This window comes from Oncorhynchus kisutch, linkage group LG23 (genome assembly GCF_002021735.2).
Source record: "Oncorhynchus kisutch isolate 150728-3 linkage group LG23, Okis_V2, whole genome shotgun sequence".
Lineage (NCBI taxonomy): Eukaryota > Metazoa > Chordata > Actinopteri > Salmoniformes > Salmonidae > Oncorhynchus > Oncorhynchus kisutch.
The window spans coordinates 38,488,087-38,620,909 of record NC_034196.2 but is presented as its reverse complement, the minus strand read 5'-3'; the positions used below and the strand labels follow the sequence as shown (position 1 = coordinate 38,620,909).

At 42.7% G+C, this 132,823-nt stretch overlaps 3 protein-coding genes and 2 long non-coding RNA genes across 13 annotated transcripts in view; 2 read left to right on the top strand and 3 right to left on the bottom strand.

Annotated features, from left to right (window-relative positions):
- The window catches only part of LOC109868753 (cAMP-specific 3',5'-cyclic phosphodiesterase 4D-like), a 411,106-nt gene extending 409,261 nt beyond the window's left edge, over positions 1-1,845 (top strand). For all 8 annotated transcript variants that reach the window (XM_031802500.1, XM_031802501.1, XM_031802505.1 and 5 more), the window contains one exon: positions 1-1,845. This exon is cut by the window's left edge and continues 2,301 nt beyond it. The gene's annotated coding sequence lies outside the window, so the exon portion shown is untranslated.
- A 10,212-nt stretch (positions 1,846-12,057) lies between these two features.
- On the bottom strand, positions 12,058-17,484 carry LOC109868693 (uncharacterized). The gene is made up of 7 exons (XR_002251938.2): positions 17,409-17,484; positions 17,111-17,265; positions 13,663-13,724; positions 13,385-13,486; positions 13,183-13,294; positions 12,788-12,825; positions 12,058-12,598 (listed from the first exon to the last, which is right to left on the bottom strand). It is a non-coding gene; the product is annotated as an uncharacterized LOC109868693 (long non-coding RNA).
- Positions 17,485-18,135: 651 nt separating this feature from the next.
- On the bottom strand, positions 18,136-89,552 carry LOC109868692 (ras-related protein Rab-3C). Of its 2 annotated transcripts, none has more exons than XM_020458416.2 (5): positions 89,220-89,552; positions 87,659-87,868; positions 55,433-55,551; positions 26,810-26,934; positions 18,136-21,826 (listed from the first exon to the last, which is right to left on the bottom strand). In XM_020458416.2, the coding sequence occupies exons 1-5, from the start codon at positions 89,223-89,225 to the stop codon at positions 21,636-21,638; spliced, it is 651 nt and encodes a 216-aa protein (XP_020314005.1). In that variant the 5' UTR covers positions 89,226-89,552; the 3' UTR covers positions 18,136-21,635. The 2 variants fall into 2 exon arrangements, with proteins under 2 accessions (XP_020314005.1, XP_020314004.1); XM_020458415.2 differs by having other exon boundaries at positions 89,217-89,423.
- Positions 33,985-41,151, bottom strand: LOC116356628 (uncharacterized). The gene is made up of 5 exons (XR_004205046.1): positions 40,920-41,151; positions 38,781-39,807; positions 38,502-38,676; positions 38,319-38,377; positions 33,985-34,520 (listed from the first exon to the last, which is right to left on the bottom strand). It is a non-coding gene; the product is annotated as an uncharacterized LOC116356628 (long non-coding RNA).
- A 10,225-nt stretch (positions 89,553-99,777) lies between the features above and the next one.
- Positions 99,778-105,587, top strand: LOC109868369 (serine/threonine-protein kinase PLK2). The gene is made up of 12 exons (XM_020457863.2): positions 99,778-100,151; positions 100,472-100,579; positions 101,033-101,149; positions 101,320-101,449; positions 101,684-101,867; positions 102,284-102,482; positions 102,669-102,819; positions 103,114-103,353; positions 103,601-103,681; positions 103,816-103,975; positions 104,196-104,436; positions 104,740-105,587. Exons 1-12 carry the CDS (start codon positions 99,972-99,974, stop codon positions 104,929-104,931), a joined length of 1,983 nt encoding a protein of 660 aa, XP_020313452.1. The 5' UTR covers positions 99,778-99,971; the 3' UTR covers positions 104,932-105,587.
- Positions 105,588-132,823: the final 27,236 nt, after the last annotated feature.

Sequence of the window (132,823 nt, the reverse complement as noted above, 5' to 3'; positions counted from 1 at the left end):
TTTTTCTCAACTGTTAAGGATTATGAATAACCCTCATTGACCTTCAGTTAGCTTCCATAAACACTCATCAGTTATCAGTGATATCTGTAACACTTTAGCTTATAGTCACATGGCTATATCTTCTATATTTCATCATTTCGAAACATCTGAAGTACAAAGGGACTTGAGCTAATGATAAAACTGATGTTGTTTTACACCAAACAAATAACAAGGTTGTATTCATGTACACTCTATATGTATTGAAAAAAAATAGAAATATTTGTCAAATGAAAATAGTGACTGTATTCTAAAGTGCTCCAACTCATGTATACCTGGTTGTGTTGTATGGCCTAAGGCTCTGGATCTGACCCTTTGTGTTGTAATACATGAATATCCCACGTCTCTCTTCAATTTGCCTATTTCAACTGTCTAGCATCCATCCAATAATGATTACTAAAATGACAAACACTTTGACAATATTTGCCTTTGTTCTTTTTCATTATTACTATTATTTCGTCTTATTGGATTTCACATTGGACATTGAGAATCACCTGCATAGTTTTAAAACCTACCTTTCATATTTGAGTAGTTCATAGGTATGTGTGTATATGTATATAACTGTACTGCTAGCATCAAAACCATTAACAGACTCTTCCATACATGTCATGCCTCATATGAGGACACAATCCCATATAATCCATGGTATTCAGGAAATAATTCCACTAAATTGAAGTAGTAGGACAGTAATTGCAGATGCTTTATGATTTAGATTTCATTTTGCAATATATTTGCCATTTTCAGGGGAAGGACTAGATATGGATGACTTGTCATTTCAAACCCGATATTGCTTTTTAAATTTTTGCCAAAACAACTTCTCCTTCTTCTTCTTCTTCTTCTTCTTCTTCTTCTTCTTCTTCTTCTTCTTCTTCTTCTTCTTCTCCTTCTTCTTCTCCTTCTTCTTCTCCCCTGCTGGACTTGCACAATGCAGCACACACCATTAAGTCAAGTGGTTTCTGTGTTGGCTTTTAATATTTCTTTATTTCTATTTATTGATTTGGTAACACTGTCTTTGAGTCACATGTAGTAATGCATTATGAAGCCTCATAAAGGCTATTTAAGGAGTTGTGAGCTGTTATGAATGCTTATAAAAAAATACATGTTTTATTAGACCTTTATTTAACCAGGAAAAGCCCATTATTATAGTCTATTATGGGCGTGAAAGAAGGCTCTATGAATGCATCATATAGACACAGGTGGTTGATAGTGTTGCCATGGATTCCTTGTTTTTGTCACAGTTTGGCCATCCTAAGTAAGACAGCACTGTAGAATGCACAACCTGTAACGTAACACCATGATGTGGACTCGCAAAACACACTCTTTGTTCCTGTTCTGGTGATATGATGTACGTAGACCATAGAAATAGAATGACTATAATAGTCACTCTATAGCCATATTTCTATGCTTCTAATCAACACTTCTGTCATACAGGAAAACATGTCCACATTGAAAAGACTTGAACCTGGATTTTAAAGTAAAAATGTTCATATTTTATTATTGGATAATGGTATATTTCTTTACAGTTTCATTTCTCGGCCATCTTTTTGTTGTGGTTTGTTTGCTTGCCTCACCGGACGACCTTACCTGTTAATGGGTTTTTCTCATTTGTCTTTTGTTTACAACCATGTATTTATTAAGCTGTACATATTGTAGTGTTGCATTCTGTAAATGACGGATTCTTACTCTATCATCCGATGGTGTTGGTGTATTTGGAAAACCTCTTGTTGAGAGAATGTTTATTATGATCCATACTTAACCCAATGTATAAATCTCTTCTGTACAAGAATGATAAAAGTGAATGAAATTATATGAAACGTCACCTCAGAGCTTTTTCATAGGGACACCAGGGGAGTGAGCCTAACGATACCAGGGTTGTATTCACTAGGCACCAAACAGAAGAAAACAGACTGAAACGGGGAGGGACTACTTAAACTTTTCCAACAAGGAAGATGTGTTTTCGTTTTCCGTTTCAAAACATTTTGCTACGATGTTCACTAATGAATATGACCCAGGAGAAGGGAGAAAAAAAACAGAACACCACTGGTATTTGTCCCCTGGGGGGGGGGGGGGGGGGGGGGGGTCTACGATTGTACATGGTTGTGTGTGTGAGTATGTATCTTTCCTCTTACATCTGCTTTAGAGAGACATACGTTTTAGGGCAGGGCATTTCAACCCATACATGGTCTCTGGGATGACGCCTACTGTAGAAAGTGCTGGGGCTAAGACATTCATTCTCCTTTGTTAATCTGTGGCTGCAGTTTCTGGGCAGGGTATGTAGAATCACTCCTGTTGTCATGAAACCCACACCTTCTTGGATCTACACACAGTATTCAATGCAGTCAAATGCAATACAAACAACAAATAAAATAACATAACATTTTATTGGTCACATACACATGGTTAACAGATGTTAATGTGAGAGTAGCAAAATGCTTGTGCTTCTAGTTTCGACAGTGCAGTTAATATCTAACATGTAATCTAACAATTCCGCAACAAATACCTAATACACACAAATCTAGGTAAAGGAATGGAATAAGAATATATACATATAAATATATGGATGAGCAATGACAGAGCGGCACAGGATAAGTTGCAATAGATAGTATTGCATACAATATATGCATATGAGATGAGTAATGCAAGATATGTAAACATTATTAAAATGGCATTATTAAAGTGACTAGCTAACATCTAACTACGTCTACTCAGGAAAAAGCAATACAAACACATCTAGCTCAGTCAACTCTTAGGAAAAAGCAATAAACACATCTAGCTCAGTCAACTCTTAGGAAAAAGCAATACAAAACACATCTAGCTCAGTCAACTCTTAGGAAAAAGCAATACAAAACACATCTAGCTCAGTCAACTCTTAGGAAAAAGCAATAAACACATCTAGCTCAGTCAACTCTTAGGAAAAAGCAATAGGCTGATACTTTGGCTGACAGAGGATGAACTATATTTCCACAGCTGCACACCTGAGGTATAGCACGATGAACCTTGCATATATACATGTAATGTTCAGAGTGGACATGGCTCTCAATTTCAGTTGAGAGACGTGTGTCCTTTGTATACATTACGTTTCTAGTTGCATTTCTATGGTTCCTGTTGATGATCCACAAGGAATATGATCAAGGTGGCGATGCAGTGTCTCATTGCAGCATCTCTCTAGAAATAGTCACCTCTCTGACACATATGTCGATTTTAACAGCACTGGACCAAACCTGATGGTGGCAATTATTATTCATTATTCATTATTATTGTATTTTTGATGACATACAAAGGGACACTTTTAACTGCAAAGTTTCAAATGATGCTTTATTTGTCCTTTAGTTTTCAGATTGCTAATCTGTCCCCTTTATTTGTCCTTTAGTCTTCAGATTGCCAATCTGTCCCCTTTATTTGTCCTTTAGTCTTCAGATTGCTAATCTGTCCCCTTTATTTGTCCTTTAGTCTTCAGATTGCCAATCTGTCCCCTTTATTTGTCCTTTAGTCTTCAGATTGCCAATCTGTCCCCTTTATTTGTCCTTTAGTCTTCAGATTGCCAATCTGTCCCCTTTATTTGTCCTTTAGTCTTCAGATTGCCAATCTGTCCCCTTTATTTGTCCTTTAGTCTTCAGATTGCCAATCTGTCCCCTTTATTTGTCCTTTAGTCTTCAGATTGCCAATCTGTCCCCTTTATTTGTCCTTTAGTCTTCAGATTGCCAATCTGTCCCCTTTATTTGTCCTTTAGTCTTCAGATTGCCAATCTGTCCCCTTTATTTGTCCTTTAGTCTTCAGATTGCCAATCTGTCCCCTTTATTTGTCCTTTAGTCTTCAGATTGCCAATCTGTCCCCTTTATTTGTCCTTTAGTCTTCAGATTGCCAATCTGTCCCCTCATCTTCACACAAAAAAAAGGATTGTTGTATTTTCATGGATCTCGTCTCCAACTGTCACTTGGGTGGAACTGTAGATCATGATCTTTGAACCTCAGTCGTAAATATAAAGCAGAAAATACAACTTTTTATATGCAACAGATAAATAAAAGCCTGGTTTGATCAAGTGGTCTGAGACACTGCATCTCAGTGGTAGAGGTGTCACTACAGACCCTGGTTTGATTCCAGGCTGTATCACAGTGGTCTAAGACACTGCATCTCAGTGGTAGAGGTGTCACTACAGACCCTGGTTTGATTCCAGGCTGTATCACAGTGGTCTAAGACACTGCATCTCAGGGCTAGAGGTGTCACTACAGACCCTGGTTTGATCAAGGTTCCTGAGTGGTGCAGTGGTCTAAGACACTGCATCTCAGTGGTAGAGGTGTCACTACAGACCCTGGTTTGATCAAGGTTCCTGAGTGGTGCAGTGGTCTAAGACACTGCATCTCAGTGGTAGAGGTGTCACTACAGACCCTGGTTTGATCAAGGTTCCTGAGTGGTGCAGTGGTCTAAGACACTGCATCTCAGTGGTAGAGGTGTCACTACAGACCCTGGTTTGATCAAGGTTCCTGAGTGGTGCAGTGGTCTAAGATACTGCATCTCAGTGGTAGAGGTGTCACTACAGACCCTGGTTTGATCAAGGTTCCTGAGTGGTGCAGTGGTCTAAGACACTGCATCTCAGTGGTAGAGGTGTCACTACAGACCCTGGTTTGATCAAGGTTCCTGAGTGGTGCAGTGGTCTAAGACACTGCATCTCAGTGGTAGAGGTGTCACAACAGACCCTGGTTTGATCAAGGTTCCTGAGTGGTGCAGTGGTCTAAGACATTGCATCTCAGTGGTAGAGGTGTCACTACAGACCCTGGTTTGATCAAGGTTCCTGAGTGGTGCAGTGGTCTAAGACACTGCATCTCAGTGGTAGAGGTGTCACTACAGACCCTGGTTTGATCAAGGTTCCTGAGTGGTGCAGTGGTCTAAGACACTGCATCTCAGTGGTAGAGGTGTCACTACAGACCCTGGTTTGATCAAGGTTCCTGAGTGGTGCAGTGGTCTAAGACACTGCATCTCAGTGGTAGAGGTGTCACTACAGACCCTGGTTTGATCAAGGTTCCTGAGTGGTGCAGTGGTCTAAGACACTGCATCTCAGTGGTAGAGGTGTCACTACAGACCCTGGTTTGATCAAGGTTCCTGAGTGGTGCAGTGGTCTAAGACACTGCATCTCAGTGGTAGAGGTGTCACTACAGACCCTGGTTTGATTCAAGGCTGTATCACAGTGGTCTAAGACACTGCATCTCAGTGCTAGAGCTGTCACTACAGACCCTGGTTCCATTCCAGGCTGTATCACAGTGGTCTAAGACACTGCATCTCAGGGCTAGAGCTGTCACTACAGACCCTGGTTCCATTCCAGGCTGTATCACAACCGGACGTGATTGGGAGTCCCATAGGGCTGCGCACAACTGGCCCAGCGTCGTCTGGTTTAGGGTTTGGCTGTCATTGTAAATAAGAATTTGTTCTTAACTGTCTTACCTATTTAAAAAAAAACGTTATTTCTAGAGTTATTAAAGCACTAGAGCTCAATTAACAAATTGATCATGAGCTCAATGAACAAAAACAAATGACTATGAGTAAATTCCTAATTTCATCTGCCCACACTGCAGTGTAGGAGGACTGTTAAAGACTGTTGTAGTGACCTCAGTACAACGCTTAGCAAACTTGTAGAATTCTCCACATTGGTGTCAGAAGTGAGATGGCAACTCGGTGTGGCCATCAAGGCATGTCCCAACAGTGCGCGTGAACCAAGAGTGAAGCACAGTAGATGAAGGTGATAAGAGTATGTTGAGTTTATCCATGCTTGCTGATCAGTAGCGCCATCTTGTGATGAATAAATGGAACTGACAGACCACAAACTGCAGTTCATGGGGCTGTAGTGCTGGGCCAAGAGTCTATAGAGGAAGATGTAATAGATTATCTAAAAATGTACTGTATTTTAGGGCTACATTCAATCCGTGTCAAGGAAGATACACCAGAAAGAGTTCCCTGGACATAAACCAGAGCAAAGTTCCCTGGACATGCACCCAAACATAATTAGCTGGAGATGAACCATTGGGCACCTTTGCTTCACTAGGAGCTGAACGGAACAAGGCAAGTTTATCAGGTAAGTTGACTGAGTGAGAGCACATTCTCATTTACAGCAACCCCAATGAATAATCTATTCACCCTGAATCTTACCACATCAATTTAACAGTGACATGTGTCTATAGAAGGTACATAGATAGCTTACTGCTGATATCTCTGGTTTGAGGAAAGCAGACATAACTACCAATTTTTATCTCAGCGAGAGTGTCATCCTTAAGAGACTCATTTAACGTTAGTCAGGGGTCTATCAGTTCATTAATAATGATGTGTTCATAGATGTGGAAGACCATCAGGCACTGGTACAGTATATACATATACATATGAGATGAGTAATGTAGGGTATGTAAACATTATATTAAGTAGCATTGTTTAAAGTGGCCAGTGATACATTTATTACATCAATTTCCATTATTAAAGTGGCTGGAGTTGAGTCAGTATGTTGGCAGCAGCCACTCAATGTTAGTGGTGGCTGTTTAACAGTCTGATGGCCTTGAGATAGAAGCTGTTTTTCAGTCTCTCGGTCCCTGCTTTGATGCACCTGTACTGACCTCGCCTTCTGGATGATAGCAGGGTGAACAGGCAGTGGCTCGGGTGGTTATTGTCCTTGATGATCTCTATGGCCTTCCTGTGACATCGGGTGGTGTAGGTGTCCTGGAGGGCAGGTAGTTTGCCCCCGGTGATGCGTTGTGCAGACCTCACTACCCTCTGGAGAGCCTTACGGTTGTGGGCGGAGCAGTTGCCGTACCAGGCGGTGATACAGCCCGACAGGATGCTCTCGATTGTGCATCTGTAGAGGTTTGTGAGTGCTTTTGATGACAAGCCGAATTTCTTCAGACTCCTGAGGTTGAAGAGGCGCTGCTGCGCCTTCTTAACAACACTGTCTGTGTGGGTGGACCAATTCAGTTTGTCCGTGATGTGTACTACCCTCTCCACTACTGTCCCATTGATGTGGATAGAGGGGTGCTCCCTCTGCTGTTTCCTGAAGTTCACAATCATCTTCTTTGTTTTGTTGACGTTGAGTGTGAGGTTATTTTCCTGACACCACACTCCGAGGGCCCTCACCTCCTCCCTGTAGGCCGTCTCGTGTTGTTGGTAATAAAGCCTACCACTGTAGTGTTGTCCGCAAACTTGGTGATTGAGTTGGAAGCGTGCATGGCCACACAGTAGTGGGTGAACAGGGAGTACAGGAGAGGGCTCAGAACACACCCTTGTGGGGCCCCAGTGTTGAGGATCAGCGTAGTGGAGATGTTACCTATCCTCACCACCTGGGGGCGGCCCGTCAGGAAGTCGCCCAGGGCGGCGTAGAGACCAAGGGTCTCGAGCTTGATGACGAGTTTGGAGGGTACTATGGTGTTAAATGCTGAGCTGTAGTCGATGAACAGCATTCTCACATAGGTATTCCTCTTGTCCAGATGGGTTAGGGCAGTGTACAGTGTGGTTGCGATTGCGTCGTCTGTGGACCTATTGGGGCGGTAAGCAAATTGGAGTGGGTCTAGGGTGTCAGGTAGGGTGGAGGTGATATGGTCCTTGACTAGTCTCTCAAAGCACTTCATGATTACGGAAGTGAGTGCTACGGGGTGGTAGTTGTTTAGCTCAGATACCTTAGCTTTCTTGGGAACAGGAACAATGGTGGCCCTCTTGAAGCATGTGGGAACAGCAGACTGGGATAAGGATTGATTGAATATGTCCGTAAACACACCAGCCAGCTGGTCTGCGCATGCTCTGAGGACGCGGCTGGGGATGCCGTCTGGGCCTGCAGCCTTGCGAGGGTTAACAGTTTAAATGTTTTACTCACGTTGGCTGCAGTGAAGTCAGTGGCACTGTATTGTCCTCAAAGCGACATTCCTGGTCCGCGACTGGGCTGGTTTTCTTTTTGTAATCCGTGATTGACTGTAGACCTTGCCACATACCTCTTGTGTCTGAGCCATTGAATTGCGACTCTACTTTGTCTCTATACTGACGCTTAACTTGTTTGATTGCTTTGCGGAGGGAATAGCTACACTGTTTGTATTCGGTTATGTTTCTGGTCACCTTGCCTTGGTTAAAAGCAGTGGTTCACGCAGGAAACGAATGCTGGCATCAATCCACGGTTTCTGGTTTGGGAATGTTTTCATCGTTGCTGTCGTAATGGTAGGTAGAATAACATATTGTATAGTGGTAGGTTGTATAACATCTTGTATAAAGAATGGAAGGTTGTATAACATGTGGTCGTAATGTACAATATATTGTATAAAGGTAGGTATGGTTAACATCTTGTATAATGGTAGGTTGTAATGCATATCATCTTGTATAATGGTAGGTTGTAATGTATAACATCTTGTATAATGGTAGGTTGTATAACATCTTGTATAATGGTAGGTTGTATAACATCTTGTATAATGGTAGGTTGTAATATATAGCATCTGTGTAATGGTAGGTTGTATAGCATCTTGTATAATGGTAGGTTGTATAAAATCTTGTATATTGGTATGTTGTAATGTTAACATCCTGTATGATGGTAAGAAATATAGCATCTTGTATAATGGTAGGTTGTATTGTATAACATCTTGTATAATGGTAGGTTGTATAGCATTGTGTTCAATGGTGGGATGTATAGCATCTTGAATAGTGGTAGGTTGTAATGTATATCATCTTGTATAATGGTAGGTTGTATAATCTATTTTACAATGGTAGGCTGTATAATATATTGTACAATGGTAGGCTGTATAATATATTGTACAATGGTAGTTATATAACATCTTGCAAAATGGTAGGTTGTATAACATCTTGCAAAATGGTAGGTTGTATAACATCTTTTATAATGGTAGGTTGTAATGTGTAGCATCTTGTATAATGGTTGGTTGTATGCATATTGTATAATGGTAGGTTGTAATGTATGAACACCTTGTATAATGGTAGGTTGTAATGTATAACATCTTGTGTAATGGTAGGTTGTAATGTATAACACCTTGTATAATGGTAGGTTGTAGTGTATAACATCTTGTGTAATGGTAGGTTGTAATGTATAACATCTTGTATAATGGTAGGTTGTAATGTATAACATCTTGTATAATGGTAGGTTGTATAACATCTTGTATAATGGTAGGTTGTATAACATCTTGTATAATGGTAGGTTGTAATGTTTAACATCTTGTATAATGGTAGGTTGTAATGTATAGCATCTGTGTAATGGTAGGTTGTATAGCATCTTGTATAATGGTAGGTTGTATAAAATCTTGTATATTGGTATGTTGTAATGTTTAACATCTTGTATAATGTAGGTGGTATAGCATCTTGAATAGTGGTAGGTTGTAATGTTAACATCCTGTATGATGGTAAGAAATATAGCATCTTGTATAATGGTAGGTTGTATTGTATAACATCTTGTATAATGGTAGGTTGTATAGCATTGTGTTCAATGGTGGGATGTATAGCATCTTGAATAGTGGTAGGTTGTAATGTATATCATCTTGTATAATGGTAGGTTGTATAATCTATTTTACAAAGGTAGGCTGTATAATATATTGTACAATGGTAGGCTGTATAATATATTGTACAATGGTAGTTGTATAACATCTTGCAAAATGGTAGGTTGTATAACATCTTGCAAAATGGTAGGTTGTATAACATCTTGTATAATGGTAGGTTGTAATGTGTAGCATCTTGTATAATGGTTGGTTGTATATGCATATTGTATAATGGTAGGTTGTAATGTATAACACCTTGTATAATGGTAGGTTGTAGTGTATAACATCTTGTGTAATGGTAGGTTGTAATGTATAACATCTTGTATAATGGTAGGTTGTAATGTATATCATCTTGTATAATGGTAGGTTTTAATGTATATCATCTTATATAATGGTAGGTTGTATAAAATATTGTATAATGGTAGGTTGTAATGTATAACATTTTTTAATGGTAGAACAGAAATATGACTTGTTGGAAAGGTGGCATCCTGTGTCACGTTGAAAGTCACTGAGCTCTCCAGTAAGGCCATTCTACTGCCAACATTTGTCTATGGAGATTGCATGGCTGTGTGCTCAATTTTATACACCTGTCAGCAACGGGTGTGGAGGAAATAGCCGGTGTCCACATACTTATACATATAGTGTATTTTAAAAATATTTAGAGAGGGGAATTCAGACCCGAGATACACCTGTAAATGGAACTTAATTCCTTTTTCAGACTTTTCTCTCTGTGCTCATTCTGACCTTAATAAACTTAAGCATGAGGAAACATGTGCCAGTGTGGTGGTTCATTTCTTTACTATCAAATGAGGAGAGACAAACTTATCACAAAGTCAGAGTTATACTTAAACTACAACTTTAATAATGAGAGCATTGCAATAGCAATGAATTGTCAACGATTCACAATTTCTAATGATCCGTTGAGAGTGGCGAGATAAAAGTACAAAGGAAACTTGTTTTTATAACCAAGATACACCCCTTTCAATCTACATGACGAACAACAGATACAAGGTGAGACTTTTTAAATGAGAAAGGAGTATCCCGTAGCCAGATAGCATTTGCTATAAATTATCGTTCAGTTTGGTCCCTAAGACGAGGTTCCGATCTCGTTCCTGGTACTCCTAGCACAAAAAGAACAACTCGACCAATAGCATAAATCAATTGTCAACTCCAGACACTACCACACACACATCCCCCAAGGCCAAAGGAGGGAGTGGCTGGCGCACAGACATTGTGGAAACCAGTAATTGGTTCCCCATTAATCACACCATCCCTTCACATGGTTGAGAATAGGTAAAGACACATTCACATATGAAGACAATGTTCCCCTCCTGTCCTCTTCCCTTTCTGATGTTCTGCATAGCAACAGGGACAAGTGAAAGACAAGCCTGACCTCTCCCCTCTCTGGGACCCAGGTGACTGAGCCCCAGCTGCGGGAAGAAGTGCAACTGCCAACACCAGAGTCCAAAGCGATACATTCTAATAACAAGTATATGACATAAGAATATTATGCAGATGAGACATCTTAATTATCTATGTTACCCAACTAATTCTGATTCATCCACCACACCAGCCAGCTATTTGTTTTGGGTGGAGAAAACAGAAAGGGAGGTGTGGCAGAGGTGTGTCTACAGAGACACATAAGGTGACCTTGATTTAGAGCTCCATTCAGTCTGTAGCGCTGAAATGTTACAGATTGAGCGATAGAAATGTAAAGATCCTTTCTGTTTTAGCCAACACATACAGCATTTACCGTGAATGCTAATCAAATGTTATTGGTCACATACACATGGTTAACAGATGTTAATGTGAGTGGAGCAAAATGCTTGTGCTTCTAGTTCCTACAGTGCAGTAATATCTGTAATGTAAGATATGTAAACATTATTAAAGTGGCATTATTTAAGGCAGAATTGTTTAAAGTGACTAGTGATTGTATAAAGTGGCCAGTGATTGGAATGCAGTCTCCATTAACGTGGGAACATTGCCTTTAAATTTCAATCACGCTGTTAATGCTGAACTTCCGCAATACGGATTGAATGGAGCCCTTAATTCCCTAATAATTACACCACCTTTTACTTGGAGGAAACCATGAATTAGGTTGAGTGAACCTGTCTTTTCCAAGTGGATTTTTTTATTTTTATTCCCCGATAACAGCACTGTAATTTACACATTTATTAGAGCTACTGATAAGAGCTTGATAAAAGAGTCATCTGTTTGGATAAGGGGATTGCAATTTAAAAAAAAATGTTTTATTTAACCTTTATTTAACTAGGCAAGTCAGTTAAGAACAAATTCTTATTTTCAATGACGGCCTAGGAACAGTGGGTTAACTGCCTGTTCAGGGGCAGAACGACAGATTTGTACCTTGTCAGCTCAGGTGTTTGAACTTGCAACCTTCTAGTCCAACACTCTAACCACTAGGCTACCCTGCCGCCCCAGATGTTAATGTGACAATTGTTTTAGAACTATTTTACCTTATGATCACTGGAGTTCACTGGAGATGAATTTGAAACCAATCATATGGCAAATCTTCAGAGGCACAGTATTTATTTATTCAGTGGTACACGCATTCAGTCTAAATTTATAGGATCCTTCCCACTATATGACTGATATCTTAAGCAATAAAATCCCAATTTATCAATTAAAAGTTTATGGAAAAACTGCACTTGTCCTCCATTGCTACTAAAAAGGGTCCTCGGGTCAGTCGTTAGATGGGGTGATGTCTGTAAAGTGGGGCATAGATAACAAAGAGGAGGGCATCAAGACATTCAAAATGGCTACAGGGATGGAGATGCAGGAGTCAGGGCTTTGGGTCACGGGGTCTGGGATCCTCACCGGATTGTCTGCAGTGGTGGTGGTCAAGTGTCCCTATGGGGCAAGGGACCTTACCATTGAAGAGGCAGTGAAGTCGAAGGATTTCCGTGAAGACCATCCTTACTGGCACCAGGTCCAAGGTCAGCTCCATAATCACTGGAAGGGACACTGCTTCTTCGTTGTGTGGAGCACCAAGCCTCCTTCACCACCCATTGTGACAACCTCTGACAGATTCATATTGCCCCTCCTGTCAGTACCTGTTTTCAGGGAAGACAACGGTCCTAAAATATTCCACATAGTTCATACACACACTCTAGGGTCCCAGAATAGGTTATATTACATATTAGTGTTGCTCAAAGCAGCCAACTAAAGTAATGTGGTTAACTTTATCATGGACACAGTGGGAATTTATATCTATGATGTTCAAATTATTTCTCACTCCTTACTTGCTAAAGGCTCCATTTCCATGTCTGTACCTGACATTCTTGAAAAACAAGTGAACAATGAATAAAGATCACACAAAAACAATAGGCTCCTATAATAGATTATATTACATTCAAGTTTTGGTCAAAGCAACCAACTGAAGTAATGTAGTTAACGTAAGTTCATTTACAAAGGCTGGTCTTTAACAATGTATATATATATATATATTTCACCTTTATTTAACCAGGTAGGCCAGTTGAGAACAAGTTCTCATTTACAACTGCAACCTGATCACACTGACACAGAATGGTCTGAGTGCACCTCCTCAGTTTCATTCAGTAGTACAACACAATTCACATCGCATTGTATCATGGGCACAGTGGGAATTTATATCTGTGATGTTTAAATGATGTCTTACCCCCAGAGTGAGAGTAAATCACTTCCAGCAGATCTCCTTGTTGAGGGTGGCGTTGATCATTTACTGCTTCTCGTGGGGTGAGCCTGAGGTTTCAGCATGTCACGCCTCGTATCTAAAACATTGGGAAAAGGGGACATAAAGTCATGCATCTACAAATTAAATGTTTTACACAATATTCTATCATATTTGATGAGTTACTGACCTGTCCGTTCACAGGCTCGATCAGCTGTAGTCTCCACAAGCGGATCACACTGACACAGGATGTCCATGCATCATACTGTCTGAGGGATGCACTCCTGTTGGACTGGACAACAAAGAGACATTTGGTCAGTGGTAGGTCTTTTGTAATGCTGTATCACCATCTTTATCTGGACAGAAAACACATTATTTATCAAACTTAACACCTAATCCTCATGCCTCATTGTTTGTTTCCCAATCAACAGTCTGGATCTTCCTCTTCTGTCATGATGGATGACCTACCTTTTCTTGTACCATTTCTCTTTTCCAACGGAAAATGGCAGCTACAGACCCGAGTGTCGTCACTGGGTTTCCGGTCCGCCCATTTGAAAAGACACACACACAGAAAAAAAGGTACTTTTACTAGCTAGCTAAGTTGATTACTAAAACAGTAACATTTACATTAAAATACCATAACCCACAGACTTGATGAAAGTAACAGTAAAATAGACTGGAATTGGTTTATCTGCACATCTAAAATCTTACTATGTGGATGGGACATCTCAAATTAAATCTAATTTTATTTGTCACATGGGCCCGAATACAACCTTACCGTGAAATGCTTAACCAACAATGTAAAACAAGAAAGAGTTAAGAAAATATTTACTAAATAAATTAATGTAAAAATAAATATAAAATGTAACACAATAAAATAACAATAGCGAGGATATATACAGGGGGTACTGGTACCGAGTCAATGTGTGGGGGAACAGCTTAGTAGAGGTAATTTGTACATGTAGGTAAAGTAACTATGCTTAGATAATAAACAGCAGTATAAAAACAAAGGGGGTGGGGGGGGGGGGTGTCAATGTAATAGTCCGGGTGGCCAGTTGATGAATTGTTCAGCAGTCTTATGGCTTGGAGGTAGAAGCTGTTAAAACCTGTTAAGCCTACCCCCTACTTTTTCGAACATTCTGTTAAAAATCGCACAACATTTCAGCGTCCTGCTACTCATGCCAGGAATATAGTATATGCATATGATTAGTATGTGTGGATAGAAAACACTCTGACGTTTCTAAAACTGGTTAAATCACGGCTGTGACTATAACAGAGCGTGTGTTTCATCGAAAAGCGCAAGAAAATCTGGTCACTGAAAAAAGTATCAATGCGCCACTTGCATGTATTGTTGAATGGAAACAAAATTAAATGGGGACGAGATTGCAATTCCTACAGCTTCCACACGATGTCGCCAGTCTCGTCATTTGCTGTGCCTTTGTTTCTTGGTCAAACGTAGTAGGGAGAACACTTTCCATCCAGTCTCCGACAGGAAGTTTTGGAAGACAGATTTTGGAAGATGATTTGAAATCGTGGAGCTATTGAATACACATCGACCCGTGAGCAATTTGATAGATTATTAACGTTTACTGATACCTAAAGTGGGATTACAAAAGTATTTCGAAGTGTTTTGTGAAAGTTTATCGTCAACTATTTTAATTTTTAAAAATGACGTAGCGTTTTCAAACTGTGTTTTTTTCTGAATCACACAGTTTCCATAGATGGCTATTTTGGGTATATATGGACCGATTTAATCGAAAAAAAGACCCAATAGTGATGTTTATGGGACATATAGGAGTGCCAACAAAGAAGCTCGTCAAAGGTAATGAAAGTTGTATATTTTATTTCTGCTATTTGTGTAGCGCCGGCTACGCTAATTATTTTGTTTACGTCGCATTCAGGTGTTTTGGGGTGTTGCATGCTATCAGATAATAGCTTCTCATGCTTTCGCCGAAAAGCATTTTAATAATCTGACTTGTTGGCTAGATTCACAACGAGTGTAGCTTTAATTCACTACCCTGCATGTGTGTTTTAATGAACGTTTGAGTTTTAACGAGTGCTATTAGCATTTAGCGTAGCACATTTGCATTTCCTGATGGCTGGGTGGGACGCAGACGTCTCAGGTGGCGCTAAGAGCATTTTGGTCCTAGACTTGGCGCTCCGGTACCGCTTGCAGTGCGGTAGCAGAGAGAACAGTCTATGACTTGGGTGACTGGAGTCTTTGACAATTTTTTGAGTCTTCCTCTGACACCGTTTAGTATATAGGTCATGTATGGCAGGAAGCTGGGCCCCAATGATGTACTGGGCCGTACGCACTACCCTCTGTAGCGCCTTATGGTCAGATGCCGAGCAGTTGCCATACCAGCCGGTGATGCAACCGGTTAGGATGCTCTCGATGGTGCAGCTGTATAACTGAGGATCTAAGAACCCATGCCAAAACTTTTCAGTCTGCTGTTGTGCCCTCTTTACAACTGTCTTGGTGTGTTTGGACCATGATAGTTTGTTGATGTGAACACCAAAAACTTGAAACTTTCGACCCGCTCCACTTCAGTTAGCAAAACAGTCCTGTAACGTAGCATCCGCATCATCTGACCACTTCCGTATTGAGCGAGTCACTGGTACTTCCTGCTTAAGTTCTCTTGTATGCAGGAATCAGGAGGATAGAATTATAGTCAGATTTACCAAATGGGGGGCGAGGGAGACCTTTATGTGCGTCTCTGTGTGTGGCGTAAAGGTTGTCTTGAGATATTTTTTCCTCTGGTTGCACATTTCTACATGCTGGTAGATGCTTATCATGAGGTTCTCAGGCGAGCAATATTAAGGCTTTAATATTAGACATCACGCACCAGCTGTTATTGACAAATAGACAGAAACCCACTCATCTTACCAGACGTAGTTTCCCTGTCCTGCCGATGCATGGAAAACCCAGCCAGCTCTATATTATGTGTCATCGTTCAGCCACGACTCAGTGAAACATAACATATTGCAGTTCAATGTCACGTTGGTAGGATAGTCTTAATTGTAGATCTTCAATTTACATTTTCAAATGATTGCAGGTTGGCCAATTGTATGGATGGTAGTGGAGGTTTACTCATTCGCCTGACCTCCGCTGCCTTTTCTCCATATTTTCTTCACGCAAATGACAGGGATTTGGACCTGGTCTCGAGAAAGCAGTATTTCCTTCGTGTCGAACTTCTTAAAGAAAAACATCTTTGTCCAGTTCGAGGTGAGTAACCGCTGCTTTTTTTCAGACATAAAAGACGGTAGCAGCAACATTATGTACAACATAATTTTAAAAAATAAGTTGCGGGAAAAAAGCACAAAAAAAGCACAGTTGGTTAGGAGCCTGTAAAACGGCAGTCATCCTCTCCGGAGACACATTTCTGCTGTGATGGAGGAATTATGTGGAATGCTCAACTAGATGATCAGTACAGTCTAGGATGCCCTTTGCCCGAAAATGTGAAGTATTGAGGTGAGCTATATGACTGTACTTCTAATTCTCAACAGGAAAGTTAAAACTCTCAGCCAGGTCGCAATTGTAAATGAGAACTTGTTCTCAACTTGCCTACCTGGTTAAATAAAGGTTAAAAAAAAATATTTACAAATCCGTAAGGCCACTGAGGATGACCAACAGTGATAGGGGGATCATCTGAAAGGGAATGATATGCAGGGATGTCGTTTAAATATTTTTGGGCACTGGCCAGCAGACCACGATTTCTACATGCAGGTCTTAAATCTGTGACATGCGATGTTTGTTAAGGTACAATTTCACTGCTGTGTCAGGCTAGTTTGCCACGTGCGTTGTACACCTAACTTCAGACGGCGGCTATCGAGCACATTTCCATATGCACCTAGCTAACCACAGATCTTTGACCTAACCAACATTGCTTGTTAGCAGCTGGCAAACACGGCTTACCTTATCACACGGCTCCAGTGATGCCTCTCGCTTACAGAGGTCGGAAAACAATCAAATGCATGTGTACTTAGAGTAGTGGTTACAAACGGGTATATACTGTAGCACAGAACCATCCTTGCTTCTGATCGACGGAGAGTACTAGGTTGGCTGGTTCGCTACAAAGGCAAAGATTCAAGTAATTAAAACATGCTAAAGTAGTTAGCTATGTAATTGTATTTAAAAAAAAAAAAAATCAGAACACGCACGAGAAATACACTCAATTATTTACAAAAGAAACTAATAAGACTATAATATCTACTTGCTACTTGAGATGAGTTTGCATAGAGAAATGTGCCTTGAGGAATGACGTCAAAGCTTGCCACAACATGTGTAGTTCTGTATGATAGCCACATTAGCGTCTAATTAGCATTTCGTTTTTTTTTTTTTGGGGGGGGGGGGTAATTACAGGCGAAAATTACCTTGTCCGAGAGAGATTTGCGTGGTTATCAAAACGTCACGCCAGGGTAAGCCTACACAAAACACAGGCCTTATATGAAGGTCTAAAATCCCTGACGCAAAAATCAATGGTGAAAAAAACGATTTGAACCATTTCCGGGTTTTACCGCTAGATTTTCAGGGTATTAGGACTGTGATGTGGTATTCAATAGGGCCTTCTTTGGCAATGCTGACTCAACAAAATATGACCATGAAAAATAACAGATACCTTAACTCAGATGACAATAGTATGTAGTAATATGATTACAAGAAGGGCAAAGGCTGAAACTGTAAGGACTTCATTACCTTCATTACCAATTAAAATGGTCTAATAACTATGAAACTTAATTGGCAAGAATATAATAAGAATATTGTGTAGGTACATTGCTTTCTTACTTCTTTCTCCAGCAGATGGCAGACTTACAGTGCCAGCGAGACAAAGAAACCATCTGGGTATGCCATACATTTTTATTTCCCCCAATCTTGAAACCATTGAAATTGTAACACCCCCTCCCCCTCCCCCCCCCAAATAAAAAAACAATACACAAGAATACAATTGGTATATTTTTATTGTCATCTTGAAAACACCTGTGTCACATACACTTAAAAGTAAATATCCAGCTCATGAGTGGTTCATACAAGGAAAATAGAATACTGTAGGTCACTATAATAGTACAATTATGTATTATCAGTTTAGGTCCATCTGAAGACTCAAAAGAGATACAGCAAACATTTTCTGTTATAGGATAGCTATTATACAAATCAAGAATTCAAAGAAACCACTTGACTTCTTTTTTTTTATACCAGACACGCCATTGACACGTTTTTATTACTACCAGTGTGTCTCTACAGCCGAAGAGTCCGATTCAAACACTCCCAGCTACAGTACAGACATGTTGAGAACGTGTGAAAGAACAGCAGGAGAAAACGACATTTAGCAGTTGTATGGTGAATTTGGCTTTTGAGGGTTTGTTCACCGCTTGAATTCTAATTGTGTTAGGCTACATGGAGGAAAGGTCCCAGAGAATATTGGTGAGGTGAGCAGCTGGCGTTACGCTTGAACAGATGCGACGGCAGAATAGGGCAGGCTAGGATCTCTGAACTGGCTTCTCCACGTACACAAAGCAGAAAATGCCAGACCGAGGAGCAGCGCACTACAAACAATTGTTTCAAAAAGGTGAAGGGAAAGTGACCTGCTGTCAAGGACACCGTACTGTACATAGTTGAGTGCCAATTAACCTAAGAGGGGTCAACATTTGATCATTAGTGTGTTATCATTAGAGCCCCTGGTATACAGAGAAGTACGCTGTTTCTCTTTTTGTGTGTGTTATGAATGGAATGACAATGCCGTTTATGACTTATTCAATAACAAAGGCTAAAGTGACCTGTTATTAACCAGTTTGTCTTGTTTCTGTCCATACTGCATATACCGTAGTAAGGCTTCATCTCTGTCTCGATGTTTCACAGAAGCTGAACAGACAACACTTCAATATCTTGGGACCCGCATACTAAGAGGGCTGTTGTTACTGCACCAGAAAACACAATATAAAGCTGTACACATGCTGAAATCTATAAAACAACAAATAGTATATATTTCATCAAGGAGGTGGATGAATGTACAAGGGGAGGCAGCCAATCACACATAGAATTATCTCTCATTCACACGTACAGCATTCTCTCTACCACTTTGTCGACAACTGTCTTGGCAGCGGAACCATCTAGAGAGGTTTCCCATCTTTAGATAACAGTGTTGACATTGTGAGAAAATGACTTGGCTTTCTGACAGGCTGCATTTTCTCACTATCACACGTCACAATCATGCCCACTGGGGTTCAGTTGGGAAGACATCGGAACTTGCTTTCTCTTGTTCCACTATTAGGACTCGTCTTACGTTTTCTGCTACAAAAGTAGGAGACTTTCCACTACGCCCCTTGCCCATTGAACCCCTACTCACACACCACTCGTAAAAAGGAATTCAATCCTAACAGTTATGCATGGCACAGACTGATGGCTATTCACAGAGAAACAGGCTTTTAAAATATTGCACTTATTGGCCCATTGCACCTCAAGACGAGACCTGAAGGTGCACAAATACAATACAATAAGTATACCGATATAGATATATAGAAATAGATCTTGCACAATTCCATGCAAGTGTGCTGCAGAAAATGGTTTGCTACTGAAAATGCAACGATTCAGAGGCAGTTCGTTTTCACAAGTGCAACAATCGATTGCAGCATTTTCTACAAGACACTATTTGGCATGACACTTGGTCTAGCTAATAGTAACATACCCTTTTTCACCAAATAATCTCACAACACCTAAAAACAGCTTCCTTTCTATTTGTTTTATAGCACATTGGCACGTAGGGGTCCATTTAGGATATCTGTCTCTGGTTTCTTCAAGGGAACTTTTCTATAACAATAGAAAAGTAACAGAGTCGAAAACAGAAGTAAAACATTACTGCAAGTACAGTAAATGAATGGTGAATAATGTCAGAAGGAGTGTCTCTAATAAAAAGTGTTTGAGGAGAAGTCCAGAGAATGAGATGGTATGAATTATGGAAGTGGCTCCTTATTCATAATCCTGTAGTCAAGTCAGGTCAGACTTTTGAAATACTGATGCCGTGACTCACATCCCTGAAATAGTTGTCTGGGACCTCTCCTTGGGTTCTCTGTATGTCTCACAATGTCTCTCAATCTGTATTGTTCCAGGAACTGGCATTATTATGAGCTTTCTGCTGTTAATTTAGGACCATTTCATTAACAGTCGCAGCACTGGACCTAGCACTGCAGTACGGAACTCATTTGAGGACATCCGTAAACCCAGACTGAAACGTACGGCTGACAACTGAGGATGACCTACAATGGATTCCGCACTGAAGAAATTATTAGGTCTTAGTTACTCCAGATGACTGACCAGTTGGCAGTATTGCACAGACCATTGCTTGTACATAGATATAACATTGAGAAACACATCAGAAACTGTTCTCTGCACTCACAGATGCATACTGTTTTCAAACAACAGTCATAGGGTTAGTAATCATACCACTTTACAGCCACATTAAATGTACCACTTATTTAATAAAGTAATCTGTTAAATACCACACTGGCATTATTATCATGACTACCTACCTATCCTACAATATAGTACTGTACATGTTAGTATTAGACAACTGTTATACTATGGCAGCTAATCCACAGTCACTGAACAAACTACTTTATTAATATCCTGAGAATAAAGCCATGCATCTGTCTAACCACAGATAAATACATTGGTTCTAACCACAGATAATCACATTGGTTCTAACCACAGATAATCACATTGGTTCATTCTAACCTCGGATAGTCACATTGGTTAATTCTAACCACAGATAATCACATTGGTCCATTCTAACCTCAGATAATCACATTGGTTCATTCTAACCTCAGATAATCACATTGGTCCATTCTAACCACAGATAATCACATGGGTTTCACATCTAGTGTGGCGATGGAAAAAATATGAAACAATATACAAACAACTAACTGAAAGGCATCACTTTCGTAAGGTAGGTAATACTTTTTTACGGTAATGTTCAATGCTTAAAAGTGACACACACACACACACACACAGCAGGAATAGTGGGAGGGAAGAAATACAGGATATGCAAGAGGGAACTGGCAACTTAACCATACACAGATCATCATGTCATTGACAGAGCATTCCATAAACAACACACTATTTTCTCTGGTTAATATAGTATATAGAAGATCCTGTATTTTTGTTTTATATAAATAAATAGATAAATGTACCGAGTGACGTGACATTAGTGGTTCATGGTCATCGCATACTGACATGGCATTACTGTACATGTCTATTTTTCAGTTTTGTGAACGTACAACATATGTGTCAGACAATTTGAAACATAAAAAAAATCTGAAAAAATGTACTAGGCACATCAGAAGTCAGATATGAAGAATAATACAATTGAAGGTATTACAGATCTACCTAAGGGATAATACAATATTTTGGCAATCTCATACGTCTTAGATTGTTGTCATTTTCCTGGTTAACAACCGCAGTTGGGCTGCTGCAAGGGAGGAGGGTTGTCAGTTAGCCTAGCATTGGACGTTCCTGTGGTGACAGACGGGTCAGTCTCTAAACTGTCGGACATCTTGTCGCAGATGAGGTCGACGAGACGCTCAAATGTTTGTTTTACGTTGACATTGTCCTTGGCACTCGTCTCGAAGAACTCAAACCCTAAGAGATAGAAAGGGTCAGGCAGAGAAGGGAGATATCAGGGTTTTGTCTCTGCGTGCGTCTCTGTCTCTGCGTGCGTCTCTGTCTCTGCGTGCGTCTCTGCGTGCGTCTCTGTCTCTGCGTGTGTCTCTGTCTCTGCGTGCGTCTCTGTCTCTGCGTGCGTCTCTGTCTCTGCGTGCGTCTCTGTCTCTGCGTGCGTCTCTGTCTCTGCGTGTGTCTCTGTCTCTGCGTGTGTCTCTGTCTCTGCGTGTGTCTCTGTCTCTGCGTGCGTCTCTGTCTCTGCGTGTGTCTCTGTCTCTGCGTGTGTCTCTGTCTCTGCGTGTGTCTCTGTCTCTGCGTGCGTCTCTGTCTCTGCGTGTGTCTCTGTCTCTGCGTGTGTCTCTGTCTCTGCGTGTGTCTCTGTCTCTGCGTGCGTCTCTGTCTCTGCGTGTGTCTCTGTCTCTGCGTGTGTCTCTGTCTCTGCGTGTGTCTCTGTCTCTGCGTGCGTCTCTGTCTCTGCGTGTGTCTCTGTCTCTGCGTGTGTCTCTGTCTCTGCGTGTGTCTCTGTCTCTGCGTGTGTCTCTGTCTCTGCGTGTGTCTCTGTCTCTGCGTGTGTCTCTGTCTCTGCGTGTGTCTCTGTCTCTGCGTGCGTCTCTGTCTCTGCGTGTGTCTCTGTCTCTGCGTGTGTCTCTGTCTCTGCGTGTGTCTCTGTCTCTGCGTGCGTCTCTGTCTCTGCGTGTGTCTCTGTCTCTGCGTGTGTCTCTGTCTCTGCGTGCGTCTCTGCGTGTGTCTCTGTCTCTGCGTGTGTCTCTGTCTCTGCGTGCGTCTCTGTGTGCGTGCGTCTCTGTGTGTGTCTCTGTCTCTGCGTGCGTCTCTGCGTGTGTCTCTGTCTCTGCGTGCGTCTCTGTCTCTGCGTGTGTCTCTGTCTCTGCGTGTGTCTCTGTCTCTGCGTGCGTCTCTGTGTGCGTGCGTCTCTGTGTGCGTGCGTCTCTGTGTGCGTGCGTCTCTGTGTGCGTGCGTCTCTGTGTGCGTGCGTCTCTGTGTGCGTGCGTCTCTGTCTCTGCGTGCGTCTCTGTGTGCGTGCGTCTCTGTGTGCGTGCGTCTCTGTGTGCGTTCGTCTCTGTGTGCGTGCGTCTCTGTGTGCGTGCGTCTCTGTGTGCGTGCGTCTCTGTCTCTGCGTGCGTCTCTGTGTGCGTGCGTCTCTGTGTGCGTGCGTCTCTGTGTGCGTGCGTCTCTGTGTGCGTGCGTCTCTGTGTGCGTGCGTCTCTGTGTGCGTGCGTCTCTGTGTGCGTGCGTCTCTGTGTGCGTGCGTCTCTGTGTGCGTGCGTCTCTGTCTCTGTCTCTGCGTGCGTCTCTGCGTGTGTCTCTGTCTCTGCGTGCGTCTCTGTCTCTGCGTGTGTCTCTGTCTCTGCGTGTGTCTCTGTCTCTGCGTGCGTCTCTGTGTGCGTGCGTCTCTGTGTGCGTGCGTCTCTGTGTGCGTGCGTCTCTGTGTGCGTGCGTCTCTGTGTGCGTGTGTCTCTGTGTGTGTGTGTCTCTGTGTGCGTGCGTCTCTGTGTGCGTGCGTCTCTGTGTGCGTGCGTCTCTGTGTGCGTGCGTCTCTGTGTGCGTGCGTCTCTGTGTGCGTGCGTCTCTGTGTGCGTGCGTCTCTGTGTGCGTGCGTCTCTGTGTGCGTGCTTCTCTGTGTGCGTGCGTCTCTGTGTGCGTGCGTCTCTGTGTGCGTGCGTCTCTGTGTGCGTCTCTGTGTGCGTGCGTCTCTGTGTGCGTGCGTCTCTGTGTGCGTGCGTTGCGTGCGTCTCTGTGTGCGTGCGTCTCTGTGTGCGTGCGTCTCTGTGTGCGTGCGTCTCTGTGTGGCGTGCGTCTCTGTGTGCGTGCGTCTCTGTGTGCGTGCGTCTCTGTGTGCGTGCGTCTCTGTGTGCGTGCGTCTCTTGTGTGCGTGCGTCTCTGTGTGCGTGCGTCTCTCTGTGTGCGTGCGTCTCTGTGTGCGTGCGTCTCTGTGTGCGTGCGTCTCTGTGTGCGTGCGTCTCTGTGTGCGTGCGTCTCTGTGTGCGTGCGTCTCTGTGTGCGTGCGTCTCTGTGTGCGTGCGTCTCTGTGTGCGTGCGTCTCTGTGTGCGTGCGTCTCTGTGTGCGTGCGTCTCTGTGTGTGTGCGTCTCTGTGTGCGTGCGTCTCTGTGTGTGTGCGTCTCTGCGTGCGTCTCTGTGTGCGTGCGTCTCTGTCTCTGCGTGTGTCTCTGTCTCTGCGTGCGTCTCTGCGTGTGTCTCTGTCTCTGCGTGCGTCTCTGTCTCTGCGTGTGTCTCTGTCTCTGCGTGTGTCTCTGTCTCTGCGTGCGTCTCTGCGTGTGTCTCTGTCTCTGCGTGCGTCTCTGTGTGCGTGCGTCTCTGTGTGCGTGCGTCTCTGCGTGTGTCTCTGTCTCTGCGTGCGTCTCTGTCTCTGCGTGTGTCTCTGTCTCTGCGTGTGTCTCTGTCTCTGCGTGCGTCTCTGTGTGCGTGCGTCTCTGTGTGCGTGCGTCTCTGTGTGCGTGCGTCTCTGTGTGCGTGCGTCTGTGTGCGTGCGTCTCTGTGTGCGTGCGTCTCTGTGTGCGTGCGTCTCTGTGTGCGTGCGTCTCTGTGTGCGTGCGTCTCTGTGTGCGTGCGTCTCTGTGTGCGTGCGTCTCTGTGTGCGTGCGTCTCTGTGTACGTGCGTCTCTGTGTGCGTGCGTCTCTGTGTGCGTGCGTCTCTGTGTGCGTGCGTCTCTGTGTGCGTGCGTCTCTGTGTGCGTGCGTCTCTGTGTGCGTGCGTCTCTGTGTGCGTGCGTCGCGTGCGTCTCTGTGTGCGTGCGTCTCTGTGTGCGTGCGTCTCTGTGTGTGTGTCTCTGTGTGCGTGCGTCTCTGTGTGCGTGCGTCTCTGTGTGCGTGCGTCTCTGTGTGCGTGTGTCTCTGTGTGCGTGCGTCTCTGTGTGCGTGCGTCTCTGTGTGCGTGCGTCTCTGTGTGTGCGTCTCTGTGTGCGTGCGTCTCTGTGTGTGTGTCTCTGTGTGCGTGCGTCTCTGTGTGCGTGCGTCTCTGTGTGCGTGCGTCTCTGTGTGCGTGCGTCTCTGTGTGCGTGCGTCTCTGTGTGCGTGCGTCTCTGTGTGCGTGCGTCTCTGTGTGCGTGCGTCTCTGTGTGCGTGCGTCTCTGTGTGCGTGCGTCTCTGTGTGCGTGCGTCTCTGTGTGCGTGCGTCTCTGTGTGCGTGCGTCTCTGTGTGCGTGCGTCTCTGCGTGTGTCTCTGTCTCTGCGTGCGTCTCTGTCTCTGCGTGTGTCTCTGTCTCTGCGTGTGTCTCTGTCTCTGCGTGCGTCTCTGTGTGTGTGTCTCTGTGTGCGTGTCTCTGTGTGCGTGTGTCTCTGTGTGCGTGCGTCTCTGTGTGCGTGCGTCTCTGTGTGCGTGCGTCTCTGTGTGCGTGCGTCTCTGTGTGCGTGCGTCTCTGTGTGCGTGCGTCTCTGTGTGCGTGCGTCTCTGTGTGCGTGCGTCTCTGTGTGCGTGCGTCTCTGTGTGCGTGCGTCTCTGTGTGCGTGCGTCTCTGTGTGCGTGCGTCTCTGTGTGCGTGCGTCTCTGTGTGCGTGCGTCTCTGTGTGCGTGCGTCTCTGTGTGTGTGTCTCTGTGTGCGTGCGTCTCTGTGTGCGTGCGTCTCTGTGTGCGTGTGTCTCTGTGTGCGTGCGTCTCTGTGTGCGTGCGTCTCTGTGTGCGTGCGTCTCTGTGTGTGCGTCTCTGTGTGCGTGCGTCTCTGTGTGTGTGTCTCTGTGTGCGTGCGTCTCTGTGTGCGTGCGTCTCTGTGTGCGTGCGTCTCTGTGTGCGTGCGTCTCTGTGTGCGTGCGTCTCTGTGTGCGTGCGTCTCTGTGTGCGTGCGTCTCTGTGTGTGTGTCTCTGTGTGCGTGTGTCTCTGTGTGCGTGCGTCTCTGTGTGCGTGCGTCTCTGTGTGCGTGCGTCTCTGTGTGCGTGCGTCTCTGTGTGCGTGCGTCTCTGTGTGCGTGCGTCTCTGTGTGCGTGCGTCTCTGTGTGCGTGCGTCTCTGTGTGCGTGCGTCTCTCTGTGTGTGTGTGTCTCTGTGTGTGTCTCTGTGTGCGTGCGTCTCTCTGTGTGTGTATATTCAGTGACCTTTTTCGAAAATATTTAGATATGTATTATTATACTGCTTCACAGATTTCTTACCCTTCTGTGCTCTTTCCACCAATAAGAAAGAGGCTGAGTGCGGCGCTGTTCTGGAGTGTGTTGGTGTCAGCCAATTAGAAGTGTTTAATTATGGCCGAGCAATAGAGGAGCCTAGTGAAGGCTCTAATTAATAATACATGGCAGAGGTGTGCTCAGGCTGTCTCATAAACCCATTATCATTCTGCATCATAAAAACTAAACACCACATACACTTTTGCGTGACCTACAGTATATTGAACCTATCGTCGCTGTTTGATGAAAACCATTAACAACAATACAATTAGGAAAATTCAGAAGATATTTTGAAAAGAAAATCTTGGTCCTTAAGTAATGAAATGCTCAGAGTACATTAAGGGGAGTTACTGTTTTCAATAAATGTAAAACATTTTATGGAATTGCACCACCAGGAAATGTGGTGGAGTACCCCAGATTACTTCCTTGAACCCCGGGATAACTTCCTTAGACTTCCGGACTAGGTTTTGGGATGTGTACTAAATCCCATTCTTGAAATTCCTGATTTGGTTTTTGGACCTTCCAGATCACTTTTTTTGCACACTCAGATTACTTTTTTTGGACCCTTCTCAAATAACCCAGTAAAAAGTTTGTAATGTTATCATTAGAAGTTTACCATCAAATACTACATTAAATTGATGCAGACTGAATCTTACATTTCTACAAAATTAGACATGCCAGCTTGGACATTCTAATAAATCATCCACTGATATCAACATGACAGTTATCCAACATATTTGAGTCAAACCTATTTCTCCAGCCAGGGTGTGTCCCTTTCTGAGAGTACTGATTTGAGGAGGATATGATTGACAGCGAAGTTGTCCACTCACCAAGCTGTTCGGCCAGCATTCGACCACTATCCACTGACACCACTCTCTCCTCCTCCATGTCAGCCTTGTTCCCCGCCAGGATTACCTGGGCGTTGTCCCATGAGTACGTCTTAATCTGGGTGGACCTGTGATGGCACAGGACAGAGACATTCAATCACTGAATCTCCAAAATTCCCATACATTTCCCAAATTCCCAAAATTGCATGGATTAAATCATTTTTTCCCTCATCAATCTACACACAATACCGCACAATGACAAAGTAAACACCGATTTGTCATTTTTGCAAATGTATAAAAAAACAACTAATATTTCACATTTACATAAGTATTCAGACCCTTTACTCAGTACTTTGTTGAAGCACCTTTGGCAGCGATTACAGCCTCGAGTCTTCTTGGGTATGACGCTACAAGCTTGGCACACCTGTATTTGGGTAATTTCTCCCTTTCTTCTCTGCAGATCCTCTCAAGCTCTGTCAGGTTGGATGGGGAGCGTCGCTGCACAGCTATTTTCAGGTCTCTCCAGAGATGTTCGATCCGGGTCAAGTCCAGGCTCTGGCTGGGCCACTCAAGGACATTCAGACTTGTTGTGAAACCACTCCTGCGTTGTCTTGGCTGTGTGCTTAGGGTCATTGTTCTGTTGGAAGGTGAACCTTCGCCCCAGTCTGAGGTCCTGAGCACTCTGGAACAGGTTTTCAAAGTTCTCTCTGTACTTTGCTCCATTCATCTTTCCCTCAATCTTGACAAGTCTCTCAGTCCCTGCCGCTGAAAAACATCCCCACAGCATGATGCTGCCACCACTATGCTTCACCGTAGGGATGTGATTGGCAAGGTGATGAGCAGTGCCTGGTGTCCTCCAGAAGTGATGCTTGGCATTCAGGCCAAAGAGTTCAATGTTGGTTTAATCACATCAGAGAATCTTGTTTCTCATGGTCTGAGAGTCCTTTAGATGACCTTTGGCAAACTCCAAGCGGTCTGTCATGTGCCTTTTACTGAGGAGTGGCTTCCGTCTGGCCACTCTACCATAAAGGCCTGATTAGTGGAGTGCTGCAGAGATGGTTGTCCTTTTGGAAGGTTCTCCCATCTCCACAGAGGAACTCTGTCAGAGTGACCATTGTGTTCTTGCTAAGTTTGGCCGGGTGGCCAGGTCTAGGTAGAGTCTTGGTGGTTCCAAACTTCTTCCATTTAAGAATGATGGAGGCCATTGTGTTCTTCGGGACCTTCAATGCTGCAGAAATGTTTTGGTACCCTTCCCCAGATCTGTGCCTCGACATAATCCTGTCTCGGAGCTCTACGGACAATTCCTTCGATCTCATGGCTTGGGTTTTGCTCTGTAGAGTCAACTGTGGTTCCTTATATAGACAGATGTGTGCCTTTCCAAATCATGTCCAATCCATTTAATTTACCACAGGTAGACTCCAATCAAGTTGTAGAAACATCTCAAATAACCCGTTTCCACTTTGTCATTATGTGGTATTGTGTGTAGGTTGATGAGGAAAAACATGTATTTAATCAATTTTAGAATAAGGCTGTAACGTAACAGAATGTGGAAAATCTGAAGGGTTCGTAACACTTTCGGAATGCATGTATATATACAGTACCAGTCAAACGTTTTGACACACCTACTCATTCAAGGGTTTTTCTTTATTTTTACTATTTTCTACATTGTAGAATAATAGTGAAGACGTCAAAACTATGAAATAACACATATGGAATCATGTAGTAACCAAAAAAGTGTTAAACAAATCAAAATACATTTTATGTCCTTCAAATCAAAATACATTTTAGATTCTTTGACTTGATGATAGCACACTCTTGGCATTCTCTCAACCAGCTTCATGTGGTAGTCACCTGGAATGCATTTCAATTAACAGGTATACCTTGTTAAAAGTTCATTTATGAAATGTATTTCCTTCTTAATGCGTTTGAGCCAATCAGTTGTGTTGTGATAAGGTAGGGGTGGTATACAGAAGATAGCCCTATTTGGTAAAAGACCAACTACATATTATGGCAAGAACAGCTCAAATAAGCAAAGAGAAATGACAGTCCATCATTATTTCAATCCAGAACATTTCAAAAACGTTGAAAGTTTTTCAAGTGCAGTGGAAAAATCCATCAAGCGCTATGATGAAACTAGCTCTCCTGAGGAAGGCCACAGGAAAGGAAGATCCAGAGTTACCTCTGCTGCAGAGGATAAACTCATTAGAGTTATTGCAGCCCAAATGCTTCACAGAGACACATCTCAACATCAACTGTTCAGAGGAGACTGCGTGAATCAGGCCTGGTCAAATTGCTGCAAAGAAACTACTAATGGACACTGTCAGTGATTTATTTAGAATTCAAGGCACACTTAACCAACATCGCTACCACAGCATTCTGCAGCGATACGCCATCCCATCTGGTTTGCACTTGGTGGGACTAACATGTATTTTTCAACAGGACAATGACCCAACGCACCTCCAGAAGGTGTAAGGGCTATTTGACCAAGAAGGAGAGTGATGGAGTGCTTCATTAGATGACCTGACCTCCACAATCATCCGACCTCAACCCAATTGAGATGGGTTGGGATGAGTTGTACCGAAAAGAGTGAAGGAAAAGCAGCCAACATGTGCTCAGCATATGTGGGAACTACTTCAAGACTCTTGGAAAAGCATTCCTCATGAAGCTGGTTGAGAGAATGAGTGTGCAAAGCTGTCTTCAGGCAAAGGGTGACTATTTTGAAGAATCTCAAATGCAAAATATATTTTGATTTGTTAAACACTTTATGGTTACTACATGATTCCATATATGTTATTTCATAGTTTTGATGTCTTCACTATTATTCTACAATGTATAAAATTGTTAAAATAAAGAAAAACCCTTGAATGAGTAGGTGTGTCCAAACTTTTGACTGGTACTCTAGATATAAGAAAAGGGGCAGCATAGAATCAGGGTGAAGACGAGGTCCTCGTGTTTTCTAGTCAGTAACAGGTTACATCAGGGTGAAGACGAGGTCCTCGTGTTCTCTAGTCAGTAACAGGTTACATCAGGGTGAAGACGAGGTCCTCGTGTTCTTTAGTCTGTAACAGGTTACATCAGGGTGAAGACGAGGTCCTCATGTTCTCTAGTCAGTAACAGGTTACATCAGGGTGAAGACGAGGTCCTCATGTTCTCTAGTCAGTAACAGGTTACATCAGGGTGAAGACGAGGTCCTCATGTTCTCTAGTCTGTAACAGGTTACATCAGGTTGAAGATGTGGACCTCATGTTCTCTAGTCAGTAACAGGTTACATCAGGGTGAAGATGTGGTCCTCATGTTCTCTAGTCAGTAACAGGTTACATCAGGGTGAAGACGAGGTCCTCATGTTCTCTAGTCTGTAACAGGTTACATCAGGGTGAAGACGAGGTCCTCATGTTCTCTAGTCAGTAACAGGTTACATCAGGGTGAAGACGAGGTCCTCATGTTTTCTAGTCTGTAACAGGTTACATCAGGTTGAAGATGAGGACCTCATGTTTTCTAGTCAGTAACAGGTTACATCAGGGTGAAGACGAGGTCCTCATGTTCTCTAGTCTGTAACAGGTTACATCAGGTTGAAGATGTGGACCTCATGTTCTCTAGTCAGTAACAGGTTACATCAGGGTGAAGATGTGGACCTCATGTTCTCTAGTCAGTAACAGGTTACATCAGGGTGAAGATGTGGACCTCATGTTCTCTAGTCAGTAACAGGTTACATCAGGGTGAAGATGTGGACCTCATGTTCTCTAGTCAGTAACAGGTTACATCAGGGTGAAGATGTGGACCTCATGTTCTCTAGTCAGTAACAGGTTACATCAGGTTGAAGATGAGGACCTCATGTTCTCTAGTCAGTAACAGGTTACATCAGGGTGAAGATGTGGACCTCATGTTCTCTAGTCAGTAACAGGTTACATCAGGTTGAAGATGTGGACCTCATGTTCTCTAGTCAGTAACAGGTTACATCAGGGTGAAGATGTGGACCTCATGTTCTCTAGTCAGTAACAGGTTACATCAGGTTGAAGATGTGGACCTCATGTTCTCTAGTCAGTAACAGGTTACATCAGGGTGAAGATGTGGACCTCATGTTCTCTAGTCAGTAACAGGTTACATCAGGTTGAAGATGTGGACCTCATGTTTTCTAGTCTGTAACAGGTTACTCCAGTGACAATAACACTTGGGATGTTCCATGTTGACTATTTCTTGTTCCCAGCATATTTCTGTTAGGCTAAGGATTATATTACCCCAACCTAGATTTGTCATTTTCAAAGTTTTCATAAACAAATGCCCAGAGGACGTTCTCCTCTGGTGGTGTCACAAAACCATTTGGGAATCACATTGAAACATTCTTTGATTAACATGTTTTGATATCTTTGCTACTGATCCCTCAAGCCCAATAAGGGACATAAACCTCACGTAAAACATTTTATACAGAACCCTTGAGGGTTTAATTACCTGAAAGTCTTGATTTTAAAAATGCACCAGCGACATAACTGAATCATTTAAAAGGTGCTTCAAAGATACCTTGGAAATCACAGCGCTGTACTCTGATAAATAAACACTGTATTGTATTCAAAATAAATACATATTATAAATATTATTAAAACGTATTACAGAGCATTTTGTAACCTGGAGCCATGGCAACATCGTGGCTGCCGGAGAGAGGAATATGGTAGGGTGCTATTGTGGGCGTGAGGGTGAAGAGCAATACCGGCCCCAACTGTACACAACATAAACAACACAGAGCAAATGCTGTCTGCCCAGAGAGAGAGAGAGAGAGAGAGAGAGAGAGCAAGGATGGAGATAGAAAAGCAGGGTTAGAGATAGGGGGGGAATCAGGATACATGGGGGTAGGAATCAGGATACATGGGGGTAGGAATCAGGATACATGGGGGTAGGAATCAGGATACATGGGGGTAGGAATCAGGATACATGGGGGTAGGAATCAGGATACATGGGGGTAGGAAGCAGGATACATGGGGGTAGGAATCAGGATACATGGGGGTAGGATTCAGGATACATGGGGTAGGAATCAGGATACATTGTGGTAATAATCAGAATACATGGGTAGGAATCAAAATATATTGTGGTAATAATCAGGACACATGTTCATATTATATACACTGTGCTATGTTAGAATGAGAAACCAGTAGACAGGGCAATGAATAGGGAGAGAGGGAGGGATAGAGAGAGGGAGGGATAGCGAAAGAGAGGTAGTGATAGAGAGAGGAAGGGATAGAGAGGGGGGGCGAAAGAGAGGGAGGGGAAGTGTGTTAGGTTGGGATGAGCGAGAGAGACAGAGAAGGACAGAGAGTGAAAAGGTAATAGATGGAGAGGGAGAGAAGTGGGTGGAGATAGAGAAACCATCCACAGGGTGGGTTCATATTAAGACTGACAGACAGAGAAATGAGAAAGGAAGGAGGGGAAGAGGTTGTGTGTTGAAGAGAGAAAAAGATGACTCAGCATTTACATTTCTTGTTATGAAACTCATAATTGGACTTAATCAACACTCAACGCTCTTCCCTTTCTCTTGGTTCATAGATTCTGTCCCTGATGGTACCATATTCCAAACATAGTGCACTTCCTTTGGCCTAAGGGCTCTGGTCAAAGGTAGGCAACTACATAGGGATTAGGGTGCCATTTGGGACTTAATCATAGGACTGAACAAGTCTGTTGTTTCACCCAATTATTCATTACTATAAACTCATAGTTTTTTTTTTTTGCTGAGTCCATTGGGTCAATGCGATTATGATGGATTGCATTGCTATAGTGTTGCACTGTGTGCAAATATAGATGTTTTTTTGGGACCAGAAGAACACTGTTCCTTATTTAGCACTCTAAAAAGTGTTTGTTGCCATGTATTTGGATTATTAAAGAACCAACTCTATGAACTGTGTGGAGCTTTTCTCACAGTTAAGCCATGAGTTCATTGACGCGAAGGAGACTTTAGCATTTATATCAGAAAGTCTTCAAATAGCAGCATTCTCATCAATGGTTTTAGAAATGCCAAGGAGTCTTCCCCAATCCCAATACTTATGTCATTTACTTTCTTTGTCTCCTTCCCTGAGTGAGCCAATACATGAAACCAACGGTCAGTCAGAATTTCCACAATATTTCACCTATCCATTAGGGCTTGCATAGTTACAATATAACCATGTAACCGACGGTTATGGATGAAGCCCGTCATGGTGCAACGAACCGCTGGGGTTGAGTTAGTTTTTTAGTTAACATGGACTCTTAACGTGATGAAAGTTTGTCACTCCTTGCTGAAACAAGCAAGATATTGGAGCAAACAAGTTTCGGTTGCCTAGACAACCCCCCCCCCCCCCCCCCCACACACACACACACACACACACACACAATGCAGCAAAAGCACATATGACACATGTAGCCAGGAGAGGAGAGAATGTGTGTAAAAAAAAGTGTTTATTTCGTTTTAGTTTTTTGCTATTCCAACGGTTATTGCAGAGACCGCAGTCATTTGTCTGGCCAATTACCATTATCCAAAATTCCAGCAGCAATCCACTGTTTGTTTTTGTTTACTTGGACAGTGTTTCTAAACTTTTTAGCAAGTGTGGCACAAACCCAGCGCAAGTCAACGGATCTAGCCTTTTCGGGGCTGTCATGCCAAATAATGTCCCCCAGGCCAAAAAGTGTCCTCCTCTGCGTCACAATGGGATTCAGTTAGCTATTAGCGTCCATTGCGATATCAACGGTGTGATGACATAATGATTAGAATCTTGAGATCATTATAGTCTAAATGACGTTCTTTTCATCATCACTATGCAAACAAGGCTGATTTCCGTGACAATTTTGCTGTTTAAACAAGTTTTGTTAAGCTAATAAAATGAAAATATTACTTTTAACTACTTTTAGGTACCTTGTTAACATTACAACATGAAATCCACATCTTAAACGTTACTACGTTTCGGAAATGGTAAAGAAAACGTGTAATCCGCTTGACACATTAAAGTTACATACCTTACAGATAGATCCCAAAGCCAGCTAATTTCCACTCCATTCATATGCAAATCCATTTGATTCATACACTAGCTTGTCTGCCTGTCATGTTTATATTTTCACCTGCCCTTCCCTTATCTACACTGAAATAATAGAATTTCAGTAAGTAGTTCTCTATTATGATAAATATATTTTTGTATATCGCATAGGTCATTAGTACATCCTTGTGGTTGAATATATATGCATTTATTGTAGGTTCTAGGGTACAACAATTAATAATGTGGAGGAAATGGGATACCTTTCAATTTACAATAATGAACACCTTGTGAAACACCAATATTACAGATTTGAATACATAAACGTTCATCGTTTTTGGTATAGTCATTAACTTATTTATACACTCACATGGCATTCATAGACTAAAGTACTGAATTCTGGTGTGTGGAATATAGAGGAGGTGGTTGTTGTGTGGGTGGGAGATTCTGCCTGTCACTTCTCAACAGGCAGCCAGTCCCAGAAGGGGGACTTGAAGAGGGAGACTGCAAAGACCAGGCACTGCTGCTCTCTTCGTTCTGAGTGTTTGCAGTGCTAGTGTTTTTAGTTCATCCGTGTATCTCACATATTATGAGCCCAGTAAACTTTCTTAGCAGATAATGACAACATGACAATAACAGTAGCTGATGTAATGGAAAGTTGGAGGGTGTTTGGTAATGGAGGACATCAGGTGGATCCACATCTGGGTGATGGGCAGAACCCCTAGGTCCTGGAGAACAGGAGCAGAGTTAAAGGGGACAGGGTAGGAGACAGGGACGTAAACAAGCAAACACACAGGTTACACTTTACAGTGAGAAAATTTGATGGATTAGTGCAGTGTTATAAAAGGGAGATACAGTTGAAGACGGAAGTTTACAAACACTTGGGTTGGAGTCATTAAAACGTGTTTTTTCAACCAATTTCTTGTTAACAAAGTATATTTTTGGCAAGTCAGTTAGGATGTGCATGACACAAGTAATTTTTCCAACAATTGTTTACAGACAAATAATTTCACTTATAATTCACTGCATCACAATTCCAGTGGGTTTAAACAGCTTGGAAAATTCCAGAAAATTATGTCATGGCTTTAGAAGCTTCTGATAGGCTAATTGAGTTTTGAGTTTATTTTTACAGGGACAGTGCACATTAATCAACGTTTCAGTAAAAGTGCCCGGTTTTAGCCAGCTGGCTAATTTTCAACCGCAGTCCCTGGGCAGGTTATTAAAAACAATTACAATATAGACAATCATTGAGCAGTGACCACACGCAGAGCAACATAGGACAAGCGAGACAGAGCAACATAGAACAAAAAGCAGCAAGACAAAATTCATAAAAGCAACAAAGTGTTTCCACACCTCACAAGGTACAGACAACAGACAACATGGAAAGCGGCAAAACAGCGCTGGGGATTATGTTCACAAATCTGATTGACCTTTAGCCATGTCTTCATGCATTTTGTGAAAGTGTGATATGTGGTGCAGTTATGTGTGTCTGATGGCAGTGTATTCCAGACATGGGAAGCTCTCACAGAGAAAGCGGATTTACTAAAGGTGCTTTTCCTTAAGGGAACTATACAGTCACCTCTCATGGCAGACCTTGTGGATCTGCTGCCATATGTTTGGGTTTTCTGTTTAACAAAAATACTTAATTTGTGTCAATTGGAGGTGTACCTGTGGATGTATTTCAAGGCCTACCTTAAAACTCAGTGCCGCTTTGCATGACATCATGTGAAAATCAAAAGAAATCAGCCAAGACCTCAGAAAATAAATTGGAGACCTCCAAAATTCTGGTTCATCCTTGGGAGCAATTTCCAAACGCCTGAAGGTACCATGGGACCATGCAGCCGTCAAACCTCTCAGGAAGGAGATGTGTTCTGTCTCTTAGAGATGAACGTACTTTGGTGCGAAAAGTGGAAATCAATCCCAGAACAACAGCATAGGACCTTGTGAAGATACAAGAGGAAATAGGTACAAAGGTATCTACAGTGCCTTGCGAAAGTATTCGGCCCCCTTGAACTTTGCGACCTTTTGCCACATTTCAGGCTTCAAACATAAAGATATAAAACTGTATTTTTTTGTGAAGAATCAACAACAATTGGGACACAATCATGAAGTGGAACGACATTTATTGGATATTTCAAACTTTTTTAACAAATCAAAAACTGAAAAATTGGGCGTGCAAAATTATTCAGCCCCTTTACTTTCAGTGCAGCAAACTCTCTCCAGAAGTTCAGTGAGGATCTCTGAATGATCCAATGTTGACCTAAATGACTAATGATGATAAATACAATCCACCTGTGTGTAATCAAGTCTCCGTATAAATGCACCTGCACTGTGATAGTCTCAGAGGTCCGTTAAAAGCGCAGAGAGCATCATGAAGAACAAGGAACACACCAGGCAGGTCCGAGATACTGTTGTGAAGAAGTTTAAAGCCGGATTTGGATACAAAAATATTTCCCAAGCTTTAAACATCCCAAGGAGCACTGTGCAAGCGATAATATTGAAATGGAAGGAGTATCAGACCACTGCAAATCTACCAAGACCTGGCCGTCCCTCTAAACTTTCAGCTCATACAAGGAGAAGACTGATCAGAGATGCAGCCAAGAGGCCCATGATCACTCTGGATGAACTGCAGAGATCTACAGCTGAGGTGGGAGACTCTGTCCATAGGACAACAATCAGTCGTATATTGCACAAATCTGGCCTTTATGGAAGAGTGGCAAGAAGAAAGCCATTTCTTAAAGATATCCATAAAAAGTGTCGTTTAAAGTTTGCCACAAGCCACCTGGGAGACACACCAAACATGTGGAAGAAGGTGCTCTGGTCAGATGAAACCAAAATTGAACTTTTTGGCAACAATGCAAAACGTTATGTTTGGCGTAAAAGCAACACAGCTCATCACCCTGAACACACCATCCACTGTCAAACATGGTGGTGGCAGCATCATGGTTTGGGCCTGCTTTTCTTCAGCAGGGACAGGGAAGATGGTTAAAATTGATGGGAAGATGGATGGAGCCAAATACAGGACCATTCTGGAAGAAAACCTGATGGAGTTGTAAAAGACCTGAGACTGGGACGGAGATTTGTCTTCCAACAAGACAATGATCCAAAACATAAAGCAAAATCTACAATAGAATGGTTCAAAAATAAACACATTAGAATGGCCAAGTCAAAGTCCAGACCTGAATCCAATCGAGAATCTGTGGAAAGAACTGAAAACTGCTGTTCACAAATGCTCTCCATCCAACCTCACTGAGCTCGAGCTGTTTTGCAAGGAGGAATGGGAAAAAATGTCAGTCTCTCGATGTGCAAAACTGATAGAGACATACCCCAAGCGACTTACAGCTGTAATCGCAGCAAAAGGTGGCGCTACAAAGTATTAACTTAAGGGGGCTGAATAATTTTGCACGCCCAATTTTTCAGCTTTTGATTTGTTAAAAAAGTTTGAAATATCCAATAAATGTCGTTCCACTTCATGATTGTGTCCCAGTTGTTGTTGATTCTTCACAAAAAAATACAGTTTTATATCTTTATGTTTGAAGCCTGAAATGTGGCAAAAGGTCGCAAAGTTCAAGGGGGCCGAATACTTTCGCAAGGCACTGTATATCCACAGTAAAACGAGTCCTATATTGACATAACCTGAAAGGCCGCTTAGCAAGGAAGAAGCCACTGCTCCAAAACAGCCATAAAAAGCCAGACTACAGTTTGCAACTGCACAAGGGGACAAAGATGGTACTTTATGGAGAAATTTGACCTAAGTTAAACAATTTAAAGATAATGCTACCAAATACTAATTGAGTGAATGTAAACTTCTGACCCACTGGGAATGTGATGAAGGAAATAAAAGCTGAAATAAATCATTCTCTCTACTATTATTCTGACATTTCACATTCTTAAAGTAAAGTGGTGATCCTAATTTACCTAAAACAGGGATTTTCTTTTACAAGGATTAAATGTCAGGGATTGTGAAAAACTGAGTTTAAATTTATTTGGCTAAGGTGTATGTAAACTTCCGACATCAACTGTATGTACTTTTCAACACATTTGGAAGGTACAGCCTACCTCTTGCTGGTCCCCCTCCGACTCAGAGCACAGAGAATCAGACTGAACCAAATTCACTGGTTCTGGTGGATGGGATTACTCCTACTTTACAAATGACCTCGACTAACCTGTACCCCCGCACATTGACTCGGTACCGGTACCCCCTGTATACAGCCTCATTATTGTTATGTCATTTCCTTGAGTTGCTTTTTAATTTCATTTTTAAAAAATTACTTTAGTTTATTTAGTAAATATTTTATTAACTCTATTTCTTGAACTGCATTATCGGTTAAGGGCTTGTAAGTAAGCATTTCATGGTAAGGTCTACCTACAGCTGTTGAATTTGGAGCATGCGACAAATACAATTTGATTTGACAGTTGCTAGTCCTAAAGTCATGTGGATAGGTTAATTGAAGAGGTACATTTTTGTAAACTCAGCATAACTACAATTTCTTGCTTTCTCAAATGTCAACCAAAGCTTAACATACTTTGGGCTTCACTGAAGTGTAGGGTGTCAGTGTTTTCAGTTGCTTCCACTGAGGTAACCCTAGGAAGACAAAGAGAAACATATCAGTGTTAGGGAAACTAAAACTAACTTCAGGTTATTTTGTGTGCAAATGCAAATAGTTATTATCTGAGATTTTTTAATATTAACTTTAACAGATGGTGACCTCAGCTAGGAGGTGAAAGAGCAGCGAGGTTTCCCAGCTCTCGCCTTCCTTTCATCCGTCTTCCAAACCAAGTCATTTGCCCGAATGTCGTAGCACTTGGTCCCCTTCTTGATTCTGCTCCGGTAGCTCTCCTTCTGTTTCTCCTGCGCCTTGTCCATGTTCAGTCTCACCTTGACTGATAACAGGAATAAATGCAATTATTTTTCATATTACAAATACATTTCTTACATATCTCTTGGAGGGCTAGAACATACATTTACAGCAGATAATCATTTTTACCTGGTCAGTCCGTACCTGAAGGGGGTCCTCGAAGGCGTTCTGATCTGGTTCGACAACTTCCACCACATCAGGTGGAGTTTCAGTGATCTGAAAGTACTGTCGCGGAAAATGCTATCTCGTGTTTTACTGCTTAAAGTATAGTCTCTTGTTATATGCTAGTGTTTTTTCAAACCTGATACAAACGTGTCTTGGTGTGACATAGTCATAAGACTGGGCTTACAGCTAAGAGACATTAGGGTGCAACCACAGCATGTGAAATCCTGTGGGTTTACTATCAACAGAAAGTCACATGTATGGAACCTTGCAGAAAGGAGTATAATATAGTGTTGTTGTGAATGCAGTTAGACGGTTGAGCTCTCGGGCTATCAACCTTGTGGTATCTTGAGTTTACATAGACAACAAATGACCTTTTCCACACTATCTGCTGACTGCCACATATACAGAAAGGGGTTGTATGTATTTTCTCTATAAAAGCATGGAACCGGCACTGTTCGTGGAGCTTTTCAACTATGCACTGTTGAGTGGGAGGTTGATTCTCCACTTATGATAAAGTGTTGTTTGAAAGAATCTGCAGTCTCTCTTCCCTTTGATTAGATATTCCATGACAAATTGGTGACAGCTGTGGGATGCTAACTCCGCTTGCTGATTGCTCCCAGGAGACAGAGGTTAAACTGCGCACAGGGGCTCCGTTAGACATGGCTCATAAGTCCCACCTCAGACCTGCCGGGAGTGTCAGTGAGTGGATTCGTCATTCCGGACACATAAGATAAATTCAGGGTGGGACTTGTTTTATTTGATCCATCATAGAAAATCCTGTTCTAAGAACAGGTTGTGCACATTGTTTTTGTTGAAGCAAAGACACCTCTAGTTAGAAACTTTGTTGTAGCAGAGTTATTTCTGAATAGGAGTAATTCTAGGGCAACCATCCTGTTGAAGCAGGGTGACCCTGTAGGAGCAGGGGACATCTCAGATTGGGATCTTTCTTTGAAGCAGAAGTATCCTGGTTAGCGACCGTGGTTGTGTTTCTCTGTTGAAACAGAGAAGCAGCCATGGGATGATATGACACGGTTACGAGTTATGTGATCCCAGAGCACAATCCTGAGATATAAAACATGTTCCTGCAGATAACAAAATATAAACAAATTTAAAGAAAAATAATGTGTGAAAAAATATATATAAACATTGTAAAATCAAATGTATTAATTAGTGTACTTGTAAAACAGTTGGTTAGGATTGGGAAACCAGCTATAAATGTAAACCCTACACAGAAATGTGCATAGGAGGAACTACCTTGTGGATACAAGATTTATAATTACATAGTGCAAAAAAACATTTTGATGGAGGAGAAATACTATTTTCAAATTATAAGAAAGGTAGACGTTCCTAACCAAATACTGTTTGTTTTGTGTTTGTTTTTGTTTCCTGGGTGTGTGTATTGACCAGAGATTTATATTATGGACGCACGATGGACGCTATCAGCACGACTGGCTGCACTGTGTGATCGAATAAAGGAGCACATATTCTCCAGTAGTAAATTGGCAGATGTTCCAGTATTGGTTCGATTACAAGGTATTAAAACCATTACCAATTAGGCACACACCATAACTACTCTCCAGGGAAGTGGGTATCACTACCTTAGAAAATAGATAAATTGGCATATATTAGAGCGGTGAATGAGTAAATCTAAACTCTTTGGCCACGGTCAGGAAGAGGTAAACTATAGCAAAACCATAGGAAAGGAAGCACAAAGATATTCTACCAATTTGGCTTGAATATGAAAAAATCCAACCACGGATAAAATTGGGCAGCATCTCCCTGCTGACTGGAAATATGCGAGAGTGGATACAAATTCTTTGCTTTAACTAATTATGGCAATTTTTTAGTTACACTATGAACCGCATAGCATATCATTACAGCAGTATGTACCGGTAATAACTGTTAGCTAGCTACCTAACGTTAGTTGGCTACTAATATATCGAACTTGTCAGTATATTACAATATTAGCTATTGTTATCCAACGTTTATTGACATCAGTATTCACATCATTCTTAGCTTATCTAAATGGTATATAACATGAAAAAAGCCTAACCAGCTCTTCTAGGGTGGGTAAATGGTCAAAGTGAGGATGTGTTCTCTTACTTGTGTCTGGAAGTAGCAAGCGAGCTAGCCAACTTTAGCAAGTTAGCTTGGGTGCTTGACTGCCTTTGTGAAGTCAGAGAGCTTAGATCAACCCTGCTCCTTGGCCAGAGAGGGCAGTGTGTGCTCTAAACAGTCTGAATTTCCAAAGCACACAAAGTAGTAAATGTCTAACTATTATTTGTTATTCTAACAAGCTAACAAGAGGCTGCATAGCAACAGCATCAACTTTTGGTACACATGCAAAGCTCAACATCAAGGTTACCATTTGGTTGCAATATACTAAAATGAACTAATAGTATATAGTATGAAGTATATACTAATTAAGCATGTAGTATATAGTATATTAGTTTCTGCATTTGAACACAGCTTGGGTATGTGAGTATCCTGATTGAATGTGTACGTCTGCTTTGATGGCAGCTTTGAAACCTGTTATCAGCATGGAAATTGCGGGGGTAGCGGAAAACTACCGAAGCGCAGTGTGTGGGGCCATTCGTCATTCGAAAAGTGAGTTTAGAGTGTCACACCCTGATCTGTTTCACAGGTCTTTGTGATTGTCTCCACCCTCATCCAGGTGTCGTCCAGCTTCCCCATTATCCCGTGTATTTATACTTGTGTTCTCTGTTTGTGCACTGACAGTTTGTTTTGTTCATTCATACCTACCAGCGTTTTCCCCCTAGCTCCTGTCCTGTCTATAGTGCCAGTTTTTTTAGTTTTCCCGGTTTTTACCGTTCTGCCTCACCTGACCCTGAGCCTGTCTGCCGTCCTGTACCTTTGTTCTAATTAATAAGCGTTTGTTACTTTGACATTGTCTGCACCCAGGTCTTACCTTCAAATGTGATAGTTGGGGCAATATTTGTTAAATTTATGACAGGAAAGTATGGGGAATTCACTTACCCTAATCAATGAAACTATTAATTCTTATGGGATTTTCTCAGTCCGGTTAATACATTTAAATAAAATAGCCCATACGGATCGCAGCGCCAGCTGTGCCACCAGGGGCGATGCACAATTGGCCTAGCGTCGTCCGGGTTAGGGAGGGTTTGGCCGGTAGGGATATCCTTGTCTCATCGCGCACTAGCGACTCCTGTGGCGGGCTGGGCGCAGTGCACGCTAACCAGGTCGCAAGGTGCATGGTGTTTCCTCCGACACATTGGTGCGGCTGGCTTCCGGGTTGGATGCGAGCTGTGTTAAGAAGCAGTGCGGCTTGGTTGTGTTGTGTTTTGGAGGACGCATGGCTTTCGACCTTCATCTCTCCCGAGCCTGTACGGGAGTTGTAGCGATGAGACAAGATAGTAGCTACTAAAACAATTGGATACCACGAAATTGGGGAGAAAAGGGGGTAAAATAATATAATGCTTGAACACATAAGGCTTGAAAATTCATTTTTTTCCTCAGTAAGAGTTAGGGAGAATTAATACTTGAATGTAGACAACTTGTAATGACGTAAGAAACCAAAATATGGTTTCCATAAAAATGTTAATCATTGCGGAGTAAATGTGATATATTGAAGGAATTTTATTATGTCGCAAGGAAAAATATTATCTGCTTTTATTGACCTTGCCAGATCTGTTTCCAAATCAATGAATGTCGATTCAACTCGTTGACTGCTAAATCCCCTTTGCGCATGGGAAATCTTTGCAAAGAAACACGTGGATGAACTTTAAGGCTATTTTCTGGTAATTGTGTTGTTATTGTGTTCCAGATGTTTAGACAACAAACCATTATAATTGGGTTATTTGCGGGATTTACTGGTCATTTCAATAGCATTGGGTCCATGTTACTGACTGAATTGAAGTTGTGGGCAGAAAGAGGCTCAAGTATTGTGGACATTTTAATTAACATCAAAATGTATCTTTTCCCTAATGAATTGGCTGACGTATTTTGTGTATTTGGCGCATTACATGTTAATATATTAATAATATACATTTAATAAGTGTGAAGCAGAAAGAGAATATCCTATAGAGTTTGGTATTAAAAATATAGAGTAATGTGGTTTGGATAAACTGAAATGTAAACAATGCCTTCTAATAATGTAAATGGAAATATGTTTAGTGGTTTTTGGATAGTCTCTAATAATGCCATGTTTTAGTCCACGCGTGAAAGCGAGTCGTGCTCGCTGGGCTATATCAGGCTGTAACGGGCGCAGTGGGACATTTGAAGCAGAGGTCTGAAAAGTTCAATCGTAAACGTTCTTTGACAGTTTCTGGTTATTGTTGCTGAGTTTTGTAGTTTAGGTAACACCAGTGAATTAGAGCCGAGTTAGAGTCGGGTTAGAGCCGAGGTATCTTGAAAGAGGTACACAAATTGAATTTTCTGAAGTTATATTTTCTGAGTTTTAATTGAACATGTGTACTCTTTTGATAAGGAATGTACTGAAGAAACTGTACCCTTGAATATGAAATGTATGACATTGAGTGGCTACTGCCAACACACTGTCAACGACACTGACTCTACTCCAGCCACTTTAATAATGGGAATTGATGGGAAATGATGTAAATATATCACTAGCCACTTTAAACAATGATACCTTATATAATGTTACTTACCCTACATCATTCATCTCATATGCATACGTAGATACTGTACTCTATATCATCGACTGCATCCTTATGTAATACATGTATCACTAGCCACTTTAACTATGCCACTTTGTTTACATACTCATCTCATATGTATATACTGTACTCGATACCATCTACTGTATCTTGCCTATGCTCCTCTGTACCATCACTCATTCATATATCCTTATGTACATATTCTTTATGCCCTTACACTGTGTATAAGACAGTAGTTTTTTGGAATTGTTAGTTAGATTACTTGTTCGTTATTACTGCATTGTCAGAACTAGAAGCACAAGCATTTCGCTACACTCGCATTAACATCTGCTAACCATGTGTATGTGACAAATAAAATTTGATTTGATTTGATGTATGACATGTTTGACTGTTTTTAAATAATTAATCTAATACAGAAAGAAACACATATTTGAAGGGTTTGAATGACCTCTGACCTCTGTCCTGACTTTCTAGTGTGGTTTGATCACCCTCACTGGAAAGCCGAGAGATTGTTGGTTGATGATTTAAGGTCATTTGTAATATTGAATTGAAGGTAATTTATAATACTTATAATACTGATAATTACAGAGAAGTTTATAATTAATAGTTATACGTGTGAAATCGAACCACGAGAAGGACAGAATTGTCTCTGGTCTATTTTTCTATTCCTTGAATCAGGTTGTGGGTATATATTTTTTTCTTTATGGAGTTATTATGGGTAGTGATTCTAATTCGATTTTGTTATTTACATTTTTTTGTTTTAATTCTTAACCTGTAGTGTTGTTGTTTTTTACACAGTCACAATGTCAATCATGTGTCAAAATGGGGGAATTACCATTCTTGAGGTTTTTGGATTGAAGTTTACACACCTTGAGTGATATGTAGGTATGTATTGAGTGATATATGAAGGAGTGTATTGTTGTGTTGTTTGTTCTGTTGGATGATCTGGATAATTTCCTGAACCTATGATTCTGCGATGAGGTTGACAGTGTGATAAGGGGAGTATAACCAATTTGGAAAAATTGTTTCAACAGAATGTGTTGTAATTCTCTTTGACATTCGTTTTAGAGATTTGTATTAATAATATTGGTCCGAAGTAATAACGTCGTAATAACTTCATAATAACTTCGGATTAATATTATTAACTTGTCTAAAATTGTTATTTTGGGGTATCAGGTTGATTGAGGAGATTTACACCATGCTAAATGTATAGTTATTTAGACTGAATGAAGAATGCATTGAGATACCGATCTGTCATTAACATGTCACTCACATAATAAAAAGTTAATACTGGTAATAAGTAGTACTAACTGTCTATATATGATCCCGTTTTTAAATGTATATTCTAACTGTATTGGTGTGTGCCAAGTTGATGGTCTTGAATTTGAGTAATAGACTCAATGTGGAGCACTACATTTGGGTTGAATAACATTGATAGTAGGGTTTTTATTTTACCGTGTTATTAGAATTCTAATGCTAAAGGACATCAATACACATGGCTTTCTGGATGATACAGTACAAATGACTGGATTATGTTTTACTATGTTTATAACTATGTAAATGGACTAGCAGTAGGGACTAATGTGTTATGAATTAGATAGAATGATTCATTGTGCAAAATGTATTTGTAGCCAGAGGCTAAGTACATATGGGGACAGAATGTTTTGCATAAGAGTGTGCCAAATGATAGGTGACCATTGCTGTACATTCATACCCCAGGGTGAGGGTAACTTTACTATTGTAGTTGAACATCTGAAAGAGCTCAGCGGTGATTGGAATCCATTTGGATGGGTTCAGTCATTAATTGGTGTTATGGGAGCTACAATATTTCATTGGTTGATTTGTGGCTTAGTCCTTTTTTTTTTTACAATAATTCTGATTATGTGTTAAGAAATTGTACAGCAAAGCCATGGAGACTATTCTTGCCATGCCATTTCTGACCGCTGAAGGAGACGCCTCAGAACCCTATTTACATGATTTATTTCCTATTCCTGATTACATGTCTGATGAAGACTATGATAATCCATAACACAGAGGTAAAAATATTTAGTTAATGGTGCAGCGTGTCCATAGGCCATGCTCACTGCGGCGGTTATGTAAATGGTGCTCCCAAGGTAGAGGTAAGGGCCTACCGTCATGGTGACCCTGTGGCAATATGGACAGTCTCAACAAAGTTATTGCCTTGTGTGTGGTGATAAAGTATGTACTGATGTTTGAATTCATATGTTCCTTTCCCCTTTCTGAGAATGAATTGCACTATATGAAGGGTTGAAACTCAATGACATTGGAGGTCATTTACAATTGTAATGTAAGAAAGTATTTTCTTTTCCCTCATGTTGATGCTTGTTTAACCAGTTGGATTTAGGGGGCGCTATTTAAATTTTTGGATGAAAAACGTTCCCATTTTAAACAAGATATTTTGTAACGAAAAGATGCTCGACTATGCATATAATTGACAGCTTTGGAAAGAAGACACTCGTGACGTTTCCAAAACTGCAAAGATATTGTCTGTGAGTGCCACAGAACTGATGTTACAGGCGAAACCCAGATAAAAATCCAACCAGGAAGTGCCGCATTTTTTGAAACCGCCTCATGCCAATGACTCCTAATATGGCTGTGAATGAGCTACGAATGAGCTTACGTTTTCCACGTTTTCCCCAAGGTGTCTACAGCATTGTGACGTCTTTTTAGGCATTTCCTTTGAAGAATGGCTGTAAGGGACCATATATGGCATGTGGTCACATGGTGTCTCCCGCAGAAAACCTTGCGTAAAATACTGAGGTAGCAATTTTTCCAATCGCTCCTTATGAGAAACCAACTGCCTCGACGGATAAATTATTGAATATATTTGTTAAAAACACCTTGAGGATGAATCCTAAACAATGTTTGCCGTGTTTCTGTCGATATTATGTAGCTAATTTTGAAAAAAGTTTGCCGTTATAGTTGTAGCATTTTTCGGTCGATTTCTCAGCCAAGCATGGTGAAGAAACGGGAGCTTTTTCGCCTACAAAAATAATAGTTTTGGAAAAAAGGAACATTTGCTATCTAACTGGGAGTCTCCTGAGTGAAAGCATCTGAAGTTCTTCAAAGGTAAATTATTCAATTTGGTTGCTTTTCTTATTTTCGTGAAAATGTTGCCTGCTGCCAGCAGAGCCTAGCATAGCATTATGCCATGATAAACTTACACAAATGCTTGTCTAGCGTTGGCTGTAACGCATATTTTGAAAATCTGAGATGACAGTGTTGTTAACAAAAGGCTAAGCTTGTGTTTGAATATATTTATTTCATTTGCGATTTTCATGAATAGGAAAAGTTTATAGGGGTATTTATGTCCGTTGCGTTATGCTAATGCATTTGAGGCTATGATTACGCTCCCGGATACGGGTTTGCTCGTCGCAACTGGTTAATGGAAATACTGGTAAGTAATGTTCTATTATGTTGAGACTTAGTCTCAAAAGGGAGGAAATGTTGTGGAAAATTACATAATTAGTAATGCTATGTTTTACTGCTTAAAGAATAGTCTCTTGTTATATGCTAGTGTTTTTTCTAACCTGATACAAACGTGTCTTGGTGTGACATAGTCATAAGACTAGGCTTACAGCTAAGAGACATTTGGGTGCAACCACAGCATGTGAAATCCTGTGGGTTTACTATCAACAGAAAGTCATATGTATGGAACCTTGCAGAAAGGAGTACAATATATATAGTGTTGTTGTGAATGCAGTTAGACGGTTGAGCCCTCAGGCTATCAACCTTGTGCTATCTTGAGTTTACACAGACAATGCATTACCTTTTACACACTATCTGCTGACTGCCACCATATACAGAAAGGGGTTGTATGTCTCTATAAAAGCATGGAACTGTCACGGTTCGTGGAGTTTTTCAACTATGCACTGTTGAGTGGGAGGTTGATTCTCCATTTTTGCAAATCTTCTGATAAAGTGTTGTTTGAAAGAATCTGCAGTCTCTCTTCCCTTTGATTAGCTATTCCACGACAGTACGTTATACAACAATAGCAATAGACAAACAACAACACTAAGTCAATAACAAATTTGAAAGACTACAATATATACAATAATTGTATATACAATTGTATTGTTTACCTCAGTCAACACCTGCGGCTCCCATCCATACTCTGTGGAGGCCTGGATGCTGCTGTTGTGTGCAAAGAGAATTACCATCAGGTTGTTCTCCCAACCTTCCTGGGACCAATCGAGGGACTTGCCCATGGCAGTTTTGAGGGTCTGGTTGGTCCATTCACCAAACCTGGAGGAGGGGGTAGGAAAGCGATATCTATTGACAATGTAAGATATTGAAATATGTCTGATTATGTACCATGGAAAAACAAAAGCAAATTGTAAAAATAAAAAAAATAGAACAAACCATTGGTGACAGAATATAACCTATAACATCCGTACCTTGTTCCAGTGTTCATGACCTCGGTCACTCAAGATGACCTCAGGAGAAGCGTAGGTGTTGAAGATATCCACCATCGCCTTGGAGGTGGCCTCACCAGTCTCGTCCTTGATGGGTATCATACAAAACGAAAATACATTTTTGGTTCCAAGTGCCCTTTTTGATAAGTTACAGAAGGGAATTTAGAGTTAAGCTCTTCCTTTACTGACCTTAATGGGTATTGCCTTCAGCCACTTGGTAAAGTGATCGGTCACTGTCAGACACCAGCTGTTGCCATTCCTGGATTTTGTGAAGGGTCCGATGAGGTCCACCCCTAACATTTAAAGTGTTCGTGAGATGATGACTTTATTCTTACCTGTATCTGTGTCATACAGTATGCATATTCTCACATTTGTAAGGCTACTGAAAACACACATTCAATAATATTGAACTCTGCTGTGATCAAATGAAGCAACCATTACATAACAACTTATCAAGGCAAAATTTGAATTGGGATACTTACCGATCATGTGCCATGGTGAAACAACTTTTATGGGCTTCAACTCTGGCACCACAAACTATGTCTTCTCAAATTTCTGGCAGGCTAGACAGGGTTCTGACCTTGAAGCAAAAAGGGACCAATTGAAACATTGTGTGCTCTCTGATATGACATTCATTGAAATCCTAATCATTTCAGATATAATAGAATACGATTGATAAACAAAAGGTTATTTCACTTGCCCATCTGTCCACCTCCTTGACAATTCCCCATCGGAAGAAGTGTAGGTTGATTTTGGCAATTGTGCACTGCACTCTGAAAGGGCCGGCATGCATCTGGGTCAGCACAGCCTCCTTCTCCTCCTTAGTAAAAATCCCCCTACTGTGTAGCTTGCCATCCTTCCCCCATAGGTACATATAATTGCCTAACAAGTTGGAAGAGTTGTTGAAATACTCAAGTCGAAGTACATTTGCACGGCTTTCTTTCTGTTTTTGTTTCACTCTTTCTGTCTGTCTTCCACTCTCTTCCTACCTCTCTCTCCCTCTCTCGCTCTGTCTAGCGAAGCCACCTAGTTAAGGGAATTTGGAATTAATGACCATAATTGCTACACCTATCCATTTGATTGATCAGGGTTAACTTATAGCTAGATACCTCAATATGATAGACATGTATAGCTAGCAACATGTAGATAACTATCTAGCTAGATGGAAAATAGTTGTTGAAAAATGGTTGTACATACTGTAGCTAAATCCATCCAGTTATCTAATAGAAGTTAACTGCTTAACGTTACCCTGAATTGTGAATTTCTCTGAATGTTGCACCTCTTGTCGAAATCAGGGGTGCCTTCATAGTACTTACCTGGTTGGAAAGATAAATGAAAATCTCCTCGAGGGATGCCATTGAAGTGCAAGCTACATTCAAACACAAAGCTACAATAACAGTCACAATAGTTAGCTAGCTAACGTTAGCTAAATAAAACGATCTGGCTACCTAGCCAGCTACTGTAACTGGCTAGCTGACTAGGCAGGCTGAGGTAAATAAGTAGAGTAGCTAGCAGCGTTAATCTAAAAACAACTTAAAATGATTTCTTCCTATTTAACAATATTTTCTTATATGGTAAAGAAAGAGTGTTCTCTTTCCAGTTTTTTTTTGTCCTCTGAGGCAGCAGATGGTCAGCAGGTTGTCACTGTCAAAAACACCATCCTTGGAGAGCAATTCTGAGGTAATAATTTTGCGCGGACTGAGTGAGCGCTTATGAGGTGAAATAGAACTAGAACTGCCCGCGTCCCCCTTCCTTCGCGACCGCTATGAGGAAAAATAGAGCCAAGCAACCAGCATAGCAATGGACGCTTTGGTTCATTACGTAATCCGGTAAGAATTTTGCAAGTTCTAGCAACAGAAGCTAGAACTCATTGAATCCCATTGTGACGCAGGGGGTAGAGGGGGTGTGGGGGGGACTTTTTGGCATGGGGACACTATTTGGCATGACAGGGTCCTAAGCAAGACACCTTTTACCATGATTTATGCCATGCTAATGATATCTGAGTGAGAGTGACTAACAAAGTCAATGGGGGTCCCCGGGCGGTATTGGGCTATGATCACTACAAGTTTAGATAACCAGCTAGACTAACTTACCAAATGTTAGCTGACATTGCTAATTGAGTACCTGTCAGTGACTGACAGATCAAGAGAAAAACTGCTGATGCACAACCAAATTTCAAATGTCCACCTCATATATTCTTTCTACTACTCTATTTCTCAACAGTAAGTTGAGACACTGACTGAGTTACTGAAATTATTATTTTACTTGTCGGGCCCCCTAGTGGCCTGGGGCCCTAAGCGACCGCTTATGTCGCTTATGCCTGGAGCCGGCCCTGCAAGTCAATGATACTGATATTAGCATGTCCAAATCATCCTAAAGTATCCAATATTGATTGTGTGACGACGTCTCTTATAGATGACATCATTGAGATGTAGATGATTTGGACAAGTAATTTGAGTGAACTATCCCTTTAAAACACAATATCACTACACAGTGGGAATTTATCTTCTATATGCATCTAATATGACATCCCCATTGCGTCATCACTACGTGGCGACGATGCTGGCATTAAGTGTTCTTGTGTGACAGTTGAACACTCAGAGGCCTCCGTTCTCCAACTCTCATTATGAAGGGAGTTCAGGGAGGATTCTCTTAAAAGTACTTCCTGGGGCAGTGGATTTGGTGTACTGAAATAGTTGTGTCATAACACAGTTGGGTTTAGAACTTCACATGACAACCTGTGTCACAGTGGGGTTTAGAACTTCACATGACAGGCTGTGTCACAGTGGGGTTTAGAACTTCACGTCAGGCTGTGTCTGATTCTCTCCCCTCACCCCTTCAATGGCTACCGTTAGCCATATTACAGTTCAGGGCTTACAGTTGGAGAGATTTGAAGGCATCAAGTAAGAGACAACTAATAAGGCATAACAGTGAATCATTTGCATTTTCTACCCAGCTTAGCACGTGGGCTATGACTGAGGTTGAATTAGCCAAAAAATGGTTGAGTGAAATCTCTCATGCGTCTGCACACTCTCTCCTTTTCTCTCTCTCAATATCTTGCTTTTCCCAAGCGCGCTCTCTCTCCCTTCTTATATCTCCCTTCTTCCCTCTCTCCGTTGCTCTCACACTCCCCACTAAGCCTAGCACCAAATCATGAGTATCCCTTTTGAATACCATTCAGCATACTGTTATTCATACTGCTGGCTGTATCTGAGCAGGGGTTAGGCCTGGTTCAATCCTTGGAAACCATGTGAGTGGATTTTCTAACCAGTCATCTTGGATTGGTCATTGAGCACTATGGGGAAATACAAAACTATTATTGTAAACTCTACACTACATCCTTCTGGGAGTGGAGAGACTTGGGTCTTCCTGAGTGTCTCAGAGTAGGAGTGTTGATCTAGGATCAGTTTTTCTTTTTAGATCATAATAAATTAGATAACATGGTCAGAGGGGATCTGTTCTTAGATCAGCACTCCTACTCTGAGACGCTTTATGAATAAGGGCCCTGGTCTGGATGTGGCATCATGTCAGTGCACCTCAGCTGTGCCCATTTTTAATCCAATGACCCGGCTAATAACCCCTACATGGTTACCGTGGTTACACCCAAGGGTTAAATGGAAGGGGATGAGAGTTCTGTCCCCTGGGAGTCAGCATTCAGAGGGAATTGTGCAGAAATCTCTGTTAAGAGACATCAGATATCTCTGTTAAGAGACATCAGATATCTCTGTTAAGAAAACATCAGATATCTCTGTTAAGAAAACATCAGATATCTCTGTTAAGAAAACATCAGATATCTCTGTTAAGAAAACATCAGATTTCTCTGTTAAGAAAACATCAGATATCTCTGTTAAGAAAACATCAGATTTCTCTGTTAATACTCTCTCCAAAGTGAAACATAAAACTAGGTTTCTGGCAAAAAAAACTCTAAATATCTGGATAAGAATGCATTGGTGGCATTGGCAGGGATTCTTGTTCAGTGCCACTTCAACTATGTGTGCTCTTCCTGGTACAATAAGCCCCCAAGATAATGAAAAACAAACTGCAGACATCTCAGAACTAATTAGTCAGGATTATTCTTAAACTTCCAGAACGTCCTCATAATGACCATTCCCATTCTGAAAGCCTCAGATGGCTCAAAGTGGAGGAGAGAATCTCTCAGATTAGATTGTGTCCTGTCCATAAACTTGTCCACAGTATGATCCCCAGGAACCTACAGTGCTCTCGAATAGTATTCAGACCTCTTGATTTTTTCCACATTTTGTTACGTTACAGCCTTATTCTAAAATTTATTAAACCCCCCCCCCCCCCCCCTCATCAATCTACACACAATACCCCATAATGATAAAGTGAAAACAGTTTTTTAGAAATGCTTGGAAATGTATAAAAAATAAAATACAAAAATAACTTATTTACATAAGTATTCAGACCCTTTGCTATGAAACTTGAAATTGAGCTCAGGTGCATCCTGTTTCAATTGATCATCCATGAGATGTTTCTACAACTTGGTTGGAGTCCACCTGTGGTAAATTCAATTGATTGGACATGATTTGGAAAAACCTGTCTATATAAGGTCCCACAGTTGACTGTGCATGTCAGAGCAAAAACCAAGCCACGAGTTTGAAGGAATTCTCTGTAGAGCTCCGAGACAGGATTATGTCGAGGTACAGATCTGTGGAAGGGTACAAAAAAATGTCTGCAGCATTGAAGGTCCCCAAGAACACATTGGCCTCATTCATTCTTAAATGGTAGTTTGGAACCCCCAAGACTATTCCTAGAGCTGGCCGCCCGGCCAAACTGAGCAATCGGGGGAGAAAGGCTTTGGTCAGGGAGTTACCAAGAACCCAATGATCACTCTGACAGATCTCCAGAGTTCCTCTGTGGAGATGGGAAACCCTTCCAGAAGGACAATCATCTCTGCAGCACTCCACCAATCAGGACTTTATGGTAGAGTGGCCAGACTAATGCCACTCCTCAGTAAAAGGCACATGACAGCACGTTTGGAGTTTGCCAAAAGGCACCTAAAGACTCTCAGACCATGAGAAACAATATTCACTGGTCTGATTAAACTAATATTGAACTCTTTGGCCTGAATGCCATAGCGTCACCTCTGGAGGAAACCTGGCACCATCCCTACGGTGAAGCATGGTGGTGGCAGCATCATGCTGTGGAGATGTTTTTCAGTGGCAGGGACTGGGAGACTAGACAGGATCGAGGGAAAGATGAACAGCGCAAAGTACAGAGAGATCCTTGATGAAAACCTGCTCCATAATGCTCAAAACCTCAGACTGGGGCAAAGGTTCACTGTCTAACAGGACAACGACCCTAAGCCAACACAATGCAGGAGTGGCTTCGGGACAAGTCTCTGAATGTCCTTCAGTGTCCCAGCCAGAACCTTGACCTGAAAATAGCTGTGCAGCAACGCTCCCCATCCAACCTTACAGAGCTTGAGAGGATCTGCAGACAGGAATGGGAGAAACTCCCCAAATATAGGTGTGCCAAGCTTGTAGCGTCATACCCAAGAAGACTTGAGGCTGTAACTGCTGCCAAGGGTGCTTCAACAAAGTACTGAGTAAAGGGTCTGAATAACTATCTTCATTATGGGGTATTGTGTGTAGATTGATGAGGAAAAAAAACGTTTGAAAATATTTTAGAATAAGGTTGTAACCGAACAAAATGTGGAAAAAGGGGTCTGAATACTTTCCAAGAGCACTGCAAATAAACACTATGACATAGTTTTGTCCATTAGCCTTGCTATGTAAAGACTGTTGTTCATGAATCATGGAGTATATATCGTAATATAATTAAGCAGTAAGGCACTGAGGGGGTGTGGCCAATATAGCACGGCTAATAGCTGTTCTTATGCACAACTCATCGCAGATTGCCTTGAAACAGCCCTTAGTCGTAGTATATTGGCCATATACCACAAACCCCCGAGGTGCCTTATTGCTATTATAAACTGGTTACCAACGTAACAGTAAATGTTTTATCATGCCTTTGATATACCACGGCTGTCAGCCAATCATCATTCAGGGCTGGAACCACAGTTTATAATAATAAGTCATATAAATGGTTAATACATTCTCATATGCATTGTGTCTATCAAGCATCTAATAATGCTTGTATCAGCTGTTTATAATCACACCAAATAAAGTTTCACTCAGTTAGTCTATAAGCAGGCTTTCAGTGTAACAGGTTGGTCCATTAACTGACCACAGGCAGCTGTGCTGCTCTAGACCAAACTAGACCACAGTACGGTGTACATTTTAGGACCCCCTCAGCCTCACACCGGTCTCAGATTTCAGTCCTGTACTGAAGAAGCAGAGTGTATGTGAGGAGGGCTGCAATCAATAGATTTAAATATTAAGCCCCTCCTCTGGACTGCCGTTTGCTTCTGTTCTGTCCCTTCTTCCTTTTTGTTGTTGTTTAAATATCATCCAGTTTAGTGATGCAAGCATATAGACCCATTGAGAAAGAGCAAACCTTTCCCTTGGTCTTCCTACAGTGCAGTAGTAACCTCTGAGGAACTATAACCGGTTGTGATAAAATAGGCCTATGGGTAAGCTTGCATGAAGAACCATATGCATCTTCTGTGTTGTGTTAAGATAATATTGAATTAGTTCAAACGGAAGTGCTGTTCATGGAACATTTAACACGTTTGACATAGTTAGCTGGTTGTCTTGGTTGAGAGCTTGTTATGTTGGCTACTAGCTAACGCTGGAGGGTTGTGGTTTGTGGTTTACATCGCGTTGTTCCATTTTAAAATGAATAACAGCTAAATAACATTACCTTACATCAAATGAACTATCTAATATAAGCAAATTATCTAGCCAATATTAGCTGCTTAGCATAGCCTACTGTTCTAGCTAGACAGCTACCAGAAAGCTAGCTATGCCAACTTCTCAACCAAGACATAGCAAACGAGCTAACCACCTTTTTACTAGCTTATGATTTGTGAAACCACAATATAGGCCTTCTAAAGACATTCTGAAGACTCCATTAAGACTTTATAAGCTAAAATGTTTGACTGAAGTGCCACTGAGAAGAGTTAGGCTATAATGCATATTCAACCATTCAACTCTACTTTAGTCCGTGTTCACCACACATTGTGTAACTATTCTCTCTCTGTAAACACAGACTGTGTGTTGTAAGGACATCTCCCCTGCTGTCGGAACTATACTATGCGACTGTAGCAGCTATCGATCCACACTATGCTTCAGGGTCCCAATGTGAGGGAAGAATATGGAGTTTCATGCCATGCACTGCTTCCCATTGTTTCCACTTAAGCCTCAGTGCACAAAACGGTTGCCTTCGGCCACTGAGGTGGAAGCCATGTTCAGCCAAGCTAACCAATGACTCATCACACCGTTTATTGGAATTTCTTCCGTTGTTTGCCTTTTAAACAGGGTGTACTGTATTTGACAGGATGTACAACAACACCCTATTACGGATACAAAGGGTTAGACATCCAACTGCCATGACACACCTGGTGAAGAAAACAGACAGAAGGAAATAGTTGACTCACCAGTCCTGCACACAACCGAAGGACTCCTCGTTGGTGATGTCATACATCAGGATGAAGCCCATAGCTCCTCTGTAGTATGCTGTGGTAATGGTCCGGTATCGCTCCTGACCCGCTGTGTCCTACAGACAGAGATGGACATACATCTTTCAGATAAAACTGTCAGTTTCAACATAGACAGCCAGACAGTCCATTTAACTGGAGTAAAGATAGGCAGACATACACACAAGCACCCAGACAGACAGACAGACAGACAGACAGACAGACAGACAGACAGACGAGACAGGGCCTCTCGGGCGATATCACTCCTTGACGACCTAATTGTTAAGCATGGTGAATCAACACAATCTGTGAATTTGTATTATAAAGTAGCAGTGGTAGAGAATAGGTGACCATCCTAAACAAGTGGTACGAACAACCTCGCTAACTGTCTGAATGCGGCTTATTATCATCAATAATACATTGAGAGATTGAACACCACATAATTCAGACCAGAGATACAGCACTGCCTGATACACATCTACAACTCAGAGTAAAAAACAATCACTTCATCACCGACAGTCAGCTGCTCTTGCACTTTGCTTAATGACTACCGTACGCACCGATGACAACCTCAGCCTTTAATTGAGCAACAGAGAGAGAAAGAGAGAGAAAAAGGGCCACTTCCTGTGCAGTGTATAGGATGCGTCCCAAATGGCAGCCTATTCCCAACAATGCAGTAGTATCTAACAATTCACAACAATACACACAAATCCAAAAAAGAATGACGGCGTGGAAATGACTAAAATACAGTAGAATAGAATATATACGTATGAAATGAGTAAAGCAAATAGCTATAGCCCAGTCCAGTGTTTCCACAATCACTATCACTATCACACCCGGACTGCTGGGTTTGCTTCCACGCTTCCGTGCCTCTGTTGCCATGGTAACTGGGCATCTGGGAAGTGGTGGTTGGACGGCCGGAGGAGAGGGGAGGTGGACAAGGGTGACAACAGAGGAGAGGAGGGCAGGGGTGGACGTGGGGTCCTTGCTATCCGGGTTCCTTGGGAACATCCCCACCCCCACCCCAGTAAAAATGTAAAATAGTTAAGGATCGGGTGAAGGTTAGGGTAAGGATCGGGGTTCATTTTAGGGTTGGGGTAGGGACATCCCAAGGTTCCCAGATGGCTGGATTACAGGCGTTGGGAGACCAATAGGAGCACATCACTGTCTGAGGCAACTACAGACCACGTCCATCAACATAGAGAACAGTGGGGAGAGGTGGGGTTCTACTAAACATAAGCTTCACAATAGGTTATTTGCTAATGTTAATCACTTAGGACTTTTTATGTGTAGGAGAGACACTGGACTGGCTGGAATTCAGGGCAACCTCCATGTGAATCATGCTAAATCTAAAAAGCCATTTGTGTGTTCTAACTCTGCATGTCTGCTAAGTTGAGGCCTATACTAGCTACAACCCAAATATACACGGGATCTTAAAGTGAATTCCTAAGCTTTCTGCCCCTCATAAGGACAAAGACTGTTCACGGAACTGGTATTTTTTCCTCTGTGACATTGGCAGACATACTGTGCAAGAGCAATGTCAATTCAACCCGCAGGACCCTTATTCAGTTGAGAAAAGTACAGATTTCCCCCGTGGCATTCTCTTTCCTACAGTATCAAGTCACTCGAAAACTCCTCACTGAAGCAGAGTTAAAGGTCATAAATTGTTTTTATGTCTAAATACAGAATTCTAAAAGGGAATTTAAGCATATTTAGATACAAAAACCAAAATATGTGTGATCATTTTCTACTTCCAACTTTTCTGAGATGGATCAATCAAACAACATATTTGTCTCAGTGTTAAATATGTTATTATTTCATACACCTTTATACAGCCTAAGCCTACAAACACTAATTTCCATACAATATGAACATGTCATTACGGTATTAACCATAAGCAATAGACTTCTATTGAGACGAGATTTCTCTCGTCTCAAACCCTCTCAATCCATATTCTTCTCAACCCATCTCTCACGGCACTGGACCATGACTACGTGGTCATTTTGCCATCCGTTGCTGAGCTGCGGCTTAACTCAGTTTGAAGACCACCGAGCTCTTATCAGACTGTGGCAGCGAGGATATGCTAGGCTAAACACACAGAGAGAGAGAGAGAGAGCGAGGTGCACATGTACATGCACACACACTCAGTCATCATGCACATAAAGTGTATAAACAAGCACACTGTTAATCACTTGCCCTCATTTGACTCAAACTTGCATACAGACAGGCACACACACACAGTTTTGTATTGCCATCATTGTGGGGACCAAATAATCGATTCCCATCCTAAATCCTTTTTCCTTAACCCCTTACCCTAAATCTGACCCTAACCTTTAACCTGACCATAACCCCTAACCCTAAAACTATACCAAACCCTAACTCCTAACCTTAACCCTAAACCTCACTGTAATGCCTAACCCTAACCTTAATTGTAACCCTAAACCTAACATAGCATTTCACCTCGTGTGGACCGGCAATTTTTCCTTGTTTCACTATCCTTGTTAGGACTTCTGGTACCCACAAGGATATTTAAGCAAACACACACACAAGCACCCCCCCCCCCCCCCCCCCCACCCACAAATCCCAGACAAACCTCAACTAAGATGCAAGCAGACATGACCCCCTGCTCTGTCATAACTGAACCAACTCTTCAGACCTGGCTAGCTGTTCTACACTAAACGCCTGTGGCAAGTCTCAGGTCTGTGTTTGCACAAAGCACGCTACATGAAACAACATAACTGTCCCAATACACTGCTCTAATTACTGCAAACAGAGGAAGCCTGATATGACAGTAGAGTACAGTACTACAATCACACGGTGAGCCAGTCTGGAGAGTGGAAAATCAAGTCTGTCTGACAGGGAATATATGAGAGAGAGAGCTAGAGAGAGAGAATTTAAGGAAAGCTTTGTACAGACTCAGTGAGTATAGCTTTGCTATTGAGAATGTAGGCAGACCTGACTCTCAAGAGAAGACAGGCTATGTGCACACTGCCCACAAAATGAAGTGGAAACTGAGCTGCACTTCTTAACCTCCTGCCAAATGTATGACCATATTAGAGTCACATATTTCTCTCAGATTACACAGATCCACAAATGATTCGAAAACAAATCCAACTTTGATAAACTCCCATTCTGTTTCTGTGGTTTTTGGGAAGGAAAGGGTTTTTTGGGAAGCAGAGGTGGGATCTCTCTCTCTCTCGCCCCCACACTTCCCAACCAACCTCACCATCTCTCTCTCCCCCCCCCCCCCCCTTCCCAGCCCCCCCCCCCCCCCCCCCCCCCCCCCCCCCTCCCATCTCTTGTTACATGCGTTGTGTTTTGTGGACATCACTGGACAGATGTTGCTCTCCGGTTTTGTGATTAAACAAAACCAATATTTGCCCTATATCGGTCTGCTAATACAGCACTAGTAAAGGCCCAGTGTACTACTTTTGTGAACAATATTCACATTTTTCAGGGGGTGCTGCAGCACCCTCAGCAGCCGTACTTCCTGTGGCTATGCTTTCAAAATAATGAACTAGGAAAGTTTGAATGGGCAGAGAGAGAGCTATAATATTACTACAGATGTTAGATATGGAATTATTATGCAAGTATGTGCCAAATTCCTGTTTTTATATAAGATTTTATATATTATAAATAATACAAAACATACAAATGACATCATCATGCAAACATCACATCTGCCCAGACCCACTAGTCCCCACCCCTATCCCCAGCACCCTTATCACCTTCTGCCACATGACCTCAAACTGCACCATTTTGTTTCTCTCCGTAGCCAACGCTCTTTCAATTTCTTGATAACAAAGCATTTGACCTTTCCATTGTGTGAACAATGGAGGATTGGCTGATTTCCAGTTATTGAGAATATGTTTTTTAAGATAATTGATGAGACGAGTATTGTCCAGCCCATTGGGTATCTCACTGCACCCTCATACAGTATGTCATATCTTGAAATATACAGACAGACAAACTAAAAGTACATTTACATTGTAATACTTCTGACATCCATCTTTCAAACTCCGCCTAGAATTTGTCATTTTAGAATTTTGTAAAATTCCCAGAAGGCATGAATGATGGAGTCATTAGATGTTTTACACTTCAAACATGAATCTGCCATTGTGCTGTAGAATTTGTGAATTTTGTCTCTTGTATAATAAATTCTATACAGTAATTTATACTGGATTAAGAGTACATTTTTGTTACCTGTAATCTCATTAGTTATGTCTCAACATTCCTTCCATCTTGTGCCAATATCAATTATTTTTTTATCTTGGTTCCAATAATAATAATAAAAATGTGTATAGGCTCTTTGCAAGGTTTTCTATAGTTTATCTATCACATGAACATCCTTTGGTGACTCAAATAGGATTCCCTCAAGATTACTCTGATGTTCAAAAGGTTTCAAATGAACATTGTGTGATATAAAACTTTTAAATTGGATGTATTTGAAAATACCTACATTGGTCAGTCCAAAATGGTTTTTTAAAGTTGTCATGGAAATAAATGTATTTCCTATTACCAAGTCATTTACAGATTCTATGCCTTTAGTTTTCCATGTGGGCCAATTTATCTGTGAATTCTAAAAAGCTATCCAAGGATTGTTCCATAAGGTTGTGTTTCTAGGGAGTGAAATTGGTTCTTGCAAAATATACGTTTCATTTTCTTCCATATTGTTATAGTGTTCTTAACTATTAAGTTGTTAATGTTCTTAACTTTATACTTTAAAAATAGACATGAGCATCTTCAAAAGGTACCCATTGTTCCTCTTTAGTGCATCTAATAACTAGCCCTATGTAGCAAGTAAAAGGGTAGGGAGTTGATACAATTCCAAGTCTGGAAGGTTAAAATCGATCAAATGTATTTATAAAGCCCTTTTTACATCAGCAGATGTCACAAAGTGCTTATACAGAAACCCAGCCTAAAACCCCAAACAGCAAGCAATGCAGATGTAGAAGCATGGTGGCTAGGAAAAAAATCCCTAGAAAGGCAAGAACCTAGGAAGAAACCTAGAGACGAACCAGGCTCTGAGGGGTGGCCAGTCCTCTTCTGGCTGTGCCGTGTGAAGATTATAAGAGTACATGACCATTTAAGACCAGATTGTTCCTAGATGACCAGCAGAGTCAAATAATAATCACAGTGGTTGTAGAGGGTCCAACAGGTCAGTACCTCAAGAGTAAATGTCACTTGGCTTTTCATAGCCGAGCATTCAGAGGTCGAAACAGCAGGTGCGGTAGAGAGAGTCGAAAACAGCAAGTCCGGGTAAACAGGTCAGGGTTCCCTAGCCGCAGGCAGAACAGTTGAAACTAGAGCAGCAGCAAGACCAGGTGGACTGGGGACAGCCAGGAGACATCAGGCAAGGTAGTCCGGAGGCATGATCCTAGGGCTTAGGTCCTCCGGGAGGGGAGGGAGAGAGAATTAGAGGGAGCATACTTAGTCACACAGGACACCAGATAAGACAGGAGAATTACACCAGATACAACAGGCTGACCCTAACCCCCCCGGCACATAGACTATTGCAGCATAGATACTGGAAGCAGAGACAGGGGTGGGTCAGGGGACACTGTGGCCCGTCCGACAATACCTCCGGACAGGACCAACCAGACAGGATATAACCCCACCCACTTTGCCAAATCACAGCCCCCACACCACTAGAGGGATATCCGAAGACCACCAACTTACTACCCTGAGACAAAGCTGAGTATAGCCCACGAAGATCTCCTTCACCGCACGAGCCCGAGGGGGTGCAAAACCGGACAGGAAGATCACATCTGTGACTCAACCCACTCAAGTGATGCACCCCTTCTAGGGAGGGCATGGAAGAGCACTAGTAAAACCAGTGACTCAGCCCCTGTAATAGAGGCAGAGGCAGAGAATCCCAGTGGAGAGAGGGGAGCCGGCCAGGCAGAGACAGCAAGGGCAGTTTGTCGCTTCAGTGCCTTGCCATTCATCTTCACACCCCTGGGCCAGACTACACTCAATCATAAGACAAGACCTACTGAAGAGAGGAGTCTTCAGTACAGACATAAAGGTTGAGTCTGTGTCTCTCACTTGGATAGTCAGATCATTCCATAAAAATTGAGCTCTATAGGAATAAGCCCTGCCTCCAGCTGTTTGCTTAGAAATTCTAGGGACAGTAAGGAGGCCTGCATCTTGTGACCGTAGCGTATGTGTAGGTTTGAAATCAGCGCTAACAGGAAGCCAATGTAGAGGCTAGCACTGGAGTGTGCTATGTTTTGGTTCTAGTCAGGATTCTAGCAGACGTGTTTAGCACTAACTGAAGTTGATTTAGTGCTTTATCTGGGTAGCTGGAGAGTTGAGCATTGCAGTAGTCTAATCTAGAAGTGACAAAGCATGGATTAGATATTCTGCATCATTTTTGGACAAAATGTTTCAGATTTTTGCAATGTTACGAATATGGAAAAAAACTGTCCTTGAAATATCCTTGATATGTTTGTCAAAGGAGAGATCAGGGTCCAGAGTAATGCCGAGGTCTTTCACAGTTTTATTTGAGACGACTGTACAACCACCAAAATGAATTGTCAGATCCAACAACTTGGGCCCTAGAACTAGCATCTGTTTTGTCTGAGTTTAAAAGTTCAACATTTGCCGCCATCCACTTCCTTATGCCTGAAACACAGGCTTCCAGGGAGGGCAATTTTGGGGCTTCACCAAGTTTTATCGAAATGTACAGCTGTGTGTCATCAGCATAGCAGTGAAAGTTGACATTGTGTTTCCGAATGACATCACCAAGAGGTAGAATATATATTGAAAACAATATATTGAACCTTGAGGAACGACAAAACCTAGGATTGATTTGTCAGAGATCAAACCATCCAGAGACAAACTGATATCTTTCTGACAGATACGATCTAAACCAGGCAAGAACTTGTCCATGTAGACCAATTAGGGTTTCTAATCTCTCAAAAAGAATGTGGTGATAGATGGTGTCAAAAGCAGCACTAAGGTCTAGGAGCACGAGGACAGATGGAGAGCCTTGGTCTGACACCATTGAAAGTTAATTTACCGCCTTTACGAGGGCAGTCTCAGTACTATGATGGGGTCTACGACCAGCCTGAAGCATTTCATATACATTATTTGTCTTCAGGAAGGCAGTGAGTTGCTGCGCAACAGCTTTATTTTTTAATTTATAGGAATGGGAGATTCAATATAGGCTGATAATTCTTTACATTTTCTGGGCTTTATTACTGCCACTTTTAGTGAGTTTGGTACACATCCGATGGATAGGGAGCCATTTATTATGTTCAACATAGAAGGGCCAAGCACAGGAAGCAGCTCTTTCAGTAGTTCAGTTGGAATAGGGTCTAGTATGAAGCTTGACGGTTTAGAGGCCATGACTATTTTCATGAATGTGTCAAACTCGAGCTTCTCTATTGATGCTAGGTCCTGGCAGTTCTGTGCAGACTCAGAACAACTTTGGAGAAATAAACCGATTCAAAGTGGAGTCCATCATTAGCTTTCTAATGATCATGATCTATTCATTGAAGACATTCATGAATTTATCACTGCTGAAGTGAAAGATGTAAATAAAATAAATGTTAATTGTCTCCTCAATTAGGTTGGAAAAATAGGATGATCGAGCAGCAGTGAGGGCTCTTTGATATTCCACAGTACTGTCTTTCCAAGCTAGTCGAAAAACTTTTCTGTATACCAGGGAGCAAATTCCTTGTGACAACATTTTTTTGTTATTAGGGATGTGACTACATCTAGAGTATTACACAAGGTTAAATTAAGATCCTCAGTGAGGTAGTTGACCTATTTTTGTACTCCGACATCCCTGGGTAGGTGGAGGGAGTATGGAAGGGCATCTAGGAATCTTTGGGTTGTCCGAGAATTTATAGCATTGCTTTTGATGATCCTTGGCTGGGGCCTGGGCAGATTATTTGTTGCAATTGCAAACGTAATAAAATGGTGGTCCGATAGTCCAGGATTATGAGGAAAAACATTTATATACACAATATTTATTCCACGGGACAAAACTACATCCAGGGTGTGACTGTGGCAGTGAGTAGGTCCGGAGACATGTTGGACAACAAACAATGAGTCGATGATGACTCCGAAAGCCTTTTGGAGTGGGTCTGTGGACTTTTCCATGTAAATACTAAAGTCACCAAAAATGTGATATTATCTGCCATGACTACAAGGTCCGATAGGAATTCAGGGAACTCATTGAGGAACGCTGTATACTGTCCAGGAGGCCTGTAAACAGTAGCTACAGTTGAAGTCAGAAGTTTACATTCACCTGAGCCAAATACATTTAAACTCAGTTTTTCAAAACTCCTGACATGTCAATCCTTGTAAAGATTCCCTGTCTTAGGTCAGTTAGGATCACCACTTTACTTTAAGAATGTGAAATGTCAGAAAAATAGTGGAGAGAATGATTTATTTCAGCTTTTATTTCCTTCATCACATTCCCAGTGGGTCAGAAGTTTACATTCACTCAATTAGTATTTGGTAGCATTGCCTTTAAATTGTTTAACTTGGGTCTAACGTTTCAAGAAGCCTTCCACAAGCTTCCCACAATAATTTGGGTTAATTCTGGCCCATTCCTCCTGACAGAGCTGGTGTAACTGAGACAGGTTTGTAGGTCTCCTTGTTCGCACACACTTTTTCAGTTCTGCCCACAAAGTTTCTATGGGATTGAGGTCATGGCTTTGTGATAGCCACTCCAGTACCTTGATTTTGTTGTCCTTATGCCATTTTGCCACAACTTTGGAAGTATGCTTGGGGTCATTGTGCATTTGGAAGACCCATTTGCGACCAAGCTATAACTTCCTGACTGATGTCTTGAGATGTTGCTTCAATATATGCACACAATTTTCCTACCTTATGATTTCTTCTATTTTGTGAAGTGCACCGGTCCCTCCTGCAGCAAAGCACCCCCACAACATGGTGCTGCCACCCCCATGCTTTATGGTTGAGATGAGGTTCTTCGGGTTGCAAGCCTCCCCCTTTTCCTCCAAACATAACGATGGTCATTATGGCCAAACAGTTCTATTTTTGTTTCATCAGACCAGAGGACATTTCTCCATGTGCAGTTGCAAACCGTAGTCTGGCTTTTTTATGGCGGTTTTGGAGCAGTGGCTTCTTCCTTGCTGAGCGGCCTTTCAGGTTATGTCGATATAGGACTCGTTTTACTGTGGATATAGATCCTTTTGTACTTGTTTCCCCCAGCATCTTCACAAGGTGCTATGCTGTTGTTCTGGGATTGATTTGCACTTTTCGCACCAAAGTACATTCATCTCTAGGAGACAGAACGTGTCGCCTTCCTGAGCGGTATGATGGCTGTGTGGACCCATGGTGTTTATACTTGCGTACTATTGTTTGTACAGATGAACGTGGTACCTTCAGGCATTTGGAAATTGCTCCCAAGGATTAACCAGACTTGAGGGATTACAATTTTTTTTCTGAAGTCTTAGCTGATTTCTTTTGATTTTCCTGTGATGTCAAGCAAAGAGTCACTGAGTTTGAAGGTAGGCCTTGAAATACAGGTACACCTCCAATTGACTCAAATTATGTAAATTAGCCTATCAGAAGCTTCTAAAGCCATGACATCATTTTCTGGAATTTTCCAAGCTGTTTAAAGGCACAGTCAACTTAGTGTATGTAAACTTCTAACCCACTGGAATTAAAATACAGTGAATTATAAGTGAAATAATGTCTGTAAAGAATTGTTGGAAAATTAGATGTCCTAACCGATTTGCCAAAACTATAGTTTGTTTACAAGAAATTTGTAGAGTGGTTGAAAAATGACTTTTAATGACTTCAACCTAAGTGTATGTAAACTTCCGACTTCCACTGTATAAAAAGTGATTGAGTAGGCTGCATTATGACTAGATGCTCAAAATACGATAACAGTCTTTTTTGGGGGGTAAATTGAAATTGGCTGTCATGAATGTTAGAATGTCTTGTTCACCAGTGTAACAAGGAGGAGAGGCCTCATTCAACACAGTAAATTCATCAGGCTTGGGCCATGTTTCAGTCAGGCCAATCACATCAAGATTATGATCAGTGATTAGTTAATTGCCTATGACTGCCTTGTAAGTGAGGGATCTAACATTATGTAACTCTATTTTGAGATGTGAGTCGTCACAATATCTTTCAATAATGACAGGAATGGAGGTCTTATTCCGCTCAACCTAGATCGAGGCACAGACACGATTACTCGATGCCGACATCTTTCTAGCTGATTTACACGCTGAAGCTATGTTGCGCTTGGTGACCTCAATTTGCTTAAAATCAAATTGTATTTGTCACATACGCCGAATACAACAGGTTTTAGACCTTACAGTGAAATGCTTACTTACAAGCCCTTAACTAACACTGCAGTTTTAAGAAAATACCTTCAAAAAGTAAGAGATAAGAATAACAAATAATTATTTGGGTAGTTATTGAAGTGGCTATGAATTGATAATAACAGAGAGTAGCAGCAGTGAAAGGGGACTATTTGCGAATGCAAATAGTCTGGGTAGCTATTTTGATTAGCTGTTCAGGAGTCTTATGGGTTGGGGTAGAAGCTGTTTAGGAGCCTCTTGGACCTAGACTTGGCTCTCTGGTACCGCTTGCCGTGCGGTAGCAGAGATAACAGTCTATGCCTAAGGTGTCTGGAGTCTTTGACCAGGCAGTGATGCAACCCATCAGGATGCTCGTTTTCATTGTGAAATACTGCACCAAACATCTTAGTTAGATGTAAAATTGCGCGACTAAGATCTCATCGGTTAAAACGTCAAAATGACTGACTGATTTATTGAGTTATTTTAGATTCATTCTAATTATTTGGAGGAAGAGCACACTGGCCCCGGCGTCTCATAATGGACAGCAGTACTATTTCCCTTTTCCTCATATTTCAAGCAAAGTTTTTTTTAAGGGAGTTTGCGAACATACCATCTGGCTAGGTGCCAGCAGAACTGAAGCATGCTGACGCTTTTAGACGCCCCTCCTAATGAAATTGCCCCCCATCCTGCTGATGTGAGCTGCTGGACAGCGTACTTGCACTTGATATGTGTTTATGGATGAGAAAGTGAACTTGCCATTTCCAAGAATGAGCTCAGTGGGGAATGGGGATTCGCTGCGTAGCGATCTGTTGCCCAGGCCAACAACCAGGGTTTCATTAAATAGGCTTAGGCACTGTACTTTTTTTTATTGCACATTTAATTAAACTGAAACATTTGGCGATGTTCAATTTAAATTCATTGCTACAAAACGTGCGTTAGACCAAAACAAATGTTGGTCTCTGGCTAGCATTACACAGGTAGTGGTCGCCTAAATTCCTGTAGGCTAGGCCTAATATGTAGGCTAGCATACGAATGGTGGATTAATAGCCCAGTCTATGATTTAATTTATAATTTACTCATCTCCGTCTTCACTGTTCCTTTCTTGCACAATTCATGCATCTCCATTGGCCTCTCTCTCTTCCATCCTCTTTATTCCTCCTATAGCTCTTCAATCAGTAGCCTAGCCCATTGTTTGTCCCAGAAGTAGAAAAATAGTTTGGTCACTTATTTTGCTGTAAAATGAACTGGCGGGGAAGTTTGAATAGCGAGAGCTTCTCTGGTATGATGTGATCACATTGGCTGGTGGTAAAAATTCAATAAACAGGAATCCCCGCACCCAATATTTATGTTTACAATTGAATGTATTATGTCAGAATGCCCAATGTTAGATCATGAATTAAGTTTGAAAGCTTTCCTATCAGTCTAATTTGCATAAACATTGTGATTGGATGATAGGATCAGGATCAAATCCTCTGATATCCTCAAGCTCATTAATGATCAAATGTTTATATTTGAAGATTGCCAAAAGGCAAGTCTCTTTGGCAATGAGAAGGAGTGGAATGTCAGCTGAAGAGACTGGTACCCAGCCTACTCTGACCCATCTCCCTAACCCTTAGGTAGAAGGCAAAATAGCTCTAACAGTCTCATTTCATTTCCTGGAAGCCGGCTGGCTGGCTACAGTAGGGTCACGTCCCAAATGGCACCCCTTTCCCAATATTGCAGTACTTCTGACCAGGTCTTATAGGGCTCTGGTCAGAAGTAGTGCACTATGTAGGGTAAAGAGTGCCATTTGGAACATAGTTTAGGTTGGATCTAGCAGCCTAGCACAGTTGTCATTGAGGTGATGAAGGCTGCATTAGTTAATGCATTGCCTCCAGGCAGCCACCCCCCAGAGGGGCAGTCACCATCAGTACAGAGTACAGACACAATCGCTAAAGATTCATGTTGTCTGGCCCCAGTCCAAGCATCCAGCAGTCTCTCTCTATAATGGAATTTAGCAGACACTTTTATCCAGAGCAACTTACAGTCATGCGTGAATACATTCTACATAAGGGTGGTCCCAGGAATCAAACCCGCTATCCTGGCATTACAAGCTCCAAGCTCTACCAACTGAGCTACAGAGGACTACTCTTTATTCTCCTCTCTGTGTCTCTCTCTCTCTCCCTCACATGTTCTCTCTTTATCTCTCTCCCTCCCTCTCTTTGTTTTCAACCTCCACATCCTTTCACCAGACAGACCCATAAATTCAGACCCCCAACAACACACAGTGTTATTAGCTAGATGTACTGATGCTTCTAGAAGGAAACACAGATTCATAGACAGGTGGACGGGCTGAAGGATGAATGGATGGATACTGGAGGTTGTCAGTGCCTAGGGAGGGAGGAATCTAATGTTCATGAGTAGAACATGCTGAGAAAAGAAGAGAGAATTAATTGGGAAATAAAGCCTGGGTTCCAGTTTTAGATTTCCGTAGAGAATGAGGAGGCAGTACAAATCTCTGACGGGCAGCCGGAGTGTGTAGGTGAGTAAAGAAATAAAACAACAGTAAAAAGACATTTGAAAAAAGAGTAGCAAGGCTATATTCAGACACCTGTTAGTCAGGCTTATTGAGGTAGTATGTACATGTAGGTATCGTTAAAGTGACTATGCATATATGATGAACAGAGAGTAGCAGAAGCCTAAAAAGAGGGGTTGGCGGGTGGTGCGACACAATGCAGATGGCCCGGTTAGCCAATGTACGGGAGCACTGGTTGGTTGGGCCAATTTAGGTAGAATGTATGTAACAGATGTGAAATGGCTAGCTAGTTAGCGGTGGTGCGCGCTAATAGCATTTCAATCGGTGACGTCACTTGCTCTGAGACCTTGAAGTAGTGGTTCCCCTTGCTCTGCAAGGGCCGCGGCTTTTGTGGAGCGATGGGTAACGATGCTTCGTGGGTGACTGTTGTCTGTGTGTGCAGAGGGTCCCTGGTTCGCGAGGGGACGGACTAAAGTTATACTGTTACATGTTAATGAATGTATATGGCTTGGGGGTAAAAACTGTTGAGAAGCCTTTTTGTCCTAGACTTGGCACTCCGGTACCGCTTGCCATGCGGTAGTAGAGAGAACAGTCTATGACTGGGGTGGCTGGGGTCTTTGACAATTTTTAGGGCCTTCCTCTGACACCGCCTGGTGTAGAGGTCCTGGATGGCAGGCAGCTTTGCCCCAGTGATGTACTGGGCCGTACGCACTACCCTCTGAAGTGCCTTGCGGTCGGAGTCCGAGCAATTGCCGTACCAGGCAGTGATGCAACTGGTCAGGATGCTCTCGATGTTGCAGCTGTAGGACCTTTTGAGGATCTCAGGACCCATGCCAAATCTTTTTAGCTTCCTGAGGGGGAATAGGCTTTGTAGTGCCCTCTTCACGACTGTCTTGGTGTGTTTGGACCAATCTAGTTTGTTGGTGATGTGGACACCAAGGAATTTGAAGCTCTCAACCTGCTCCACTACAGCCCCGTCGATGAGAATGGGGACGTGCTCGGTGCTCCTTTTCCTGTAGTCCACAATCATCTCCTTAGTCTTGGTTACGTTGAGGGATAGGTTGTTATTCTGGCACCACCCGGCCAGGTCTCTGACCTCCTCCCTATAGGCTGTCTCGTCGTTGTCGGTGATCAGACCTACCACTGTTGTGTCGTCAGCAAACTTAATGATTGTGTTGGAGTCCTGCCTGGCCATGCAGTCGTGGGTGAACCGGGAGTACAAAAGTAAAAAGACATTTGAAAAAAGAGTAGCAAGGCTATATTCAGACACCTGTTAGTCAGGCTTATTGAGGTAGTATGTACATGTAGGTATCGTTAAAGTGACTATGCATATATGATGAACAGAGAGTAGCAGAAGCCTAAAAAGAGGGGTTGGCGGGTGGTGCGACACAATGCAGATGGCCCGGTTAGCCAATGTACGGGAGCACTGGTTGGTTGGGCCAATTTAGGTAGAATGTATGTAACAGATGTGAAATGGCTAGCTAGTTAGCGGTGGTGCGCGCTAATAGCATTTCAATCGGTGACGTCACTTGCTCTGAGACCTTGAAGTAGTGGTTCCCCTTGCTCTGCAAGGGCCGCGGCTTTTGTGGAGCGATGGGTAACGATGCTTCGTGGGTGACTGTTGTCTGTGTGTGCAGAGGGTCCCTGGTTCGCGAGGGGACGGACTAAAGTTATACTGTTACATGTTAATGAATGTATAGTTAAAATGACTATGCATATAAGATTAACAGAGAGTAGCAGCAGCGTAAAAGAGGGGTTGGGAAGGGGCACACAATGCAAATAGTCCAGGTAACCATTTGGTTACCTGTTCAGGAGACTTATGGCTTGGGGGTAAAAACTGTTGAGAAGCCTTTTTGTCCTAGACTTGGCACTCCGGTACCGCTTGCCATGCGATAGTAGAGAGAACAGTCTATGACTGGGGTGGCTGGGGTCTTTGACAATTTTTAGGGCCTTCCTCTGACACCGCCTGGTGTAGAGGTCCTGGATGGCAGGCAGCTTTGCCCCAGTGATGTACTGGGCCGTACGCACTACCCTCTGAAGTGCCTTGCGGTCGGAGTCCGAGCAATTGCCGTACCAGGCAGTGATGCAACTGGTCAGGATGCTCTCGATGTTGCAGCTGTAGGACCTTTTGAGGATCTCAGGACCCATGCCAAATCTTTTTAGTTTCCTGAGGGGGAATAGGCTTTGTAGTGCCCTCTTCACGACTGTCTTGGTGTGTTTGGACCAATCTAGTTTGTTGGTGATGTGGACACCAAGGAATTTGAAGCTCTCAACCTGCTCCACTACAGCCCCGTCGATGAGAATGGGGACGTGCTCGGTGCTCCTTTTCCTGTAGTCCACAATCATCTCCTTAGTCTTGGTTACGTTGAGGGATAGGTTGTTATTCTGGCACCACCCGGCCAGGTCTCTGACCTCCTCCCTATAGGCTGTCTCGTCGTTGTCGGTGATCAGACCTACCACTGTTGTGTCGTCAGCAAACTTAATGATTGTGTTGGAGTCCTGCCTGGCCATGCAGTCGTGGGTGAACCGGGAGTACAGGAGGGGACTGAGCCCGCACCCCTTGGGAGCTCCAGTGTTGCGGATCAGCGTGGCAGATGTGTTGCTACCTACCCTCACCACCTGGTGGCGGCCTGTCAGGAAGTCCAGGATCCAGTTGCAGAGGGAGGTGTTTAGTCCCAGGATCCTTAGCTTGGTGATGAGCTTTGAGGGTACTATGGTGTTGAACACTGAGCTGTAGTCAATGAACAGCATTCTCACATAGGTGTTCCTTTTGTCCAGGTGGGAAAGGGCAGTGTGGAGTGCAATAGAGATGGCATCATCTGTGAATCTGTTTGGGCGGTATGCAAATTGGAGTGGTTCTAGGGTTTCTGGGATAATGGTGTTGATGTGAGCCATTACCAGCCTTTCAAAGCACGTCATGGCTACGGACGTGAGTGCTACGGGTCTGTAGTCATTTAGGCAGGGTGACTATGGTGGTTTGCTTGAAGCATGTTGGTATTACAGACTCAATCAGGAAGATGTTGAAAATGTCAGTGAAGACACCTGCCAGTTGGTCAGCACATGCCCGGAGCACACGTCCTGGTAATCCGTCTGGCCCCGCAGCCTTGTGTATGTTGACCTGTTTAAAGGTCTTACTCACGTCGGCAACGGAGAGCGTGATCACACAGTCGTCCGTAACAGTTGATGCTCTCATGCATGCCTCAGTGTTGCTTGCCTCGAAGCGAGCATAGAAGTGATTTAGCTCGTCTGGTAGGCTCGTGTCACTGGGCAGCTCGCGGCTGTGCTTCCCTTTGTAGTCTAATAGTTTGCAAGCCTGCCACATCCGACGAGCGTCGGAGCTGGTGTAGTATGATTCAATCTTAGCCCTGTATTGACGCTTTGCCTGTTTGATGGTTCGTCGCAGGGTATAGCGGGATTTCTTGTAAGCTTCCAGGTTAGAATCCCGCACCTTGAAAGCGGAAGCTCTACCCTTTAGCTCAGTGTGAATGTTGCCTGTAATCCATGGCTTCTGGTTGGGGTATGTACGTACAGTCACTGTGGGGACAATGTCCTCAATGCACTTATTGATAAAGCCGGTGACTGATGTGGTGCATTCCTCAATGTTATTGGAAGAATCCCGGAACATGTTCCAGTCTGTGATAGCAACGAAGTCCTGTAGTTTAGCATCTGCTTCATCTGAACATTTTTTATAGACCCAGTCAGACCGAGTGGTGCTTTCTGATAATCAGAATCAGGAGGATAGAGTTGTGGTCGGATATACCAAATGGAGGGCGAGGGAGAGCTTTGTACGCATCTCTGTGTGTGGAGTACAGGTGATCTAGAATTGTTTCCCTCTGGTTGCACATTTAACATGTTGATAGAGATTTGGTAGAACTGATTTAAGTTTCCCTGCATTAAAGTCTCCGGCCACTAGGAGCGCCGGCTCTGGGTGAGTGGTTTGCTGTGTGCTTATTTCCTTATTCAGCTGACTGAGTGCGGTCTTAGTGCCAGCATCTGTCTGTGGTGGTAAATAAACAGCCACAAAAAGTATAGCTGAGAACTCTTTAGGCAAGTAGTGTGGCCTGCAGATTATCACAATATACTCTACTTCAGGCGAGAAAAATCTTGAGACTTCTTTAGATTTCGTGCACCAGCTGTTGTTTACAAATATGCACAGACTGCCTGCCCCCCCCCCCCCCCAGAATGGTAGATCAGTGTGCAGTGTGCTGTTCTATCCTGCCGGTGCAGCGTGTATCCCGCTAGCTGAATATCCATGTCGTCATTCAGTCACGATTCCGTGAAGCATAGGATATTACAGTTTTTGATGTCCCATTGGTAGGATATTCGTGATCTTACCTCGTCTAGTTTATTGTCCAATGATTGCACGTTGGGGAGTAATATTGACGGTAACGGCAGCTTTCCTAGTTGTCTTCTGCGGGTTCGGACGAGGCATCCGGCTCTTCGTCCTCTGCGTCGCTTCCTTTTGCGAATAATTGGGATGTCTGCCCTGTGGGGTGTTTGGAGAATATCGTTTGAGTCCTGCTTGTTGTTGTTGAAGAAATCTTTGTCTAATCTGAGGTGAGTGATCGCTGTCCTGATATCCAGAAGCTCTTTTCTTCCGTAAGATACAGTTGCAGAAAAAAACACATAATAGCACAATTGGTTAGGAGACAGTAAAACGGCGGCCATCTCCTTAAGTTACTAACAAACCCCTGATTTCTTAGTTTACTAACAAACCCCCAATTCCCTCAGTTCTTAATTAACCCCTGATTCCCTTAGTTACTAACAACCCCCTGATTCCCTTAGTTTACTAACAACCCCCTGATCCCCTCAGTTACTAACAAACCCCTGATTCCCTTAGTTTACTAACAACCCCCTGATCCCCTCAGTTACTAACAAACCCCTAATTCCCTTAGTTACTAACGAACCCCTGATTCCCTTAGTTACTAACAAACCCCTGATCCCCCTCAGTTACTAACAAACCCCTAATTCCCTTAGTTACTAACGAACCCCTGATTCCCTTAGTTACTAACAAACCCCTGATCCCCCTCAGTTACTAACAAACCCCTGATTCCCTTAGTAACTGAAGGGTTCAGGGGGTTGTTAGTAACTAACAAACCCCTAATTCCCTTAGTTCCTAATTAACCCCTGATTCCCTTAGTTACTAACAACCCCTAATTCCCTTAGTTACTGATTCCCTTAGTTACTAACAACCCCTAATTCCCTTAGTTACTGATTCCCTTAGTTACTAACAACCCCTAATTCCCTTAGTTACTAACAACCCCCTGATCCCCTCAGTTACTAACAAACCCCTGATTCCCTTAGTTACTAACAAACCCATGATTTCCTTAGTTACTGCACTGAGCAAAGGACATACTTCACACACAGGTTCAAGACTCATTCATTGAAATTGATAGATGTACAACTCGTGTCTTTCATTGAAATTGATAATGTACAACAACTCGTGTCTGTCAAGTTGAATGCTGCCTTACTGTATTGCACGACTTAGCGTAAGTGTAATAAACATTTCTGTGCGATTTTGACTGTGAAAATGTTGCACAGAATAATGACACCAAAGCCTACAAACACGGGTAAAGTGATGCATACTGCTTGCTACTGAAGTGTGTGGCTTTTCATGGTGATAAGGACAACGCTTACAGACAGTGTGACAAGGCCTTTTCAGCCGAGCACTGCTGAAATGTCCTTGAATGAAATGAGGGATAAAAAATGAGCAGAAAAGATACTCAGCTCTTTCTCTATCCTCCCCCACCTCTCTCTCTCTCCAACTCTCCATTGCTCTGCCTCTCTACCTCTTCCCACCCCCCTCTCTTTCTCTCTCAGTTTTCTCCCAACAGGCTTGGAGGTAGGACAAGGAGGGTTATATATAGCTCAAGATGAATAGGCATGCCCTACTCTACAGTTTACACAGCCCCAGAATGGAGCAGTGGAGAGCTGTGAATGAATCTGTGGACAAAACACCTCTCTCTGAAGCTAATGAACGTCTTTGGTTGTCCGATACCACACACGAGGCAACAGGAACAAAGTGACAATAGTTCACTCAGAAGTGTCACTGACTGCCTTGGACGGGTCATGATGAGAGCTGTGTTAACGGTTGAATTGATTAATACACTATATATTCAAAAGTATGTGGACACCCCTTCAAATTAGTGTATTATGTTATTTCAGCCACACCGTTGCTGTTAGGTGTATAAAATCAAACCCATAGCCATGCAATCTCTATAGACAAACATTGGCAGTAGAATGGCCTTACTGAAGAGCTCAGTGACTTTCAACATGGCCCCGCCAACAAGTCAGTTCATCAAATTTCTGCCCTGCTAGAGCTTCCCCGGTCAACTACAAGTACTGTTATTGTGAAGTGGAAACATCTAGGAGCAACAACAGCTCAGCCGTGAAGTGGTAGGCCACACAGCTGCACACAAGCCAAAGATCACCATGCGCAATTCCAAGCGTCGGCTTGGGTGGTGTAAAGCTTGCCACCATTGGACTCTGGAGCGTGGAAACGCGTTCTCTGGAGTGATGAATCACTCTTCATCATCTGGCAGTATGACAGACGAATCTGGGTTTGTTGGATGCCAGGAGAACACTACCTGCCCCAATGCATAGTGTCAACTGTAATATTTGGTGGAGGAGGACTAATGGTCTGGGGCTGTTTTTCATGGTTCGGGCTAGGCCCCTTAGTTTCAGTGAAGGGAAATCTAATGATTTCAATGACATTCCAGACGATTCTGTGCTTCCAACATTGTGGCAAAAGTTTGGGGAAGGCCCTTTCCTGTTTCAGCATGACGATGTCCCTATGCACAAAGTAAGGTCTATACAGAAATAGTTTGTTGAGATCGGTTTGGAAGAACTTGACTGGCATGCACAGAGCCCTGACCTCAGCTCCATCAAAAACCTTTGGGATGAATTGGAACGCCAAATGCGAGCCAGGCCAAATCGCCCAACATCAGTGCCCAACCTCACTAATGCTATTGTGGCTGAATGGAAGCAAGTCCCGGCAACAATGTTCCAACATCAAATGGAAAGCCTTCCCAGAAGAGTGGAGGCTGTTATAGCAGCAAAGGGAGGTATGTTAATGCCCATGAATTTGGAATGAGCTGTTCGATGAGCAGGTGTCCACATACTTTTGGTCATGTAGTGTATGTTATGAATGTCCTGCTAGATTTACTGTAAGTCAGTTTAATGCTTCCCATTTATGAAGTGAACGGCAGACATTTCCTTCACTTGACTATACAGAATGAAGGGATTTGGGAAGGAAACGGAAAGTGGAATATCTAGTTGAAACTATTTAAGAGGAAATCAGGAAGAGAATGCACCTAGTACTACTATAACAGTGGATACTACTATAACAGTAGATACTCTTTGGAATCATGGCAGTAGATACTACTATAACAGTAGATACTCTTTGGAATCATGGCAGTAGATACTCTTTGGAATCATGGCAGTAGATACTCTTTGGAATCATGGCAGTAGATACTCTTTGGAATCAATCCCTGTTTGTTCAAATGCTACAGTGCATAATATGCTCCCAGAAAGATCTAACCAAAGTTCCTTGCTGCGTTTTCATCTGCAATAGCCTGCATCACACAGTGACATCTTTGAAAGGCTTAGGACCCCCTGCTTTTCCAGTTAAATTATTATCCCACGCGGCTGCTTATTCAAAGGCGCAGGTGTGCGTCCCAAGTGGCAGCCTGTTCCCTATGTAGTGCACTACTTTTGACCAGGGCCTATAGATAATAGGGTGATATTTGGGTTGCAGTCACAATGAATCTCTACCGTATGGCATTATCTCATCCACTGAATCACTACTGCAGCTGAGATGTAACCCAAGGCTTTAGGGTTAGGTCTAGGGTTAACATCTGACAGACTAAAAAAGCTTTAGGAGTTTGACCAGACAACTGCAGTAATTATCACCGCTCATGTTTAGTCAAGCTAATGAGCTAATAATAGGACAAATATTTCCATTTGAATCACAAGTCAATTAATATGTAAAGGATAATCAACAAGAGGCTATGGGTTCTGTGGAAGACAATGAATAACGTGGAAGGTGTGTTCCACGGAGCGCATTGAGCCACGAGTTGATTATCCCTTTTATATCGTGGCTATAAATGTGTTCAACATCCACTAAAGCAGTTAGACAGTAGTTGCCTCGGTAACCAAACAGACTTGCTAGTTTAGTTAACCAAACCATCAGTCCTAGTTTGCTATTATGAAAATCTAATTCAAAAGCAACTTTCAAAAAGCAGCTCAAACATAGAACATGCAAGAACGAACTATAGCCATTGAATTCTACCGTGCGTTACAGGGAAATAATGCATGCTCTAGAATGCCCTTCAAGCCAATCAGAAATGAGTATTCAACAATGCCATGGTATAAGAACACATTGTTCATTAGAATGATTTGTACCCATTTTTCTTCAGATTTAAACTTTTTTTAAAAATGTTTTTGCATAAGAGTGAAGAAGGAGGATGAACTAGTTTTAATGCAGGGTTGAAATGTTCACAAAAAGACAAAGAGAGTTTGAGATGCGATTCAACACAGTGACTAGTCTGACGTAAGTGGGTTGTCAAAACATATCCAGGGAGATAGGCAGGCACACACACACACACACACACACCTCGTCGGGGGAACAAAAGACGCCTTCCGGAAACAAGCCAGCTGTTCTTCAGAAAAGCGAGGTGGTTAAATGTCGGCGTCTAACGATGAGAGATGGGAGGATAATAAAGACCGCGGCCGCATCTGAAATGGGACCCTATTCCCTAAAAAGTGCCTTACCTTTGACCAGGGCTCATAGGGAATAGGGTGCCATTTGAGACACGACCACAGGAAGCTGCTGGCTGCCTTTTTTGGTTACTACATGATTCCATGTGTTATTTCATAGTTTTGATGTCTTCACTACTATTCTACAATGTAGAAAAAAGTCAAAATAAAGAAAAGTCCTGGAATGAGTAGCTGTGTCCAAACTTTTGATTCATACTGTATATTTTCACAATACCATTCAAACGTTTGGGGTCACTTAGAAATGTCCTGGTTTTTGAAAGAAGAAAAAAAATTGTCCATTAAAATAACATCAAGTTGATCAGAAATACAGTGTAGACATTTTTAATGTTGTAAATGACTATTGAAGCTGGACTATTGTATCTGGAATATGGAATATCTACATAGGCGTACAGAGGCCCATTATCAGCAACCATCACTCCTGTGTTCAAATGGCACGTTGTATTAGCTAATCCAAGTTTATCATTTTAAAAGGCTAATTGATCATTAGAAAACCCTTTTGCAATTATGTTAGCACAGCTGAAAACTGCTGTCCTGATTAGAGAAGCAATAAAACTGGCCTTCTTTAGACTAGTTGAGTATCTGGAGCATTAGCATTTGTGGGTTCGATTACAGGCTCAAAATGGCCAGAAACAAATAACTTTCTTCTGAAATTTCTGTTCTGAGAAATTAAGGCTGTTCCATGCAAGAAATTGGCAAGAAACTGAAGATCTCGTACAACGCTGTGTACTACTCCCTTCACAGAACTGGCTCTAACCAGAACAGAAAGAGGAGTGGGAGGCCCCAGTGCACAGTTTGAGAAACAGATTTTTTTCCCGCAAATATCCTTTCTGAATATAAAAGTAATCCTCTCAGTAATCATTTAGTTTTTCAAAAGTATCTGTAATCTGATTACAATATTTTTGCTGGTAACGTAACGGATTATAGTTACCGTTTTTTTGTAATCTGTTACTCCCCAACCCTGACCAGTGGTGGATGAGGTGAAATTATCCCCCCCATAACAGTGTAAACTGCCTATTGTCAAGTGCTGTATATACACTGTAACGGCAGTTCATAAATATTGTTTTCATAAAGCTTGATGGGGCTTACCAAGAAAAACCTCCAAAAGGACTCGTTTGAGGCAGAGAGGTGTACTCCACAAAAAACATTCAATTAATTTCTTATTTGCTCACTTTAATTCATTGTTCAGGATGAATACAGGTAACTGACGTTTTCGACATCAAGCTGATGTCTTCCTCAGACTGCCTTGATGGCTTGACTTTGTTTAGTTGGATCTAACCCTAATTTATAAATGGAATCTGATATTCTAAAGCTGTTAAAGCTCATTACTGCAGTATAGTCTCAGTAAAAGTGGAGACATTGCACTACAATTGTATCCAGCCATTGTAGCTACGTCCCTCTAACACTCTTTAAGCCTCTCTAAGTTAGCCATGATGGAAGACAGCTGCAACGTAAATGATAAATCGATACTAATAAAACTCCTCGAGACCGCAAAACTCGATTTCAAGCATTTCAGATATCCGGCAAAGCTGTGTAGACCTCTGATTACAGACAGCCAGGGCAGAGTGACCAAGCCTAGGACCCACTACCCGCTAGCTAACTGCTAACACCGTTTCCCAAAATCAATGTTATGAGTCTGGTTGTATTGTATAACCCCTGTGCCACAGCTACCTCCTCTGTGCTAGCTAGCTCCAGACCTGTTTCCATGGTTTCAGTGTATGGCAGGGTCTGGTAGCACATTCAGGAGTGAGTGATATTAATTTGGACAGAGAGGGACTCAGATGAGACCAGGTCGAGGGAGGGCATGCTAATGACTCATGAAGGTGAAGGAGTCCTTTGGATTTACTGTAAATTGTTTATGTGTTTCAGGTTTTGTATTTGGTATCACATAAATGAAAATATAATTTCACATGCTTCCATTGCTCTTAAATACAAGTAAAACTAAATGCATGCTCTTCAACCGATCGCTACCTGCACCTACCCGCCTGTCCAACATCACTACTCTGGACGGCTCTGACTTAGAATACGTGGACAACTACAAATACTTAGGTGTCTGGTTAGACTGTAAACTCTCCTTCCAGACCCATATCAAACATCTCCAATCCAAAGTTAAATCTAGAATTGGCTTCCTATTTCGCAACAAAGCATCCTTCACTCATGCTGCCAAACATACCCTTGTAAAACTGACCATCCTACCAATCCTCGACTTTGGCGATGTCATTTACAAAATAGCCTCCAATACCCTACTCAACAAATTTGATGCAGTCTATCACAGTGCAATCCGTTTTATCACCAAAGCCCCATATACTACCCACCATTGCGACCTGTACGCTCTCGTTGGCTGGCCCTCGCTTCATACTCGTCGCCAAACCCACTGGCTCCATGTCATCTACAAGACCCTGCTAGGTAAAGTCCCCCCTTATCTCAGCTCGCTGGTCACCATAGCATCTCCCACCTGTAGCACACGCTCCAGCAGGTATATCTCTCTAGTCACCCCCAAAACCAATTCTTTCTTTGGCCGCCTCTCCTTCCAGTTCTCTGCTGCCAATGACTGGAACGAACTACAAAAATCTCTGAAACTGGAAACACTTATCTCCCTCACTAGCTTTAAGCACCAACTGTCAGAGCAGCTCACAGATTACTGCACCTGTACATAGCCCACCTATAATTTAGCCCAAACAACTACCTCTTTCCCAACTGTATTTTATTTATTTATTTATTTTGCTCCTTTGCACCCCATTATTTGTATTTCTACTTTGCACATTCTTCCATTGCAAAACTACCATTCCAGTGTTTTACTTGCTATATTGTATTTACTTTGCCACCATGGCCTTTTTTGCCTTTACCTCCCTTCTCACCTCATTTGCTCACATTGTATATAGACTTGTTTATACTGTATTATTGACTGTATGTTTGTTTTACTCCATGTGTAACTCTGTGTCGTTGTATCTGTCGAACTGCTTTGCTTTATCTTGGCCAGGTCGCAATTGTAAATGAGAACTTGTTCTCAACTAGCCTACCTGGTTAAATAAAGGTAAAATAAAAAATATATAAAAAAATGACTGTTGCTAAGTAAAATTACTGTATTGATACAATATTACACTTGCTTTGTGGTCACTGGTCAACATTAGAAGCTAAATCCTCCATGCAACAAAGACTTACTCTCTCTAAACATGGCTGAAATCCAGTGGTGGAAAAAGTACTCAACTCTCATACTTGAGTAAAAGTAAATATACCTTAATAGAAAATGACTCAAGTAAAAGTGAAAGTCAGCCAGTAAAATACGACTTGAGTAAAAGTCTAAAAGTATTTGGTTTCAAATATATTTAAGTATCAAAAGTAAAAGTAAAAGTATAAATCATTTCAACTTCCTTATATTAAGCAAACCAGACGGCACAATTGTGTTTTTTATTTTATTTACGGATAGCCAAGGACACACTCCAATGTTCAGACATCATTTATAAAAGAAGCATTTGCTTTTAGTGAGTCCACCAGATCCGGGGCAGTAGGGATGACCAGGGATGTTCTCTGTTTAGTGAATCCTCCAGATCAGAGGCAGTAGGGATGACCAGGGATGTTCTCTGTTTAGTGAGTACACCAGATCAGGGGCAGTAGGGATGACCAGGGATGTTCTCTGTTTAGTGAGTCCACCAGATCAGGGGCAGTAGGGATGACCAGGGATATTCTCTGTTTAGTGAGTGCACCAGATCAGGGGCAGCAGGGATGACCAGGGATGTTCTCTGTTTAGTGAGTCCACCAGATCAGGGGCAGTAGGGATGACCAGGGATGTTCTCTGTTTAGTGAGTCCACTAGATCAGGGGCAGTAGGGATGACCAGGGATGTTCTCTGTTTAGTGAGTACACCAGATCAGGGGAAGTAGGGATGACCAGGGATGGTCTCTGTTTAGTGAGTCCACTAGATCAGGGGCAGTAGGGATGACCAGGGATGTTCTCTGTTTAGTGAGTACACCAGATCAGGGGCAGTAGGGATGACCAGGGATGTTCTCTGTTTAGTGAGTACACCAGATCAGGGGCAGTAGGGATGACCAGGGATGTTCTCTGTTTAGTGAGTACACCAGATCAGGGGCAGTAGGGATGACCAGGGATGTTCTCTGTTTAGTGAGTACACCAGATCAGGGGCAGTAGGGATGACCAGGGATGTTCTCTGTTTAGTGAGTCCACTAGATAAGGTGCAGTAGGGATGACCAGGGATGTTCTCTGTTTAGTGAGTCCACCAGATCAGGGGCAGTAGGGATGACCAGGGATGTTCTCTGTTTAGTGAGTCCACCAGATCAGGGGCAGCAGGGATGACCAGGGATGTTCTCTGTTTAGTGAGTCCACCAGATCAGGGGCAGTAGGGATGACCAGGGATGTTCTCTGTTTAGTGAGTCCACCAGATCAGGGGCAGCAGGGATGACCAGGGATGTTCTCTGTTTAGTGAGTCCACCAGATCAGGGGCAGTAGGGATGACCAGGGATGTTCTCTGTTTAGTGAGTCCACCAGATCAGGGGCAGTAGGGATGACCAGGGATGTTCTCTGTTTAGTGAGTACACCAGATCAGGGGCAGTAGGGATGACCAGGGATGTTCTCTGTTTAGTGAGTACACCAGATCAGGGGAAGTAGGGATGACCAGGGATGGTCTCTGTTTAGTGAGTCCACTAGATCAGGGGCAGTAGGGATGACCAGGGATGTTCTCTGTTTAGTGAGTACACCAGATCAGGGGCAGTAGGGATGACCAGGGATGTTCTCTGTTTAGTGAGTACACCAGATCAGGGGCAGTAGGGATGACCAGGGATGTTCTCTGTTTAGTGAGTACACCAGATCAGGGGCAGTAGGGATGACCAGGGATGTGCTCTGTTTAGTGAGTACACCAGATCAGGGGCAGTAGGGATGACCAGGGATGTTCTCTGTTTAGTGAGTCCACTAGATAAGGTGCAGTAGGGATGACCAGGGATGTTCTCTGTTTAGTGAGTCCACCAGATCAGGGGCAGTAGGGATGACCAGGGATGTTCTCTGTTTAGTGAGTCCACCAGATCAGGGGCAGCAGGGATGACCAGGGATGTTCTCTGTTTAGTGAGTCCACCAGATCAGGGGCAGTAGGGATGACCAGGGATGTTCTCTGTTTAGTGAGTCCACCAGATCAGGGGCAGCAGGGATGACCAGGGATGTTCTCTGTTTAGTGAGTCCACCAGATCAGGGGCAGTAGGGATGACCAGGGATGTTCTCTGTTTAGTGAGTCCACCAGATCAGGGGCAGTAGGGATGACCAGGGATGTTCTCTGTTTAGTGAGTACACCAGATCAGGGGCAGTAGGGATGACCAGGGATGTTCTCTGTTTAGTGAGTCCACCAGATCAGGGGCAGTAGGGATGACCAGGGATGTTCTCTGTTTAGTGAGTGCACCAGATCAGGGGCAGCAGGGATGACCAGGGATGTTCTCTGTTTAGTGAGTCCACCAGATCAGGGGCAGTAGTGATGACCAGGGATGTTCTCTGTTTAGTGAGTCCACTAGATCAGGGGCAGTAGGGATGACCAGGGATGGTCTCTGTTTAGTGAGTCCACTAGATCAGGGGCAGTAGGGATGACCAGGGATGTTCTCTGTTTAGTGAGTACACCAGATCAGGGGCAGTAGGGATGACCAGGGATGTTCTCTGTTTAGTGAGTACACCAGATCAGGGGCAGTAGGGATGACCAGGGATGTTCTCTGTTTAGTGAGTACACCAGATCACGGGCAGTAGGGATGACCAGGGATGTTCTCTGTTTAGTGAGTACACCAGATCAGGGGCAGTAGGGATGACCAGGGATGTTCTCTGTTTAGTGAGTCCACTAGATAAGGTGCAGTAGGGATGACCAGGGATGTTCTCTGTTTAGTGAGTCCACCAGATCAGGGGCAGTAGGGATGACCAGGGATGTTCTCTGTTTAGTGAGTACACCAGATCAGGGGCAGTAGGGATGACCAGGGATGTTCTCTGTTTAGTGAGTCCACCAGATCAGGGGCAGTAGGGATGACCAGGGATGTTCTCTGTTTAGTGAGTCCACCAGATCAGGGGCAGCAGGGATGACCAGGGATGTTCTCTGTTTAGTGAGTCCACCAGATCAGGGGCAGTAGGGATGACCAGGGATGTTCTCTGTTTAGTGAGTCCACCAGATCAGGGGCAGCAGGGATGACCAGGGATGTTCTCTGTTTAGTGAGTCCACCAGATCAGGGGCAGTAGGGATGACCAGGGATGTTCTCTGTTTAGTGAGTCCACTAGATCAGGGGCAGTAGGGATGACCAGGGATGTTCTCTGTTTAGTGAGTACACCAGATCAGGGGCAGTAGGGATGACCAGGGATGTTCTCTGTTTAGTGAGTCCACCAGATCAGGGGCAGTAGGGATGACCAGGGATGTTCTCTGTTTAGTGAGTCCACCAGATCAGGGGCAGTAGGGATGACCAGGGATGTTCTCTGTTTAGTGAGTACACCAGATCAGGGGCAGTAGGGATGACCAGGGATGTTCTCTGTTTAGTGAGTCCACCAGATCAGGGGCAGTAGGGATGACCAGGGATGTTCTCTGTTTAGTGAGTCCATTTTCCTGTGAAAATGTAACGAGTACTTCTGAGTGTCTGAGAAAATGTATGGAGTAGAAAGTACATTCTTTTCTTTATGAATGTAGTGAAGTAAAAGTAAAAGTTGTCCAAAAAATATAAATAGTAAAGGAAAGTACAGATACTCCCAAAAACTACTTAAGTAGTACTTTAAGTACATTTACTTAAGTACTTTACACCACTGCTGAAATCATACTCTCATCCTACGCTTGAAGCATTAAAATAATTGAGATACATATTGGTTTTTTCTCTAGTAAGAACAGTTTTGTCTGTAATACACCATTGACATGATGATTAATAGCTGGCCTAATTCTTCTCCATGTGTGGCCACCACCTGGTTCATGTAAAGCAGACATTTGGTGGCAGAATAGCTCAAACACCAGCAGCAGGTTCTCATAGAGGGAAAATGTGTGTACAGTGTTAGAGAAGAGGGTGGTAACTGAAATATCAGTCGATGATCAGAAGATTTAGTCAAATACCCACTGGACACATACATCAATTCAATGTCTATTCCACATTGCTTCAAAGTAACTTCTTTGAAATTACGTGGAAACAACATTGATTCAACCAGTATGTGCCCACTGGGTAGGCTTCTGACTAGATTGCAGTTTGATTTTGACAGTCTTCAGTAGAGAAGTATGCTTAATATCTGTGAGTAGCAGACTAGTGGGGCTTCCAATGGATCAGACCAGCAGGACTTCCAATGGATCAGACCAGCGGGGCTTCCAATGGATCAGACCAGCGGGGCTTCCAATGGATCAGACCAGCGGGGCTTCCAATGGATCAGACCAGCGGGGCTTCCAATGGATCAGACCAGCGGGGCTTCCAATGGATCAGACTAGTGGGGCTTCCAATGGATCATATCTTCAGGAAAGGGCTATAGATCATAGGGTCTTCAGCAAGCATAACATCCTCTCAAGGCGATTTGGTTTGGGTATAAAACCAACACAGTTCAAAATCATCCTGGCACAAATGAAAAACCATGAGATTGGGCCATTATTTGTGTAGTGTAAGCATTAGGTCGACATTCCATTCCAGCTGTAGTCAGTAGCCATTGACTCTGCAGCAGACAGTGAGCAGCCTAATGTGTTCAGTTGGTCAAAGTCGTTAGTGCAGGTCTAATTTAAAACTCACAATTTGACCTGTATTCGTTTTGACTAGACACTCGATCCTCCAGACAGTAATGTGGGTTAGGGTTAGTAAGCGTTAAGGTTAGTAAGGGTTTGTAAGGTTTAGTAATGGTTAGGGCTAGGGTTAGTAAGGGATTGTTATGGTTAGTAAGGGTTAGTTAAGGTTAGAGTTAGTAAGGGTTAGGGTTAGTAAGGGTTTGTAAGGGTTAGTAAGGGTTAGGGTTAGTAAGGGATAGTTAGGGTTAGGGTTAGTTAGGGTTAGTAAGGTTTAGCTAGGGTTAGGGTTAGTTAGGGTTAGTTAGGGTTATGATTAGTAAGGGTTAATAAGTGTTAGGGTTAGTCAGGATTCGGGTTTGTAAGGGTTAGGGTTAGTAAGGGTTAGGGTTAGTAAGGGTTACGGTTAGGGTTAGGGTTAGTAAGGGTAAGTAAGGGTTAGGGTAGTTAGGGTTAGTAAGGATTAGAGTTAGTAAGGGTTAGGGTTAGTAAGGATAAGTAAGGGTTAGGGTAGTTAGGGTTAGGGTTAGTAAGGATAAGTAAGGATTAGGGTAGTTAGGGTTAGTAAGGGTTAGGGTAGTTAGGGTTAGTAAGGGTTAGGGTAGTTAGGGTTAGGGAGGGTTAGGGTAGTTAGGGTTAGTAAGGGTTAGGGTTAGTAAGGGTAAGTAAGGGTTAGGGTAGTTAGGGTTAGGAAGGGTTAGGGTAGTTAGGGTTAGTAAGGGTTAGGGTAGTTAGGGTTAGGGTTAGTAAGGGTAAGTAAGGGTTAGGGTAGTTAGGGTTAGGAAGGGTTAGGGTAGTTAGGGTTAGTAAGGGTTAGGGTAGTTAGGGTTAGGGTTAGTAAGGGTAAGTAAGGGTTAGGGTAGTTAGGGTTAGGGTAGTTAGGGTTAGTAAGGGTTAGGGTAGTTAGGGTTAGGGTTAGTAAGGGTTAGGGTAGTTAGGGTTAGGGTTAGTAAGGGTTAGGGTAGTTAGGGTTAGGAAGGGTTAGGGTAGTTAGGGTTAGTAAGGGTTAGGGTTAGGAAGGGTTAGGGTAGTTAGGGTTAGTAAGGGTTAGGGTAGTTAGGGTTAGGGTAGTTAGGGTTAGTAAGGGTTAGGGTAGTTAGGGTTAGGGTTAGTAAGGGTTAGGGTAGTTAGGGTTAGGGTTAGTAAGGGTTAGGGTAGTTAGGGTTAGGAAGGGTTAGGGTAGTTAGGGTTAGTAAGGGTTAGGGTTAGTAAGGGTTAGGGTAGTTAGGGTTAGTAAGGGTTAGGGTAGTTAGGGTTAGGGTAGTTAGGGTTAGTAAGGGTTAGGGTAGTTAGGGTTAGTAAGGGTTAGGGTAGTTAGGGTTAGGGTTAGTAAGGGTTAGGGTAGTTAGGGTTAGTAAGGGTTAGGGTAGTTAGGGTTAGTAAGGGTTAGGGTAGTTAGGGTTAGGGTAGTTAGGGTTAGTAAGGGTTAGGGTAGTTAGGGTTAGTAAGGGTTAGGGTAGTTAGGGTTAGTAAGGGTTAGGGTAGTTAGGGTTAGTAAGGGTTAGGGTAGTTAGGGTTAGTAAGGGTTAGGGTAGTTAGGGTTAGGAAGTGATCATGACTAGAGACCAGGCTGTATTCATAAAGCAGTGCTGATCTAAAATCAGATAGGAGTGCTGATCAGTCCATTCATTATGCTAAAAAAGGCACAACTGATTCTATATCAGCACTCCTACTTGGAGACGCTTTGTGAATACTGTGAGACGCTTTGTGAATACTGTGAGACGCTTTGTGAATACTGTGAGACCAGAGAGAGGATGCAATTTTTTTTAATGAGCATGGCCTTATTTCTTTTACATCATATTGGATGACAGTCATTCATATTCCATTCACCCAGCTGTGTAACATCGATAGGCTTTGGCTTTTACATGATACTAACATTTTCCCTGTACCAATCATGAGGTTGCTACAACCCAGCCTAAGAATGAAAGTTTACAACGTAGGTGCACACAGGTAGTGACACATTCCTTGCACACTCTTGCCTGCATCTAGCTGATCTAGGGTGTAATCACTAGTCCAAATGTGGGTTTCCATTGGACAAAATCCTGGTATGTTTATCCCCATTTTGTTCTGTTTGCTTCCGTTTAAGAAACGTTTTTCAACAGAATCGGAGGAATGAATACACTCCTGATCACATAGAAACACATTTCGCGTTCATAGCAGCCACATAAAAACAGCATGATCACTTTGCTCGATGTATATATCATTATTTCTCGCAGCTATCTGCATGTTCTCCTCCTCTCTCCTTTTCCCTTCGCTTGAATTGGTCAGACCTGGGCCTCACAAACGACACCCAGAGATAATAAAGTCCTTCCTGAATCCTTTTGAAACTGCTGTCACTAACCTCGCAAACCCCAGAGTACCTCAGTGCTGTAGGTTTAATTCCATAGCTACTGGGCAGAGAACAAAATACAAATTCAGACTTCCTGTTTTCAAAGCATTTTAAATGTAATATTGGCACTAAGTTACCTCTTGTGGACATGACAAAGTGACCAACCGGGGTTCAAACCTGGGTCTCCTTCGTACGACAAGACTGCATCAGTCCAGCAGCCAACTGAACTAATTCATAGGCCAGGGTCTACACAGCTGATTCAAATAATCATCTCAACATTAAGCTTTGACTATTTGAATCAGCTGTGTAGTGCTAGGGCAAAAAACAAAATATGCACCCCTTGAGGGCACCAGGACCGAGTTTGGGAACACTGGACTAGGCATTAGCTTAGGAGCCAACAATAGGAGTCTTTAGGTCCCCTGCAAGGTTTCTTATCACACAGACACAGTTCTGAACTACCTCCTTTACAACAGCAAACAGTACTACGCATACTGTAACATTCGACAGTAGGAAACATTCTTCGAGTGAGGAGAGTATCATGCCACAAAAACATCACACTTTAGACTCACCCATATCTGTAGTTTGATCCGCTTGTCGTTCTTGTAGACTGTTTTCACTTTGAAATCTATGCCCACAGTGCTGACGAAAGCAGAGGTGAAGGAATCATCGGCATAGCGGAAGAGAAAGGAAGTTTTTCCTACACTGCTGTTGCCGATGATAAGCAGTTTGAACATATAATCAAAGTTCTGGTCCGAGCCCTCTTGCTGTGTTGCAGCCATCTGCAAGAACAAGACAGTTCAAATTCAAAAGCAATTGGTGTTCAGTGATTGGGGTTTCAGAGTTCGCTAGACCTGAACATTAGGGATGCGTCCCAAATGGCACCCTATTCTCTAGTGCAATACTTTGGACAGAACCCTGTGAACACTATTTCATCAGCATCCGCAACCCTTTTAAATGTTCAATCTATGGAGGTGTTAAAGAAATGATAAGAGCAATGTAGCAGGGCTGTTCAGATCCAATAACTCAACCATGAGACATACACAGACCCAGGCAAGCCTCTACCTGGCTAAAGGGAGGGAGACATTTTCATTCACACATTGGGAAAAGTGGTACCATAAGCCTTTCGGCTATTTCCTTTATTAATCAAGCTCTGGCTTTTATTATTTTATAATCTAGTATTTTACAATCTAATTTCACTCAATTCATTCTAATCAACCTAATAATTATGACACACCCCTCCCTATTGTCATTGGTTGCACTAGTTTCACTGTTTATCTACATAACCTGGTTCAAGTATTCATGACATAACCCTGAAGAAGGCACAGTGATGCTGAAACATTGGTGTTTTACCCAATAAATTAGTGGGAGTTTATATATATATATATATATATATATATATATATATATATATATATATATATATATATACATATATATATATAGAGCGAGAGAGAGCGAGAGAGAGAGACAGAATGTTTAATAAAACATTTTTATAGCTTATAAAATTATTATGTAAAATCCAGAATGAATACAGAAGGTTGATGCAGTTAACTGCAACCATTCAAAGTTCCACAACATAATACATTACACTTTCATTTACATTTGATGGTGTATTATTTCTGTCTAGCCTAGCTATACAAGCTTATAAATAAGAAATGTTAATCATTTAACACCAATTGTATCTAACATCAATTAGATCTAATGTGGGTTAATTTGGTCCAGTTCACATAGGCTAGGCTAATAAAATAATACTGTAAGATAATTACTGAATTCAAGCGAACAACTAACGTTACAGTTCATCGCTGGCTATTAATTAAATCCATAGTAATGTAAAATAGGCTAATGTTTTTTCCTACAACTACAGGGTAGAAAAGCACCCCCACCCCCATATTGACACCGTATGTTCTTCACCATCAGTTCGTTTTTGCTTAAAAACATATTGTCACTCTGCCTGTATACAGACACGATTTCATGCGTAGCTCTTTCATTTTCAGGGCACAATTTTAGTAACAGTGTGGCCAGATGCGCTTGATTACCATAATTGCCATACAGTTTTTACAAATAATTCACAGGCATATATGACTACAAATATGTAATGAGAAATAAAGGGCCAAAAAAACATACAACTACCTGCATAGGTGCGTCCTGGAGCGTGCCACTAAATGACAAACAGATTTCCAAATGTGTTGTGTTCAATTCAGCGAGTGATACCCAGAGATGCTCCGCCTGTGCCTCCCTCTGGATTTAAGCAACGGAGCTGTCCCCTTTTTTCAAGCCAGACGAGAGCGCGCAATGACACGCGACTGCGCGCGTTCACAGTCGGTTAGTTCTATCTGGGATCCTTGGGACTTCCCGATCCTAAACCCTAACCCTAATCCCTACCCTTAGCCTAACCATAACCAAAACCCTAATCCTTACGTTAACCATTTCACCAGGTCATCTTCAATTGGTTAGGGATGTCCCAACGATACGGGATAGCGAGAACCGTTCACAATCACATAGCATGTTGAGCTGACGGGGAATGTAGTCTTTTACCATTCATTAATGACGAAAAATACTTTGATTGGGTTAACTAGGCTCACCCAAACAGTTTAACCTATTATAGCAGGCGTAAAAGAAAGGCTCACATCGTAATCTGATTGGTTTTGGAGGTTGGCCCTTCTATGGTAATAGGGGATGTTCCTCTGCGATTACTACCGAATCCTGTTGATGATCTAACCTTGGTAGAGAAAATAAAAGATTGGTTATAAATCAGTGATATATGGAAACTGTTTGACAATTACATTGGTAGAAGTTTTTATGCATTTTTACTGCTTTTCACAGATGGATCCAAGGACCCAGATAGTGGAGCACAGGAGCAGGTGCTAATATTCCTGAATTGTGGAGATATGTAGAAGTGGAGTTATGTAGAAGACTAACAGATGAACTGTCAGTATACTCAGTTGAACTGTTGGCGATAGTAGTTGCCCTCCAGTGGGTGGAGGACGTACAACCTGTCAGAATTATAGTATGCTCAGATTCCCTGTCTGTCTTGAATAGTTTATCATCTGGTAAATCTAATATGAGTGACCTACTATTGGAGGCATTAATGTTATTGTGGAGAATCGAGAGACTGGGTGTAGTAATGAGATTCTGCTGTGTCCCAGCCCATTCGGTGTGGTAGGGAATGAAATTGTTGACCAGACTGCCAAAAGGGCTTTAAAATGAGATAGAATTTATGTTCATGCTCCACTGGGTAGAGGTGAGGCCAAATGTAAGATCAAAGCCATTTTGATAGATGTGTGGCAGAAGATATCAGACTCTGAGCCAAAGGGCCGGCATTTATATGCCCTTCAAAGAAAGGTAGGTGGACCAAGATTCAAAATTCAGATTAGGAAGGAAGAGGTGGTGTTTGCTCGATTACGTCTAGGACATTGTACATTGAACCCGTCATTACATCTGATTGGCAAGAATGTGAATGGTTTGTGTCTTGAGTGTATCGTTGATGAAACTGTGATTTAGATTTTGCATGTGTTGTTATATTGTTGTAAGTATGTTCAAGGGAGGGAAAGATTGACGTGTAGGATTATTGAGGTTGGACAGGGACGGGACGGGGGTTGGAAGGGAATTTGGGGATGGTCTTTTAGAAGTTATTAGGGCTCTTTTTTATTTTCCAGGTGTACCGAGTTAGGTAGGAGGATTTAGAAGTGTGGAGCTAATGTTGTAAACCGTGATTGACCACACACTCCAGCACCTTAAACGTTTGTTTGCTGACCACAATTATATCATAGAAGAAGAAGAAAGTAGAATTTGATTGGTGCAGAACCTGTCAATCTGGATTTGACGCTTGCCAAGTGGGTTATATACTGTGCTCTGTCTGGAAGTTTAGAAAAAATGACTAGATTATTGCTATAATGTCGCTGGATAATAATGAAAATAGGACTTTTAAATGGTAATATACGTGGAACATGACTGCATTTGTGAGCAGTGATCACGTTGTCGTCAGTAATGTAATTACATTTCCCTGTTATCTATATTAGGTTAAACTGCTAGATCTTGGATGCTAGGTGAATGGCACAGCAGCACTAGTACAGTACCAGTTTCTGGACGATGACGCTTTAGAATGTTCATTTAGAATGTTACTGTAGCGACCTCTAGTGTTCATGGCAAAAGGAAAAGAAAGTCAAATGTGCAGACGAGAGCTGATATTCCACTAACGAGTGAGCCTATTTAGCAATTTAACGTCCTCTTTCATTGCCCCGTGGATTTTACTAACTGAATGAGTCTCATTCTATACTGAACAAAAATATAACCCAACATGCAACAATTTCAAATAATTACTGAGTTATAGTTTACAGGGAAATTAGTCAACTGAAATAAATGAGTCTGTCCCTAAACTCTGGATTTCACATGACTGGGAATACAGATATGCATCTGTTGGTCACAGATACCTTTAAAAAATGTCAGTATCTAGCAACCATTTGCTTCATGCAGTGCGACATCTCCTTCGCATAGAGTTGATCACGGTGTTGATGGCCTGTGGAATGTTGTCCCACTCCTCTTCAATTGGCGGACCTGGAACATTCTGTCCTACACGTTGACCCAGAGCTTCCCGAAAAATGTTCAATGGGTGAAGTGTCTGGTGAGTATGCAGGCCATGGAAGAACTGGGACCTTTTCAGCTTCCAGGAATTATGTACAGATCCTTGCGACATCATGGGGCTGTGCATTATCATGCCGAAACATGAGGTGATGGCGGTGGATGAATGGCACAACAATAGGCCTCAGGATCTCGTTACGTTATCTCTGTGCATTCAAATTGCCATTGATGAAATGCAATTAATTGTTTTCGTTGTCCGTAGCTAATGCCTGTCGATACCATAGGAGAAATGCTCACAAACAGGGGTGTAAACAAATTAGATTTTTGTGCGTATGGAACGTTTCTGGGGTCTTTTATATCAGATCATGAAACATGGGACCAACGCTTTACATGTTGCGTTTATATTTTTGTTCAGTGTAGTATGAATCCTGTATGTAGAAATGACACGGCAGATAGTCATATAATTATAGTGAGAATATAAGAGTGATATAGTTTGGGTTTATGGTCTCAATTCTAAACTTTAGTTAGTACTGAAATACAGCGTTTGGGAGTAGTGTAAGGAAGTGCTATTTCCTATGCAAATGACCAGCTTACTGCTATTGCATTACTATAACGGAGACAACACATAGCAACGTATTTTCACAGTAAAACATGTTAGGGCACACACAGAATATCTCTCACACACACACTCACTTAAACCATCCACAACACTGTCGAAACAGGATACATCCTAGCCACAGGTGCTAGCCTGCAAGGACACACAGACTTTCCAAGACAAGAACGCACACACATACACACACTCATTGCGAGGACACCAAGATAAGAACGCACACACATTACACACACTCACTGCGAGGACACACAGACTTGACTTGTGAAGACAGGGACGCACACACATACACACACTCATTGCGAGGACACCAAGATAAGAACGCACACACATTACACACACTCACTGCGAGGACACACAGACTTGACTTGCCAAGACAGGAACGCACACACATACACACACTCACTCCCTCTCCTGGGAATGGGCTCCAAAGACAAAGAACTCTTCCAACTGCCAATGGGATGGCGACACCAGTCTGGAGGGAACTGCCAATCGACTACCAGCATCCTACCAGAGGCCTGAATCTACCAGAATCTACCTACGTCATACCCATGGATAAAATGAACTGCACACAATGTATCGGGGCTCTTTTCTGAAGGTTCTCTAAGAGCCAGACGAACGAGAGTCCGTGCAGCACGCTTTGCCAGATATCTCTACACTGTTAAAATAAACTGCCTTTACTATACCTGATCCACCCTGTCCAGTGTTTCAACTTGGTCTCATGTATCGATTCATCAACAGTAGTGAACTGCATGTAGTTCAACTAGTAATGAAACTACATTTTTGCAGTAGCTTGGTGGTCGTTGAACTAAATTCAAATCTTGGTCTTCAGTTAATTACTTTTTTTGCGGTGAAGCTAACTACTGAACCTACACTACTTTTTAAATCAAATAAATACATTGTTGGTATCAGAGTATAAGAGTACCTGTGCACTCTTATATGGCCTCTCTGCATGGTCACAGCAGTGGGATGTCACCAAGGAGGACAACACAAGACTTCTCTACAGCTACCAAAACAACAGCTCTGTTACCTTGTGGATGTCGGCCATCTTGACTGGGGCTGTGGGTCGTGTTTGTGATGCCAGGCCTGAAAGTGCCTTTAAGCTCAAGTTATTGTTAGTCATATTATAGTTTTTTGAAATACAACTTTTTGTATTTTGTGTGTTTTATTGGACAGAGGAGAGATGGTATGGAAGATGGACAGAGAGGGCCCTCACAAAGGCAGTGGGTTGGATTCATGCTGTATGCTGTAGACGGCGACACTAACTGATGGACCAACCAGGCCTTAGTCCAGTGATATTTTTAACCAGATGCTCAGACAGATATTGACTAGCTCATACAACTACAAACATACTGTACAAGGGAGATCTCTCACACTAAAACCTGTATCCATACCTGTTGTCTTCAAGATGGGAAAATATGAATGAAACAAACAAGGTCTATTCATTCACTTAGGCCAAAGGACAGGGACATGGGCACAGGCTGGGGAATATCGCCGCCCCAAGGCAGAGCTGGAGGCAGCGAAAGCTGAGCGGTGGCGATATGAGGAGGCAGCACGGCAGCGTGACAGGCACGAGAGGCAGCCCTCCAATTTTTATGTTTTGTTGGGGGTGCCAAGGCTGTGCACCAGGTCTCTCCATCCTGGTGGGTCCTGTGGCAGCCCCACGCACCAGGCTGTCTCTCCGTCTCCTCCCTCCAGGTCCGCCCGTCTGTCCTGAGCTGCCAGAGCCACCCGTCAGTCAGGAGCTGCCAGAGCCGCCCGTCAGTCAGGAGCTGCCAGAGCCGCCCGTCAGTCAGGAGCTGCCAGAGCCGCCCGTCAGTCAGGAGCTGCCAGAGCCGCCCGTCAGTCAGGAGCTGCCAGAGCCTCCCGTCAGTCAGGAGCTGCCAGAGCCGCCCGTCATTCAGGAGCTGCCAGAGCCGCCCGTCATTCAGGAGCTGCCAGAGCCGCCCGTCAGTCAGGAGCTGCCAGAGCCGCCCGTCAGTCAGGAGCTGCCAGAGCCGCCCGTCAGCCAGGAGCTGCCAGAGTCGCCCTTCACGCCGGCGCTGCCGGAGTCACCCGCCTGTTCGGTGCTGCCGGAATCTCCCGTTCGTCCTGTGCTGCCGGAATCTCCCGTCCATTCGAGGCCCGCTGCTAGGGTCCCCAGTCCGAGGTCGGCGGCAAGGGTCGCCGCTCTAAAGGCGCCACGGAGGCGGGAAAAGACTATGGTGGAGTGGGGTCCACGTCCCGCGCCAGAGCCGCCACCACAGACAGACGCCCACCCAGACCCTCCCCTATAGGTTCAGGTTTTGCGGCCAGAGTCCGCACCTTTTGGGGGGGGGGGGGGGGGGGTACTGTCACGTTCTGACCTTAGTTCCTTTGTTATGTCTTTGTTTTAGTATGGTCAGGGCGTGAGTTGGGGTGGGTAGTCTATGTTCTTTTTTCTATGTTGTGTTTATGTGTTTGGCCTGGTGTCGTTCGTTGTCTCTGATTGAGAATCATACTTAGGTAGCCTTTTCCCACCTGTGTTTTGTGGGTGATTATTTTCTGTTGTGTGTTTTTCGTCACCTTACAGAACTGTTTCGGTTTTGTTTCATTCTCTTTGTTATTTTGTTTAGTGTTCAGGGTTTAAATAAATATGATCATGAACACTTACCAAGCTGCGCTTTGGTCCTCCTCTCCTTTAACCGAAGACAACCGTTACAGACTGAGAACACGCTTCTTATTTATTTTAATTTCCAGTATGTGCAGTAAGTCACTGGAACAGTATGCAAAACATTTTCATTTTACCATAACCTCTTTTACAGTCAATAATGACACACAATATAGGAAATTATTAAGAGATTCTCTACCAGTAATCATGACCAATATCGTCAGAGATGTAAATAAAAAGTTCCACTGCTGTTCGAGAAGCGCTGCTTCATTTGCTTCTATGTTCTTTTCTTGTCTTTTGCAGACGGATCTATCACGATACAACAGCGTGACTGTATTTTTGGCCCCCGCAGTGGTAAGTTTCACTTTTTTTTAAAGCCTGGTGGACCACAAGACTCAAACCTGTTCAACCCTGTTCACTGAAGTAAAGTCTTACTTTTGGGCCGGTATTACCTCTCAACACACGTAGGCACAGTATCTAATTCCCTTTCTTCATATCTGTGCCATTTCTGTCTGACAGATGGAAGTTCTAGAGGAGAAGCTGCTGAAGGAGCTTTCTGAGGATGCCATGGTGGTTGTTTGTCGCTTCTCCTTCCCTCATTGGCCACACACCTGCTCCAAGGGGGCGGGGTTAGACCAGGTGTGGGCCAATGTTGTCACCACTGTCCACAAGCCCTATCCTTCGGTGTCTCAATAGGTTACAGTCATATACATTTCATTCGGTTACATAAATACTTTTCCTTAGAGCAAATGGCAATATGCTCATTGCCCCTCTGCATGGTAAGCAATGGTGTACAAGAAAACTTCTTAACAAATGTTCCATGTCATTTCATTGGCCAGACATAATGTTTTGTACAATGTGCAAGTTGAATTACAAAAGACCATACTGGCTATTGCTGTCCCTCTAAAGCTTCAATAGTATCTTATTAAATCTTAGTCACAGAATAGAAAGGCGGTTAGCAGAATGTAAAATAGAAGGGAATAAAATACATATGCTTGTTTACTATAACTTTGATGCACTACTTTGTTGGATATGCAGCCAGACTAAAGGATTGCATGCTTGAAGTCATTTTTTTAATCAGTTCTCTTGTGTGACCTTATTATTATTATTATTGCTTTTCAAATGTCTCAAGTCAATTTGAAGCCACAAACAAGAAAAATCGCCCTGTGAAAAGTGTTCTATTGAAGACTGTGGTTGTGTTCAGAATTTATCCTGCAGATAATTATTAGGATCTATGCACAGCTAAGCCACTAGGTCCAGCTGCAGCAGATGCATCACTATTTTTGATGTCCCTTTGGTAGTTGGCATAAATGCCGTCCTCCTTCTCTTCTTCTGGGGCATCACTCATAATACAGTTCCCCTCACTACCCTCTTGTTCTGGGGCATTATATATCATGTAGTCCCCCTCACTACCCTCTTCTTCTGGGGCATTATACATCATATAGTCCCCCTCACTACCCTCTTCTTCTGGAGCATCACACATCATACAGTCCCCCTCACTACCCACGCTTGCTGAACAGTTGCCAGCAGCTGCCTTTGGCTCCTCTGGTCTTGCCAGTCGCACATTTTCATAGTCACTCTCATAGCACCCAGCTCTACCACTGTGGCTTCCCATTGGGTAGCCAGCCGCCATAGACATTGACACGTCATCCGTGGGGAATGGGAGTGGGGGTCTTTCCATCACAGGACATGGTTTACTGTTCTCAGAGACTCTAGAGGATTTCGATTGAGGTTTGTTGATCTGTGTTAGCTTGGGCGAAACTTGGGAGGTGGGCCGGTCCTGCCTGGTCTGACGCCACCAATAAGCTAGGCCTCCAAACACACCAAGCACGATGAGAACAAACGTGACCGGACCCAGGATTTGACCCCTGCTGGTGTGTGGGCAGCAGTTGTCCCCACAGGGGGTTGTGGAGGTGCAGTTCGACATGGTTGGTACAGGAGGATCAGGATAGGGAGCTGCAGAGGAAGGTAGAAGCAGAAATGTAGAGAGATGGAAATAGAATACAGGTGAATTGAAACTTCTAGATGGAATGTACTCAGGTAGCCTAAAGTAATGGTATGTATTCAGGTAGCCTAAAGTAGTGGTATGTATTCAGGTAGCCTAAAGTAGTGGTATGTATTCAGGTAGCCTAAAGTAGTAGTATGAATTCAGGTAGCCTAAAGTAGTGGTATGTACTCAGGTAGCCTAAAGTAATGGTATGTATTCAGGTAGCCTAAAGTAGTGGTATGTATTCAGGTAGCCTAAAGTAGTGGTATGTATTCAGGTAGCCTAAAGTAGTAGTATGAATTCAGGTAGCCTAAAGTAGTGGTATGTATTCAGGTAGCCTAAAGTAGTAGTATGTATTCAGGTAGCCTAAAGTAGTAGTATGTATTCAGGTAGCCTAAAGTAGTAGTATGTATTCAGGTAGCCTAAAGTAGTGGTATGTATTCAGGTAGCCTAAAGTAGTAGTATGTATTCAGGTAGCCTAAAGTAGTAGTATGTATTCAGGTAGCCTAAAGTAGTAGTATGTATTCAGGTAGCCTAAAGTAGTAGTATGTATTCAGGTAGCCTAAAGTAGTGGTATGTATTCAGGTAGCCTAAAGTAGTGGTATGTATTCAGGTAGCCTAAAGTAGTGGTATGTATTCAGGTAGCCTAAAGTAGTGGTTCTCAACCTTTTCTCTTCCTCCTTTAAGAACAGTTTATGTTAGACGTACTACTTTTATCACAAGGAGTAGTACTTCAAATCCATTTTGAAATCAGCCAGGTAACTGACTAAAGTCTAGACGGTCAGAAATAGTCATCACGTCCGGTGCACGACCACTGACTGAATAAGTATTTTCTGTGTCAGTGCAATATGCAATACATCAATAATTGGATCTACTTACCAAATAAAACTAGCATGTTTAGGGGTAATGGATTACCAGAACTTGTATACCGACCTTCACAAAAACATACTACTTACTATCCTTTCTGTCATTGTTCACTGTTACATTACAGCGCCTAATGAATGCAAATTAGCATCAGGACATAAAATAGGGATGTTTCTAGTTATCATCACATAGATAGGGATGTTTCTAGCTATCAGGATATAAATAGGGATGTTTCTAGTTATCAGAATATTAATAGGGATGTTTCTAGTTATCAGAATATAGATAGCGATGTTTCTAGTTAATATCACATAGATAGGGATGTTTCTAGCTATCAGGATATAAATAGGGATGTTTCTATTTATGAGGACATAAAATAGTGATGTTTCTAGTTATCAGGATATAAATAGGGATGTTTCTAGTTATCAGGATATAAATAGGGATGTTTCTAGTTATCAGGATATAAATAGGGATGTTTCTAGTTATCAGGACATAAAATAGGGATGTTTCTAGTTATCAGGATTTAAATTGGGGTGGTCCTGTATGGCTCAGTTGGTAGAGCATGGCGCTGGCACCGCCAGGGTTGTGGGTTTGATTCCCGGGGCCACCCATACATAAAAAGAATGTATGCACACATGACTGTTAGTTGCTTTGGATAAAAGTGTCTGCTAAATGTCATATATTTATATTTTCAGGTTATCAGGACTTAGATAAGGATACATCTACATTTTACCAATTACTCTTATCCAGAGCGACTTACAGGAGCAATTAGGGTGGGCACATCGGCATGTTTTTCATCTAGACAGATCAGGGATTTAAACCAGCAACCTTTCAGTTACTGGCCCAAAGCGTTACCTGCCACTCCCTTCCAGTGATCAGGTCTTAAATATATAGATTTCAACGCACAAACGTAAAAGCTACCGTAGAAAAGTAGATCATGTTAACCCACTGTAACAATACAGTGATAGTATAGTACTACTACAATAGTAACAAGATTATAGAACAGGTAAATGCGTCTTACCTTGCAGTAGATTACTTCGACAGTAAAGCGAGACGACTGGAGTTTCTAATTGTCTTATATAGCTACTTCCCTTTCAACCAACCACCTCTGGATTTGGTATGAAGAAAAAAAAAGTGTGAAACTGACACACACCTCCTGCATATAGGTTTGTCACATGGTGTCATGCCACTAGCTATTATACAGTGTATTTATATTCACACACTGACCAATGCAGGTGGGGGGGTGGGTTGTAGTAGAAAGACATAAGACATATTATTATATTAAGACAGTACATTTTAAACAATAGAAAAACATGGTATTTATTCATGTTTTGTGATCAAACAGTAGAATATTTGATTTGTGTGAAATTATGTAAACTTTATATACAACTGATTGTCATATTGTAATTTGGCTGAGCAATCATTTAAAAAAAAAATACATATTGTCTAGGCCTCTATCTGTCTTCTTTTCACACTGATCATCATCATAACGAGGCACACAATATGTATGGAAGACCCGTTGAGTTCCACTGGGTGGCGTCCTCACCCCTCCAAACTATCAGAAGGGTTCCAATTGAATACACATATGCTAACGAAAAGGTGGTGCTTTTTTATAATCCGTGTAAGTGTTTTATTTATTAGGGACAACATCTCGGTCTCTTATTTGGCACCATCATTTATCATCATCTGAAGGTGGTGATATTTTTTTTATTGTTTATTTCACTTTTGTATATATTATCTACCTCACTTGCTTTGGCAATGTTAACACATGTTTCCCATGCCAATAAAGCCCCTTGAATTGAATTGATAAACGTTTCAGTTTGATAACTAGAGATGGGATTGTACCCGAGATTTTCTGATATATATATACATTTGACATATTTAACGAACATTATATTAGGAACGCTATGATTCGTTTCTTTTTTGTTGTTGTAAATAAGTAAGGAAAGCGCATATGTGTATTTTCATTTGGAGCAGCTTGTCTCACAGTATGGATATTATACCTACGAGTTTGCTAGGCAGAGCTGTTGTTGCGTGCGTTCTTCAACACCGATTTGTTGAACATGGTTTGAAGTCATATCACACTTTCACCCCCTCGGCGGAGAGCCATACTGTGTGACGTCGATTGTTAGGGGCGGACACTCCTTTATAAAGCTCGGAGCGACTGTTCAGCGTTCCACATCAAATGCAGCAAGTCTCTCTCATTATAGAGTAGACATGGATATACTCAGGAGTATCGCTCACCAACCCACCATGTGTGAACACTCGGTGAACAAGCCCTCCGAGATCAAGAGGAAGAAGTCAGAGGAGCAAATTCAAGCCACACAAGAGTTGTCACGGATTATTACGGATCCAACGAAGGGGAAATGCTATTGCCGAGGAAAAGTTCTGGGCAAGGTAAATTCATTTCAACAGATTGGTTAGGAATTCTACCTGGCTGAGTCGTAAAAAAAAAAAAATACAAATCCATTATTGTCCAGGGGAAAAAAGTTGTTGTACATTGTTAATGTTATCATTTGCAGTAGCCTATTGCAAGCCATTTTGATTGATGATAATATTATGATTTATCACGTTATTGGTGTAGAAACTGTTTCGATGTGGGTCCATGCAATTACACCAATGGCTGTGAGATATTGAGCGTCAGGCTACATTGATCCGCTGGTCCATTTTCAGTACATCTTTGTTGATTTACCGATCTGACACTTCTCTGTCCATAGGGAGGATTTGCCAAATGTTATGAATTCACAGATTTGGCATCAGGCAAAGTGTATGCTGCAAAGATCATTCCACACACGCGGGTCTCCAAACCGCACCAAAGGGAAAAGGTATGCGCAATGCTTTATTTTATTGATTGTGGCGCATGTCGTGTGTGCATGTAATTTGACCATAGGCCATGTCGTGTGTGTGCATGTAATTTGACCATAGGCCATGTCGTGTGTGCATGTAATTTGACCATAGGCCATGTCGTGTGTGCATGTAATTTGACCATAGGCCATGTCGTGTGTGCATGTAATTTGACCATAGGCCATGTCGTGTGTGCATGTAATTTGACCATAGGCCATGTCGTGTGTGCATGTAATTTGACCATAGGCCATGTCGTGTGTGCATGTAATTTGACCATAGGCCATGTTGTGTGTGTGCATGTAATTTGACCATAGGCCATGTCGTGTGTGCATGTAATTTGACCATAGGACATGTCGTGTGTGCATGTAATTTGACCATAGGACATGTCGTGTGCGCATGTAATTTGACCATAGGCAATTTGAATTCCTCAACAGATTGACAGAGAGATTGAGCTGCACAGAATTCTCCACCATAAGCACATTGTGCACTTCTACCACCACTTTGAGGACAAAGACAACATCTACATTCTCTTGGAATACTGCAGTCGACGAGTGAGTTAAACCCTCCTATAACCTTTACTAAAGTGGTCAATTATCAATTTTCCTTTTCTGTTGCAAAATGTTGTGCCTTAATTAATAAGACCCTGTTGACTTTGCTGCCTACTTCCTTTGTTTCAACAGAGGTGACATCTTTTTAACCACTTCCTTTGTTTACCTTTCAGTCACTGGCCCACATCCTGAAGGCTCGGAAAGTACTGACAGAGCCTGAGGTGAGGTACTACCTCCGACAGATCGTCTCCGGGTTGAGGTACCTCCACGAACAGGAGATCCTGCACAGGGACCTGAAACTGGGTAGGTTGGCTACTCACACCAGTCTCTGTTGGATCATTGGGTGAAATATTGTTTTTGTTTCACCATTAAGCAAACAAATGGCTGCTCACCATTTCTGTAGTGTTTTAGGACAATGGCACATCCTTCAGGTCATTGATAGAACATTGACAGACTGCCTCTTGTATATTTCCCCCTCTGAGGTTGTCTTCATTGTCATGACCAAAGTCACTAACCCCCCCTCCCCCCTCCCCGTAGGCAATTTCTTCATCAACGAGTCTATGGACCTGAAGGTAGGGGACTTTGGCCTGGCTGCCAAGCTGGAGCCTGTTGAGAACCGAAGGAGGACGATATGTGGCACGCCCAACTACCTGTCCCCTGAGGTGCTCAACAAGCAGGGCCACGGCTGCGAGTCGGACATCTGGGCCCTGGGATGCGTCATGTATGTTTGGTTTGGATACTTCCATGTTCACATTCACCTCAGAATTCCCTAAGTGTTTAAGTCCTAACCTGAGATGTTAGTGTATTTTACCTTTATTTAACTAGGTATGTTGGAGGCTACTTGGGTTAATCCTGGCATTTGTCAGTCAGATTTCAGAATTGTACTATAGGTTTAGGTTATGCACATGCTTCTCATGTTAGGATTCAGCTGTTGAAGTTCGAGTTTAGCTATTCAACTCATGTTTCTTTGGACCATCTTGAGTGAGTGCAGGCAGCTACAATTTATTGGTTGTGATTGTGTGAACACAAGGCTATTCGCTTGACTGTAAAACGGTGGATAGAGTATAGGTCTGACCCAATCACTGTCCGTCATTAGTGGGGTTACTGACTGTCTCTGTCCACCCCTTGTATCTGCAGGTACACCATGCTCCTTGGCAGACCCCCGTTTGAGACCACCAACCTGAAGGAGACGTACCGATGTATCCGCGAGGCACGCTACACGCTGCCCTCCTCCCTGACGACCCAGGCCAAACAGCTGATCAGCAGGATGCTGGCCAAGAGCCCTGCAGACAGACCACACCTGGAGGATATCCTCAGACACGACTTCTTCACCCAGGTGTGTTTCATGTTTGGAATGGGGGGGCTGTCGGTCTCTGTGACATACTGACCATGCATACACAACACTTATCCCCAGAAGCACACCTCCTTTCTACCCATATTTAGGTAGAGATCAATCCATACTTGGTCCCTGGGCTACCTCGACATCAGGCTAACTTCCATTCCCTTTCTGTGTGTCTCCCAGGGGTTCACTCCAGACAAGCTGTCGGCCAGCTGCTGCCACACTGCCCCAGACCTCCACCACACCAGCCCTGCCAAGAGCTTCTTCAAGAAGGCTGCGGCCGCCCTGTTCGGAGGGGGCAAGAAGGACAAAGCCAAGTACTTGGGGACTTTGAGTAAGTAGTACTTTAAAGGTACTCCCTGTCTGTGTGTGCTTATTATCCTAGTGAAATGTTAAGTATTGAAAGGGTATTTGAGTAGTAAGGAGGATGATTTAACTTTCACATTCTCAATAAATTGCAATGGAACTTGGTCTACTTGCTCCAATACATCTGCATCCGCATACAAAGTAACCTGAAATATGCAACAAAACAAAGTTGGTTAAAAACAATGCTGATCTTACCTAAGTAGTGGCCATCTTAGTTAAATTTGACACCATTTTCTAACTGCCATTTTTGTTCTGCACACAGATAGAATGGCCAAAGAGGAAGAGGAGCTCACCAGGCTGCGGAATGACCTGAGGAAGACGTCTATCAGCCAGCCTCTCTCCAGACAGGCATCGGAGAACAGCAGCAAGCCCCCTGTGGCCCCCACCGTGGCCAGGCCAGCGGCCTATGTCAAGGAAGGGGTCAACGGCACCAACAAGCAGCAGCTGAAGGACACGATCCGTTTGATTGTCAGAGGCACCCTGGGCAGCTGCAGTAGTGAATGTAAGTGCAGAGCTAGACTTGGCTTTTGTGTAAAATTGCACACTATTCCCTATAGTGTGCACAGATTTATTATATTTTTTTAAGTATGAGTGGATTTTTAAAGTGTGCCAGTTACATTTGAGACAATCAATGTGCAGTCTTCTTTTTAGAAGACTGAGATAGGATAGATTCCTAGTTCAGTAGGATGTTTTTGAAACCAAATGTAACCATAGAGAATGGTCTTTGATATTTTTTGATTGGTCTGCAGGTCTTGAGGACAGTACCATGGGCAGTGTAGCAGACACCGTGGCCCGGGTGCTGAAAGGGTGTCTGGAGGATATGCCGGAAGGTATGTAATAAACACAACAATGAAGATACATTTATTTTATTTATATCACTGTGGCAACCTAAACATGTAATTAAAATGAAACTTTTTCTCAATTCTGTGGTATAGTCTTGAGTTAATGTTTCCCCTCCCCCTAGCGGATGACCTTCCCAAAGAGAATCTGGGCAGCAGCTTCCAGTGGGTGACCAAATGGGTGGACTACTCCAACAAGTATGGCTTTGGCTACCAGCTGTCGGACCACACCGTGGGAGTCCTCTTCAACAATGGCACACACATGAGTCTGCTGGCAGATAAGAGGTGAGTAGTGCCACCCTGTCTGAAGTTTGGTTCCAGATCTTCCTAATGCATTGGAAAAGAGGATGGTCAATTCCAAAGCTATTAGGTAGAAAAAAAGGATGTGTTTGGCCTGGTCGATCCCTAGGCATTGCTATTACTTAGCCATTCCATTCTCACATAAGGTGTTATCATGCCACTGGTATCCCTCACTAACTGGTTTCCCAAATGGTGTTTTCTCCAGGACGGTTCACTACTATGCAGAGCTGGGCCATTGTTCTGTCTTCTCCACCTGCGAGGCTCCAGAGCCATTCATAGGCCAGGTCACCATTTTGAAATACTTTGCCCATTACATGGAGGAGAACCTTATGGATGGTGGAGACTTGCCCAATGTGACAGACCCCAGGGCCCCCAGGCTTTACCTGCTGCAGTGGCTGAAGTCAGACCGGGCCCTCATGATGCTCTTTAATGACGGAACCTTCCAGGTACAGCTGCACAGCTATATCGCTTATGGTCTTATTTCTAGATGACTGTTCTCTAAAATGAGTAGGGAGACATTTTAGATTAACCCATTTGACTGTGCTTCTTGAAAGTGGGTGACAAACTCCCTGATATGGAAAAACAAATGAGAATATATTGAAACATATCCAGCCACACTTTCACACACGCAAACTCCTCGTGCACACCTCTCAAAACAAATCTCTAATCTGACTAGACTGCTAGACTCCCATGTGACAGAATCCTTGCTTAGTTGGTACTCCTCCTAACCTCCCTCCCCTCCCTTGCAGGTGAACTTCTACCATGACCACACCAAGATCCTCCTGTGCAGACAGAGCGATGAGTACCTGCTCACCTACATCAACGAGGAGCGCATCTCCACCAACATGCGCCTGAGCACCCTCCTAATGGCCGGCTGCAGCGCTGACCTGTGCAGTCGCATGGAATACGCACTCAACATGCTGCTGCAGAGGTGCAACTGAAGAACCAAGACTGCAGCCATTTTGGGGGGCTTTGGTGTTTGCGTGAGAGGTCAAGAGGCTGGGATTGGTTTAACGGGAGAACTTGTTAATTGACGTGGCTCTGTTGTGGTGGGAAGTCTGTGGCAGCATGGATGGAATGGAGATGCAAAGAACGCATCCCTTCATGGAGAGAAAAGGCTGGTAAGAGGAGCGGGATGATGCTGGGCTGGATCCAGGCGATACATCGCAAAAAGGAACTGAAATGCGTTTTATTTTAAGGACAATCTTTTTGTGTGGTTGCGGAGTTAGGTGTTTTGGTTAAGGCGAGGCTTCAACAGGGTGGGGATGAATTGAGTAGCTCTCTGCAGGGCAGAGGAGGAAACGTGTTACTGTGAAAACATTCCACAACACTAGGTTGTGGAGTTGGCTTCTAGCCAGGTGGTCTTTTGTTAAGCCAATGGCGTGGCTACAACTCTGCCCTACTGTGACATCATCAAAGGTAGAGAAAGCCAGAGGACCTTCTGGACCAATGCCATTTCACATAGTGTACATGAATAGATTAATTTATTACATGGTGCAGTATTTATTTAATAAACAAAACCTCTTTGTATATATTTTGTGACTGATGCTGTTTTAAATGTCATGATTTTCATTAAATCATAATGATGTTGCGGTCATAGTTCTGTCTTTACTCTCCCTCAGTCCTCTATGATTTAACAATTTAGAGTATGTCCATATAAAATATTGTTGTTACCAACCAAGGGAATTAGTTATTGTTTGTAGTCCCATGTTCATTAAGCTAGTCTAAACCCAATTTGGATGTGCAGCCTCCATACAGAACTCAATAGCAGAAAATGGTAAACTTCAATAGTGTACAGGTCATCTAAAAAATATATATATATATTTTGACATAGTATGTTTGTCTGACTACTCTATATCCAGACCAATTAAATGATCACATACCTTTGACTGGGTTAGGCCTACTAGTCAAACATCAACTCATGATTCATATTTTCTGTCAGGACCTTGAGTTATATATATGTCTTACTCTCTCCATATAGCCTACACACAGTAGCTAGCTGTACAATGCATTCAACTACAGCAGCTATTGCTCACAATATACCATTATGTAAAGCTTTCTGCAGTATGTGGTTCTACACTTGCATTTATTTAGCTCTTTCAAACCAGCCGTTCTCCACTTAGCACGCATACTCAATCCACAGGGATTTATCCACACTGCCTTGAAGTTAAATTCTCTGTTCTTTTTTTAAAGACTAACTATCAGCAAGGCTTCTTGACTCGCTGCAAGGGGGATTTTATTATTAGAAACACAACTGTTTCTCACTGGCAACTTGAAAAGGTTATGAAGTCGACTGAAATCCAAAATTCATGATTCTCTTTACCAATGTGTTTCTGGTTTTGTACATCAAACTCAAATGGCCGACATTAAGCACTGTTAGCAAGGTAAGTGCTTTTGTTTGACATATTGGACCAATGTGTTGCCGAGCAGCAATAATAGCATTTCTCATGAGAGACGGGTCATTGTAGAAGACTTTTAGAAAATAAACCCTGGATGTCTTTTCAGCTCAATTCTTTTTCTTGAGACCTGGATTCTGCAGCCGCTGCGCCATCGTTAGCTGTTTCAACCCCATTAATCATTTAGCTTGGACAGGCTCCACCATAGCATACATACCGAGTGAAATTACTGAACGGAAACAGCGGTGCACTAAGTGTGAATACATCCTCAGCCCTGTCAGAGGATATCCTGTCTTCACTCAGAGCAGAGGGTGTGAAGACCAGGTTTGGTTGCTGTTCCCACCAACCCATTTAACTAAAAGCAAACTACAAGACATAACGAAATGGCGCATGTTGTCAATATACAGACCGTTGGATGAAACGGAGATGTTAGAGAGAGAAGGTTGATCATTGGCAGCATGGTGTTAAAAGAGATACATAATGTCACTTCTGTGACAATAGACCGTTTGGATAAAACAAAGTTATAGTTGAAGGTTGCTTCGATGGCAGAGTGGTGTCGAGTTGTGCAACCTAATGTCACCAGGTTAGATGTACAGTTTGACAAGTACAGAGTTCTGTTTGGCATTGGAAGCCTTCACACTATACAAAGAGAGATTTATGGAGTAGAGTCCTCCACTGTGAAGGACTGTTATGGAGGGATATTAAGTGGAATTGAAGAAAAGGCTCTTGCTGCAGAGACTGTACCAACGATGGTTACATAACTCCGAGGCCTGCCAGAGCTGAACGTACGGCTACACCTTCGTTGGTATACAAAAGGACATTACATGAGCGTGAAAGTAAACCAGAGCAACAAGACAAGTAATGGAATTTGCGAGGGAAATGATGTCAGTTGGTTTCCATGTCAACTGAACTTTTTTTCTCTCCTTGAGAACATGTTTCTCTTTCGAAAAGCAATTCCAGTTGGCAATTCTTCACTTGGTTCTGATGGAGATGTTCCCGGGAAGAAAACACTGAGGCCAGGAGGCTGTGTGGTCGAACAGAAGGGACGACAGGAGTCTCCACTCCATCTTGTCTGTTTGTGTGAAATCCAGGCCACTTTGTCCAAAATGAGTAAGGATCCAGATGATCTAATTAGAATGAATTAACAAAATAAGTGATATTCACTGTTTCATGTTGTTGGCCCTCTGTGTGCATCTCTGCAGAATAATAGTCAGGGAATTACATTTTGATAGGGTGCTTTCTGAGATAATACTCTGTTCTGCTTTGCCTGCTCTGTGTAGGTCATGGCATGTATCTCTATCTCCTTCCAGTGTGATGCCATTGTTTTTTCAAGATGCTTTCAATCACTTTTTGTCATGAACAGTTCATGCCATACTTGTTTTCTCCTACTACAGTGAGTGAAGATGAGGCACTAGTGATGAAGCCCATTTCTAAAACCACCATTGGGCCCGTACACATTGCAGTTGTACAACTGATTTAGAGCAGAGACCTTTTCTGACAAAAAGAGTTAAACAATGGTTGTGTAAACATTTTTGTGCAGACAAACATTTCAGTTGTATCACACCATTCTGTCAAAAAAAATAAATTCTTATTTTCAATGACGGCCTAGGAACAGTGAGTTAACTGCCTGTTCAGGGGTAGAATGACAGATTTGTACCTTGTCAGCTCAGGGGTTTGAACTTGCAACCTTCCGGTTACTAGTCCAACACTCTAACCACTAGGCTACCCTGCATTATATTAGTGGTGTTGTCTTGACTAGAGCTGCTTCCAGGCATCACAATTGGCTAACACCCAGTAGTTATTCAATTTGATGAACCTTGATCCCATTGGTCAACTAAAAAACTTTCTTCCCTTGTCTGGTCTTACCTTGTCTTCTGACCTGTCGATCATTACCTGTCCTTAGTATGAGCCATTTCATCACTTCAGATAAGGGTCTCCATTTTTTCAGAGTAGTGTGCTGCTCCTAGAAATCACTCTCTACTTTTGACATGGGAGCAGCAGATTGAAGCCCAAGGGCCATGGAAGACCTCAGAGAAACTGACAGAAGAACAGCCTGCAATGCCTGATACATGGAACAACCTCTACCTTATTGAATAGCTGTCATTACCTGGGTGGTTGAAGAAGATGTAGGCCTACTGAACGTGTTTATTTATTTGTTTATTTAGATCTCCATTAGCTTTTGCAAAAGCAGCATCTACTCTCCCTGGAGTCCAAGGAAGTGTTAGTCCATAAGGAGTTCACGCTTTGAAGTCACTTTCATGAGAGAATTATGTGAGTGTTTTAGCGAAATGTCAGATATGTGGCAGTTACAGTGTTCTCTCTGTACAATACGTTTGTTTGTATCAAGCCGTAATCCTCTAGGGGAGGACCTTTTAAGCTAACAATTGAAATTGCTTTAAGATGGTCATACCAAGAAGCATTTAGCTATTTGATTTTTAAGACCTCTTAAGGTATAAAAATATATATATATACATAACTTATTTAATGAAACATTGAATTTGGCATTACTGCTATTATTCAAAAGAAACACATTGAAGAACAGATTCACTACATGGAACAACAAGACAGTCCAAATAAAGTGTCTGTTCTGAAGTGTCTGTCCTATATCTGAGAGATATAGGAAAGATCATTGTTTTTAACGTGTATTTATCATATTATTTTAGACACTAAACTACTTTATCTCCATCTCTAGTACTTCCATTAATAAAAAAAAAACTGGTAGCAGGGATTTTCAGATGAGTCTTTCCACAGATGAGCATGCGATCATAGATACAGTGTGGATACATAAGCCTACAAACAACAGCCTACAAAGAATGGCTTCAGATCAAAGTCTACGTTGAGACCGAAGGGAGCAAGGGTCTTTAAATTAAAGATTTAGCCTCTCGTTTTAACAATAAATTGTCGAGGTCACCCCCTCTCCTAGGGAGGGTGACATGTTCGATGCCGATATAACGTAGAGACGAAATCGAGTGCTTCGCTTCCAAAAAGTTGGCCGCAACTGGGCACGGTGAGTTTTTACACCGAATGGCGCTACGAGATTCACACTTTTCATTCGCGCTTCTTTTTACCCACATCATTTTTACCACAAGGACAAGTTATAAGATATATAACTTCCCAATTCCCTGCCATCACAAAGGAGCGAACACCATCTGAAGTCCATGACTCACACAATCTTACAAAGCCAGCCAAGGCCATAATCTCTTCTTATATCCTATATACAAACAGCAAGCATCATGGAGTCTACCCCTATGTCCTAAAATCCATATAGACGGACGGACTTACGGACTCGGCAACCAAGTCCGACTATTATGTCATAACTCACGCCTGAGTGTACTGTACATAGCAATGCATCTCTCTATTCTGACTATCCTTCAACTTTCAGAGTGACCCTGGCCTGTGAACTGTCTCTCAATGATGTCCCATTAGGCCCTCCATTACGGTGTCAATGCCGAGGCTGTCCTAATATGGACACCATACTCCATAGCCCCATTACATCATACTGAATAGCCTACTGCTATTGTTTGTGTTTAGTCCTTTTATCATCGTATAATTGTTTTGTGATTGAATAGACATTTGCTGTGCTATGCTTTTCTTTTGACTGCTATGTGGATACATTAGAAGAGCATTCAGTGCTGTACATGCATGCCAATATCTCTGGATCAGAAAAGTCATGGATAGGATTGTGGATCAAGATACGTTTATCATAAACTGTGTCAAATTATATCTGGCTTAGCTACACTAGTGTTCCAAGACTTCCTGCTTCAGTTTTAGACCGATGCAGTTACAATAAGTCACTCTCTTCCTCCAACTGCCAAGACATGTTTTAATTTGACACATTCACTTTATAGACACCTTTCTGAGTGACTAGAGGGATCATTTCTGCATGTCTTTGTGTTGTTGTTTGTAATTCAGGATATGGGATGATACACAAGCCTTTCATGGATTCCATAGTACAATAAAACCTTACAGTAAACAGTGATGAAACAGTGACTGACATCAGTTGATTGGAATGCGGAATGATATGCTATTGCTATTGGGTTCATTTCAATGGGGCGCCTCTCAATAGTCTAAGTGTCTTCTTCTTCTTGTCTCCTACCCTTCATCTGTACTAACCTGAGGGGACAGGACATGTGAAAGAATTATCGCCTGTCTAGTTCAATTAGGACAGTTCACATGAAGGAAAGGAGATGAGGAGAGAAAGCCACCTTAGAGTTAAGAACATACCCACTAAAAAGGCTGACAATGGATGAGGCGTTTACTGTATTTCCCTTCAGTTTTAAACACTTTGACTTTAACAAGTCTTTCTATGCGATCAGTGCCCTTGCAACAGCATTGCATAATGCATAGATGATGAGAAATGAACTGACACTCAGTTCGGACACTCATCGGTATGACAGTAACCAGGTCCAGAACAGAGGCTGGGAAATGGACAGTATTAAATAGTGCCATGACTACTAACTTTCTGGTAACCCACGTAACTCAAGCTAGCTATAAAACCAGATTCAAAAACCAGAAAAAATATCACATTATGGCAGGATGGGGACTGTGAAGAGCCACACAGAAATGTTTAACCTTTTTTATTGTATTTTTCATTGTATTATGTATTGTATTATGCATGTGGTACATGGTTGGGTTAAGACTGTGATGTGTGGATGTCTTGGCTGGCTATCTTAAGATAAATGCACTAGCTGTGGGTCACTTTTGATGGGAGTGTCTGCTGAATGGCTAAATTTCATTGTAAATGTGTGTGTTTTTATGTCTATTATTTATTTGATTTGTTATGTTGTTTCCTGTTTGGACTCCAGGAAGAGTAGCCATTGCCTCAGCAGCAGCAAATTGGGGATCCTAATAAATATCAAAATACAAAATGCTAAACTGTACAGAAATCCAACTTAGAATAACTCTGAAATCATCTAGGCATTTCCCACGGCTGAAAGGTATTGTACATAAATCAGACTGATACTTGACTGCATACCTGGAACACCCTGACCTGCCCAATCATGTTGTTTGGCACACAGAGGTAAATAGCACTTCCTCTAAACTGATACTGATGCCGCACCCTTACAGAACATTCCAGAACACGTCTTGCCGCTTTCTGTCTTCATCTTTCTTTCTTAATGCTGTCATTAAGTTACTTGACATTTGCAGAATAAAGGACAAAAGCTCACACAGGGTATTTATTGGTTTTACTGAGTTATGGACCTTTAAAGGCTTATACAGTGCTTTCAAAAAGTATTCATACCTCTTGACTTATTCCACATTTTGTTGTGTTAGGGCCTGAATTCAAAATGGATTAAATAGATGTTTCTTCTCATCAATCTGAACATAATACCCCATAATGACAAAGTGAAAACGTGTTTTAAGAAAGTTTTGCAAATGTATTTAAAATGAAATACAGAAATAGCTCATTTACATAAGTATTCACACCCCTGAGTCAATACATGTTAGAATCACCTTTGGTAGCGATTACAGCAGTGAATCTTTCTGGGTAAATCTCTAAAAGCTTTGCGAACATGAATTGTACAATATTTGCATATTATTATTATTTTTATTCTTCTCTCAGTTAGTTTTTGATCATTGCTAGACAGGCATTTTCAAGTCTTGTCATTGATTTTCAAGTCGATTTAAGTAAAAAATTTAACTAGGTCATACAGGAACATTCAATCTTGGTAACCAACTCCAGTGTATATTTGGCCTTGTGTTTTAGGTTATTGTCCTGCTGAAAGGTACATTTGTCTCCCAGTGTCTGTTGGAAAGCAGACTGAACCAGGTTTTCCTCTAGGATTTTGCCTGTGCTTAGCTCTATTCCATTTCTTTTTAAACAAAATCAAAATCCCTAGTCCTTGCAGATGACAAGTATACCCATGCGGGATGCAGCCACCACAACGCTAGAAAATATGAAGAGTGGTACTTAGTGATGTGTTGTGTTGGATTTTCCCCAAACATAATACTTGGTATTCAGGACATAAAGCATTTACAAGCATTTCGCTATGCCCACAATAACATCTGCTAAATATGCATATGTGACCAATAACATTTTATTTGATTTAAAGTGAATTTCTTTGCCACATTTTCAGCTGTTTTACCTTAGTGCCTTAATGCAAACAGGATCCATGTTTTGGAATATTTTTTATTCTTTATTATTTTTCTTCTTTTCACTCTGTCATTTAGGTTAGTATTGTGGAGTAACTACAATGTCGTTGATCCATCCTCAGTTTTCTTCTATTACAGCTACTAGACTCTGTAACTAATCACTGAGAAGTTTCCTTCCTCTCTGGCAACTGAGTTAGGAAGGACACCTGTATCTTTGTAGTGACTGGGTGTATTGATACACCATCCAAAGTGTAATTAATAACTTCACCATGCTCAAAGGGATATTCATTCTCTGTGGGGGTTTTTGTTGGCCAATCTACCAATAGGTGCCTTTGCGAGGCATTGGAAAACCTCTCTGGTCTTTGTGGTTGAATATGTGTTTTGAAATGTATTGTTCGGCTGAGGGAGCTTACAGATAATTGTATGTGTGGGGTACAGAGATGAGGTAGTCATTCAAAAATCATGTTAAACACTATTGCACACGGAATGAATCCATGCAACTTATTATGTCTTGTTAAGAAAAGTTTTACTCCTGAACTTATTTAGGTTTGCCGTAACGAAGCGGTTAAAAACGTATTGATTCAAGACATTTCAGCTTTTCAAAAAACATAATTCAACTTTGACATTATAGAGTATTGTGTGACACAACATTTTTAATCCATTTTAAATCAGGCTGTAACACAACAAAATGTGGGAAAAGTAAAGGGGTGTGAATAGATAGACACTGTAAGTATTGCTCTGGTTGTGTACAGAACAACCATATGTCTGAGCCAGCTAATGGAATGTCCGGATTTGCCACTCTAGCACTCTGCTCCGCAATGGATGGAACCGGAAACTTTGTTGCAGAAACAATGGGCTTGACTGGGCGTCTTGCCCTGCGTTGCACAGGACTGTGGTTTATGGGATCTCTCTCTCTCTCTCGGCTTTTAATTTGCATCTCTCAAACCCAGCAGATTTAATGAAGTACGTGTGAGTACGGCGTCCATATTAGGACAGCCTCAGTCACAAGGAGTTGATGACTGACATCACCCAAAGACATCAGTTATTTTGAAATTATATAAAATATTTTCCTTAAGAAGACACACTCCTTTACATTGAGGACCCGTGAGGTCCCCTTTGAACATGGAAAGGGGGATACCTATGCCTCTCTCTCCCTGAGTAGTGTGTGTACCAATGGACATCAGCTTTTAATTTGTATCTGAAATGTGTCTGCCACATTTAACCCAACCCGTCTGAATCAGAGAGGAGCAGGAGGCTGCCATAATCAACAGCCACATCTTCAACAACCAAGGAACAGTGGGTTAACCGCCTTGCTCAGGGGTAGTACAACATATTTTTACCTTGTCAGCTCAGGGAATCAATCCAGCAACCTTTCGGTTACTGGCACAACACTCTAACCACTAGGCTACCTGTTGGTTCAATTGGAACCCATTGAACTGAGCTGTGGAACATGTAGGATCTAAATTTGATCACCATGTTGTTGCAGGACTTGATTTGCCGTAAATAAAATGTAGAAACCCCTACAAAAATGTCCATTAATTATAATCCACTCAATAATTCACATTTCCTGTTGCTGCAGGATTATTTTCCTGCTGTGAGAAACTGGTCAAATTAAGATCCTAAATCTGTTAGAAGTGTGTAACATGGGCGCATCAGCAGACGTTGACATATTGTTCCATCTAAATCACCTAATGTGAACCTATCCATAGGTTCATCCTTTTTGCAGCCAGTCATGATGATGTATGTTTGGTTTTATATCTACAACGCAATAAGTATAATATGATCATTAAAGATAATTACTGGCAAAGATTAATTTGATCTCTGATAGAATGATGGCAGTTGCAAAATCTCTATTATAGCATTGACTATCTCTTCATCCGTTGTTATTGTCTCAGACATAGCGCACAACGTAATTATCAACACAGAGCAACAGAGTATTGATTTTGGCTGTGTCCCCAAAAGAACACCTTGCAACACCTTGGTAACACCCTTGATAAGCAGAGAGAGGAAGGGAGCAAACATTGTGGTTGAGAACAAATACAAAGTTCTGTTTATTTCCGGCGGCTGCACCCTGGTTGAAAAGGGCTCCACTCAAACTCTATCTAGTCTCACCCGGGAACATTTCACCACCTTAATGAAGTCACAGGGCATTCGTCAAAGAGGGGACAGGAGTAGAGGAGGGGGAGGAGGAGAGGAGGAGAGGGCAGACGTGTGACCGCCAAAGGGAAACGCAGAAACAGAAAGTATGGATAGAGTCCCCTAACCCCAAACAACTTCTATAACAAGCTCTAAACACCATATGTAGGTGGCATTGGGAGTGGTTCTACTGCTAACAACATTGTATCACATATCACAAGTTTTTCAAAAACGTTTGGAGAAATAGGTCATAGTTCATTTTAATGGACACACACACATCATTGCAAATCTCTATCATTGCAGGTCTACGATCCAAGTGAAAATGTATATATATTTTTTTAGCTTGATTGAGTAATTGATCCATATGGGGAAGCTTTGAATCAGAATTTACACATTTATTCACGTTCAAATTCATCCACTAACTACGCACCGTTGCATTCCACACTGTTGCGGGCAGGATGCAGCATGTGTCTCTCACGAGATCCTGCACACTCAGCTATGACACCACCCTTGTTTAACTAATGCAACATTTACAGAAGGATTGGGAGTTCTTGCGCTAAATGCCATGAATCATATAAATAGTGGCAGCGGTTATCCGAGGAGTGAAAGGATCACAAGGCGTAGCTTACAGTGTGAATGCATAATAACATCAGTTCTCACTGAAAGTAATTAGTCATTAATTGGTAAGCTTTATATTTTGTTGATGTGCCCATATTTGTACTGTATCAGTGAACCCATTTGAACCCTTAATTACCATCAGAACTATTTAACACTGTTAAGCTTCGTGTTTAACCTTTGAATGCATCAGCTCTGACAGAAAATAGTAACTCGGAAATTGTAATAATTTAGATTCTACGGTATATGTCCCCTTTGCTGTACTGTATGAACTGTCACTGAACATAAAACACTAATTCATTCTCATCAGGACCTGCTAAGCACTGGTATGCTTCCTGTTACCAAGGAGGTAAGCTTTCTAGACTACATTACATATCCACGTGACAAACTGGTTAACAAATGACATTTTCACAACACAGCTGCAATGCAGTTTTATCAAGGTTTTAAAGCACTATGTAAAAATCCTGCTAGATAGTTAAAAGGACAGTTCACCCAAGTTACAAAATGACAAATTGGTTTCCTTACCCTGTAAGCAGTCTATAGACAAGGAATGACAGTAATTCATGCTTTGGTTCAGTTTCCCTGGCACTGTTTCCACATGCTAGCGTTGTAGCATGTTTTGAGCATCATGTCCAAATCATCCTAAAGTATCTCACATTGATTGTGAAGCCCAACAAACTCACTTATGATTTGAAGATGATGCGCGAAAATTACTAAAATCAGCCGCATGATTTGAATGGGATTTGTGCCACAAACCAAAGCATGGAAACCAATATGCCATTTTGTAATTTGGGTGAACTATCCCTTTAAGAGCTCTTTGGGAACATACATCTTAGGTTAATTGATGCATGATGAATATACAACATTGTCATCGGTATATGTGGAGTTTATACTTATTCACAGCTGTCATTTATATAAATGGTGAAGAGAGCAGGCCTTTGAATAGTACCTTGTGGTACTCCTTTCTAAACGAATTGCACTTTGTTATCCAGAACCTGCGCAAAAGCATTAGCTAGCCCTCCATTGTGTGTCTACACACCAACATCAGGGAAAGGATTACATACAGTATGTACTATTGTAGAACACTCAGCTTTAACATCATTAGGCCTATTGCTATAGATCAAACTCTATACTAAATGTACAATATTTAGTTGTTGTACCAGTCCTGTAATTTACCCTCCCTAAATTAAAAGTAATTTCTCGTGATTATAATGTTTTCAGTGAGCCATATAACATGTTGAAAGAAAGAATGGGTCTTTTGACGCTCAGCCTAAGATTACCCGCGTCACAAGGAGGATGCTCACTGACAGTAAGTAACAGTGACTGTGGTAGACTGCAGCTGAGCGACTAAAGCTGGCATGCGGAAATTTGCATCCCCCCACGTCTGACAGAGAGGGAGAATGTCACACAGAGTCCGGATGGAACTGAGAAGCTGATTGTGGGTGAGAGACGTGTTTATGTAGGGCTCCTTCTTGGTGAGTAAAGCTTGGCTGTGTTAGAATACAGTCGAAGAAGGCTTACGCTGTGGGCAAAACTGGTTGAGATGACGTCGTAGTGAAGGTGTCACAATGTAATGACGCCATTACTTCGTGTTAGTATTCACAATGTGTTTTTGTTTAGAGAACTGTGTTTCTCTAAAATATCACATTTATAATGAATTGATTTATAACATATTCTACCAGATAATGTTTGTTTAATAGAGGGCATGATTCTGGAACTTATGAAATTAAAGGTAGAATCAAAGACAAGTGTAATTCATTTGACCTTGAAGTCAAAAACCAATGGAGTGACTCAAAAATCATATATATATATTTTTTTTTAAACCACAATGTAAACAGCTACCAACCCTTTCAAAGAACCCTTCTGTGTAATCGGAAAGTTAAGGCCTGCGATAATTTTATCAACACCCTGAGTCCACGGCCAAGGCATCAGTGCCCAAGCCTTTAATCTCTGTGTATACGGTGTATTGATCGCCAGAGCTTTTTTAAAGTGTGTGTTCAGTCACACATTGATCTGGTTAATGACCACAGACCTGCCTCTGGTGAGAACTGAAGACTTGGCTTTACGTTCCAAAGGGGCCCATAGGGTTCTGGTCAAACATAGTACATAGGGATCAGGGTGCCGTTTGGGATTCATCCCAAGGCCTCAAACATTGAAGATCAAACCGAGGTCAGCAAACGTAGAGCCAATGGGTTAACTAAGGTGATAGAAGTAGCAGGCCGATAATTTGCATTAAGCTATTCATGTATTCAAAAGTATCCAAGAAGCGATTCATGTTTCACAATGGGTACTGTTCAAATAATATCCGTGGTCAAACAAAGCATTACCTGCTGCAAAAACTTGTGGTAGGAAATGGATTGTTTGACCAAGTGCACTTTATAGGAAGAGTGAGAAAGCAGGGGAGGGAGGGAAAAAGACAGAGAACAGATAGAAGGACAGAGAATAGTGAGAAATAGAGATGCTTAACAACTTGAAATTATCTGCCATAATGGACCTCTAAAGTAGATAGTGAGTCTTTATCTGAAATGTCCTGACACTACCCCGACATAAACCCTGTTACAATGGTAACAACCATGTGACAACTCATTCTAAAGTGGCATGACAACATGTTTTTGAATCAGCTTGTGTGAGAACCCAGCAGCAACAACACTAAACAACAACAACAAAAAATTGTTGTTTTTCTGCGTGCAACTATTCCCTTTCTCAAAGAGATGTTTTTCAGCTTACCTCTAAAAGGTAGGATATGTGTCATTCAGAGGGTTACTGAAATAGAAACAGCGTCACCGGCAGTAGATAAGGCTGCAAAAATAAGCCACAGACCTCTTACAACTGAAAGTAAAAGAAACCTAGCAGATAGGCCTGGTAAAATGCAAACATTCACGCAAAGTCATTAGGAGAGAGCCCAGTTAGCACATTTGGTTCCTTGGAAGTTGTGGGAACATATGTTTTTGGATTACCATTGGTTGTGGAGTGAAGCCATACGTTTCCTACATTTTAAATACATTCCAACAGTATTTAAAACGTGTAAAATTCATCAAAACCTATTATTCAATCTATTTCAAAATAGATTCTTTTAGAATGCATTTTCGCATGTGTTTATCAATATATTTTAAAATGTATTGTATAAATATATTCCAACATGCATTTGTTAATAAATTAAATTATTAAAATGTATGGCAAATACACAACATTGGACAAATCATATCATAATGAAATGGTGACTGGCTGAACAATGAAACTTTAGTAGGCAGTTTGGCATCACATGCACTTATGTCAGTGTCATTAAGACTGCAGAACTGGCAGAGTAGGAACTCAACCTCCAATCACAGAACACAACGTAACACATGACAATCCGTCTCATTGCAGGCCAAAGAGCACTAAAACAAAGCCACGCCCATAACATGCCACGCCCACGAGGCTTCTAATAGGCTGCCATCGCTACAAAATATATTTTGTCAAAATGCATTTTTATTGAACTTGACACATACCAAAAGCACTAACATGCATTTAAATGCATTTAAATGATTACAAACATACATTATATCGCAGCCTACATCCAGCGGGCAGAAGTTAACGTGTACTGGGTTGTTCCACAACATGTGGGTATTTTGCATCCCTTTGATATGTCCCTTTGATATGTTAAGTAGAAGTTCTGCACCAATATTGGATTTAAAAAGCCTGTTATATGAAATGAAGTGCCCTTTAATATAGACCACATGGAGAATTAATTCAGCATTTTGACATGTCCTGCTGGGCAACCTCTGTGACTCCTAGGAATATTTGAACCCACTAACTCCCCAAAATCCTCTTCGCCATCATTGTAAAGCCTTAGTTATTTCATTGCTTTGACAGTTACTTCTGAAGGTTATTTTTTAAACGTGATTAGTGATTCATTTACTTCTGTCCCTCATTTTAAGGTCAACCCTGTTATGTAAACTGAACACTCGTTTTAATATATTGAAACTATTCCTTTTAAAATATTCATTTCAAAAGAAACATTGATTATCTAATAGTCAAGTCATAGTGTAAAAGCAGGTGAGATGATTCTACACTTTTTGGCCATTTTCTGGTGTTTTGCAGTGTAATACTGAGCGGTCGAGAATAACTCGTCAACCCTGTCACCCATAATCAGACAGACTAGAAACAATAAAATAAAATAAATGCATTCAATTGCCGCTTCCTGTTGCGCACAACAAGCTTTCACAAGAGGATTCATGGCTGATTTAACTAGTTATAATTACCAGATGGAGACTGATGGCGCTGACGGATAGGGCAGCTCTGCTTCTATCTCCCAAGCAACTTTGCAGTATTTCGTTTTTTTTGTGTGTTACTTCTTACATTATTAGGCCAGATTTTTTTTGTGTTATTACTTACAGCCGGAAATACCTTTTGGATATCAGAGCGGCAGTAACTCACCAGCATTACGACCAGGAATACAACATTCCCGAATTGGATCAGGGAATGTAACATACTGGGAATATAATGTCCCTGTCCATACAGCCAGCTGGGTTCTTAGTACATCGCGCAGACAGGAATAAAGGGCTCTCCGGGAAGAAGAAAGGTGGGGGTGTATGTTTCATGATTAACTACTCATGGTGTGATTGTGATGACATACAGAAACTCAAGTCCTTTGGTTCACCGCACCTAGAATACCTCACAATCAAATGCCGACTGTATTACCTCCTAAGAGAATTCTCTTCGGTTATAGTCACAGCCATGTATATTCCCCATCAAGTCGATACCACGACAGCTCTCTACACTGGACTTTATGCAAATTAGAAACCATGTATGCTAAGGCCGCATTTATTGTAGCTGGGGATTTTAACAAAGCAAATTTGAGGAAAACGCTACCGAAGTTCTACCAACACATTGACTGTGGTACTCGCTCTGGATAAACATTGGACCACTGCTACTCAACTTTTCAAAATGCCTATAAGGCCCTCCCCTGCCCTCCCTTCGGTAAATCTGATCACGACTCCATTTTGCTCCTCCCTTCCTATAGGCTGAAACTCAGTACCCATGCTAGGGTCTATTCAACGCTGGTCTGACCAATCGGAATCCATGCTTCAAGATTGTTTTGATCACGAGGACTGGGATATGTCCCGGGTAGCCTCTGAGAATAACATTGACGAATACACAGACACAGTGACTGAGTTCATCAGAAAGTGTATAGGAGATGTTGTACACACTGCAACTATTAAAACCTACCCAAACCAGAAACCATGGATAGATGGCAGCATTCGTGCAAGACAGAAAGCGCAAACCATCGCATTTAACCACAGAAAGGTGACTGGGAATATGGCCTAATACAAATGGTGTAGTTATTCCCTCCGTAAGGCAATCCAATCGGAAAAACGTCAGTACAGAAACTGAGTGGAGTCACAATTCAACGGCTCAGACATGAGACATATGTGGCAGGGTCTACCGACAATCACCTACTACAAAGGGAAAACCAGCCACGTCGCGAACACTGACGTCTTGCTTCCGGACAAGCTAAACACCTTCTTCGCCCGCTTTGAGGATAACACAGTGCCACTGATGTGACCCGCTACCAATGACTGTGGGCTCTCCTACTCTGTGGCTGACGTTAGTAAGACATTTAGGCGTGTTAAGACTGCCGGATCAGACGGCATCCCTAGCCGCATCATCAGAGCATGGGCAGACCAGCTGGCTGGAGTGTTTACGGACATATTCAATCTCTCCATATCCCAGTCTGCTGTCCCCACTTGCTTCAAGATTGTTCCTGTATCAATAAAGCAAAAGTAACTGAACTAAATGACTATTGCTCCGTAGCACTCACTTCTGTCATCATGAAGTGCTTTGAGAGGCTAGTTAAAGATCATATCACCTCTGCCTTACCTGACAACCTAGACCCACTTTACCACCCCAATAGATCCACAAACGATTTAATCGCCATCACACTCCACACTGCCCTATCCCATCTGGACAAGAGGAATACCTATGTAAGAATGCTATTCATTGACTAAAGCTCAGTGTTCAACACCATAGTACCCTTAAAGCTCATCACTAAGCTAAGGATCCTGGGACTAAACACCTCCCTCTGCAACTGGATCCTGGACTTCCTGATGGGCTGCCCCCAGGTGGGGAGGGTAGCTAGCAACACATCCGTCACGCTGATCCTCAACACTGGAGCTCCCCAGGGGTGCATGCTCAGTCGCCTCCTGTACTCCCTGTTCGTATTCGGCGCACAAGACAAATAAACTTTGATTTGATTTGATTCCTGTTGTATTGATAAGATTATCTACAGATATGGGAATAAGTATGTAGGACGTCTGTGTGTACAATGATCTGCACCTACACAGAATCAGAATGTGGACAAGATCAGGACAAAGGAAACAAGTTAGAACCAGGTATTAACAGGGCTTGAGATAGATTGTTAGTGAAGGAAGCAGAGGGTACAAGGTATTGTGTAAAAATATTTTACTAGCACACACAGACAGATTGAAACACACAGACACAAGCATACACACACACACACACACACACACACACACACACACACACACACACACACACACACACACACACACACACACACACACACACACACACACACACACACACACACACACACACACACACACACACACACACACACACACACACACACACAGACAGTCTATATGTTATTAATCCTTGTTGTAAAGAATGTCTTGATACATTATGAGGAGATAAATCACATGATACAATACAGCATTAAATCTAAACATGCATTATATTGCACTTCTCAATCATGGAACTTAAAAAAATATTTATAGATAAACATGAATACATAACAGTGCATTAAATGCCTTAGGCTAAAATGACCTTGAAACCTCATTGATATTCCAAGCATGTGAGCGCAATATAAAAACTTATTGGGCTTGACTATAGAGACTAGACCACACCAAAGTGCCTGTGAAATGATTTTCCCTCACAAAAATATCAAGAGTACACAAATTGCATTTGTAGATGAGAGAGAGACAGAGAGAGGGAGGATACTGAGAGATTGCAGATTCTCATTTGCAAAATAAAATGGTATGAGGTTATTTTTTACAATGACTTATTTTTATTACAGTACTACTTACATACTTCTGTCAAATATCAAATCTCTCCACCAAGCACCTTTCCTCCTGGCAATCATCTGTGAAATAGGATTAATGATGCATTCGAGTGGGCCTCGGAATCTTGTATTTCCCAGGTGGTGAAGACATAAACAAGACATTAATGATTTCAAGTGCTTTTGAAGTCTTAAATACTCTTCAATTAGATTTTAGATAGACCACATTTTGATCGAAAAGGTGAACCGTCTGTGATGAAACTCGTAAACTTGGGTATCTTTATTCTGGCCCAAGTGTCCGACTTGTAAATCCGACTTGGAAAGTCCTTCTAGAGGTTATTTACTGAATCGGCAGGGTAGCCTAGTGGTTAGAGCGTTGGACTAGTAACCGAAAGGTTGCAAGTTCAAATCCCCGAGCTGACAAGGTACAAATCTGTCGTTCTGCCCCTGAACAGGCAGTTAACCCACTGTTCCTAGGCCGTCATTGAAAATAAGAATTTGTTCTTAACTGACTTGCCAGGTTTTTTTAATCATTAACTGGTACTTCCAAATTTACAACAGCACTCAAATGCACGATTACACCCATACCTTTGCTCATCCTTTCATAAAACACCAAAAGTTTTGCTTGACACTTTGATTGTATGCTGTGATGTTTCTACGGATATTTGATAATTTCCCCCAGGGATGAGTACACTCTTAGAAAAAAGCCTTTCAAAAGGGTTCTTTGGCTGTCCCCATAGGATAACCTATGGTAGAACCATAACTCCAGGTAGAACCATTTTGGGTTCCATGTAGAACCCTTTGTGGAAAGGGTTCTACATGTAAACCAAAAGGGTTATACCTGTAACCAAAACGGTCCAACCTGTAACCAAAAAGTGTTCTTCAAAGGCTTCTTCATTGGGCTTGGCTACTGTATATATTCTAACAGTGATATAGTAGTACATGACCTGATCCCATCTTTTCAGGACACCTAGAAGCTTTCCCAGGACCTCTGCAGTGCTAGAACAAAACTTTCACGAGGTGTACCTCATATATTTTCCATGATGGAAGAAAACGTCTGAAAATACCAGGTCAGTGCGAGTTCAGGTTCTGTATGAAATGGCCCCATTAATTAATAAAAAGGTCTGAGTTTTGGGACTAATGTTGAACTTAATGTTGAACTTGTCAATGTCTCAGTCCATTATTTTAGAGCTATCCCTTATAGAAATAACAAGTTAAAAGCCGAAACATGAAAATAATAGTTGACATAACATTTTGACTGTTCTTTTTCTCTTGCTCTATGTGAAGTGTAACTTTAAGTTTCTCAGAACATACTCATCCTGGGTCAACTAGTCCTCAGACACACCATGAGTAAGAGGGAATCTGGTGAATTAGTGCTGGGCTGGAACAAAAACCTGCACACCTTTCAGAGACCGTGGTTGCTTTCTCTGCCTTCAAACATGCCCAGGCATGTCTCTCTGGTAGTTTAGAAACTACTGTGACCAAGTGAAATCCTGATAATGGAGGCTTATCTATCTGCATGAGCAGCACATGGGTTTTATAGACGCTAATCAGACTCAACGGTAGACAGTGGCACCTTCAGCCCCTACAGGCTATTTACAACTCAGGAGGGAGATTCTACATAACGAGATCCACTTAAGAAGGACTTTGCGATTCAAAAAGATTGCAGAATTTGTTCGCGTTAGTTACCTCACTAAGACTGGCAAGATCATCAGTCAACCTTATTGCTAAAAGAGATAGAGAACGAGACTAATGACCAGAGCCTGACACAGACAAAGAGAAAAAGGAAATACAATCTATCCTTTTACTAGTATTAGTTTCTGTTCATGTACTTTCTAGTAGAATGATTATGAATAACACATAAACACCGGTCTCCATTTCCATCAAAATGTCAGAGTAACAGGGGAATTATTATTTGATTATGCTTGGGCACGTTGAAGGAGAGTTGATTTTCTTTACACACACACACACACACACACACACACACACACACACACACACACACACACACACACACACACACACACACACACACACACACACACACACACACACACACACACACACACACACACACACACACACACACACACACACACACACTGAATTTCCCTGTTACCGTAGAACAAGATGACTAGTGTTGTTGTGGTTAGGCCTCTCAGGTTTACCAGGGCTTGCATCAGTTTCGGTGAGAGTGCTCTGTGGTGCTTTCCATTCCCTGGAATGTGTATCATCTGGGAGTGTCACGTGGATCACCTGACCACATGGACACCAGATCAGAGGCTACTACTATATTTTGTGTGTGTGTGTGTGTGTGTGTGTGTGTGTGTGTGTGTGTGTGTGTGTGTGTGTGTGTGTGTGTGTGTGTGTGTGTGTGTGTGTGTGTGTGTGTGTGTGTGTGTGTGTGTGTGTGTGAATTGTCAAAGTTCCCCTAACAACATAATAAATCCCTTAGACATAAAACACTGACTGACTGGGTATTACTGACCCTTGAACTGTCTGTGATATTAGTAAAGAACACATCACGTTAACCTATTCAAATGATTGGTCAACAAGTTCAATTGTATTTGGGTCAGATCTGGGACAGTAAATGCCACTGTAGATGGAAGTCAATCAAGTGTGGAGTGACTGAGAGCAGATGCTGGATCCAACACCATGGATGGATTGTACTCTATACCATCAACTGTATCTTGCCTATGCCGTTCAGCCATCGCTCATTCATATATTTTTATGTACATATTCTTATTCATTCCTTTACACCTGTGTGTATAAGGTAGTTGTTGTGAAATTGTTAGATTATATTACTTGTTAGATATTACTACATGGTAGGAACTAAAAGCACAAGCATTAAAATTGGATTTGATTTGATTTTGAAGAGTTTATCCACTGTATCCACTAGATCTAGGTCAATGTTTTACAATTCTTGATCTGGGCTTGATTTAGTTGGCCTTGAGTAATGGAAACAAACCAGTGGATGAAACTACAACCTAAATCCAGTGCACCCCTAAAGACAGGTAAAGGTGTGCTACTACTGCTGTATACAGGCCAACATACTATCACCACATTCAGGTCAGACATAATGTGGATCATTTTGTCAATATGTACGTAGTATAACCATAGGCCATCTTATTTATACATCCCTCCAAACATAGGATCTGAAATGGCTCCCCTATGGGTCCTGGTCAAACATAATGCACAATGTAGTGCATAGGGCTGCTATTCCAGATGTAGCCATAATCTTGCCTTGAGAAAGCCGTGGTAATTGGTCCTCAAGGTTCAGTTTACCAGGGGTACGTCTGAACGCATTCTACCAGCAGAATTCATGTGGGCTAGCCTTGTTTCTTTGCCAATCACTTGGACTTCCAGGAATTGTTTCACTTGGCTGTGCTTACAGGGGGTGTCCCCACTGCTTTAAAACAATCCTGATTCACATTGGTACGGCACCCTGTTTATCCTGGCCAACTAAAGCCATCATGAAGTGATGGGATAAATCCTTGGTGTTTTCTTGACTTGGTCGACAGTGCAACCTGAGAGAAAACATTTAGACTCAACCCCCACTACTCTACTCCCCTCCCCACCACACCACTCCACTACACTCACCACTCTCCCTTCTCCACCCTTCCTTTCCACTCCCCTGCCCTCCACTCCCCTGCCCTCCACTCCCCTGCCCTCCACTCCCCTTCCCTGCCCTCCACTCCCCTGCCCTCCACTCCCCTGCCCTCCCCTCCCCTCCCCTCCCCTCCCCTCCCCTCCCCTCCCCTCCACTGCCCTCCACACCCCTGCCCTGCCCTCCACTCCCCTGCCCTCCACTCCCCTCCACTCCCCTGCCCTCCACTCCCCTCCACTCCCCTGCCCTCCACTCCCCTCCTCTGCCCTCCACACCCCTTCACTCCCCTCCCCTCCCCTGCCCTCCACTCCCCTGCCCTCCACTCCCCTCCCCTCCCCTCCCCTGCCCTCCACTCCCCTGCCCTGCCCTCCACTCCACTCCCCTGCCCTCCACTCCCCTGCCCTCCACTCCCCTGCCCTCCACTCCCCTCCACACCCCTGCCCTCTCCTGCCCTGCCCTCCCCTCCCCTGCCCTCCACTCCCCTGCCCTCCACTCCGCTCCACTCCTCTGCCCTCCACACCCCTTCACTCCTCTCCTCTCCCCTCCCCTCCACTCCACTCCCCTCTCCTCTTCTCCACATCCCTGCCCTCCCCTCCCCTCCACTATATTCCCCTCCTATCCCCACCTCTCCTCTCCTCCACACCCCTTCACTCCGTTCCCCTTCCATCCCCTCCACACCACTCCACTCCCCTGCCTTCCACTCCCCTCCACCCAACCCCCCACTCCACTATATTCCCCTCCTATCCCCACCTCTCCTCCACACCCCTTCACTCCGTTCCCCTCCCACAACCCTCCACACCACTCCCCTGCCTTCCACTCCCCTCCACCCCTCTGCCCAACCCTCCACTCCCCACCACTCCCCTCCTCACCACTCCCCTGTCCTATCCTCCACATCCCTCCACTCCACTCCCCTCCACTCCACTCCCCTCCACTCCTCTGCCCTCCCCTCCCCTCTCCTCTCCTCCACTCCTCTGCCCTCCCCTTCACTCCACTCCCCACCACTCCACTCCCCTCCCCACCACTCCCATCTTCTCTCCTCCCCTCCCCACCACTCTCCTTTCCCCTCCCCTCACTCCCCTCCAATCAACTCCCCACCACTTCCATCTTCTCCCCTCCCCTCCCCACCACTCCTTTCCCCTCCCCTCCACTTCACTCTCCTCCACTGACTGTTTGTCTGAGTGTTTCTGGGCCTGATTCAGATATCCCAGTTGACGGCCCACTGAAAAAGACCAATGGCCATGCACTGATTATTCCTCCACCACTCCTAATTTAGCCAGCGGCAACAAAAAATCTTGTGTAAGAGGCCAAAAAGACACTGCGCTTTGAGGCGCCGTTGGAGAAGAGACTCTGGTTGACAGCAAGGCCAGGGTTTTGTCGCCTCAAGGCCAGGGTTTTGTCATCTCTCAAGGCCAGGGTTTTGTCGTCTCTCAAGGCCAGGGTTTTGTCGTCTCTCAAGGCCATGGTTTTGTCGTCTCTCAAGGCCAGGGTTTTGTCGTTTCTCAAGGCCAGGGTTTTGTCTCCTCTCAAGGCCAGGGTTTTGTCGCCTCTCAAGGCCAGGGTTTTGTTGCCTCACAAGGCCAGGGTTTTGTCGCCTCACAAGGCCAGGGTTTTGTTGCCTCTCAAGGCCAGGGTTTTGTCGCCTCACAAGGCCAGGGTTTTGTCGCCTCACAAGGCCAGGGTTTTGTCTCCTCTCAAGGCCAGGGTTTTGTCGCCTCACAAGGCCAGGGTTTTGTCGCCTCACAAGGCCAGGGTTTTGTCGCCTCACAAGGCCAGGGTTTTGTCGCCTCACAAGGCCAGGGTTTTGTCGCCTCACAAGGCCAGGGTTTTGTCGCCTCACAAGGCCAGGGTTTTGTCGCCTCACAAGGCCAGGGTTTTGTCTCCTCTCAAGGCCAGGGTTTTGTCTCCTCTCAAGGCCAGGGTTTTGTCGCCTCACAAGGCCAGGGTTTTGTCTCCTCACAAGGCCAGGGTTTTGTCTCCTCTCAAGGCCAGGGTTTTGTCGCCTCTCAAGGCCAGGGTTTTGTTGCCTCACAAGGCCAGGGTTTTGTCGCCTCACAAGGCCAGGGTTTTGTCTCCTCTCAAGGCCAGGGTTTTGTCTCCTCTCAAGGCCAGGGTTTTGTCTCCTCTCAAGGCCAGGGTTTTGTCTCCTCTCAAGGCCAGGGTTTTGTCGCCTCACAAGGCCAGGGTTTTGTCTCCTCACAAGGCCAGGGTTTTGTCTCCTCTCAAGGCCAGGGTTTTGTCGCCTCTCAAGGCCAGGGTTTTGTCTCCTCTCAAGGCCAGGGTTTTGTCGCCTCTCAAGGCCAGGGTTTTGTCGCCTCTCAAGGCCAGGGTTTTGTCGCCTCTCAAGGCCAGGGTTTTGTTGCCTCTCAAGGCCAGGGTTTTGTTGCCTCTCAAGGCCAGGGTTTTGTCTCCTCTCAAGGCCAGGGTTTTGTCGTCTCTCAAGGCCAGGGTTTTGTCGCCTCACAAGGCCAGGGTTTTGTCGTCTCTCAAGGCCAGGGTTTTGTCGCCTCACAAGGCCAGGGTTTTGTCGCCTCTCAAGGCCAGGGTTTTGTCGCCTCACAAGGCCAGGGTTTTGTTGCCTCTCAAGGCCAGGGTTTTGTTGCCTCTCAAGGCCAGGGTTTTGTTGCCTCTCAAGGCCAGGGTTTTGTTGCCTCTCAAGGCCAGGGTTTTGTTGTCTCTTGAGGGTTTGAATAAAGCGTGACGTCACTGCAGTGCCATTCACTCTGTTTTGATGTTCAGTTATATTTAGGTTATTTTGCGTCAATGATTTGGGGCTGTTGTTTTTCTTGTGAGTGTCAGCGCCTATGCCTGCTTCTAAGCTTGCTACTATGCTTCAGGATCACTGGTCCTGTGTTGAAATGAGTACAGTGAGATTAGATCAATTATAATAGTTTATACCATGGCATTGTTGAATACTAATTTTAGATTGGTTTGAAGGGCAATCTAGAGGGTGCATTATTTTCCTATAATACATGGTATATTTGCACAGTAGAATTCAATGCTATAGTTCATTCTTGCATGTTCTATGTTTGAGCTGCTTTCGAAAACAAAAGTCTATTTCAAAACAATCTTTTTTTTGCTCAATTAGATTTTCATAAAAGCAAACTAGGACTGATGGTTTGGTTAACTAAACTAGCAAGTCTGTTTGTTTGGTTACCGAGGCAACTACTGTCGCTATCTAGTAAACTTGCTAACGACTTCAGTGGATGTTGAACACGTTTCTAGTGGAAAATGTGTTAAATTTATAGCCATGGTATAAAAGAGATAATCAACGAGGGGCTTTATGCGTTCTCTGGGAAATACTGCAACTCAGTGAAAAGTCAGTTCCAGTCTGCTAGCGTGTACTGGAACACACCTTCCATGTCGTTCATTATTTTCCAGAGAATGCACACTAGCCCCTCGTTGATTATCCCTTACATAGCATCTTGTTTAGTGATAGTGTACCTTATCTCAGACAACCAATAGCAAACAGAGAAAAGGGAAGATCAATGAATTAGGTAAGCTCATCATTTGAAAACAACAAATAAGTAATTAATAGTTGACATATTTTCACTGGGAATGGTATGTCTGGGTCAAAATGTGATCATTAGACTTGGAAAAAAATATGAATGTACCTACAAAGTACAGAACTGGAACATGGTAAAGGAATACTTGTCTTGCTACAATAAATGTCAGTTTGTGACAGTCTATTGACATTCTCTAAGAAGTTACAGTAGGCTATGATATTTGGGGTGTTTGGTCAAATCATCAGCATTACTGTAGGTTGGTAAACTATAGGGTTAGCTACAGCATTTGCATGAGGGGCTGTAGAGTTGGACTTGAGCTGAGAGATTAACATTAGACATGCTTGGGGAGTCAGGCCCAGCACCAGCCACCATAGCCTGCTGAAGGACCTCAAACTTGTTTTGGAAAATGAGTGAGTCCATCAGTTTGCTGCCTCATTGGGTCTTATGAAGTAGTCTGTCCTGCAAATTGAACATGAGGAATACTCCCTTGATATTTCAGAACACAACTCTGAGAATTAAAGACATCAGGACTTTGAGACGTGAGCTGGTGATATTTAAGTAAGGATGCTGTGTGGTCATCTAAAAGAGTTCAAATTGTACTTGAAACCACCAGCATCCAGTAACCAGTTGATCTCCCACTTTACGTTGGCCTGCAAGGGATTTGAACAAGCAACCTTCAAGCTACAGATTCTTCCAGCCTCTCTAACCTCTGTGCTGCTTATAGCCCATATGAGATTATACTAAAACATTATTAGAGCATCATCAATGCTAATGTGTCACAGCATGTTCCGGATAGACTTTCTGACTGGCCGCTCCCAGGTGGTGAGGGTAGGAAACAACATCTCCACCCCGCTGATCCTCAACACTTTGGCCCCACAAGGGTGCGTTCTCAGCCCTCTCCTGTACTCCCTGTTCACCCATGACTGTGTGGCCATGCACGCCTCCAACTCAATCATCAAGTTTGCAGATGACACTACAGTGGTAGGCTTGATTACCAACAGCGAAGAGATGGCCTACAGGGAGGAGGTGAGGGAGTGTGGTGTCAGGAAAATAACCTCACACTCAACGTCAACAAAACAAAGGAGATTATCGTGGACTTCAGGAAACCGCAGAGGGAGCACCCCCCTATCCACATGGATGGGACAGTAGTGAAGAAGGTGGAAAGTTTTAAGTTCCTTGGCGTACACATCACGGGCAAACTGAAATGGTCCACCTACACAGACAGTGTGATGAAGAAGACGCAACAGTGCCTCTTCAACCTCAGGAGGCGGAAGAAATGTGGCTTGTCACCAAAAACACTCACAAACTTTTACAGATGCACAATCGAGAGCATCCTGTTGGGCTGTATCACCGCCTGGTACGGCAACTGCACTGCCCTCAACCGCAAGGCTCTCCAGAGGGTAGTGAGGTCTGCACAACGTGTCACCGGGGGCAAACTACCTGCCCTCCAGGACACCTACACCACCGATGTCACAGGAAGGCCAAAAAGATCATCAAGGACAACAACCACCCGAGCCACTGCCTGTTCACCCCGCTATCATCCAGAAGGCGAGGTCAGTACAGGTGCATCAAAGCTGGGACCGAGAGACTGAAAAACAGCTTCTATCTTAAGGCCATCAGACTGTTAAACAGCCTCTATCTCAAGGCCATCAGACTGTTAATAACCAGCCACCACTAACATTGAGTGGCTGCTGCCAACATACTGACTCAATCTCTATCTCAAGGCCATCAGACTGTTAAACAGCCATCACTAACATTGAGTGGCTGCTGCCAACATACTGACTCATCTCTCTATCTCAAGGCCATCAGACTGTTAACCAGCCACCACTAACATTGAGTGGCTGCTGCCAACATACTGACTCAATCTCTATCTCAAGGCCATCAGACTGTTAAACAGCCATCACTAACATTGAGTGGCTGCTGCCAACATACTGACTCATCTCTCTATCTCAAGGCCATCAGACTGTTAATAAACAGCCACCACTAACATTGAGTGGCTGCTGCCAACATACTGACTCATCTCTCTATCTCAAGGCCATCAGACTGTTAAACAGCCTCCATCTCAAGGCCATCAGACTGGTAAACAGCCTCTATCTCAAGGCCATCAGACTGTTAACCAGCCATCACTAACATTGAGTGGCTGCTGCCAACATACTCAAATCTCTAGCCACTTTAATAATAAAGAATGGGATGTAATAAATGTATCACTGGTCACTTTAAACAATGCCACTTTATATAATGTTTACATATCCTACATTACTCATCTCATCTCTTCTCGGGGCGACAGGGTAGCCTAGTGGTTAGAGTGGAACCGGAAGGTTACAAGTTCAAATCTGTTGTTCTGCCCCTGAACAGGCAGTTCACCCACTGTTCCTAGGCCGTCATTGAAAATAAGAATTTGTTCTTAACTGACTTGCCTAGTTAAATAAAGGTAAAAAATAAATGTAAAAAACTCTATACCATCTACTGGATCTTGCCTATGCCGCAAGGCCATCTCTCATCCATATATTTATATGTGCATATTCTTATTCATTCCTTTACACTTGTGTGTATAAGGTCATTGTTGTTAGATATTACTGCACGGTCGGAACTAGAAGCACAAGCATTTCGCTACTCTCGCATTAACATCTGCTAACCATGTGTATGTGACCAACACAATTTGATTTCCATGTTAGTGCTCCCCTAGCTATAGCTGTGGTCGATTGCTGTGGTCGATAGCTGTGGTCGATAGCTGCTGATCAACAGTCCCACACACAGCCTCTCCCACAGTCTGGAGTAACCATCTAAATGACACATTGATGGATTAGATCAGCTGGAATTGGTTTTTCCTATGGTATTCAATGCTCTGAAAAGCATCGGCAGTTCCACATTCAGATGTAGGATCTTATTCAATTGGAGCCGGTTTGCCACAGCAGGAAAATAATCCTGCAGCAACAGGAAAATTAAGATCCTACATCTGTTGACAAATGCAAGGTTTGCTTGTAGATGGAGCTTATCTGTGCTCCATTATCTGTGTGCGTGTTTGTGTGTCTGCATGTGTCCCTGTCCATCTGTGTGTGTCCGTGTCCATGCGGGTGTGTGTTATTAAGATCTCATCCAAACCCATAAGGCAGAGTACTCAGGACTCCTGACTCAGCTTCCTTGCCCAGAGGAAGTGAAGGGGAAGGTCCCATTGTCTCTGCTTCCTCCTGCATGCAGGTGCAAGGCCCTGCACCCACTGCCACACCCCTCTCCTTGTATCGTCATTTCACCAATGAATGATTCATGATGCAGGTCTTTTCTGTGTTAATAGATCAAGGGGGAGAGAATATATATCTTAATATATCTTGATAAATCTCAAAATAAAGGTTTGGGATGTTGTTTGAAACCTGATCATTTACCAACAGTTGGGGGATAACCTTGAGAATAAAGCTTATAAGATTA

What these genes read in the sequence shown, in the direction of transcription:
- LOC109868692 (XM_020458415.2), bottom strand. An exon ending in TTCGGTTGTGTGCAGGACTG is followed by an intron (nt 26,935 to 55,432) that starts GTGAGTCAACTA and finishes GTGCCATCACAG; the next exon opens with GTCCACCCAGATTAAGACGT. An exon ending in AATGCTGGCCGAACAGCTTG is followed by an intron (nt 21,827 to 26,809) that starts GTGAGTGGACAA and finishes TCTATCTCTTAG; the next exon opens with GGTTTGAGTTCTTCGAGACG.
- LOC109868369 (XM_020457863.2), top strand. Translation starts at nt 99,972, where the DNA reads ATGGATATACTCAGGAGTATCGCTCACCAACCCACCATGTGTGAACAC. An exon ending in TGGGCCCTGGGATGCGTCAT is followed by an intron (nt 101,868 to 102,283) that starts GTATGTTTGGTT and finishes TTGTATCTGCAG; the next exon opens with GTACACCATGCTCCTTGGCA. An exon ending in CAAGTACTTGGGGACTTTGA is followed by an intron (nt 102,820 to 103,113) that starts GTAAGTAGTACT and finishes TTCTGCACACAG; the next exon opens with ATAGAATGGCCAAAGAGGAA.